At 41.2% G+C, this 103,617-nt stretch overlaps 2 protein-coding genes across 4 annotated transcripts; both read right to left on the bottom strand.

The window, feature by feature from the left end:
* Positions 1–3,507: 3,507 nt before the first annotated feature.
* Positions 3,508–34,720, bottom strand: klkb1 (kallikrein B1). 3 transcript variants are annotated; one of them, XM_062981466.1, is made up of 16 exons: positions 34,633–34,683; positions 30,819–30,937; positions 29,956–30,014; positions 29,367–29,526; positions 28,048–28,151; positions 25,046–25,205; positions 22,445–22,554; positions 21,412–21,571; positions 18,219–18,328; positions 17,928–18,087; positions 17,674–17,789; positions 11,962–12,136; positions 9,409–9,584; positions 8,687–8,779; positions 6,691–6,830; positions 3,508–3,794 (listed from the first exon to the last, which is right to left on the bottom strand). In XM_062981466.1, exons 3-16 carry the CDS (start codon positions 30,011–30,013, stop codon positions 3,639–3,641), a joined length of 1,878 nt encoding a protein of 625 aa, XP_062837536.1. In that variant the 5' UTR covers position 30,014; positions 30,819–30,937; positions 34,633–34,683; the 3' UTR covers positions 3,508–3,638. The 3 variants fall into 3 exon arrangements, with proteins under 3 accessions (XP_062837536.1, XP_003221647.1, XP_062837537.1); XM_003221599.4 differs by lacking the exon at positions 30,819–30,937 and having other exon boundaries at positions 34,633–34,720; XM_062981467.1 differs by lacking the exons at positions 28,048–28,151; positions 29,367–29,526 and having other exon boundaries at positions 34,633–34,682.
* Positions 34,721–45,683: 10,963 nt separating this feature from the next.
* Positions 45,684–80,564, bottom strand: LOC100557625 (cytochrome P450 4V2). The gene is made up of 11 exons (XM_003221600.3): positions 80,171–80,564; positions 72,144–72,256; positions 63,194–63,279; positions 60,991–61,181; positions 58,774–58,843; positions 57,578–57,704; positions 53,256–53,444; positions 49,491–49,593; positions 47,156–47,290; positions 46,857–47,036; positions 45,684–46,527 (listed from the first exon to the last, which is right to left on the bottom strand). Exons 1-11 carry the CDS (start codon positions 80,547–80,549, stop codon positions 46,355–46,357), a joined length of 1,746 nt encoding a protein of 581 aa, XP_003221648.3. The 5' UTR covers positions 80,550–80,564; the 3' UTR covers positions 45,684–46,354.
* Positions 80,565–103,617: the final 23,053 nt, after the last annotated feature.

Raw genomic sequence — 103,617 nt, 5'->3', positions numbered from 1 at the left:
AATAGGTTTGCCATAAGTCAAAATTATTTGAAGGCACATGACAGCAGCAAATTATTGGCCACAGATCTCTCAAAGCATTGCAAAATCTTCACAGTTTACCCAAACAACTGTGTTTGTCAAATTTTGTATGGGTGACAACATAAGCTCACGTAGGAATGTTTCTTTCTACATACAGTTATTTTGCCAAAATGATATTCAGTTTTTTTCGAAAGCATTACTATTTAGAACCAAAGTGCCACCTAGTGACAAATGAATGAAAGACTACTTGGACAGAGAGAAAAAACTCATACCCAATTTTGGAGACATTTTAATATGTGATTTAGATGTACTACTCGCGGATAGTGAACTTTTTATATTCCTCCCCATTTGAAAGTGTCATTCTTGAGCTCATCAAAATAATTTAAATCCACTCTGTACCTGCTGTTAGCTTTAATGGGACATGCCCCAATTAGAGCTTCTCTGCAGGAAGGAAAAGCCTCATGGGCTATGCTATTCCACAGAAAATCATTCTCTGTATTATATTCAGACACATGGGGCATCATTGTGTTACTGCTTAAATGCACGAATGTCCTAGAGAACTAGACAGCTGAGTGGAAATGATTCAATTAGAATGTTAAGACCAGAGAACAAGCATTGCAAAGCTGCATAAATATATTTCATTCCCTCTCCAATCTCTTTCTCACATATACACAATTTCCCATTCTGGTTTCATTATTCATCGTTATTTTTAAAATGTTTACGTTAACTATAGCAGGCAGCAAAACCCATCCCTTATCTGTTGATGGCATTCTAAATTCTTTCTGTGGAAAACAGAAAAGCCGTCAACATAAGCAAGTCTTGGAGCAATGAAAAAGCACGCTTCTGCATAATGCCATGTGTTGTAGGAAATGGAAATAGCAGGAGATGTATTGGGAAGCAAGCATTGCTTAATCAAAGTTCTAGTTATAGTATTACCAGCGGCTAGTGACCTCAGGCCTTGTTCTTATCACAAAATGTTCCACAGAAATCTCAGAAATGGGGAAGGAAGGGCTTTGTTATTTCGAAGCTGCAGTCTTCTACTGGTTGGCTTATTCCTAATGTAGATTTTTAAAAATTCTTATATACTCAACATTGACCCTGAGGCTTTTCTGCCTCATTGTTTGTTTCACATTGATATTTGCTACATGAGATCCGACCTGTTTCTCAAGTCTTTTAATCTCCTGGGCATCAGATTTCTTCACGATCATGATAAGTTGTTAATGGGATAATACATTTCCTCATTCAGGTATTTTGTCCTCTGGGAGTGCTAGAATAACAGCATTCCACTCCCTGACATCTTCCTTTCATCCATGCAGCTGAGGAATCACTAATGCAGAGCAGATTGTTCATGCAGACACAGATATTAGCTATGGAACGTGCTTCAAAAACAAAAACAAAAAAGCAAGACTTACCATATCTGAAACCTGAGAGCCTGGTTTAAGGTTAGGTGGTTATGTTTTGGGTGACACATTGTACTGCCATTATGTTCCTTCCTTCTGAAACTTTCTTCAGTTAGTTAAAGAGAAAACAGTTAAGACAGACCAAGTTTAGGTAAAGGTAAAGATAAAGGTTTTCCTCTGACATTAAGACTAGTAGTATCCGACTCTGGGGGTTGGTGCTCATCTCCATTTCTAAGCCGAAGACCCAACTTTATCTATGGACACCTCCAAGGTCATGTGGCCAGCATGACTGCATAGAGTCCCATTACCAGTACCTATTGATCTACTCACATTGGCATGTTTTTGAACTACTAGATTGGCAAAAGCTGGGGCTAACAGTGGGTATAACGTAAGTTTTGCACTCAGGAATCGGGAATCTAAAATTCAATCTGCATCATCTGCAGTTTTAATAATTACACAAATAAGGCTAAATACCTGAAAAGTATCGAATCCTGTCTGATTTTGGAAGCTAAGCATGGTCAACCCTGATTAGTACTTAAATGGGAACCAATCAATGCTGTTGGCTATATTTCAAAGGAAGGTCTTGGCAAACCACCTCTGAGTATTCATTGCCTAAGAAAACCATATGAAATTGTGGGGTCATATTATGTTAAGAGGTGACCTGAAGTCATGGACACATATCTAACAAACTCATTCCAGGGTTGTTTTCCCAGTACAGCAGAGGGAGAGGCATCCACCCCGAAGAAGTATACATTCACTAATTCACTAAAGCATATTTTAACTCAAGAGTTAATTGAGGAATCTAGCGCGTTGGAAGAAATTACTAGAGAAATGTAGCAAATTAATTATTTAATGAGTTCATTCACAAGTCAATTCCAAATGATTCACAAAACCTTTCAAATGCAATTTAGGATTTGTTTGTCAATTAATCTCTTCCAAACAAGTTTATAGAGACACTTGTGGAGTTCAGCATTTCTAAATTCCAGTGCAAACCGACCTGATCTGCACTTCATACAGTAACATATAAATCAAAATGGCATTATTCTTTGGATTTTGTACATCTATGCATATTGGGAAGCACTTCACAATTTTTTAAAAATGTATCAAAATGTGTTTTTACCATCTTTAAATGAGGATAAAATACACCCTTATGATCTGATTTTCTGCGGAAAAAGCATCCACCTGTTTAAACATCTCTACTGGCTGCCGATAAGTTTCCAGTCCCAATTCAAGGTGCAAATCATCACCTATAAAGCCCTAAACGTTTTGGAACCTGCTTATCTTCATGATCACATGAACCCTATGAACCTATGGAGGCTCTAAAATCTGCTGGGGAGGCCCTGCTCTCACTCCCACCTCTGTCTCAATCGTGGTTGGTGGGTACGAGGAAGAGGGCTTTCTCAGTGGTGGCCCCTCAGCTCTGGAACTCCCTGCCCAGGGAAATTAGACTAGCACCCACCCTGTCCACCTTTCGTAAGGACCTAAAAACATGGATGTTCCGGTGTGCTTACAAGATGCTCAGCCCAAAAATACCTAACCTCAGCTACTGCACTTTATCACAGTCCCTGTCCTATAGGTTTTAGTACTACTACTGATACGGTTCTCCACCATATTTATAACTGGTTGGTACCATCAATTAAACCCTACCCAGAGTTCCTTGCACAAATCCAGACCCTCTGAATTCCCAGTAACTATTATTACTCATTCTTAAACTGTTGCTGGTGTGTTTTATGTTGTTTTATGTGATATGATGTTTTAATTTTTAACTATGTTTTTAACCCATGTTTGATCGGGCTTGTCCCCATGTGAGCCACCCCAGCTCTCTTCGGGGAGATAGAGGCGGGATAAAAAAAAATAAAGCTATTATTATTACTATTATTATTATTATTATTATTTATTTATTTATTTATTTATTTTATTATGACACAGCAAACAAGCTAGACATGCTGGATTTCGTATCACAAAATCACAAGTCGAACACTTCCCAAGTGTCTAGGACTGTGTGATGTATATTATTATTATTATTATTATTATTATTATTATTATTATTATTATTATTTGAATACGCAGAGAGAGAGAAAAATTCAAGCAATTTTAAAATGGCAGGTTTAATGTAGAAAATGAGACAGAGTGGGTTGAGGAATGAACAAGTTTGAAACTGACATTGAACTAAAATTTACAATGGTCAGTCTATTCCTTGTCACAGAACATCTCTAAGAACTATGAGGTTTTTTCTAGAATCCAGTCCTTAAACTCTGCCACGTTTGTGTAAACACCTGGTTGTTCTGGGCGAGCACACCCTTCACCCCAGCTTGTAATGCCAGCCAAATACCACTTGTTCTGGTATTTACACGACAGAGGACCACCCGAGTCTCCCTAGAATGAAGGAAGAAAAAGTACACAGATTCTTAGTTTACAGAGAGAAGAACAAGATAGATAAATCTGAATGTGAAAAAGATAACCGAAAGAGAAATCATCTTTCTGAGTACACAAAGTTATCACCGAAGAGGAAGAACCATGTTGTTTATATGAAAACTCACATATGCAACAGAAAATCAAGGAGTTCATTGCATCTTATTTATGCAGTCTCTCCTATTGCCCCACTCTCCAGGATGCTATGCCTTGAAGGATCAGAATCTAGGAGCTAAGTCCTGGTTCTGTAAACAAAACCTGAATCCACCAACTGTATATAAGCACCCTTGAGTTTTAGCTGCCAAAGCATAGTTCTACTGTAAAAGATTAGTCAGAAAAACTTAGATACAATAAAGCTGTCTTCAAGGAGACACTAGATTCTTTAGTTTTTCACTCTGACAAACTGGTATGGCTACTACTATCACCAGACATTGATAGTAGATTGAGGTCCACATGGCGGGTGATAGCAGGGGGGGTTCGCCATGCAGTGTGATGAATCCAGCCGGCAGCGTGGGGGGGGGAATGTTTCCCTACACCCCTCATCATCCACATCATCCCTTAACCATCCCATGGGTGGAACTGTCGCCACCTGACTTCCCCCTATGGCCTTCCTGCTCTTCTCAATGAGGCTTCCTGTGTTCTCTTTTCGGCTTCCTAGGATACCTGCAGAACACTGGAAGCATGGAACCCTACATCGTCCGATGAGTTCTGGCAGACTCCATAGTTCCAATGTCCTAGGATGCTTAAAATTGTTAGTGCAATTAGGTCCTTAGTCATTAACATTTTTACTACTAACATTCATCTTGTTAGAATCAGCAACCTTGACATAACTTTACTCAGTATTGTTAGTTTGTTAGTTTGCATGTTATACTATAGGAGCATAGGCATAGCATTTATTAATGGTGACTTCCTATCAATTAGGGGTTGTTTTTTTTTACATTCTCTCTCTTCCTATCTCACTCTAACCCAGTGTTTCTCAACCTGGGGTTCGGGAACCCTGGGGGGGGGGGGTCACAAGGGGGTGTGAGAGGAGTCTCCAAAGACTATAAGAAAACATTTGTGCCAAGTTTGGTCCAGATCCATCATTGTTTGAGTCCACAGTGCTCTCTGGATGTAGGTGAATTACAACTCCAAAACTCAAAGTCAATGCCCACCAAGCCTTTCCAGTATTTTCTGTTGGTCATGGGAGTTCTGTGTGCCAAGTTTGGTTCAATTCCATCACTTGTGAAATTCAGAATGTTCTTTGATTGTAAGTTAACTATAAATCCCAGCAACTACAACTCCCAAATGACAAAATCAACCCCCCCCCCCCAACACCACTAGTATTGGGCATATCAGGTATTTGTGCCAAATTTGGTCCCGTGAATGAAAATACATCTTGCATATCAAATATTTACATTACGATTCATAACAGTAGCAAAATTACAGTTATGAAGTAGCAATTAAAATAATTTTATGGTTGAGGGTAACCACAACATGAGGAACTGTATTAAGGGGTCGTGGCATTAGGAAGATTGAGAACCACTGCTCTAACCTAAAGTCATTTTTCTTTTTTCCTATCTCTCTCTGTCTCTATCATTAATCTATGTGTTTGATTACGCATAAATAATTTTAAAGTGAAGTATAAATGTTCTAATAAGAAGACAATGCTTATCATATTCTCTACTATATCCTTTTGGTGGGACTGGTTATTGTTCTGTGTCTGCTGTTCCAATTGATTGCTCTGCTTAAGAGATTCACTATTTGTTATATTTTCCAATACATCTTTCTACCATTTGTTCAAATTGTTCAGCAAAGTGTTCCACAGAGGCAGTTCAAAAGTGATTAGACCATTATCAGTTCAGAAATTTTATGCCAGGGATGAGTTTGAGTTTCAGGGTGCTCAAAAGATGATATCACATTAGCATTTTAAAGCGGGGGCTCCTGTTTTCCTATAGTGTGACTGCCTCTTGCAGATTCCTGGGAAATATAGGTTAGGGTGGGCCTTTGGGATTCTCAGCCAGAGAGGTCCTCAGCTTCCCCAAACTACATTTCCCAGAGTTTTGCAGGAGGCAATCACACAATAGGAAAATGGGAGCCCCTGTTTTAGAACGCTAATATGATAAGGTCCTCAGTCTAATGCCCTATCTACCACAGCACAAATATTTAGGGACTTTTTGTCTTGTCTACAGAACTTAATGCAAATCCCCATCTGCCATATTTAATAGCAGTGCTGAATTCCCAAAGCATCAGCACAATCACTTCATATGTCCAAAACAGAGTTTGGAGAAGTTAGAGCCAGAATTCTGGGAATTGTAATCCAAAAAATTAAACTTTCTAAGCAATAAACCAAAGACGGCCAAGATGGCCCATGTTGCAAATTCACTTGAAAACACAAAATAGAAAGACCTTATGACAATGGCATGCCAGCATTTTTCCGAAATCAAAGTAACTGCCATTTTGGGTTTCCATTTTTCACTGTTTGGGTTTTTTGAGTACAGGAAGCACTGAATATTGATTAAAGTCATGGAAACCTTGGAGAAACACCATTCTCCATTTTCACACCTCCCCCAATTTTTACATGGGGAGGTATTAAAGAAATATGAGCGACCTGTGGACCAAAATAGAAGTTTTTCTAGCGTACATATGGTTACATTTGCATTATCCCCACCCCAATGCAGATTTTCTTAAAATCACTATTTAAAGGAAAGCCATGGGAATGGCAGAAGTGTGTGTGTGTGTGCGCGCGCGCGCAAGGAAACGATATCTGACAAAAATCCTCATCAAACTACAATGTTCAGGATATTTTGGCAGCTAAACTATTTTTAGATAAATGTTTGTAGGATACATAGGCACCGAGTCACACATAAGGCATCATTACCTTACAAGCATCCTTTCCACCTTCTGTGTAACCAGCACACAGCATCTTGTCAGTTATCCTGTGATTTTGATATCGAGTCTGACATTCTTGATTTGATATTAGGGGGATCTTGAGTTTTTGTAGCGTGTCATGTACTTGACCTAATATGAAACAGAACAGCTATGAAATATGATGACATAGGAGGACATAATGCAAGGATGTGGAAGTCAAAATAATATGCTAGCTCAGTAATTCTGAAACTCCCTGCTAGGACAAACAACAAGATTATTTTGAATTCCAACCCCATGCACCCCCTGCTTTAGCTTTGCATGGTTCACCTGATGAAACCTATAAGGATCTCATCAGAAACTGTATTCCCTCAATTTCTATACACTTAAAAAACAGAATCCCATGGGGACCATCAGACAACACAAGAGCATTCTGTGAGTTGCACCTGTGACTCCGTTTTTGAAATGTATAGAAACAGGAGGTTTTAAAGACAGGCAGGAATCGACTTCAACGGTCTCCATACACACAGAAATGCTAAATGCAGATGGGATGTGAAGGGCTGTATTTCTCCATCATCAATCCGTTAAGGTGATGGTTCAATTAGAAATAGGAACCAGTTATCCCATGTGATAGGGGTGAGTAAACTCTTGAGTTCCTTTAAGATGGAACACCATGGAACAATACCCAAAGAAAATAATTCCAAATCCCCCTCCCCCAAAATTGTGGGACGAGGTCCTTAATCTATATATATTAGAATGAGATACAATCCATGAAAATATATTAAAACCATTTAAATCAATGCAGTTTAAACGTGCTTACTCACATTGGCTGCCAATCTGTGGTATGTTTCCAGGAAACTAAGCTAATACAATTATAAAATGGCACATATCTGGTACTGGTATCTGACACTTTGGTGAGAAAAATTATTCATAGCTTGCACAGCATTGGTTTAAGCAATTTGATTATTTCAACTCAAACAGAATCAAGTCCAGTGTCTAACAAATAAAAACCAAGGCATGATGACATTGGGCCTCGGGTGCTTGGGTGAGCAGTAAGGATGGAAAGAATATTTTTAAAATATTCAAAACATGATTGGAAAACATCTTTCTTGGATGTTGAGAAATCCCAAGGAGAAGAACCCTGGAATGACAAAAATCTTTGCAGTTCAGGTTTTGTTTGCGAACTATCACATTCTTTGCAGAAAACAATTATTTTCTGTGCAAATACCTATTTTGTCTGAATGTTATGCAAAATAAATCCTAAATGACATTTTCTGCATACTAATTTTTGTTACTGAAATATTATTCATACATGTGAATTTTGTGCAGAAGAAGTCCAAACTGCAGATATTCACAAAATTAGCTTTGTTTTCAAACTCCTGTTCACAGCAATAAGAATATTGCTAAAATGAAAAAGTCTTCCTTCAATGCCTACATTGAGAGAAAGGTGAGTTAAAAATGAAGTGATGAAAACCATATCCCTGGAGCCAAATGATGTCCCAGACAGGTATCATTTAGCTTGGATGGAGTTCGAATAAGGTCATCTAGATGCACTCCAAATACCTTTCCCCATCCTCCATTTAAAAGCAAATTGATGTTTCCAGATTTCCTCTTTGAGCTATAACAGAGGAAGAAAGGAGAAGGAAATGTTGATGAGGTTCAAGGCTCATGCTAAGCCATCACTTGGCTTCTGATTCATTGGAGCTGGAATCTTTGGAGCTATAGTCGCAAAGGATATCTTTTCCAATCTCTGAGCACAACACCATAGGTGGGAAACCCAATTATTGAGAGGATAACAATGGTATCTATAGATAATGCATATTTATCTTTCAACCAACACTACCTGTGGATGAATAGATGAGTAATGTGGCAAATAACACATTTCCTAGTATAAGATCTACTCATGGATTTAAGACTTTCTTATTCTCCAGATATAAAAGCTTTGATCTAACATTGCTCTATTATTTGCAAAGACAAGTATGTTGGTTACTAAGTATAATTTTCCAAACCTCTCTCTTTTGTGTAACCCCATCCAGTTACCCAGCACTCCGTGTACTTTGTGTTCATTCCTTCAGTCGGCAAGCACAGAGGTTGCTGTAAGTCTAAAAGAAATAGATAGCAGTGGGAAGGTTTTTATTCTTAAAATACATCATATACTTATTGGAACACCAATCCTTTCTTTTTTCTTTTCTTGGTATGAAATACAAGCAGTCCCCAGATTATGAACAAGATAGGTTTGTTCTTGAGATGAGTTTGTATGTTAGTTGAAACAGGTACATTTTTCAAGTATAACTCTAATCAAAAACAATATTTTTGCTTTCAATATCATAGGGAAGTGTTAACACTCCTGCAATGTTTGTTTGCTGTCTATGCCTCTGTTCAGAAAATTTCACCTTATTTTCTGTCCCTGTGACAATTGGATTTTGAAATTTTTGGGTTGTTGTCGAAACAAGGATTGGTGATAAAACTTCAGTGGAGATACCTTTCCTATAGTAACTCTTATAGGAGTGAATTTTTCCTTCCTAGGGGTAAATTTTCCGTCTCTTCCTGTTGTCTCGCCCCTGTTTGTAACTAGGAATCCTGTGTAACTTGAATGTTTGTGACTCGGGGACTGCCTGTAATAGATAGCTAAAGCTTATACCATCAACCAATATTACTTTCAGAGGTAGTAATATTGAATTCCTTAAGACAACATTAAGGATTTTGTAATAAGTGTAAAAGTTTCACCTACCACTGAAGTTCATAGGTCGGTCAAGTCTCAGTAATGCAATGTCATATCCCGTTTCTGAAATCCTATACTTAGAATGAACTATAATCTCTTTGACTTTGAAAACAGAGGTATCTTGTTTTATTTCTGATTGTCTCAAAATGCCGGTATAAATACGCCAAATTTCAGGAAAGACAAGGCTAAGGAGAGGAACAAAGAAGATTTAGATGAAACACAAAGTGTAAGGCTGTTTTGCATTACCTGGATAAAATATCAAAATAGGCAAACCAAACATAAGTACCACTATTTGCTTTCTCTTGTGTTTTACCTTTGTTATTTACTCTTTTCATTTATAGTCTTGTGGGATCTAGTTCATCAATGTTATGCACCCAATATCTCAGGACCTAAACTAATCCTCAGGATAAAAGGGGAGTCTCAGGACAAGAGCACTTACTTGAAAAGTTATTTTCCTCACTAAATAGATCTTGTGCTTTCATCTGATTGGCCTACACTATATGGCGTAACCCTAGTGCAAAGTATGTTCCTTTGAAATATGGAAAGATTACTTTAATAATATTCAAACACATGTTGAAAACATGTTTTAAGTGTTGAGGAGCTTAGGTGAGAATTTTCAGATTTTGGTATTAATTCTGTGCAAAATTTAAATGCAGCGGTTTCGCACAAAAATCATATTTTCCTGTGCAGGAAATGATACTTCTACATAGAAATAATATTTCCTGCACAGAAAATACTGCAATTGGGCACTTATTATGTTCAAAATTCACACATTGATAATTTCCCCTAGTCCAAGGCATAACTCCAATTAGTGCCAACTATCATGTGTCTTCAAGTTGACTACAGCTTGGGATGAATACATTTTGGCACTTTTTAGAAAAGTCTGGGCATTGAGACATCAGCAAGCTGGTTTTTATGGCTGAATGGCTATTTGAAGAGTAGTTCCATAATGCAAAATAATTTAGAAATCAGGCTCCATTGATAAACTTCAGTGGACACTCATGGGGATTTGGTTAATCTGTTAACATTCATGAGTAAACCAATTTTTTATTTTAAAAAACTGAAAATTTTCAGGCGGGTTGAACCTCTAACCCACCCCCCCCCCACCCCGGCCCTGCTTAATGCAACCATATTGTGTAGCCCTAGAACAGTGGTTCTCAATCTGTGGGTCCCCAGACGTTTTGGCCTTCAACTCCCAGAAATCCTAACAGCTGGTAAACTGACTGGGATTTCTGGGAGGTGTAGGCCAAAACACCTAGGGACCCACAGATTAAGAGCCACTAGAATGTAATGCATGGACCACATTATTTAGGGAAAACACACAAGCTAGGAAAGGCTGCAGCAGTTAAGCCTTCTGAGAAGAGTGATATTCTTCTCCCTTGCCTCCCTCTTGCTGAGTTCACTGAGTGCAAGCAATGTTTGCACTTTGAACCCAGTTTATGCTGGGATCAAAGGGGGCAAGTAGGAGGAGGTGAAAGAAATGGACACACTTTCAAAACAGCTGAAAAAATTAGAAAAGCAGAAAAGTTACAGGGACTATTCCAGTCAAATCAGAACAGTTGGAGTATATAATGGTCAAAAAGGGGGGGAAATGACACGATAAAATTGTAGTGCAATGGGAGTGACTCTGCAACTCCTCAAGCCCTGACAATTGTCCACTTCTGTTCTAGAGCAGTGGTTCTCAAACTGTGGGTTGCCAGGTGTTTTGACCTACAACTCCCAGAAATCCCAGCCACTCTACCAGCTGTTAAGATTTCTGAGAGTTGAAGGCCAAAACATCTAGGGACCCACAGATTGAGAACCACTGTTCTAGAGGGTGCATAGATTGACCCACAGATTGAGAACCACTGTTCTAGAGGGTGCATAGAGGCAGTCTCAGTGACTAAAGCCCCTTACACACAGCTGAATAAAATCCCACATTATTTGCTTTGAACAAGGATATATGGCAGTGGGGACTCAGATAGCCCAGATCAAAGCAGATATTGTGGGATTTTATGCCTTGATATTCTGGGTTATATGACTGTGTGGAAGGGCCCTAAGTAAATCAATGGAAGGGGATTAAAAGTTTGCACTGAAGGCATGGTGGGATCCTCTGAAGTCCATTAAAGGATATGTGCAGGCCCAGAATTTAGACAATTTCCACTCCTCCCCTAAACTATTCTCCATTTCATGGTCAATTTGCAGAAGGATATACTAAACATCATATAATACATCTCTTTTTTTTCAGATAACTGTTTATTACACTTGAGAAGCACTATAGTTCAGTGCTAAAAGACAAATTTGTCATGCAAACGATCCTAGAGACAACCAAAGGCATTTCCAAACCAGACTGGGAAAAACTCCAGTCTCAACACTTAAGCATCAGTGAGCTAGATGGTTTCTCTCTCTAAGGCAACTTCCCATGTGCCACTAGCCTTCAAAGGTTCAATCAACAATTCTAGAAAATCCTTACAAGTTATGCCTCTTTAAGAAATGAACAGAATCTTTTTTAATAATACTGTTTCCAAAGCTCATATCTTTCTAATCAAAAATATTTCAACAAATGTTGAGGCTTTTACTCACTCATCTGTGCAATGGGCAGCTGTCAATATCCATTGGTTACTGATAATGGAACCACCACATAGATGACTCTGCGTAGATAGCTTCACGTGTAAACTGACTTGCCAAGGCCACTCAGCTACGGAAGCATTTACTCCTCCAACAATTCTTCCAATCCGACCAGATTCCTGTACACATACTAGAGAATGAATAAAGGTATCAATCCAATTTTGATTCAGACTTTTTAACATTACCCCACAGTTTAGTTAATTTGAACATATTGTACAGATTACTTAAGTGAATATAAGTTTGCATTTTATTCAGTGAGATTTTAATATGCTTCTTGTGATTTTTGCCAGACTTCCTTGCAATTATCATAACAATTAAAATAAACTGAGACAAAATACATTGCCACAAGCTATTCATTTGTGTGTTTTCTCACCAATGTGTGGATACTAGATGAATACTGGCAATAATCTAAATCAGGATTTAACCAAACTCCTAAATATACAAATTTACTTTATGTCTATCTAATGATATACATATAAGGAGCCCCGGTGGCGAAGTGCGTTAAAGCGCTGAGCTGCTGAACTTGCAGACCGAAAGGTTCCAGGTTCAAACCCCGGGAGCGGCATGAGTGGCCGCTGTTAGCTCCAGCTCCTGCCAACCTAGCAGTTCGAAAACATGCCAATGTGAGTAGATCAATAGGTACCGCTCCGGCGGGAAGGTAACGGCACTCCATGCAGTCATGCCAGCCACATGACCTTGGAGGTGTCTACGGACAACGCCGGCTCTTCGGCTTAGAAATGGAGATGAGCACCAACCCCCAGAGTCAGACATGACTGGACTTAACGTCAGGGGAAACCTTTACCTTTTTAATGATATACATAACTGGTAATTTTGGCTATAAGAAGTTAGAGGCATTGAAATAATTTTTTCTACTGACATTTTTTCAAAAACCAAAGATAGAATGGCATGGGAAATCCAGTCATTGCCTTCTTTTAACCCTATTCTCAGAAATAAAAATTGAAAGATGAAAATACATATCAGAGACACATCTCTAACTGCAGAAGTCCCTTTCTCCTTTCTCATATCCATTAGAGAAGCATTGAAGTTACTGTTCCAAAAAGTGGAAAGCTTGCAAAGGCATATGTGGCAGGAGAGATGCACATCTTCATGGAATCCACAGTCTGCCAAACAGCCCAAAGCAAGAAAGGCAGAGAATACATAGTCAGTGGATCCATCAGTCATGTGAAGTGGGACAACTGCAGTAAAGGTGTAGGGGGAAAGGGTCAATCCAAGTCACCCCTGACCATCTGAACATTTGCAGGAGACTTTGGCAAAGATGTGCATGCTACACTTATATTATTCATCAGGTAACCACTTATGGCGGCATAATAAGCATAGCCTGGGGACATCAATTTTTTAGGCTACAACTCTTCAACCCTGAACATAAGCAAGGTTCAGGTTTAATGAGAGAATAACATTTCTTTTCATCAGAACCATCAGGTAGAACTAAACACAGGAAAAAGAAGCTTTGGTACTTCATTTCTTTTTAAAGGAGAAACGGGTTCCCATATTGAAATTTAGATAGGTGGTGAAATTTACATGTTAAAAGGCTAAAGGTGAAAGTAAAGGTTTCCCCTGATATTAAGTCTAGTCAGTCCGACTCTGGGGGCTGGTGCTCATCATTTCTAATCTGAAAAGCCCGCATTGTCCATAGATACCTTCAAGGTCATGTGGCCAGCTAGCATGACTACATGGAGCGCTGTTACTTTCCTGCCAGAGCGGTACCTATTGATACTCACATTTGCATGTTTTCGAATTGCTAGGTTGGCAGAAGCTGGGGCTAACAGCGGAAGCTCACCCCACTCCCCGAATTCTAGCCACTGACTTTTCGGTCAGCAAGTTCAGCAGCTCAGTAGTTTAACCCACTGCACCACCAGAGGCTCCGTTAAAAGGCTACTTTCCATCAAAACAAATATGTATCAAATCCAATTATAACTTTGCAGTTGTGTTGAGAACGTACACTGAACAGATTCCAAGGCATTTCCTCCCTTATAATCAAGTTGATGATCAGAAATGATTTGAGATCCAAGTCTAGGTCTCAAATCTGACAAAAGTTAAGCCTTAAGAGCTTCCTCTAGTAACCCTGCTTAAGAAGAAGAGTAAACACACACTAGCAAACAGAAGCTGATGGTCACTTGATAGCAAGAAAGAACTGTCATGGGAATGTTTGTACAGAACTGTTTGTGTAGAGCTGCCTCAGAAAGTTCAGGGACATGAGCAAAATTTTGAACAGTTAAATTCTGATTTATAGAACGCATTTAGCAGTGCTTTTACCAAAGAGGAAGAGGTATCAAAATGTCTAAATTGGGGAGTATATGGATTTTCTTCCCTTAAACAATATAAACAATGTGTATATATGTTGACCTATATATGATGGCCTTATCAAATTTCCATATTAGCTACTAATTGAAAAGAATTGTTCATGTTTCTTTTTGACCAGCTTTTTATTCACTACAGTAGAGTCTCACTTATCCAAGCTAAACGGGCTGGCAGAAGCTTGGATAAGCGAATATCTTAGATAATAAGGAGGGATTAAGGAAAAGCCTATTAAACATCAAATTAGGTTATGATTTTACAAATTAAGCACCAAAACTTCATGATATACAACAAATTTGACAGAAAAAGTAGTTCAATACGCAGTAATGTTATGTTGTAATTACTGTATTTACAAAGTTAGCACCAAAATATCATGATATATTGAAAACATTGACTACAAAAATGGCTTGGATTATCCAGAGGCTTCGATAAGCGAGGCTTGGATCAGTGAGACTCTACTGTACTACTATTCACAGATGCTACAGTCCTCCTTCTGGCACTCAACAACTTCTGAATATTTTACTCAAATGGATAATTGTGTGGCAATTATAGGGTAGAAATTGTGGTTTTCTAACTCCTCTCCTTCGTGCCATCCAAATAGGGGTAGATTTAGTTAAAGTTCTTAAAATCTAATTAGAAATTTCTAATTTAAATTCATTTCAGATAAGACAAAGCTGTTTCTAATCAGTCAAAGTGCATAGCAGGAAGTTTCCCCCTTTACTGGATGGGACTACTTTCATCCCAAAAACTCAGACTTGGGCTTGGGCAATTCAACCCAAAATCTGCAAACCCAGGTTTCAGCAGAAGCCAGGACAACATTCACAATAAAAGCACCAGTGTCAACAATTCATTGTCTACACTAGTTTTAAAATGTCTCCAGCTCTGGCAATCTAAATTATGAATTGGGGACTACCATTACATATTCTCAGGGTTTTGGTTTTTTTACTGTACCGCAACCTTGCTTTACAATAAACTCTAGAGTATCCTGGGGCTTTGTGGTCATCTAGACAGTTGGACCAAGTCTATTTCAGCCTGATCTGCTGTCCAGATGTACCTAACTACTATCATCCTTTCCCTCAGTTCAGGAAAGGGGATGGATCGTATTCGTGTCACTGTCACTACTCCTTGCTAGGCACAGAGCTGTTTACATGTGCCTGGCTGTGACTTGTTACATCTGGTGAAATCAGAATGAGATGCCTGTGTGAGCAGTAGGTAGTAGACTTGTGCATTTGAAACAAAAATATCATGATTTTATTTGGAAGTTTAGCACATCCAAATGGGTTTCCGATGCGCATTCATGCATCCACTGCAACATTGAGATTTTGAAGCTTATTAATCCATTGCTCAGATGTCTTCATGTGTCTTCGGATGTATGACTCAGCTATAACTGTGCAAGTCAATCAAGCCTGGTGGCTGGGATGCAAAGCCTAACAGTAGGCATGCCTCTCAGCCAATGAGGGCTTACAGTTGAGGGAGGGGGCGGGGTTATCAGCGCATCTGATCACCATTAGCCTTTAAAAACTTAATCTCATGGCAAGCAAGCCTCATTGCTCTGGGGAAAGGGACGGTGGAGGATGACTGGCAGGCTGCAGCTGGGTGCTTGCTGTGCTTGGTGGGAGAAGAAGGGAGAAAGGAGCAGGAAGAGCAGTAGATATTGTGAGAGAGCGATTTTGGGAGAGATATTGGAAGAAAGGGAGAGAGAGAGAAGAAATTAAAAAGGGAGAAAGTGTTTGGAAAAAGGGAGAAAAAGTTGCAGAAGAAGAATGAAAAGCAATAGTGGGGTTCGTTTGACACAAGTTTGCTACTGGGTTTAAAAGGCTGGCCGTTTGTCTTTTTAATTTGAAATACAAATTAAGTTAGGGGAGGGGGATTTGTAGTTTGAGGAAATCAATATATCAGCTTCTAAAATCTGTGTTTGTATAAATTAAAACGTTTGTGGTTTGTTTGCCTTCTCCATATTATTATTACCTTTTCATGTTGTTTTAAAACATTCAAAACCTGCAGCCCCATGCAGTAAGGGCCCTATTGTTTCCCTTCTATATATCCTACAGGTATATTGCAGGCAAAGCATTCCTTTTTCTCAAAATTCCACAACTTTGCCCATTAGCAGTTGCTTAAGATCAATATATCAGCTTCTAAGAACAGTGTTTGGGTAAATTCAAAGTCCAAACACTAGCTTGCAAGTCTATTCCTGGGGGGAATGATCCTCTATTACCGTGTGTCATTCTCTAGAAAATTTAAGGAGGTAGCTCTTTTATTTTATTTTTTAAAAAATGTATTTCATAAAAAATTAAAACTTCCCTAAAGATCAATGGATCACCTAAACGTTCTGAAATTTGGTGAGCTAACCGTAGAGGATGTGTCCTTCCACTTTAGCAAATTTGGTCAGGATAACTTAAAAATGAGGGTGAGAGAATCCCCTGAAGTTTCCCCACTGCCAGTGATGTTTCCCTATTGCGCAATCGTGTCCACCATTAACGAAGTACAGTGTTCCCTCACTACTTTGCGGTTCACTTTTCGCGGATTCTCTGTTTCGCGGTTTTTCAATAAACTCTAAAAGACTATTATAAATCTTTAAAATTTATAATTTACAGTCTAAGGAAGGGAGGAAGGAGAAGCCAAAGGAAGAGCCCAAGTGGCAACAGGAGGAGAAGGAGGTGATTTATCAACACACGATTGGTTAATAAAGACTTAAAATAGTGTATAACTACTAAAATGATGTATAAATATTAAAATAAATATAGTGTCCCTACATCGCGAATTTTCACTTATTGTGGGTGGTCCTGGAACCTAACCCCAGCGATAAGTGAGGGAATACTGTACTTACAAAGTTTTGGAAGTTTTGTAAAGTTTTGAAATTTTTAGCCCCAAAATTCCGAAGGGACTTTTGAACACATTGTAGAACCATTTTTTTTTTATTGCTCATGCCTAGTAGGAATGTGGGGGTAATTCTGCCTTCTTGTTGGTTGTTCGGGCACCACAATTTGATCTCAGCAAATGCAATGGGCAATAGCCAAGGGCTCACAGGGGGCTCAATGGCCGGTAAGGGTGACATGAGGACAAGGGGATGGGCTAGCAAGATAACGGGCTGGATCCTCTGGACACATGGCCCCAGATTCAGAAGGTATATGCTGGATCTAGGGCAACTCCAGGGCACAAATATACATATTAACCTGCCCCATGTACATACAGCTCCAGAGATATTGAATCTGGACATGAAATGCATGCATTTTACCTTTTGAACTTTCTAATGCATGTGTGCTCTGGTCAGAACTGTCTTTATTACCCAATTACAATAACGTAATTCTAATAAAGGCCAACTCATAACTACATACTCTCAACTTTACTCACCTGGGCTGATTTTAGTTTGACACAGTCTTAAAGTATAACCAGAAACCTTTCCATTTGCAGGCATAATACTGTAAGGAGACCCATTAGTGGACATTCTTAAATGGCATTTACATTTCCTAAAAAGTAAACAAATCAAGTTTGTATCATTCTAAACAGTATCTATCATTACCTCACACAACAATTTTAATTCCACCTTTTTATACTATGGACTTTTTTAATTGAGCCAATCTAGACAGACTCTACTAAAAACTCACCCTTCTTGGTTGCACAGAGTTTTGTCGGAATTGTAAGTGAAAAACTGGCAGCGGATGGTGTCTGTACAAAGCTGTTGACATGCCTTATGCCCACTGACATATTCCTCACTCAGTTCAGTCCCCAGAAAGTTTAAATCAGAAAAAGTAGGAGAATGACAAGCTGTAATTTTTGAGAAACATTGTTTTTAAAAATTCCCAGCAATTTAGCATGACATGGAAAGAAATTGGTTGAATATGAATGGATGAATTAAGAGTGTTTTTGTGTTCTGCTAAGTACAGCATATACATTACCTGGTGTAGCAATTCGACAGTTTTGAAGACTGTAACCTGTCAGAGTATTTTCCATTTCTTCAAATCCATCTGGTGTTCCACTTTTTGATGTCATCATTACACAAGTATACCTGAAACAAACACACTGAATAATCAAAACTAATGTTGACACACAGTGTTTCTGACTTTCTGGGACTGAATAAGATATTACATTCTGAAAACCTACAATTCCTGGTTTTGCCAGAACTGAAAACAAGTCTAATTTCCTGCCCATTAAAAACAGCAATCCTGTATAGTTCTGTGTATAGTTCACATTAGGCTAAGCTATATACCACCACCCCCTACTTACTGAACAACATCTGAAGCCCCCTCCCACTTGCATTTCCTGCTTTCTGTGTAGTAGAGATGGACAAAATACTCAAAAATATTGTGGGAAATGGTCAAAAACATGTCTTCAAAATGTTAGAAAACTCTGATATGAAGAATCTTGAACTGATTACAAAATTCACAGTTTTTTTTAAATTTCTGGCCAAAATTCATACATTACTGTTTTGTTTGTAAAACCACATTTTGTGCAGAAATAGTGTCTCCTGCAAAGAAAAATATGCATTTGAGAATTTAGTCTGCATGAAGTTTACATGTGGCTGATTTGCATATACAATAAAATTTTCTGTACAGAAAACAGCTTGTTTGTGGAGAAAAAAGTAATGCCACATTAAAATATTATTTTCTGTGTAGATGTGTTGTCAAAGGCTTTCACAGTTAAAATCACAGGGTTGTTGTGTGTTTTCCGGGCTGTATAGCCATGTTCCAGTAGTATTCTCTCCTGACATTTCACCCACATCTATAGCAGGCATCCTCACAACCTCTGAGGATGCTTGCCATAAATGTGGGTGAAATGTCAGGAGAGAATACTTCTGGAACTTGGCCATACAGCCCAGAAAACACACAACACTGTGTAAAGGAACATAAAAATTTTGTGCAGAATATGTTCCAAATCTCAAATAGCCTTAGAAAACTAACTAGTTTTTGTTGCTGTGGAAAGAAAAAAAACATACTATTTGTTTTAAGATGCTCTTTAACAGAGATGTTATTCACTAGTAATTTTAGCAATCACACAACTGCATCATGAAGACCAAGGAGCTATGAAAATGAGTCTGGGAACATGGTCATACTTCTGGAACATGGTCATACAGCCCGGAAATTATGCAGAAGTACTAATCAATCAGAAAAGGTGTGTGTGTGTGGGGGGGGGGGGGTAAAATCCCAATTTCTAGACCTTGCAGCAGAATGAAAATTTCAAAAAATTTCTTGTTGCTTCTTTTAAGAAGAAACACTGAAGGGTTCCATTCCTGGTGGGGAGCAGGCAGGATCACAGAAGTGTCTGGCTGTGTTCCCATTACCAACCACAAAATGATTACAACAGTGTTCAGACCACCAAAAAAAAAAAACAGTGTTTCTCAGTACTGATGTCATCCTTTTATATCTAGCTATGAGAGATTGCTTCTGTAAACTTGTCCATTCCCCATGAAGCAGGGAATTGTAGTGTGAGGAACAGGACTTCAGTGGCTGTTCAAGGGGGAGGGGGAAGATATGGCTGTTGTGAAGGAAGGAAGAGAAGACCAATCCCCATAGCACCTAAAGAAAAGCACATACACATGCATAAGGGAAGGTTACGCTAGAAGGAGGATGAATTAATACTTCTATAACAAAGTGTATTGCGGGGCTACTGAATCCATACTGGATTTTACCATTATCCCTTCCACAACTGCTCTAAATTGCATAAGAGATCTAGATTCCAGAATTGACGATGCTCTTGGCCAACCCAGAAGGCTTCAGGAGGAACAACAATCAAATTCACCATGGATTTAGTGCTCCTAAATGAGTAGATCCATGGGCTACGCTTTCCAAATGGATTTAACACTGGTTTGTATTAAATATGATGTTGCTTGTGTAAATAAAATAAAATGAAAGCAATTAGATGTGCTTGGTATCATACTGAAACTGAGCTTTGGCTCATGCAATTGCATGACAAACCTAGTGACTGTGAGTTCCCCTAAAATATGAAACACTAGAACACATTAGCAAGCAGTTTTGGTCTAAAGCTTTATATTTAATGTTATGTTTTCATTCTGCAAATTGTACTTTTAATTATCATCAGTCTTTGAAAATTACTCAAGAGAACATACTGTACAGAGGCTGCCATGATTAGGTATATACTGTTAGTTGTGGTACTCCAGATATTGTTGGACTGTAACTATACTGGCTACGACTGATGAGAGTTGAACCTCAGATCAGTTCCCCAAGAATGAAAGAGCCAAGGGGATTGGGAGTAACAACTGGAGGGAGAGTGCCATCACTGCTGTTCTCCAGCATCTGCCACCTGAACCAGTTGCTTCATTTTGCCCAATAGTAGAGCCAAACTTCTTCACACAGACTTAATTTTGGTGGCATCAAGTTTTTTCCACTTTTTCCATGGATCCCACCAGCTTCTATCACACACATTAAAAAGTACTTTCAGGGTGGCTCCATGGTAAAAGTGGAGGAGGAAAACCTTGCCACTGCCGAAAAATTGTTGCCAGTTGACAACTGGAGGCTCCCTGGCTTTCCATAAGGAAAGATGGGTTGAGCCGGCTTAAAGAGGCTTCTCCCATGTTATGAGTTAGGAGGAAGCCGGGATGGTGCAGAGTGTGGGGCAATAGGTCCCCACACTCCCTGGGCGGGCACAGCCAACATCACCACAGTGTATTGCAATACTGGGTGATTTGAGCTGTGCATGTGAAGAGGTCCTAAGAGAAGTCGATATCGATAGAATATTTAGGTTAATTGTCTCTCCATCAATACTACTCTGAGAGCACAGCACTATTGTTCTGGAAATGAAGAAACGAGAAGCTGGTTGTTCTGGTATGTTCATCTGGGAATACTGGAATATCACAAGATCATACAATGGGGTTAAATATGCAGTCACCAGATCTTATTTGAGCTCAGAAATTAAATAGGAACACTGCTATAGAATAGACTATATTTCAGAAAAATCCTATGGCAAATCACCTTTTCCTCTTCCCTGGGAAAGTCTTGTAAAATTCATAGAGTTGCCATAGATCACTGAAGACTCGAAAGCGCATACATTATGAAAGACCAACATTTATCAACCCACCTTGTAAACATGTTATTAGAAAGCATGCTATTTTGTATGTACAAGAGCTAGACTAACCTTTCACTGCTTACATTCCATTCATGGTTGTGGAATGTAAAAAACAAACAGTTTGGTTGGTAAGTACAAATCATTCTACATACAAAGACATCCGGTGTCAAAACCTTTGCCAAGATAACTCCAGAAAATGCTTGATGTTGAAAAATGTTCCTCTGACAATCTGTAGAGAAAATGAATTGGTGAAGTCGAGATATGTCAGGCCCCCTCCACACAGCTTTATAAAATCCACATTGAGCTGGATTATATGGCAGGGTGGACTCAGATAACCCAGTTCAAAGCCTTGATATTATGGGTTATATGGCTGTTTGGAAGGTCCCTCGGTCATTCAACTGTTAAGAAGTTTATTTATTGCCACTTTTGTCTGAGGAGCTGTAGTTTCTCCCTGAATTCCATCAGTAATTCTTGGATCATTGTAAAACATTATGCAGTAAGACCAAGAGAACTTCAAATCCTCTTCTCATCTCAGTGATCAAACTCATTACGTAGCTGACGCAAGTGACTATCTCTCATCAAAACTTACAGTGCATGTCTGTTATGAGTTAAGACATAAGGCAGCATGATTTATAAAGTAATGCATATTCTCAAATAAGACTTACAAATGGTTCTTCATATCAAACTTGGATTATATGAAATTATATCACTTGCCATGATATCTGATGGTTCTGAGACTTGTAGACTAAAAATAATGTTACCAGATTTTTTTTTCTTTTATTGCATTTTATATTATTTCTATCTTGCTTGAAACTCAAGAAGTTTGAGAGCAAGGTTAAAACAAGATGGGGATAAAACAACAATTAAACAAGCTATATATTAGAATACACTCATTTAAAATGTATGTCTGTTTGTATGTGGATAAGATTAGACAGATGGTAGATGATGACAAATAGATAGATTATTCTGTCCACACTAATAACCATATTATCTTCCTGAACTATCAGAAACTTGTTGTTTTTGAGATATATGTGGCACACATTGCATTGTACTGAAATACAGTAATCTTCACCTTATTTTCTTTCAGAATATAAATATTTACCTTGATCAGATTGTTGGCAGGTTTTTAATGAGAATCCAGATATAACACCTCCAAGCTGCTTTATCTGGGTTGGTGTTCCTGTGACGCTATATTTCAAGTAGCATTGCTGACTGAGTGAAAAAGAGATGCACATGTTAGTACAAATCCTGACTCAACCTACAGATTCCCTGAGTTTGTAAAATATGATTCCTTCATCCCTTCCTCTCTCACAATAGCACTTTCTAGCCCTTATTAGAATATATAATACGACGACAATGACAACAACAACAACAACAACAACAACAACAACACATTTTATTTGTTACCCACCTTTCCTAATGGTTCAAGGTGAGGTACAACAAAGTCAAAACATATGAATATGGAATACATACAATAAAATACATAGATCAAAACACACCATTTTAAAAAACATACACCAAACACAGGGTACAAAAATCAACATATAGTAGCAATAGAATCCAAATTCAAAACTCATGATTCAAAGTTGACTGGGTAGGCCTGCTGGAAGAGATAGTTCTTCATTTGAGTCTTTAATTTCAGCAGCTCATTTAGCTGTCAGAGCTCTTCCAGCAGGTCATTCCAGAGCCTTGGGATGGCTATTGAAAAGGTATTCTGAGTGACGCTTGCCAGTTGGACTCTGCCTGGTTGGAGAAAGCCCTACTAGAAGTAGCCCTGCATCATGTGATGGGCTCCAGCGGGCTCCGTTCTGGCTGCATTGTGTCAGTGTCCTAGGACAGGGAAAAAGCCCTGTGTGATGAAGTCTTTAGTCTCAGACCTTCTTGGAACAAGTTAGCTTTCCTAAGTCCTGCCTTATTAATCTGAGCTCCATAATAAACATGTAATAGGCAGATGATGATGATGATGATGATGATAGATAGATAGATAGATAGATAGATAGATAGATAGATAGATTTGGGACAGTATAGGCATATAAAACAACAACTAAAACTCAATTAAAACAGCGCTCATCAATCAATGGCGGTAAGCTACTATAAACATGGCCAGGCTGTAAACAATCAAAATGGGAATGGGATACGTTCAAAGCCATAACCAAAGTGTAAGGATGCATAACAATTGTGTAGATCCACTAGGGACTAGGTGTTCTCAAAAACTTGTTTGAGCAGCCAGGTCTTCAGGTACCTATAGAAAGAGGATAGTGTGAGGGCTTGCCTAATCTCCCGGGGGGGGGGGCATTCCAGAGCCGAGGGGCTACCACCGAGAAGGCCCTCTCCCTCATCCCCACAAACTGCTTTTGTGACGGTGGCGGGACCTAGAGGAGGACCTTCCTGGAAGATCTTAGAGCACTGGTTCATAAGGGAGGATGTGGTCATGAAGATAGGTAGGACCCTAACCTTTTAGGGCTCTGTAGGTAATAACCTGCACTTTGATTTGGGACCAGAAACTTATCGGCAGCCAATGGAGCTGCTTTATTAGGGGCGTAGCAACTTCCCAAGGCTGCTAAAATTTTCCCCAAAGAAAATCAGCCAGACATTGGGCTTTTTTCACAGTTTAAAAAGAAGAGATAAGGAGAAAAATACTTATTTTGAGAGAGGAAGTCCAAATATCGCTCTGGAATAAAACAGGGAAATAGTTAAAAATGTATAAACCCAACCAGGCATAAAGTTTGACTGGGTTTTTGCAGATCTTAACTCTTCAGAATAGCGATGCACTAGTTGTAGTCATGACTCACAGTGACAGTCCTGTAAAGTAGACTAATATTATTGCCTCTGTGGACCTAATTGGAATAATGTTTCTATAAAATATTTTGGCATGTGAGGTTACTGATGATGTCAAATTCACATGCATTCTGCTTAAAAAATGAACACATTCAAAGGCCAGGTAGTGTGTGGGAGAATGAATTTCCTTTTTTCCAACTAGGTTTGCCAGGTATTGCACAATGGAGATTAAGTATAGCATATAAAGAACTGTTGGAGCATTCCAGCATGCCCCTGCTGATCAAACATTGCAAATCTCATCCCTGTTCTAGCTATAAATAATAATAAAGATAATTAGAGATCAATCATTCCAAAATGAATAGAGAGACCTTTTCTAGGAGGGGGCAGCACCCAGTAGCTCATGAGTAAATTGTGCTAGTTCTCTTTCCCCAAAGCATTGCAGACCTTTGCAGGCTGTAACAATCTGTAATCCGAGGCCCTATATCATAGGATTTTCTGTTTATCCCAAATTATCTAGCAGTGGAGACACTTATAATCCAGTTCATAGCAAATAACCTGGGATAACCTGGGATCAGATCCTGGGATATAAGGACAATGTAGAAGGGGTCCAGCAATCTGTTTATTGATTCCACTTTTACCCTGTATTGGGACAATTGCTAGACTTTAATGCCTAACCTCCTCGACTGGCTGGGGCTGATTTGACAAAATCAAAACGTTCACAGGCTAAGCTTGAAAAGATTCCTTTTTTGGACAGTAGACATATTGTGTTGGAGAGTCCAACAAAGTTATTTTTCCAGGCTCTTGGACATGTGCACCATTCTAATACACTTGTCACTGACAAACTGTGATTTACTAAAGCTGAACCTTTGTTTTGCCCACTGTCCATGGCAGTCTCTCTGGTTCAAAATATCTGAATGCTGCTTACCGTAGGTCTGCTTGATGAAATAATGCTGTGACATATGTGAAAAAGTAACAGTGGTCCTCATTAGTGCATCGTTTTTGGCACTGTTCAAAACTATCAGCAGTTGTTGCATTGTAACTGTCTCCCACCATGTTCAGTCCTTCATAAACCTCTTTATTGCAAGCTGGAAGAATTGGAGGAAAAGGAGACAGTCATCTAAAGTAGAAGAAAACTTCAAGGCAGGTTTTCTGCAGTTATGCTTAGGAATCTAATGTCCTGTATTATTTACACTCTGTTCCAGACTATAAGACATGCATATAGATGTCAAGTCTGTAAAGGCACTAAAAGTATCAATCAGCTGACAACCTGACCATCAAATCCTATAAACAACTTCTAGACATACAGAAAATAGCCATACCTTAAGGACTGGCCAACTCCTGGTCTGCAAAGAAGAAAATCAGGACCGGTTCCAGACAGGACTTTAATGTGTACCCAATTGGGTTTTAAAAACCCGATTGGACCCACATTACAGTCCACTCACCAGCCCAATATCCACACTTTTGTGGGGGTGTCCAGATGCCATGCCGGATCTTCTGGGAGGGCACCCGGACACAAAAGATATCCCCCAGAAAAGCCTTTAAAAGAAAAAAATAACTTACCTGGCCAGCATTTCCCTGTTGTTGGCTCTCTCCTGGCATGTCATTTCTACACGCCAGGAGAAGGGGGGAGGGGCAAGAGCAATTTTCCTTCTCTCCCCCCTTCTCCTGGCAGGTCATACCTGCCAGGAGAGGTCCAGCAGCAGGGAAATGCCAGCCGGGAAGTTATTTTTTCTTTTAACCCAGTGGTTCCCAACCTGTGGGTCCCCAGGTGTTTTGGTCTACAACTCCCAGAAATCCCAGCCAGGTTACCAGCTGTTAGGAGTTCTGGGAGTTGAAGGCCAAAACATCTGAGGACCCACAGGTTGAGAACCACTGTTTTAATGGTTTTTAAAAGGGGGTTGGAGGGGGTGAGGGCTGTCTTGGTTTTTTCTAGTTCCAGGAAGCTAAAAATCCCAAGACAACTGTGTGGATTGGGACCAGAAGTTGCACAATGCGATCCCCACACCCAATCCACACTGAGCCCACACCTCAAAAGACACAGGTTTTCTGAAAGACCCAGGTCTTTCCAGATGTCAAATTAATTTGTTTTCCTGCTTTGTCCCAAATTAATTCGCTTTTACCTGAGGCATCGCTTGGACATCTCAGGTAAAAGTGTGGTCACTCACTTGTTTAAGAATGTGTGAATGCGCCCCAAGACAAATGTAACATCAGAATGTGGCCAATTGGCAGTTGTTATTAACAATAGTTATGCACACACAAGCTAAGAGAGGCTACAATATTTTGCTTTTGCCTGAACCTGGTGGGAAGATTCCTACTGTCTTCTCCTCTCCCCACTATTGATTTAACTAAGAGCAAACTATGTTTCCACTTTGAACTCAGCATGTGCCCATAGAAATATGCAAAGGAGAATAGGAGAAATAGAAGGAGAAGACACACTTACAGAAGTATCTCTCCTGTATTTCAAGAAGTATCTCTCCTACATAGAAGGGCACCAATTTGTTCAAGTAGCCCTTATCTGTGCATTAAGGTACGAAGCAAGATCTGTTCATTCTATTACAAAGCTTCTAAGCAACATCTGAACAGGGGTATAGTTTCAAATTACATTTTGGATTACATTTGACATTCTGCCACTTGCTCTCTCCAATTTTGAAATATTTTATACTATCTCTCTTTCACTTACTTCCTATAATTCTCTTTTTCTTCATTTGCCTTCTCACTCCCATTCAATTTCATGTTGAATGGCTGTGTCTCAAGCTCATGTTGTCTATGTCTAAATCTTGCCCATAACCATTTTTCTTATCTACTGCTCAGCAATAACACTCTATCTCAAAAATTAAGCAGAGTCAAATAAGAGACCACAAAGGAATATCAGATGTTCTAAAGATTGTAGTTCAGTGATAAAGCATAAAAAGGTCCATAGTATGGTAGCCAGTTCAGAAACATCCAAACCCCTGAGTGGTCCAGGCCAACTCTTGTCATTCAAATACAGAGACGTACATGCAGATTGAACACATTTTTCTTTTTTGACATTGGGATAGAATTCTTAGTTAAAAGAGCTGTTTTGATGTTTAGACTGGTCCCATTTCCAAGATATTTCATTATATACATACAAATATGCAAATATAAATATTCCAAAATCCCCCCCCCCCCAAAAAAAAAAACCCACAATCCAAAACAGTTCTGGTCCCAGGCATTTCAGATAAGGCAGCCCTGCACAACTTGGTTGGCCCTTGTTATGGGCAAAGATTTCCACCCCAACCCTTCTGCAGGCCACACCTCCTCCCCCTCCCTGCTAAAGAGATACTCCACCCCTTCCCAGTGGGGGAATCCTAGGCCTCACCTCAGCTGTGCGGCATTCCCATGAGTTTTGCTTATCCAACCTTTGCTCATCCAACATTCTGTATTATCCAGCACACTTTGTCTCCCACCCAGATCCATAACTGTTTCTCTAGGCAGCAAAATGCAGCAGGCCAACATGCCCAACAACAACACAAGTGCAGCAACGCTCCCAAAAAAGTGGCAGACTTGTTGTAAAACATGATGTTTTGGTGTTTAATTTGTAAAATCATAACATAATTTGACGTTGAATAGGCTTTTCCTTAATCCCATCTTATTATCCAACATTTTCGCTTATTCAACATTCTGCCGGCCCATTTATGTTGGATAAGTGAGACTCTACTGTAGCTGAAAAGGCATCTGAGCACTTAGCGAGACCTGAGCAAATGGCATGAGGTTATGGGGAGCTGTGGGCTTGCCTGTGCCTGCAGGGACGGCCTTCATGGGCCACATCTTGCTCATGGGCCGCATGTTGTGCAGGCCTGAAATAAGAGATAATCAATCTGTACTGATCTATATGGACCAATGGATTGCCTTAGCACATGACAAGACCATCCTTAGATTTTTGGAATTTGAATAACCTGACATTACCGGTGACTCGAGGGCACTGTTTCCGGGAATGTCCAGAGATTGCACCTTCCATAGTTTCCTTTGGCAAGGTAAGAGTGTCACTATCTTTCAAGAAGCAGGCAAATCTGATTTTAAAGAAGCAGGAAAATAAATCAGTTCAAAAGCAAATTTTTCCTTTTCTTTGTCTCTCCACTGCTGAAGTTTCATCCAAGTGACTTGGAACTGAAACCCATCTTGTTGTTTTTTAATAGTCATATTAGTATTTGTGTCACCTTAATTTGTAACCCATCTTGTCTCCCACGCAATACAGCTAAACGCATATAAAATATTAACATTAAAATGTATAAGTAGCCCTCCAATATCCATGGATTCTGTACCCATGGATTCAACCATCCATGGCTTAAACATATATATATTTTTTAAGAAGTCCTAAAAGCTAATCTTGATTTTGCTATTTTAAATAAGGGACATCATTTTACTACACCGCTGATTCAAGATCCAACTGTTTATTTACAGTCAGCAACCAGTATATAATCCCACTTTATAATCACCCAGCCACAACAGTACAGTGTTTAGGTTAGGACAGTTTGGTCCAACCCGTGGCCCAAGGGCTGCATGCAGCCCACCAATTCATTTTTGTTGGCCTTTGGCCTTCTTCCTGGAAAAATATTTTAATTTAACATTTGGAAAAAAAATCATTTACCCTTCTTACTGCTTTAAGTTTTTGAATACAATATGTAATTTGTTTTCTTTCTGGAATGGCTTTCTTTCTGGCCCTCACATTCCTATACTAAAGTTTCATTGGCCCTTGGGAAACTAAAGGTTGGACCACACACTGGGTTAGGATATAAATTAAAATTTAACACCATTACTTATAAGAGCCTACTCTGCCTATAGGTTCCAAAAAGATAACCTAGACCTTAAAACTATATCATGTTAAAAACATCTTGTCCAATAGTATTAGACTGCTGTATGTCACTTTTTATTTTTACAAATAGATGCAGAGAAACAGGCCAATAATTTTGTAATTTTGAGGTCACTGTCAGTTAACATATAGTTACTACACCATTGTATATAATGATACTTGAGCATCCATAGATTTTGGTATCTGCAAGGGGTTCTGAAATCAAAACTCAGCAGAAACCAGATACCCACTGAAGTTAACCTAAAGTGTAATGATCATGTAATCAATGAATAACTAACATATAATTGAAATTATTTGGAAAAAATAGCATTGAATTAATGGTATGTTTCATGCTGGAACTTATGAAATCAGCTATATACTAATGACACTTTGTGCCTGCATATGAGCACCAGTTATATAGTGATTTCAGCTTTACCTTACAGAAGGTTCTACCCAGCTGCCTGGAAGATAGGTGAAAAAAAGACATCGTGGGTGATATGTGCACACAATTTGGCAGTGCTCGACATCTGGTGTATAAACCTTAGAAATAGCTCCTCCACTGAAAATTGTATTTTCGTAGATCCGAGAAACACATTCTGCAATCAAAGAAGAGTACAAAAAGTCTACAGATCTTTGTTTTAACAAGAAAGGAGCAGATAAACATTCCTTTTATCAACTAAAATCCCTGGAATCCCCACCCCTCCCGAAATTTTTTTCTGGCTACGGCCCTGTTTGGCACTATATTAAATTGTAAATGTAGATATGCCCTATGATACTCCCCTGCAATAATATGTAAAGGGTTACAAGTTCTCCACCCTCAACCCTAAGATATTTTGCAAAATACATGGCATTGATGAGAAGGTTGTTCAGTCTCCCCCCAAAATATCTAAATGACACTTCAGCTACAGCCTCTCCAATATTATTTGTTGGACAAACTATTCATACCCCAACTTTTATCTCCTAAATATTGCTGGAGGAAAATTGATCATATATAAGAAGCAAATGTTTGTGTATATAATACTCACCACTATGTACTGAGGCAAACAATGCAATGTAATAAAAAGCTTGAGAAATCCAAGGCATCCTAAAACAAATGCAATAAAATATTTTAGTGTCTCTTTCAAAACTCTACTACAATTGATCCGTATTTCAGAAGAAATTCTCTATAGCTTGATGTTGCAAGATCACAGGGCATATTTTACAAAATGAACCTCATAGCGATGAGTACTATTGCTTAGTAATGTCAAGAATTATGTTGTTTTATGTAAATATGAAAACTTTACAGCAGATACCTTTTCATTTCAGCATGTCACTTTGTCCTTTATAACAATTCTTATCATGCTTACCCAAAATTAAATCCCTCTATATTCAGTGAGGTTTATTCACTTGAAAATGTATTTCACAACACTGCAATCTGATACATACTTAAAAGGATTTACTTCTGAGAAAGAATGAGCAATTCTAAGGATATTTGCTCAGAAGTAAATTCTGCAATATTTAATGGGACTTCATTTCCTAGCATACAATGCCTTGTAGAAGTATATCTTTGTTCTGGTGCCACCAAAATTGAAGTTTTGACTTTGTTGCAAAGTGTTCTGTACTTCAGGCTCATTGCACTGAAAACACCATCCTTGTAGCAAAGCATAGTACGGTAGTGGCAGCATCAGATTGTGAATATGCTTTTCCTTAGCAGGAACTGAGGGATGGTCAGGGTTGAGAGCTAGACTCAAGGAGAAAAAAAAAACATGCTTCAGCCTGCAAAGGATCTCTGACTGGAGGGTTCACTTTCTAGTAGGACAAAGATCATAAACACACAGCTGAAGCAACACTGTAGTGTTCTAAAAACAAGAATCTAGTTGTGTTAAAATGGACAAGTCAAAGCACCGACCTCAGTTTGATTGAGTGTCTGTGGTAAGACTTGAAAGTTGCTATTCATCTGAGACTTCATCCCGCCGAGCATGTCAAGTGTTTGGAAGAGTGGGTTTACCATACAGCTCAGACATACTCCTATTTGAAATTGAAATTTGAAATTGAATGGATACCTTTCCTACATCCATCACACACTACATCCATCTCACACACACTATTGTAAGGTTGCTCTGAGTCCCCTTCAGAATGAGAAGGGTGGGATATAAATACTGTAAATAAATAAATAAATAAATAAATAAATAAATAAATTATCTGTTTTATTCATGAGTTCTCAGTGGCTGTTCCCACCCACTGTCCCTCCCTTGTTTTCTTTGTGAAAAGAAACACCTCATCTCATGGAATATGATTTTTGCTCCTGGGTTATAAATGTAATTTCTTAATTGGATCTATCATAAACACATGGGAAAGGTTTATTAAACTGCAAAAAAAAAACTTTGTCCTTGCAGGAAGGACATCCTGCAATATCACATTTTGCTCTAGTTCCTCGATGACTGAATCTCTTGTAGAGTCTCCATCAATTTAACAACTGGAGTACAATTACTTTTCTGGAGTACAACAACTACCTTCAAAGTAAGGACTACACAATTAAACAGAAAATAACACTTGCAAACTAGAAACATATTTTCATTGTTATTGCTATTATTATTTTATTATGACACAGCAAACAAGACAGACATGCTGGATTTCGTATCACAAAATCACAAGTCGAACACTTCCCAAGTGTCTAGGACTGTGTGATGTATTTTTGGATGATGCATGCAGATCCCAGTAGGGTGGCCTTTTGCAGTTGGCAGATCGTAATTTTGTCAATGTCTATTGTTTCTAAATGCCGGCTGAGATCTTTTGGCACGGCACCCAGTGTGCCGATCACCACCGGGACCACCTGCACTGGTTCCTGCCAGAGTTTTTGAAGTTCAATCTTGAGGTCTTGATAGCGGCTGAGTTTTTCCTGTTGTTTTTCGTCAATGCGACTGTCACCTGGGATGGCAACATCAATGATCCAAACCTTTTTCTTTTCCACAACTGTGATGTCTGGTGTGTTGTGTTCCAGAACTTTGTCAGTCTGGATTCGGAAGTCCCACAGTATCTTTGCGTGCTCATTTTCCAATACTTTTGCAGGTTTGTGATCCCACCAGTTCTTTGCTTCTGGGAGGTAGTACTTGAGGCATAGGTTCCAATGAATCATTTGGACCACATAGTTGTGCCTCTGTTTGTAGTCTGTCTGTGCAATTTTCTTACAGCAGCTGAGGATATGATCCATGGTTTCGTCGGTTTCCTTGCAGAGTCTGCATTTTGGGTCATCAGCTGATTTTTCGATCTTGGCCTTAATTGCATTTGTTCTGATGGCTTGCTCCTGGGCTTATTGTTGTTGTTGTTGTTATTGTTATTATTATTATTATTATTATTATTATTATTATTATTATTATTATTCAGAGGCAGGATAGAAATCTGTCAGGGGTGCTGTGATTAAAAGTAATGGTGGACCTTTTTCACCAAGGGGCATCTCGTCTCCTCCCACAAATTGCGCAACCGTATCATTTTAAAGCTGAGGACGACTAAAGCATCACATGACAGAATTGGCCATTTTGCCCATCTCTATCCAGATAATTTGCAAAAAAAAAAAGTCAATTGCCAACCATCTTAGAAAGCGTCTGAAAAGATAACCCTTTGCAACCCTTTTTAAATGTCAAGATATCACTACCCTATACTTGAAGCCTATGTCATGTGATGAACACAGAAGGTTGTCGTTTCTTAAGTGGGTGGCTCAGTAGTATTTAATGAATGTGATGAAGTGGCAAGAGTCCCCAACTCATTGGACAGAGTGGGAGCAATTTGGCCAATAGTGGCAAAAAACTAAGAATTTCTCTAGAGTAGTGGTTCTCAACCCGTGGGTCCCCAGATGTTTTGGCCTTCGACTCCCAGAAATCCTAACAGCTGGCAAACTGGCTGAGATTTCTGGGAGTTGTGGGCCAAAACACTTGGTGACCCACAGGTTAAGAACCACTGCTCTGGAATTAACAAACATGCTTCCACCCGATACAGACTTGGGCACATGAACATTTATGCAACCAGCAATTTCATACACACACACACACACACACACACACACACACACACACACAGAGAGAGAGGTAAAGGTTTCCCCTGATGTTAAGTCTAGTCATGTCTGACTCTGGGGGTTGGTGCTCATCTCCATTTCTAAGCCAAAGAGCCGGCGTTGTCCATAGACACCTCCAAGGTCATGTGGCCAGCATGACTGTATGAAGTGTCATTACCTTCCCGCCGGAGCAGTACCTATTAATCTACTAACATTTGCATGTTTTCAAACTGCTAGGTTGGCAGGAGCTGGAGCTAATAGCCGCCGCTCACACCGCTCCCAGGGTTTGAACCTGGGACCTTTCGGTCTCCAGCTCAGTGCTTTAACTTTTTGTTCCACAATAATAATAAAAAATCTTATTCCTACACCTTTCCTTGGGTACTGTAGAAGTTAGTTATCTCTTCCTTTTTCCTCAGCATTTAAAGCACCTTTCACATTCACTATACATCTGCTGAATCCTCTTCCTGCAAAATGACTGCAGAAGCATAAGACCTTCAGTGGACCCTGGAAGACCTCCACACTGACATAACCATTTTGCTTCTAGCTATGGGGACATAGCCAAATATTTCTTTAATCCTGCTAGCTGCCCATGAGGCATGAAGAGGCCATGGTGGCTGAGACTTCAGAGTCTGAACTTTATGTTCGAGGGATAGCAAATAGTTCAGTTTAGTATAGGTCTACATGCAAGACTACTATTGTTTAGGATTATTTCAGTAAGATATTATAGAATTGCAATCTTAGATCCCGATTTAAAACAAATTTGCTCTAAGGCCCCTTCCATACAGCTGTATAACATCCACATTGAACTGGATTATTTGGCAGTGTGGACTCAGATAATCCAGTTCAAAGCACATATTGTGGATTATCTACCTTGATCTTCAAGCCTATAAGGCAGTGTGGAAGGTCCCTTAGTGAATCATAGGTTGAATTACTATTATATATGACAAATATTTAATAATTTGCTTAATTGTGAACTAATGTGTGAGTGAAGCATAGTCAGAATAGCAATAAAAAAATTCTAATTGAAAAATGATTAATAAACAAAAAAGAGGGAGGGAAGGGGGGTGGAAGAATACATACTATATATTTTCTCTTACAGATAATTTTAAATACATTTTTATTTGGAAATTACAATGTTTGGGCACAAATTAAATGTAAAAATAGAACATATGAAGGTACTGTCCAAACAAATCTTTTCTTATCTACACAGAAGTACATTATTTTGCGTTCAATGGCACCGCTATTCAGGAAAATGCATAGAATTTTTTTGAATAGATATGCAGTGAAGATTTGTACTGTAAGTTCCTAATTGTGGACTTTCATTACATTGTTAAATCTGTGTGGTGTGACAAAAGTTAATTCAAAAGCAAAAGGCATACTTTCCCTTATTTTCATATGACACAATTTTACAAATTCTGTCAGAGAGGAAACCGGGAAAATCCTTCTTCAGCTTTTTTCTTCTTTAAAATCTGCTGTCCAATTTCTTGTGCACAACTCTTTAGTTACTTAAAATATTTTAATTAATATATCTAATTGATTACCTCAGCCCTAGAAATACTGATTCTACAACTAATCAGCTAACCACAACGAAGAAAATCAAGTCAGTCATGCCAAGCATTCAAATTTATAGTTTATTCCAAAGCAATAAATCCACTCAATCGAAGAAGTCCATTACCTGGAGAGAATTGCAGTATCAGTTGTAAGTTTCCTGCCTGAATGGAGGAAATGTGTTTGTGTCAAAAAATGGAAGTAAAGGGTGGGTGTGTATTAAACAGAAACACATGCTCATTCCGTGTTGGCCATTCACGACAATGTTTATCGATCTGTGATATTTACTTTTGATGAAACTTCACACTGTAAACATTGCTTCTGCCTTTGGAAGAACATGTACAATTGGCTGAAAATAACAGAGCTCCACTGACACAGAGATTTTTTTTCTTACATTTTTTTAAAAAAAGAAGTTGATTTTATACTAGATAAGGCCCTCTTGTGTTTATCAAGGGAACTGCATAACACGAAGAAGGGAAATCTCAGCCTGTACAACACTCATGCACAAACAGATGTTAATCAGTGTCAGCCTAAACTAGTATGATTTATGACTCAGAAGAATGGATGTTGTGGTCTACCAATATCTGGAAAGTCTTAGGTCTTGCCTAGTGTATGATAACAAAACATGGTATACTGTATCCCTAACTTTTCTAAGTCCAAACTTAGGGCCCTTAGACAGCCTCATAATGCAGGACAAAGTGGGTTTAAAAATCATGGGATCTTAAGGAGAGTCCAGACATGGAGCTATCAATCCTGGTAAATGGTCCCTTGGCGTCCTGACAGATTCAGTTGTAGCAAATTTTAGAAATCTGCAAGAAGGACACGGGACATCCTCCAAAAGTTTATTTTGTTTTATTGACCCTCTGGGATGCGCTGTACTTCATAAGTGCTGGTGAGGATATACTAAGGTGCACATAAGCCTCCTGCTGCCTTTACGTTCGCCCTCTTGAACCCTACTTCCCTTTGGGGTCACTTACCTGCCATGCTGGTGCCTATTGCGTAAATTCAAACTCTGTTTAATTTCTTAAATATGAGAACAAAGGAATAGTTGCAGAGTTTTCATGGAAATTGCTTTCCATTTGTGCTTTCATTTAGCCACCTGTGTATACATGGCTCTATTTGTTTACAACCCTCATAAGCTGTTTTGGGATTTTAAAATGTGCACATGCACTGGAGTAGTCCACACCCTCATGTAGCGACAAACTCCTTTTTCCTTGAGTGCAGAGATATACAGTGATTTTTCAGCTGAAATTGGATTTTAAGAACACCTTTTTAACACGTGCATTTCAGCCGATGAGATCCTGTGTGCATTTTCAGCAAATGTCATCAAGCCACTCTTCCCCTTCTATCCTGGTTTCTTTCGCATTTTAGGGCCTGTGTAGAAGGACCCTTAGTTCAAGTTTGGCCAATATTTATCTTAACTTCTGTCTAGGTATACTTCAAGCAGTTGTCCTCTGGCATGGTTTTGTATGCTGTCTAAAGAGTGGCATCTGAGAGACTTTAGTACTTACACCATTTTGCATTGAAGACTTGGCTTTCCTTTCATGCCAGGATTGAACATGGTTGCTGCGAAGCATGCAACATACATAGAAGCTGCTCTTAATGGTGTGGCCCAATATGAAATATTTCCAAAGAGCATTGTTTTAAGGTAAAGACTTGTAGAGCAAATTGTTTGACATCCTCAAACTGACTACTGTTTGAATCCCTGAAACTGACACCTGAGTAATATTGTTAACTAAAGTGAGATGGTTTGGACTAAATCAAATGGCAGCTAGACCATAATCTTCAGGAGCAGACACAATCTTTTATGTCAAATTTAGGGATGAGCAATGTGAAATTCCTGGAGTGATGAATGACTCCCTAAGGTTGTGTTTGTGATTTTCAACTCCTCCAGATTCTCCAGACTGCTATATTTTCAACCATCTAAACAAAACTGACCTTTTCTGAAAGCCGTCAAAGCAACAGGGCAGGTGGCTTCCAGAATTGTGTCAAGTTCTTTCAAAAGTAGTTTTAGTTGTATTGTTTTTGTTGTTATTGTCATTTTCAAATTTGCCTTTGCAAATCCCAGTGGATCACAGGTAAAGTTGGCCCCTAAATCATGCTATTGCATACTATAGTGCACAATTATAGTACCACTTTAGTGCCATGGCAACATCCTGTGGAAAACTGGAATTTGCAGTTTTGGAAAGGGTATTTAGAAGGACAGGTTGCTTACCTGTAACCGTGTTTCTTCGAGTGTACTCTGTGAATTCACACTAATGGAGAAGGCTGCGCCTGCGCAGGCTCCAACGGATACTCTTCCAAGCTAAAGTTTGAAATTTGGCGGTAACCCCGCCCCTCTCCCCAGAGGGTATAAAGGTCGCCCTCCGCGCTCGCTCTCCAGTTCCTACGCCGCAAAGGCAGTGAGAAAGGGAGAGGTTTGCATGTGGGGAAGGAAGGGCGGGATTGTGTGAATTCACAGAGTACACTCGAAGAAACACGGTTACAGGTAAGCAACCTGTCCTTTTTCTTCGTGTACTCTGTGAATGCACACTAATGGAGACTAGCAAGCTGAGGTGTAGGTAGGTGGGATAGCAAACCCGATAACAAGTTTAGTGTCCAAACAACACATTTATTGAGCACAAGGTGCAAAAAAAAAAAACAAGTGCAATAGTCAGAGAAAACGATGCAACAGCATATAGTGCAAAAAAAAAAACCGATCCTTGTTATTAGGATCTAGAACACAATCACAACATTGTATGTGAGCGATAGTCTGTAAGAATTACAGAGGTAAGTATAGACCGATTCCTTGAAACAGAGGTAGAGGTATTCATGAAATACATTTCAGTGCAGTGGGTAAGTATAGTACATAAGCACTATGTTAATGAACCCATGAACATATCGTGTAAATAAAGGCTGAATGACAGCGGTCAACTTGTAAGAAAGGACAGCAAAAAAAAAACTGGTTTTGAGTAAGGCAAGTAACGTTAGGCCAGGCAGGAGGAAAGGATAGACCTGGCAAAGGCCGAGTCCTTGAGGTTCTTTGAGTCCATCCTGTAGTGTGAAACAAAGGTGGATGGGGTGGACCAGATAGCCGCTCAACAGATGGAGTCGAGAGGGACGCCCCTCAGGAAGGCAGTAGAGGTGGAAAGGCCCCTCGTTGATCTAGGGCGGATCGAAGAGGGGGGTTGGCGTTTAGCCAGCTGGTAAGCGAGTTCGATAGTCTGAGCAATCCAGTGTGAGAGTCTTTGAGAAGAAAGTGGTTCGCCCAGCTTATGGGTAGCATAAGCCACAAACAGTCTAGGTGACTTACGTATGTCCTTAGTCCTGTCCTTGTAGAAAAGGAGGGCTCTCCTGACATCCAGGAGATGAAGGCTCCGCTCCAAAGAAGAAGAAGGATTAGGAAAGAAAGCAGGGAGTATTATGTCCTGGTTAAGGTGAAAAGCAGAGACCACCTTAGGTAGGAAGGTGATGTCCGGGTGAAGAACAGCCCTGTCGTGGTGGAAACGGAGGTAGGGTTCGTCCACCCGAAGAGCAGCCAGTTCCGAAGGCCTGCGCGCAGAGGTGATAGCGATTAGGAAGGCAGTCTTCCAAGAGAGGAGGTGAAGGTCTGCGGAGGCCATAGGTTCAAAGGGAGCTGAAGCTAGTTGAGAAAGGACAAGTTCGAGGCTCCATCCGGGAGTCGGAGGTTGAACTGGAGGGTGCAGGTTGTTGTAACCTCGAAGAAAGGTCTTAATGAGGTTGTTAGAAAAGAGAGAGGGTTGTCCTTGACGTTGGAAATGCCAGGAGAGAGCAGCGAGATAGGATTTTATCGAGGCCAGAGAGAGTTGACGATCCGCAAGAGAAAGTAGGAAGTCCAGGACCAGCGGGATTGAAGTAGAGGAGGGATCGACGTGTCGGTCTCGAAGGAAAGTTTGGAATTTTGCAAGTTTGTAAGCATAGGCCTTTGACATGGCCAGCTTATGGGCGGCACGAAGGATCGCCTGCAGGTCTGGGTGGAGAGGATTTAAGGAAGTATCCTCCAGGCAGTCGGGTGTAGGGACGGGACGTCGGGGTGGAGGACCTGTCCCCTCTGTGAAGATAGTAGATGAGGGAGAGTTGGGAGAGTGCGGGGAGGATCCGCACACATCCGGAGTAGAGTTGGGTACCACGGCTGGCGTGGCCATGCAGGGGCAATCAGGATGGCCGATGTCGGCGTTAGATAGAGTCTCTCTATTACCCTCGAGATGAGAGGGAAGGGAGGAAAAAGATAGACGGGCTCGAGAGTCCAGTCGAGGAGGAACGCGTCTCCGAGACAGCCCGGAGTCGAGTTCGGAGGTAGTCTCGCTCCGAAGCGAGGAAGTTGAGTGTTCGAGGGGGAGGCAAAAAGGTCCAGAGCTGGCCAGCCCCAATCGTCGAAGACGGATTTCAGGATCTCGGGATCGAGACGCCACTCGTGGGGGGAGGTCGTTATTCTGCTTAGAGAGTCTGCTAGCGTGTTTTGAGCCCCCGGAAGGTGAACCGCCGACAGGGTTATGTGTCTCGCTATGCACCATAGCCAAATGTCCATCGAGAGAGCCATCAGTTTCCTCGAGCCCGTACCCCCTTGTTTGTTGATGTAGTACATAGCTACTACGTTGTCCGTTTGGATCAGAACAGTCTTGTGGGGAAGAAAGCGAGCAAACGCCCGGAGGGCTTTGAAGATTGATAACAGTTCTAGAAAGTTTATGTGGTGAGACTTCTCCTGGATGGACCAAAGGTCCCTGACAGTGAGGTTTGACATGTGGGCTCCCCACGCAAAATTGGAGGCATCGGTCGTGATGGTGACTGACGGAAGGGAGGGATGGAAGGGAAGTCCCACACAAACGTTCGCTGGGTCCTGCCACCAACGAAGGGAGAGGCGAACCTGGTTCGGTACCGTGAGAAACATTGAGCTCGGATGCCGATGGGGTTTGAAAGAGTCTATAAACCATCTTTGGAGAGGTCTGAGACGTAGTCTGGCAAAAGGAGTAACCATGACCGTGGAGGCCATGTGACCCAGAAGGACCTGGACAGAATGGGCTCGGATCCTGCGGTTGCGGAGGAGGAGAGAAAGGTGTTGTTGAAGGGCTAGGAACCTGTCATTCGGTAGGGAGGCGGTTTCCGCGATGGAGTTGAAGAGAGCTCCGATGAAGCGGATTTCTGTGGCCGGGAGGAGTTGGGACTTTGCGACATTCAATTGAAGGCCCAGCCGTTGTAGAAGAGAAAGAGCTTGAGAGACGTGGTTTTGAAGGGATGAGGGGTCGGACGCGACAATCATCCAATCGTCCAAATAAGGAAAGACCATTATGCCCTGTTTTCTTAGGTGCGCTGCCACCACGGCGACCACCTTTGTAAAGACCCTTGGGGCCGTGACGAGGCCGAAAGGGAGAACTGTGAACTGGTAAGACTGTCCCAGGAGCTTGAAGGAAAGGAAACGTCTGTGGGATCGACGCACCGAGACGTGGAAATACGCATCGCGTAAGTCTATAGAGGCAAAGTAATCTCCGTGTCGGACCATCGGGAGAATGGAGGCCACCGAGACCATTCGAAATTTTGAAGGCAGAATGAAAAGGTTTAAGGCTCGCAGGTCGAGGATAGGCTGAAGACCTCCGCCCCTTTTGGGAACCGTAAAGTATCTCGAGAAGAAACCTCGAGTGTCCTGCTCGGAAGGAGAAGGCTGGATTACGCCCTTCGCCAGAAGGGAGTCGACCTCAGAGCATATTTCCGGTGAAGGGTCGGTGTGAAGGATGTGACCCGTGGGGGGCAAAGTTTCGAATTCCAAGGCATAGCCGTCTCTGACAATGCGAAGAACCCAGGCATCTGAGGTTATAGACTCCCATTCACGGTAGAAAGGAGCTAGGCGATCGAGGAAAGAGCAGAGAGGAATGTTCTGGTCAGAGCCTAGGAAAGGCATGGCAGTGGCAGTAGTAGTGAAGGTAGAAAAGTCCCTGAGAGAGTGGGCGTCAGGCCCGTCGTTGGGGTTGTGGCATAGCTGCAGCACCCTTGCCCCAACCTTTCGGGACCTGGTGCTGGCGGCGAGGTTGTTGCTGATGACTGTGGTGACTCGAGCTCGACGAGCGTCAAAACGGCTGGTGATGAAAAGGCTGAGGGTAGCGACGGTACCGTTGCAGGAACCATCGGGTCCGCTGAGCCTGAGGTTGATCGGTCCCGCACTTTGTTGCGAGGATCTTGAAGTCATGATTGGACTTCAGTTTGTCATCAGTACCAGAGTTGAAAAGGCCCTGACTGTCGAAAGGAAGGTCTTCGATCACTTGTCGAGAGGAAGAAGAGAGTCCTGAGGACCGAAGCCATGCATGCCGTCTGATCGCAACTGCGTGGGCAATCATTTTTCCGGCGGTATCGCCAGTATGTTTAGCCATTTGAATTTGGTGGTGTGCGAGGGAGTCCGCCTCCTGTTGGACTGACCGGTCTTCGTCAGAAAGTTTGGTGAAGAAAGGTTGGGCTTTTTCCCAGAGGATCTGTTGATAAGCGCCCATGCAGGCCCCGTAGTTCGCCATGCGGCAAAGGAGGAGAGCGCCGGAGTACAGCTTGCAGCCTACCGCATCGAATCGTTTACCTTCCCTGTCGGCAGGGGAGTTGGACTGTCGACCCGACGACTGGGAGGCCTTTACCACCATGGAGTTTGGGTCAGGGTGATGCTTGAGACATTCCAGGGCTTCATCATCGGTTCGGTACCAGGCCTCTATTTTCTTAGAGGTTGGAGGTATCGAAGATGGAGTCTTCCAAGATGCCTGGATTACGTCCAGGAGGTATGGAAGAAAAGGCAGCAAGGTGGCTGGCGGGGCTTGAGCTTGGACCCTCTTGAAAATGGGGTCGGTAACAGCTTTTGAGGTTTGCTTAATTTCCATCCCTAGAGTGTCTGCCATTCTGACCATCTGGTCGGAGAAAGCCCGGATATTATCCGTCAGGGAAGGTGGGTCGACCTCGTAAGCGTCGTGAGGCGGGGAGAGGTCGAGACCGAGAGAGACAACGGAGGCGAAGAGGATCGACTCAGGGTGTTCGATATCGGGGTCATCCTCCTCGGGCCCTTGAGGGGACCGGGGAGGAGAAACAAGCGCAGAGTCCTGATGAGGTATCACCTCAAGAGCAGCGGGAGCCGGCTGTGGACGAACGCCCTTGGACGCGGAAGCCTGGGTGGCACGGGCTAAGCGCGTCATTTGTCTACCCCTCTCGGGTGTTTGAGCCGGGGGAAAAAGCTCTTGTCGAGCCGGAAGGCGTGATGGCGCTGGCTGGGGAGCCTTAATAACTGTCCTGACCGACCGGTCGGGAGAGGCTTGAGCGTCCGCATCCGAGGACTGACCATGAGGAGAGGAAGAGGAGCGGATGCGTTGTGCTGGTTGGATAGGGGAGGATCTCCTGGAGGAGGCCACAGAGGAGGGGACGTCCTTCTTCGAAGAAGCTGAGGAGGACGACCTCTGGATCATTCGTTTCTTTGCTGGAGGTTGCTTCGACGCGACCCTCAGCGATTTCCCCGGTGTCGGAGGGATCGGGCACACAGCTGCCGAGTCAGACTGGGCCCGTCTGGATTCCTCCTGAGCCCTCTGAAAGGCAATCTTCATGGCGGAAGAAGATGGCGGCGAAGCCAGGCGGCATCGAGTGGAAATGGCCGAAGTCACCGAACTCGAAGTCGATGAAGGGCCTATTTTGCCCGACCGGGTGGAAACCGTGGCGGTGGTCACCGTGCAGGGCGGTTTGGCCGGTTTTGGTCTCGAAGTTTTCGAGGTTTTGGATGATACCGATGGGGCAGGCCTGGATGCCATCGAGGCCGAGGTGGAAGTAGAAGCCTCAGGAGCAAGAGTTTTTTCGTAGAGAGCTGCACGGAGTCTCGCAGCCCTATTTCTTCGGGCCTGAGCTGTAAAGGCCAGGCAAAAACGGCAGGTACCAACGACGTGGCCTTCGCCTAGGCAGAAAAGGCACTTAGCGTGACCGTCGGAATTTGGAATCTTAGCGGCACACTGAGTGCACCGCTTAAAACGCGTGGTCGACATAAGAACGAAGAGTCCGAAGTGAGCTTTGCGGCGGAAAAAAAGGAACTGGAGTGCGAGCGCGGAGGGCGCCCTTTATACCCTCTGGGGAGAGGGGCGGGGTTACCGCCAAATTTCAAACTTTAGCTTGGAAGAGTATCCGTTGGAGCCTGCGCAGGCGCAGCCTTCTCCATTAGTGTGCATTCACAGAGTACACGAAGAAAAATCTTTGCAATCTTTAGCGTCTTGCCAAACTAAAATACACTAGGATTCCATAGAATTATATGATGCAAATGGGTTCACAGATCTATCTCTTGAAACAGCCCATGGGGCAACTTCCCTTTTGACTTTTGCCCTTAGCATATAGGACAGAAGAAAGACCTTAACCAAATGAAAACGTATCTTAGCTGTCTTCCCCTGCTGTTTTCCTACCAAACATAACTTGTCATCATTCATCTTCCTCTTCTCTTGTCCTCAAAAGACAACGTTAGCCAGGAAAATGTCTTTAATCTTATTTAGCTTTAAAGGTCTGTGTTTCCCTAAAGCAGTCCCACACATTTAATTGGCAAAAGATATGTACAAATACAACACATTATTAATGTATCTCTTGGGGAAGGGAACTTTCCAACTTGCTTAAAAGAAGTAGTTAGACCATTGCTGAAAAAACCCTCCCTGGATCCCCTGGACTTTAATAATTATAGACCAGTGACTAAGTTTGCTTTTTTGGGCAAGGTGATTGAGAAGGCAGTTGCCCTCCAACTCCGGGTAGTCTTGGATGACACACACTTCTTTGATCTATTTCAATTTGGCTTCAGAGCAGAAAATGAAATTGAGACGCCTATGGTTGCCTTATTGGATGATCTCCGACTTAACACTGACAGCGGGAGAATGTCTGTGTTGTTTCCAGAAGGATACCATGGTGCTAGATAGACCATGGTATCCTTCTGGAACGCCTTCAGAGGGAGGGGGGAGGTTGGGAATCAGAGGCACTGTGTTGCAGCGATTCTGGTCATAACTTCCATACAGGTTCCAGATGGTGGTACTTGGTTGCTCCTCAAAAAAGGATCTGTTATAGGTATCCCGCAAGGGAACATTTCATCCCTACTGCTTTTTAACATTTACAAGAAACCACTGAGAGAGATCATCCAGAGGCATGAGGCAGGGTGCCATCAGTATATTTCTCCATGCCTTCAAAAACAGTGTGCCCCCTCTAAATGAATGCCTGGAGGAGGTAAGGGGCTGGATGAAGAAAAACAAATTGAAACTGAATCCAGGTAAGTCAGAGGTGTTTGTCATTAAGGGATGGAGGTGTGTCAACCAGTTCTGGATGGTGTTAAACTCCCTCTGAAAGACGGTGTGCTCCACAGATTAGGAGTGCTCCTGGATTTGTCTCTCCAAATGTCAGTCCAGACAGAATCATACCCATAGAGTTGGAAGAGACCATAGGTAGATGCAATGGTCAGGAGTGCTTATTAACAACTTCAGCTGATACACCATCTGTGTCCCTTTCTAGAATTGGACGACCTGAAGATGGTAGTGCACATGCTAGTAACCTCCAAGTTGGACTTCTGCAATGCTCTATACATTAGGCTAGATTTTTATATAGTTCAGAAACATGGCAGCCAAACTGTCTGTAGGAACATCTAGGAGTGAGCATATTACACCCATACTAAAGTCACTCCACTGGCTACCACAATTCCAGGCAATATACAAAGTGTTGGCTTTGACCTTTAAAGCCCTACATGATTTGGGTCCAGATTACCTACATGATCAGCCTATCCCATACAATCTGCCCCATACCCTTAGGTCCCCTGGAAAGTGTCTGCTGTACCAGCTCTACCAGCTTGGATGGAACTGGCAATCATAATCCAAAGTATCTTTTCATCAGCTGCCTCTAGACTGTGTGACCTTCCATAAGATGTCCAACAGCTAAATCAGCCATTAGAATTCAAGACACAACTGAAGGCTTATCTTTCTGGCATGTCTACCCAGTCCCTTTCAAACTGTGAATCTTAAGTCTGCATTTTATCAGTGTTGGTGTCAGTCTTTGTTGTGTGTACTTTGGTATATGTTTTAGCCATGTTCCACCCCATCTCAAGCCATGAGGAGAGGCGGGTTACATTACTACTACTACTACTACTACTGCTGCTGCTATTACATAGGCAGAATTATATTTGCATTTCAGTAAACACTTGAAGAACTGCCTGTTTCAATGTCATCTCTGCAGCACACAAAGGCCATGGTTCTCTATGCATCTCTTGGTAACTGGGCAAAGAGCCCTCTTGGTGGTGACCATGCAAGCTTTGGAACATCTTCCCATGTGGACCTCCCTGACACTACTTTAATTTTAGTTGTTTTACACCTTCAAGTCATTTCTGACCTATGGCTACTTTAATGGCAATTATATCAGAGTCTTTTGGCAAAATTTGTTCAAAGGGGGTTTGCCTTTGCCATCCTTTGGAGATATGAGAGTGTGATTTGCGCATGGTCAATGGTTTTTATAGTTGAGCAGAGATTCAAACCTTGGCCTCCAGATTCATAGTTCAACAATCTAACAACCATATTTGTAAGTTTGATTTTTGCAATTTTAATTATTTGCGGATTTGATTAAAACATCTCTCTAGCAACTCTATGGTAAGCTTCTCCTGGAAGATGACCTAGAATCATGCTGGAGGACCTAGAGATTCCTGCTGAGGGTATCTGTCTATGAAATTCAGCATGGCACCATATCATTTTTTATTTGTGGTTTTTCCACTTTTATGGGAATCTTGCATCTTTAGTGTTGTGGAGGGCAGATTGCATAAATTAGTTATGTAGCAAAGGTGTTAGTGAATTGCAACAACGAATTATGAGACACCAGCAAGAAGATTCCATTGCAAATCAGCACTCCCTGGTCCATGGTTTAACGCACGCTGGGACTGATACACAATGAAACTGTTGTGTGCCAGTCCCATTATGCAACTATCACAACTAATATTGGTCCAAAATTGAAGTGCAGCCCAATTCAAATTTCCACAGATATAAGTCTACTTATACATTCCAAAAATGATTCTGGCCTGTTTTATCTTCATTTTGGCTTTTACAACCCAATCTGACTAGTTTTTGATGGACCAAATGATATAACTCTGAATGAATAAAGTTCCTGTGATAAGATTCAAAAAGTGACTGATAACGGAGGTGCAGCTTCCACAAACACACTTGCCTATCCCCACTATCCAAATCAAATCAAATCTTTATTACCATCATAAACCAGCATGAGTAGGGTACAGTCTCATAAAACTATCCCCACTATCCTTTTTGTTCTCAGATGAATCAGAATACACTCAAAAATGCCTAGTAAGTTAAAATATAAACAAAAGTACTGTATACATTTGGCAATATGCTCTACCTTTCCACTCATCAAATTCATTAGGGATCAGTGAAGATACAGTAAATTTCATCTTTATGTCACTTTCAGTTGCTGGGTCCCTGGTGAAATTGCACCAAGAATTGCGACAATTTGTCTTAGAAAACATAATCTATGGTGTCGACTGTGGAGGATTCTTTATTGAAACTTCAGGGATGAAAGGGGAAATATAAATTGTATACATTGCTTCAAAGCCTGGGGTGGTTATGAATTATTGGATGATTTCACATATACTTTCAAGTGCCTTTAAATAATACTTATGCATAGCTAGTATGTATTTCAAATTATGCTGCTTCAATTCATATATTCATAAAAAAAAAACTGGCTCCTCTCTACCCACATGAAGCCATTTGTTTATTTCTTCCAGAAAACTCAACAAGTTGTTTAGGTTTAAGAGCACAAGGGACTACCCCATGTCCAATGCTGTATGACAATTCAGTTGAAAAGTGCTGTAGTAGAGAATCTTTCCAAGGTGTGTTTCAAAAGTTAGAAGATGATCTTCTTTTCAACTGAATCCAGATGCCCCTATTTGGACGAAGAATCAATTCTCCCACGGGATAGAGTTCATCACGCTTTTGCTTAGTTTCAATCTGAAAGCGCCGCAGGATGGTGGCTAGAATAGTCTTTTCTTCTATCTGTGCAAAGCGCTGACCTGCAAAGGAGATGGAAACCAACAATACTTAAAGGGGACCGTAGCAAAAATTAACAGGTATATCCATACCAACCAGCTTTGGCTAATTCTTTGGCCTTTAACTCCTATGTAATCTCAGGATTTTGTAGTTTGGGAGGTGCTTAGAATTCTCTGCTGAACTCTAGCACTTTTGATAGAGATTGTGGAAAATAACACAATTGATTGTGCCTTGAATTACCAAAAAGATATTGAACTTTCTACTCTTTTATGTGCTGTTAACCGCTTTGGGTCCGGCTGCAGGGAAAGGCGGGGTAGAAATATCTTAAATAAAAAAATAAAAATATACACACCGATACAGTTCCTTGGCCCGGCAGAGAAAGGCACATAGGCATATGGGTTCCTCCCATTTGAATTTTCAGGGAAAAATCTCTCAGGTCTGAACTCCTCTGGCTCTGGAAAGACATCGGGGTCTCTATGCAATGCGTAAGGCACGATTATACAGTCGGTTCCTTGAGGTATCTTAAATCCCTCTGCCAAAAAGGAAGAAATTAAAACAGCTTTTCAATAGCTCCCCAAAACACTAACAGCATTAGCACTAGACTCATATACCTGCAGCATAGTAATGCATCAAAATACTGGGACTACTTACTTATATGGACTTCCTCAGTGAAAGTACGGGCAAATAATGGAACAGAAGGGAAAAGGCGAAGGCTTTCTTTAATAACACTTTCCAGATATCGCAGTTGTTTCAAATCATCCATTGTGATGGGACGGTCAGAATCACCTGAACAGAAAACAGAAATTAGTGAGATAAACATGTACTCTTCAAAAGCATCACACATCTATCCTAAGCTTTGATAGTTGCTGCTTACCTAAAACCTATTCCAACATAGCTAACAGTACTCCTGGAAATCTTAGGAGACATAGAGGCCAAATTCCTATCTTCCTTCCTAGAGGAAAGTTTTTCAGGTCACTTCTGTTTCCACCCAGGTGACAGCCGCATTGACGAAAAACAACAGGAAAAACTCAGCTGCTATCAGGTCCTCAAGATTGAACTTCAAAGACTCTGGCAGAAACCAGTACAGGTGGTGATAATTGGTACATTGGGTGCCATGCCAAAAAATCTCAGCCGGCATTTGGAAACAATAAACATTGACAAAATTACAATCTGTCAACTGGAAAAGGTCGCCCTACTGGGATCTGCATGCATCACACAGTCCTAGACACTTGGGAAGTGTTCGACTTGTGATTTTGTGATATGAAATCCAGCATATCTATTGTGATGTCTCATGGGCCTTGTAGTCCTGTTCCTAGCACTGTTGTGACAGATGAAGAGGAAAACTTAGGTTTCCCACCGTTTCAGCCAGAATTGGAGCTTTTTCAGCCAGAATTGGAGCCCTTGCACCTGCAGGAGATTTGCCTTCCAGAAGTCTGCCAAACAAGCCTTGAGCCGAAATCTCCCCCATTTTCTCGCCGTGATTATTATAAACAACAGAAAAGCGCTCAGGAGGCTTCTCGCAGGAACGCTAGGATCGCTGCCAGGCATTCAGCTGATTAAGCCTGCTTCCCATGGGAAACTTTAGGGAGTCATGCATCTGGACACAGAGAATGGCTTTCGGTTCTGGTTCCCCAGAGAATTGTTCTTTGGCGGGAAAACGAGACCCTATTTAGGTGTTTTGCCCACGTAGGAACCTTGCGGAGTCAATTCGTCAGCTTCGGGAGTAGGTTGTGTGTGGACTACGCTACTCCCGCGTCCTTTGCTCCCGTTTCCAGCCTTGCCTTGATTCCCAGGACCTTGCCTTGCTCCACGGACCTTGCCTTGCCTTCCGGACCTCGCCACGTATTTACCACGGATCCTGTTCTTGCTCCTCGTTTCTTGTTGCCTTGAATTAAGCCTAGTGTTCCAAGAATCAAGTTTACTTCCTAGCCCTGTTCAGGTTTTATGGACTAAAGGACCTTGTCATCTCCCCTCACTTTGCTTGGCAAAGTGAGTGTTTCGGTTACTGGATTACAACTTTGGACCTTAATATTTCATATTGGACATTGTTTCTTTGGACTAATTTTGACCTTTCCTGAAAGGTCTACTTCTGGACTATTTTCTACACTTGTTTTTATTAACTTTATATAATCCTACAATAAAGATATTAGATAGATTCTGGCCTCTGTGTATGGTTATTGGTGCTCTGCAGCCTGGGTCTTGACATCTATCTTGTTTGCTGTGTCATACAATGTTGTTGTGTTAATAATAATAATAACAACAACAACAACAACAGCAACAACAACAATAATAACAACAACTTTATTTTTGTATCCCACCTCTATCTCTCCGAAGGGACTCAGGGCGGCTTACATTGGGACAAGCCCGATCAACATAGATTAAAAACATAAATCAGTAAAATTAACAACATTATAACCACATAAAACAACACAACGAATTGCAGACTATCTGAAGGCTACTACAGACCAGATTTATATTCCTGTGTTCTACTTCTGGGGGGATAAAAGTGATTTTCTGGTTTCTTGTTTGTGTATTTTCAGTAAGTGCAATCTTTTCATTGTTACCTCCATCCTGGAAAAGGAAGAGTGCCACTGGCAAAAAGGATGCAAATGGATAACTATGTTTGTAAGAGATCAAATGTGAGATTTTGATGTGTACACAAAATGAGTGTGGGTCATCCCCAAGTTAAAAATGGGTCTTCTTACAGGACATCCTGCTTTGTTTCTTCCGCTATTAGAGTGCCTGAATAACATTCATGAACACTTAAAGGCAGTAGATGTGTGCAAACCCATATTGTTCCTTTATGCCAGTGGTTCCCAACTTTTGGGCCTCCACGTGTTTTAAATTTCAACTCCTAGAAATCTCAGCCATCTTATCAGCTGTTAGGAATTGTGGGAGCTGAAGTCCAAAACACCTGGAGGTGCAAAGGTTGGGAACCACTGCTTTATGCTATAACACATCCAGAAGGAAATACAGAGAAACCTACCAAAAACTTCATCCAATTCTTTGTGAACGTTTCTTTGGACTTCTGGATAACTTCCAAGCAAGTAAATAACCCAGTTCATGGCAGCAGCTGTAGTATCATGACCCTAGGAGAAGAGATGCAGAAGCCCCACATTTTAATCACGAAAGTAAAAAATCTCAACAATAATAGTGACTGATCATTCCAATGTCGAATTCTTTGGCACCAGCACAATTTTTGTTAGACGTAATACACAACACTCAGAGACCACTCCAATCTTTCCAAATACTAATTAATCAAGTATAAATCTTTTTCTTTGTTAATAAGGAGCAAGAGAACTTAATTTTTATTGACATTTAAATAGAAAAATGAAAAAAGTCTGCTAAGTTCCACTACTTCGTGTTAGGACATGCTGCTCTTAATCATGTGCCCAATCAGAAACTAGCCATTCCTTTTTTGGACTTCTAATCTGTAACTAGATTTCAAGGGCACTTTAGTCTGGATTAGGGTTGTGCAATTGAGGTAAACCTTGACCTGTTTTCTGTCCTAGCTTTTGGTGGGAGCCCCGATCAGTTTTTTGGGAGCCTTCTGAAATCGGAAGGGCAAATATCTGTTTTCGTTCTGGGGTGTTGAAAGATCTGTTTTATATCATCTCATTATTGGGGGAGGGGGATTCCCAGGCTCCTTAGGCTCCTCTTCCTGTCATAGACATTTAAGCTGTTTCTATTCTAGAGGAGAAGCGCTTAGCTGCAGGCAGGCATGAGCTTTAAGGAGGCTTCTTATCTGTTTCTCTACTCTAGAGGAAAGGCACTTGACTGCAGACAAGCGCTCACGCCTTCTGAGCCTGCACGCCACACACACACTCTCCAAGGCAAGGAGGCAACAGGCAAGTTGTTTCTTACTCTAGAGGAGGCACTCAGCTGAAGGCAGGCACCCATGCTTTCTGGGCCTGCACGCCACACACACATTCTCCAAGGCAAGGAGGCAATAATAATAATAATAACAACAACAACAACAACAACAACAACAACTTTATTTTTATACCCCGCCCCATCTCCCCGAAGGGACTCGGGGTGGCTTACATGGGGCCTAGCCCGATAAAACAATCAATATCAGTAACACGACTATAAAACAATTATACCAGTAAAACATCAATAGCAATAAAACAATCGTTAAAATCGGCAAGAAGCATACGAAAAACATACAATATTAAAACAGGAGACTAATTCATAAAATCCAGAACAGAATGTGCCGGTAGAAAGGGCAACAGGCAAATTGCTTCTTACTCTAAAAGAGGCACTCAGCTGAAGGCAGGCACCCATGCTTTCTGGGCCTGCACGCCACACACACACTCTCCAAGACAAGGAGGCAACAGGAAATTGTTTCTTACTCTAGAGGAGGCACTCAACTGAAGGCAGGCACCCATGCTTTCTGGGCCTGCACGCCACGCACACACTCTCCAAGGCAAGGAGGCAACAGGCAATTGTTTCTTACTCTAGAGGAGGCACTCAGCTGAAGGCAGGCATCCATGCTTTCTGGGCCTAAATGCCACGCACACTCTCTCTCTCCAAGGCAAGGAGGCCAGTTCTGTTTCTTACTCTAGAGAAGACACTCAGCTGCAGGCAGGTGCCCGCACTTTCTGGGCCTGCATGCCACACACACACTCTCTTTCCACAGCAAGGATGCTGCTCACGTAAAGCAAGTGAGAAGTCAGTATCGGCTCCTGCTTGCTTTCGTGTCTAGCTGATTTTCGTACAGGAAGGGGACTTCCCGTTCTGTGCTCCCGAAGTACCAAGGGTACTGGAGGAAACAGAGGAAATGGATTCCACACACCATCCTAGTCTGGATCTGATCATTTCACCAACTATGTCAGTAACTCCAATAACCACCAGAGGGCAAAAGAACACACTGTTGCGCATTTACTTTTAAAAATAAGGCTTATGCATGGGAACCACTGAACTGACTGCCATGTATTTTATCTAGCACTACAGCCATTAAATAGCCAAAAGAATTTCCAATTAAAAAAATATAAATATAAAAACATTTTAAAACACATTAAAATAATGTTTAACATTCCCATAAGCAGTGTAAAAACTACCCTAGAGTCCAGTTTTGAAGCAATTAAAACAGCAATTTCAAACGTTCAATGCTATGTCCAAGAGTACTCTTTTGCCTACCCAATGGACATTTAAAAGAGTTGAGAACAACCTAATTTCTTTGGAGAGGGATTTTGGGTTTATAGTATTGTATTTTGTTGATTTTTAAAAAATTTATTTTTCCTTTTTTGATGTTTTTAAATGAACTTTATAATGAAGTTACCAAAACTAATAAATGAAAATCTATTTCTTGTGTTGAAAACTTTCACCAACTAAATGTAATGATCTGTTTTACCAGATTAATATGGCCAAGAGTAACAGAGACAAGAGAAACGGACATGGAGAGTTTTCAAGGAAGTTGAGAAAAAGCAGGAAAGGGGGGTGGCAGGGCGGAGCGAAAAGCTTGCAGAGGAAACCAGAGGAAAAAACAGAGGGGGGGGGGGGGGGAGGGAACAAAAACAATGCAACACTTGCGGAGAACTAAAGAAAGAAGAGAGGCAAATGGAGAGAAGGAAAGACGAAAGTAGAACTACAGCTCTTAGTGGCCATGCTGGCTAGTAGATTCTAGCACAAAAAGTAAACATTCAAAAAGTATATCAATTTGTTATTGTTCTTTAAATAATAGTTTCTAGTCAGCATTATTATTCTGATGCAAGTTGACTATCCCTTATCCAAAATACTTGGGACCAGAACTGTTTTGGATTTTGGAATGCCTGTATTTGCAAATACATACATAATGAGACATCTTAGGGATAGGACTCAAGTGTATGTATGACCTTCATTTATCTTTCATATAAACTATAGATACATACATATATCCTGAATGTAATTTTATATATTTGTAATAATTTTGTGAATGAAACAAAATGTGTGTACCTTTAGCCACCAGGAAACCAAAGGCAGTACTATCTCATGTGGACAATTGCAGATTCTGGAGTATTTCAGATTTCAGAATGCCCCACCTGTGTTGCAAATGATGGGCAAAGGAAAAGCAAATGGCGATCTTGCAGATAGCAGGGATCCCACTGAAAGGTTTTTCCTACTGCGTAGCCAGGTTGTTTCGGCACCTCAATCCAACCAATGGAATCAAGAAATGTAGAGTCAAGAGTGTGGGGGCTTTTTGATTGACAGGTCTGCTGATCCCACTGAGCTTAGATGCAACCCCCACAGCAGCTGGAGGGGTGGATTTTCCAAGAAAAGATATATTATAAAGAGCTATGCCTATTTTCATCCACACTATTTTTGGGTGCCTTGATATAAAAGAAGCAATTGGGACACTTTGACTTGCTGCTTGTGGCTAGAGAAAAACTTCTACAGCTGGTTTACTGATATAGATCAAGACAATGTCTATGTCTCTGGACTCTCTTTGGAGGCATGGCACTGTGGACTCTCATGATCAGCCCAAGCTTCAAAATTTACCATCACACTACAGCGTCCTGCAACGTCCCTAATGCTCCTATATTGCGGTGTCCTTCACCATATCTGAAGATGATACATTATAGCATTCTCTACTGTACCTAAAGACAGTAGTTCATTTTAGGGGACACACTGATGACATTTAATACCTTGTTTTATGTTTTTTCCTTCAAGGCCCAATTCCTATGGTGGTTGCTTCACCCTATCCAAAAGTAGAATCGTTCCAAAAACAGTCTCTCAGAATTTGGCTTAGCTCTGTGTGCTGTATATGCCTTACCTCAAACATGAAGGTATCTACTTCCTCTCGAATGTCCAGGTAACTCATCTTCTTGCCATTTTCATCAGTGGTGCTCAAAAGCATATCAAGGAAAGCTCTCCTCCCTTTGGTCTTGCTTTGCTCACCATTGATTATAACATCACTTTTATGCTCCTGGTTTTTCAGCTGTTGAGCTTTCTCAGCAATAACCTTTGACATTCAAAACAGAGCAAAACAAAACATCAATCATATTTTGATTACATCATCCAATGTTTACCCCATCAAGTGAACCTTGGACTGAGTGTTCTGATAATACATAGAAAAGAGCTAAAGCACCAGCACTATACACTACTACTGAAGTTCTCAAACTTTGTTTTGGAGCTTGACTCCCAGAAATCCCAATGAGCACAACCAATGGTAAGAGATGACGGGGGGAAAAGTCCAAAACATCTGGAGGGCCAAAGGTTTACAACCACTCCACTGCTGAACACACTTTTGAATAACAATCAAAATCATGTCACAAGTAATTTAATTTTTCATTTACAAACAGAATATGAACATACTGGTTGTCATATAGGATAAATATAGCAAGAACTCTTCACAAAAAGAACTGTTCACTGCACCAATGAACTTAAAGTGGTATGTCATCATGGAAGCAGCTACTCTAAGCCAGTGGAGAATTTTATCTTCTGCATGGATTGGCTGAAAATCCATTTTAGGAGGAAAATGGAAAAGTAACAATTAATCTGAAAACCCATGGACCTCCATCTTGCTGGGTTTGCTCGTAAATAAGCCTGCACCACTGGTTAAAAATGGCAACCAGATTGGTTATAATAATAATAATAATAATTTTATTCTTATATCCCGCCCCATCTCCCCGGAGGGACTCGGGGCGGCTTACATGGGGCCATGCCCAGACACGACAGCACAAATCAGATAAAACATTAAACCGAGCAGTAAAACTTCAACATGATTAAAAACAGTCATAAAAGTCAATATACACAATAATATTAAAATCCCGATTTGGGTCAAAAGATCCAGGCCAAGGTGCAAAGCAATATCAAGTTATCAGGGAGGGATAATTATAAAGCAGGTGTAATACTTAAAGTGCTGAATGAATCCTAAAAACAATCCAGAGGGTCTACTGCTTAATAGGTAAATAACATGATCCCACAAGGATCAGTCAACGAAGGCCTTCTGGAATAGCCAAGTTTTCAGGCTCTTCCTGAATGAGAGTAGGGTAGGGGCCTGCCTAATCTCCCTGGGGAGCGAGTTCCACAGCCGGGGGGCCACGGCGGAGAAGGCCCTCTCCCTCGTCCCCACCAACCGCAACTGCGAAGTTGGTGGAAGCGAGAGGAGGGCCTCCCCCGACGAGCGAAGAGGTCGTGCGGGTTCATAGGGGGAAATGCGGTCTCGAAGGTAGGTGGGTCCCAAACCGTTAAGGGCTTTGTAGGTGATAACCTGCACCTTGAATTGGGCTCGGAAAATAAATGGCAGCCAGTGGAGCTCTTTAAACAGCGGCATCGAGCGCGTCCTGTAATCTGCCCCAGTTAGAAACCTGGCTGCCGATCGTTGTACTAGTTGTAGTTTCCGAGCCGTCTTCAAAGGCAGCCCCACGTAGAGCGCATTGCAGTAATCCAGTCTAGAGGTAACTAAGGCATGGACCACCATGGTCAGATCTGACTTCTCGAGGTATGGTCGCAGCTGGCGCACAAGTTTTAGTTGTGCAAAGGCCCTCCCAGCCACGGCCGACACCTGGGCCTCAAGTGTCAGCGCAGAGTCCAGGAGGACCCCCAAGCTGCGGACCTGCGCCTTCAGGGGGAGTGCAACCCCGTCAAGCACAGGTTGCCACCCAATACCCCGATCAGACGTACGACTGACCTGGAGGACCTCTGTCTTGTCAGGATTGAGCTTCAGCTTGTTCGCCCTCATCCAGGCCAATACAGCGGCCAGACACTGGTCCAGTATCCGAGGGGCTTCCTTGGAATTAGGTGGAAAGGAGTAGTAGAGTTGGGTGTCATCCGCGTAGAGATGGCACTGCACTCCAAAACTCCGGATGACCTCACCCAGCGGTTTCATGTAGATATTAAAAAGCATGGGGGACAAAATGGAACCTTGCGGGACCCCACAGGTCAATGGCCAGGGGTCCGAGCAGGTGTCCCCCAGCTTCACCAACTGGGAACGGCCCTCTAGGAAGGACTGGAGCCACTGCAGAACAGTACCCCCAAGGCCCATCCCGGAGAGACGTCCCAGAAGGATACCATGGTCGATGGTATCGAAAGCCGCTGAGATGTCCAAGAGAACCAGCAGGGTCACACTCCCCCTGTCCAGCTCTCTGCGGAGGTCATCCACCAAGGTGACCAAAGCCGTCTCGGTACTGTAGCCAGGTCTGAAACCAGACTGCGATTGGTCCAGAAAATCCGTATCTTCCAAGAATCCCTGGAGCTGGGAAGCAACCACCCGCTCTAAGACCTTGCCCAAGAATGGAAGGTTAGAGATTGGTCTGTAGTTACTGAGGTTAGCCGGATCCAAGGAGGCTTTCTTCAAAGCAGGCCTCACCACAGCTTGTTTTAGGCCAGATGGAAATATGCCCTGCTCCAAAGAGGCATTGATTATTCTCACAAACCAATCAACTAGCCCTCCACTGGCTTGTTTTAAGAGCCAAGATGGGCAAGGGTCAAGGGCACAGGTGGTCGCCCTCACCGCTCCAAGAATCTTGTCCACATCATCAGGCTGCACAAGCCGAAACGAATCCCACAAGATCGAACAGACAGATGCCTCGGTTACCTCACCTGGCAATGCATCAAGGCCGGCGTCTAAGTCGGAACGAATCTGAGCGACTTTGTCTGCAAAATGGTGAGCGAACTCGCTACACCGAGTTGATGAGATGTCGGGTGCTCCCCCAACCTGAGGAGGATGGAGGAGCTCCCCAACAACTCGAAACAACTCTGAAGATCTATTTGTTGCAGACGCGATGCGGGCAGTCGAGAAAACTTTCCTGGCTGCCCGCAATGCCGCGGAATAGGCCCTAATAGCGGCTCTAGACCGTGCTCGGTCAGATACGTCACGAGTTGTCCGCCAGCGGCACTCTAGTCCCCTTCTTGCACGTTTCATCTCCGCCAGCTCCCCAGTAAACCAGGGAGCTGGGGCAACTCCACGCAGCGAGAGGGGACGCTCAGGAGCAATCGTGTCTATTGCCCTGGACAACTCGCCATTATAACGAGTGACCAGGGCATCGACAGGATCGTCAGCTTCCATGGTAGACAGATCCCCAAGAGACCTCAGGAATCTCTCAGGATCCATAAGTTATGGGTTATGGGTGCATCCTGGAGTGAACATATCAAACCTTGCACTAAAATCACTCCACAATTCATTTCTGGCCAAAGTATCTCACACTTGAAAGGGACTCAGAGCGGCGTACATAATGGCAATATTCAATGCCGCATATTCAATAACATAAAATAGAATACATCAGTACAATAAACAATTAAAACATAAATATCATAAAACTATTAAAACACAATACCCAGTCCTAAGAACGTCATTTGTGTGTTACATTGTGCTGATTCTATATTTCACTGCCCATATGCCTGATTGCAAAGCCATGTCTTCACTTTTCTCCTGATAGAGGTGGGATCAAGAGAAGGATCTCCTCTGCAGATCTGAACTCTCTAACAGGTTCATAGGGAAATATATGTTTGGAAAGGTAAGTTGGACTGTAGCTGTTTAGAGGTTTATAGGCTAAAGTTAGCATTTTGAATTGTGCTCAGTAGCAGACTGGCAACCAATGGTGCGGATGTAATGGGGGGGGGGGGGGTATGCTCCCTGTGTGTCACTCTGGTGAGCAACCTTGCTGCCGCCCGCTGGACAACTTGGAACTTCCAAACAGTCTACAAAGGCAGCCCCACATAGTGTGCATTGCAGTAGTCTATTTGAGATGTAACAAGAGCATGGTGTACCATGGCCAAGTCCGACTTCCCAAGGTACGGGTGCAGCTGGTGATCAAGTTTTAATTGTGCAAAAGCTCCCCCGGCTACACTTAAATTAGATTTACTAAGTCTGAATGAAGGATCAAACAAGTCTTTACCAGTAGAACATATCCTGCAGACATATTTGTCAGTATAAAATGGGAAAGCATATATAGACCACTATGTGTGACGAAAGGGTAAACAGAAGATTCAAGACTGAGTTTCAGTGCACTCATTTTAAATTGACAAAATATATTTTATTGATTTTATGCCATGCTGCTCTAGATCTCCAAATGCAGAGTAGGATGTACGTATATTAATAAATAAATATGTGTTCATACCAATGTTATGGAAACGGAAAATGCTACAGCTTACACTATCAGTAAAGGTGTGCAGTATCTTCAGGTTCTTGGAATGGTCTCTCCCTTCTTGGCATATAGAATAGATAAAATCAGACCAAAGCCATGGTGATTTCTGTCTGTGGTGAATGAGATCAGACATCCTAGGACAACAAGCAATAAGGCTTATAATCTTTCAATAGACATCATACAAAGAAGACTAGATATCTTAAAAGATATTCCCATCCCAAACAGCCTGAAAGGTGACCAAAAATGCAGAAAATGAGATGGTCACCTGAAACTTGAACATACTCACTCCAGCTTTAGAGAAGAATTACTCCTCCTGGATGTTGTAGTGGTGGTTAATTAGACTTTTTTATCCACCCTATCTTAAGTATGCAGAAAGTGAGAGGTCCAATTGGGTTCAGGATAGAGCTTGTACGCAGCTTGAAGAAATGGCTAATGACTGTATGCAGGTTACAAATTCCACAAGCTAAGGTCCAATAGAATTGTCCTATGAAACTGCTTCTATCAGCAGAACTACAAGAAAGATAATTCCCTCTTCCTCCCACATAGACACCCATGTATCCTGGAAACCTGCTCCGGAGAGGGCAAACCTCTGAAACTGGTTTTACAGACATATAAAGGGCAACAGAATGAAATACTTCTGCAGCAATTGCCTGCCAATGCAAAACTTAATGTGGACCATAGTCCACAGGTTTAGCTGGAACAATACTGAAATAACATGCTGGAAGAACGTAAAGCCCCTTCCCTGCACTCTGGAGATAGCACCCAATATCAACTAGATTCTGGAAAACACATACGGTTTACACAATCTGCCAAGGACATCCTTTGGAAGACTGTGTTGTCGAGGGCTTTCATGGCCAGGATCACAGGGTTGTTGTATGTTTTCCGGGCTGTATGGCCATGTTCCAGAAGTATTCTCCCCTGATGTTTTGCCCACATCTATAGCAGGCATCCTCTCCACACCTCAAAACCTCTGAGGATGCCTGCCATAGATGTGGGCGAAACGTCAGGGGAGAATACTTCTGGAACATGGCCATACAGCCCGGAAAACATACAACAACCCTTTGGAAGACGTCATGCAGGCTTACAAAACAGGTACCAAGTTCATTCTGAAGGCTGGGACCATCAAATTTCCCAAATTACCCTTTAGCCAAACTAAGTACTGAGCAAGGCTTTCCTGTGGCACAGGATCACCTTTCAGCTTACCTATATACAGCCCGGACATACTCTGAATCCTTATTGTTTTGTGCACCAATATTCTTGCCCATGGCTGTTTCTGGGAATAGAAAAGAGTGAGCATTTGTTGAAAGAAGTGCTACAAATGGATAATGGCTATACCAGGTATATGCTGAGCTGCATTAGATGGTGTCAAAGAAATAAATCAGGGGTTCTCAAAAATATTTTTCAGCTGCAGAGCACTTTTTGAAGCGAAAGTTTCTTGTGGAGCCCCAAGAAATATTTATATATTATGCTATATTTTATACTAGATTGCATACCCGGCAATGCCCGGGTTATTTGCAAAGGGCCTTGTTTGTTTTTGGATGTTAGGTAATATCAGTTTAGTCACATGTAACAATATGTCTTAGAAAAGAACTCAGTCCTTACTTTTATTTTTTTATGAATGCTCCCATTAGAAAATGCATAAGGATGGAGATGAACTACAATTCCCAAAAATCACCCCAAAGCTGTGCCAGTATTCACAGTTGGCCATGTTGGATCTGTGTGCCAAATGTGGTCCAGATCTGACATCGGCTGGGTTTGGTGTTCTCTGAATATGGGTGAACTTCAACTCCAAGATTCCTAGGGCAATCACCCCGAAACCATGCCATTATTCACAGTTGGCCATGTTGGGCCTGTGTGCCAAGTTTGGTAGAGATACTGTTGGATTCAGTATTCTCTGAATATGAGTGAATTATAACTCTCTGATGACAAGGTCAATCATCACCAAACCCCACCAGTATGTACATTTGGCCATGTTGGGTCTGAGTGCCACGTTAGTCCCAGATTCATTATCGGTGCTGTTCAGAGTGCTCTTAGACTGCAGGTGAACTATACATCCCAGTCCCTACAACTCCTAGAAATCATGGTGAATTCTCCCCAAAGTTCTCTCTCCAGTATGTTCAGTTGCTGATCAATTCCTCTGCTTGCTGTGTGCCATAGGAAATAGTAGGAAAGGGTTAAGGGAGAGGCAGTAGGAGAGTAATGTAAATGGAGAGAGAAAGGAACACTGGGATGTAACCTGCAATGTCCTGGGAGGGAGAGACTTGGTGGCTCCTCAGCACTGGGAACTATAGCCTGCTTGTGAAGGCCGGAGGCTGTCTGTGTGAACAGACACCTGTGCTACATACACACATACACGTTTTCATTTTTATTATGTGTATAGATTATACATAATGTATATATATCAGACATGGGAAAACTTGTTGACTCATTCATTGTGTTTTAAAATTTGCCAGAGGGGCTGGGCCAGTGGCAGGTGGATGGAGAGTGTTTGTGTCAACTAACTATAAAAAAAACCATAAACATGTCAACTTATACTAGCTGCCAGTGGTTCTCTAGATTTTCAGAAATAGCCTTTTTTCAGTCTTACTCCTGCTAAGAATTGAAGTTGGGACTTTCTACATTTGTGAACTATGTTATTAATCTGTTGTTTTGGGGCAGTGTTTCCCAACTTTTTTTTGACCAGGGACCACTTGACCAGAGACCACTCTCCAACATTAGTACCAAAAGGATAATGAATCAGTTTTTGATCAACTTTAGATTTGGTTTGGTTATATGGGGTGCTGATTCAGAAAATTGCGTTGGATAGATCACATCAGCTCTAGTTTTTGGTACAGAACATATGCCATCCATTAGTCATCATCTGCTCACCCACAGAAAACCATATTTAATAACAAGAGCTGATGTGATCTATCCAATGCAATTCTCTGAATCAGCACCTCAAATGACGCCAGGAAAGGCCTAGTAACAAATATATCAAGAAAAAAATGTTTTGATTGGGCTGTGTTATTATCCGTAGTAGTAACGATGAGGCCGCAGACCATATTTTAGTTCTTGTGGACCACTTGTGATCCACAGACCACAGGTTGGGAACCACTGTATGGGGTTTTGTGACTAATACTGCAAATTGCTGAAACTATTAACCCTATAGAGGCTTTTTGACTATGCAGGACAAAAACAATTGCATACTGCCAATTCAAAATGCTAACTATCCCAGGTTAATACAAGAAATTTGGAAGTGAAAGGGGAGTCATGCGAATTTGCTATATTTATCTGTATAGGGCTATCTTCCTCTGGTCTTCCATCTCTGTCTCTACCACACTTCCCCCAAACATATTCCTTTTTTTTTTTCAAACGTTAGCAGTGTAATGTGTAGGCTTAGATAAAAGCAACAATTTTAGAACAGCCAACGTAGAGACTTACCACAGATTATATCAAGGGCACACAGTGTAATGTATAAAAAGCAATCAAATGGCTCTTTGTCCACATGTTTTTCAAGTTTCTGAACAAGGATACTAGCTTGTTCATTCATCACATCAAGGAAATCTAATAAGATGGCGAAGTGGAAGGTTGGAGTCAACATTTTCCTCCTTGATCGCCATTTGTCTCCGGTGCTGTAAAAGCCAAATGTCAAACAAAATGTTTTAAACACAGTAAATGATGACATTTAATGACAGTGTCCATTTAAAATGTTAACCATACTTTCAGAACCAAACTAAAACATCTTATTTCCTTCTTGTGGCTTTGCCTACAAAAGGAAACAGACAAACCTGAGGCCTGCAGTAGTTCATTTTATTCCCTTTGTAACTATTAATTGATGTGGTATCGAAATATAGCCTCTATGTCATGGAACCCAACACAAGTCCTGAGATAGCAGGCAATGAGGTATTCCATTCATTCCTAAGTCCTCCATCTAGTGAGACCTCTTTCTTGTTTCCTGCATCCACTACCAGACTAGGAAGCCATTTCAGAGTCCTAGGGTCTATTTGTGTTTCCAAATTGGGATACATAGAAGACACATTTTTAGAAGATCTAATATTTTAAGAACAGGAGTAAACAAGTTCTCCCAAACTTGGAAAAAAATAAATTCAAATATTTAGAAGGAGTAGAATAGAAAATCAGGGCGGGGTTTTCATGTCAGGAACGACTTGAGAAACTGCAAGTCACTTCTGGTGTGAGAGAATTGGCTGTCTGCAAGGATGTTGCCCACAGGACGCTTGGATGTTTGATGATTTACCATCCTTGTGGGAGGCTTCTCTCATGTCCCCGCATGGAGATGACAGAGGAAGCTCATCTGCGCTCTCCCTGGATTTGAACTGGCAATCTTCAGGTCAGCAACCCAAACTTCAAGTCAGCAGTCCTGCCTGAACAAAGCCTTAACCCATTGTGCCACCAGGGGCTCAGGGTTTAATTGATATAATTTTCAAAAATGAGCTGGGAGGGATGAAATATTATTGTGGAGCATATTTACAAAAAAAATTTTATTAGTTACATTAAATTTTTTAACTGAGGGCTCGTTTTTGGTCCTCAGACTATTGGGGGGGGGGGGCTGGATTAGGGTTTTTAAAAATAAACAAATACCTATGCACAATGCAAACATCTTATTTATAGTGCAAAATAACATGATTCTCCTTTGGGAGAAATAAAGTGGTGTATATAATAATAATAATAATAATAATAATAATAATAATAATAATAATAATAATGAAAAAGCTATACAATATTTAAACTGAAGAACATTTTTAGCCAACATAAACTTAGCAGTATTTCAACAAAAAGTGTGGGCCTGCTTTTGGCTGATGAGATAGTGAAGTTAATTAGGACTGTTGTTGTTATGTGACTTCAAGTTGTTTCAGACTTAGAGTGACCCTAAGTCTAAATTCTAAGGCAGGGGCTGGATAAATGATCTTGGAGGGCCGCATACGGCCTGTGGGCCTTTGTTTGAGGGCCACTGCTCTAAAGACCTTCAACTTGTCAAGAGAATGCCCAGGTCAAAGTTGCATACATTTTTAAATGAAACCGAGTAATGTATCTTTTTTTTAAGCATTCAGAAGTCTTTCCACTAGTGTTCTCTCCCTTACCACAAAAGGGCAGGTGCTGAGTCAAAACCACAAATTGAACAAAACATCCAAAAGCTTGAAGCCTACAGTAGAACATGCACAAGATATTTTTCCACTAGTGTTGTGTGAAAAGGTAGAAATCTGTTCTGTTTCTGTTTCAAAATTCGGGTATTCCCCCCCATGCCCCCTGGTTCTGTTTTTGAGAAGATTCTACACAAAACCAAAATGGAACTCTGTATCCTGAATTATGAATCCAAATGGCCCCCTCCTAATCTCCTGGAATCTTTCTGAAAACAGAACTGGGGAGCACCAGAAATTCGAAACAAAAACAGAATGGATTTCTGCCAATTTGCACATCCCTACTTTCCACATTTCACTGAATATGTGATGGTTGGTTGTATTCTATGGCCACCACTCCAGTTTCCCCATTTGCTCATTCAACACATATATACAGAGAATGAAGCTAATGGCTCATTTAGCTCTGGAAAGTCCAGTTATAAGAGTCTTCCAATGATCATGGACAAAGTGGATGCTCCCCAAACACATTCAATTATGCTTTGTTTTACCTTGTTAGAAGTCCTGTGCCCAGCCAAGGATGAAGAAACTTGTAGAGATAGGGTTTCTCAATATACTTCGAACTACTCAAAATAACCTGAAAAAGGAAAACAAAGTATTTATTTATTTATTTGTTTATTTATTTACAGCATTTATATTCCGCCTTTCTCACCCCGAAGGGGACTCAGGGCAGATCACATCGCACACATAAAGGCAAACATTCAATGCCATAACACAGAACAGAGACAAGACGCAGGCACAGGCTGGCCTCGAACTCATGACCTCTTGGTCAGAGTGATTTGTTGCAGCTGGCTTGCTTTCCAGCCTGTGTCACAGCCCGGTGCAGAGGAAGAACGAGATACTTCTGTTCAACTCAGTCTCAAAAGTCTTATCTACATAAACGGACCTTTCGCTTTAAATGTCCCTAAAGGCTAGCTTTTTTTAAAAAATCAGCCACTTTAGATAACATCAGTTGAAATGTGCAATTATGAAAATTAGATTGTGGTTAATGATGAATTATTCTCCTGTTTCTACTCATGGGGATCAGTCAAGATCTGAAACAGAGCTTCTTAAACTTTTTCCACTCGTTACCCATTTCCACCTGATCCCAGGTATATAGGTATATGAAATAGGTATAAAAATCAAACATTTCCAAGGTTTGCTAAACAGGCTGATTTTCCTTTTTGTGGAATACAGCTTAAGCATTTTCTGCAGAGTCCATTGTAAATACTGCAGGTTATTTCTGTAAATGGGTGGTATTTAAAAACCTTTTACTGTGTCTAATTTTTTGTGACCCCCAACATTGAGCTAAGGCAGTGATTCCCAACCTTTCTTTGATCAGGGTCCATTTGACCAGGGAACACTTTGACCAGGGAACACTCTCCAACATTAGTACCAAAAGGGTTATGAATCAGTTTTTGGTCAACTTTAGATTCGGTTTGGTTATTTGGGGTGCTGATTCAGAAAATTGCATTGGATAGACCACATCAGCTCTAGTTTCTGATACAGAACATATGTAATCCAGTAGTCGTCATGTGCTTGCCCACAGAAAACCATATTTACTAATCTAGGACTGATTTTCCCTGCATGTCTCGGGTTGGGAACCACTGAGCTAAGGGAACCCCATTTGAAGTTGGGACCCATAGTTTTGGAATCAGAGATCTAGAGAAATTATGTGGTCCCCCAGAGGTTTTGGGGCTGTAATTAATCACATTTTCATCATTTACTATGTTGCTGAGCCTGCAGAGGGTTGCAGTCAAAGAACACATGGAATATCACATGATCCCCAACCTAGCCCTGCTTATTAATATGAGGATACTTACTCATCAACACTTTAGTCTTACAAAACCAGCACATAAACTCTGAGCAAGATGATACTCTCTGATTCTTATCTCCATTAACTGATATCAAATTTTGATACAAGACTTTACAGGTGTAATCTCTTGGTACAATCTGAAACTTGCTTTCTTTCCCCCAAGATACAAATATATCATATAGAATAGAGTCTCAAGGTGAGTATTCATACACAGAAAGCTCAATCATATACAGGCTCTGTACTTTAGACAGTACAAAAACATTTGCTAATTTAAAACTTTAAAAAAGATTTTGCACGTATGCCAAATAGATCTTAGATAAAGATTTAAATATAGGCAATCATTAACATAAAATCTACCTTAAACACGGACCTTGTACCAATCACAACTAAGTTCAAGGTTTTCTATGGTCCTAAAACAGGACAATTTTTTTCTTTTCTAATTCTTGCAAAATAAAAATATTTTTATATTTTAAAAACTTATCCAGAAACATTATTTATGTTTACTAAGTTCCAACTGCTCACATAAGATTTCCTTCAAATAAACAAAACCAGCCACTTTGAGTCTCCTTGAGAGAAAAAGTGGGGTATAAATAAACATTATAATAATCCCCTCTCCCAAAAAGGGATTGAGTCTTATAATGATACGCTTGTAGCAACAGATTATCCTAAACCAGAGAGTATACTCCATTAGGCACAACTGAATTTATTGTTTCCCATTACTCAGAATATTTCAGATAACTTTCCTTATCGCACAATCTGTGCCTGATCTTAGTTCAGTAAAAAATCTTTGAACATTTTATTAATGGTATAATAACTTTCATATAACAGTCACCTATGTATCCACTGCCAAGACACTACACTTGGAAGGCCATCATACTCGGAAAACAAGGGATTGCCTAAAGTATAATAGCCCTACAGAAGTGATGACTTGGAAAAGCAAATGCAATCAATTAGTCCCTTACATTGGCAATCCAGTAGTTTAATAAACTTGGTTGCTTGTCCAAAGCTACCAAAAAGCAGTAAGATGCACCTGATGGACCACCAGACATGTATGCTGGGTTATACTATGGTTCACATCTTGTGACTTAGAAGAATATTGTATAGCTATTAAGTGGTCTCTTAGTTGAAATGGCAGCTAACTAAAAACTCATTCAGATTGCTTCCTAAAATGTAATGTGATCTTCATCCATGTACTGTGGGACACACTGTGTTGATCAAAATGGGATAGATTGATGTTGTGTTTACAGTAAGATTATGGTGACACTGGACTATAGTGACTTTGTTGATTGTGACCCTGCTCTTCAGCTAAACTGCTCTCAGAACATCTAATTCCAGGATTTCCAGAAAAACATCTGAGGCAGGGCTTTTTAAAACGTACTTGTGCAATTTATTGGTCTCCAACCAAAGTTCTCAAAACTGTTTTTGAAGATCTAGTTGTAAACGCAATTGCAACAGAACAATAAAATGTAGATTTCAGCAACAGGCAAATATCCTTTAAATGCACCAGGCTTTTAAATTTATTTTGTGGGTCAATAGTATTTTGCGTGTGGATTTTGTTCCTCTGGCCCTTGGTTTCAAATTAATTTGTTGCTACAAAGTTTATTTTAAAGAGAGTACTGTATTCAAGAGAGCACTGATTATATAATGCTGGCTAACTTTTTTTCCAATCAAACTATTTATGGACCCTATGAATTAGTCCACCTCTTTCCTTCAGTAATACTGATGTGCCTTCAAATCAGCTATCCTCAGCCTAGTGACCTTCATGCAAAGGTATCTTGAAGAACTTTGTACCAAATAGAGAAAGAAGCATATGGCTTCATAGACTTTAGTACCCTTTGTCTGATGAATCATGGAATTACAGAGTTAGAAGACCCCACAGGCACCGTTCAATTCAAGCCCTGGCCATGCAGGAAGACACACTCAAAGCACTCCCAACAGATGGACATCCAGACTCTGTTAAAAACATCCAAAACAGATTCCACCACACTCTAAGGACCTCATCAAGAAGGTCCAAGGATTCACTATACATGGTAACAAATCCAAGGGCTCACAGCGGGGGGCGTGGAGAACCCGTTGCCCCACAGCACCCACCTTACTGTTACCCCATCTCATGGGGATAAGCATTGCTGCCTGGCTTCTCCCCATTGCTCTCCTCTTTTCAGCAAGGAGCCTGGCAGAGTCCCTGTGCGTTGTCTAATGGACTCCATGCTGAAAGTGAAGAGAGAGCGGCATACAATGGGCAAATTGACCCATCTGATGAGGTAGTAAATCCACTGTGACCTTCCAGACTTTCTACTATGTTGGCTGCTCTTGTCGGGACATGTTCCAACTTGTCAATATCCTTCTTGAATTGTGGTGCCTAGAACTGGGTGCAGTCTTCCAGCTGAACAAAGCAAAACAGTGCGGTACTCTGATTTTCCTTGATCTAGGTACTATAGGTGGAGCTTTTTCCAGCTGCCGCTTCACATGTTGACTCCTGTTCAGCTTCTGATGTACTAAGATTCCTAAATATCTTTCACATTTTGTTTATAAGACAGCTGTCATCCATCTTATATCTGTGCATTTCATGTTTTTCTGCCTAAGTGTAGTGCCTTGCATTTTTGCCTGTTGAAATTCATTTTGTTAGTTTTGGCCCAGCTCTGCAATCTGTTAAGGTCATTTTGAGTTTTGATGCTGTCCTCTGAGATATTAGCTACCTCTCCTTATTTGATGCTATCTACAAATCTGATAAACATGCATTCTATTTAAATTATATGGCACACCATCCGTCCTCAGGATGAAGAGGAACCATTGGGCAAAACCTTTTGGGTTCAGTTAGTCAACCAATGACAAATCCATCTATTAGTAACATTGTCTACTCCTTATTTTGCTAGCATATTTGCAAGAATATCATGGGGAGCCTTGTCAAAGGCCTTCTGAAATCAATATATGCCTCATCCAAAACATTCCCTTTATCTAGCAAGTTTGTAAACCTATATAAGAAGTCTGTGTCTGCAGTAATCTTCATGCCTAGAGATACAGTCTGTCTCCATGTTTTCTCCCTCTATTTGCCAGTTATCATTCAGTCTGGTTGTCATAATCTTGGGAGTTTTTTTATGTTTAACTTTTTTTTTTGTGTGTCAGGAGCAACCGGAGTTGCTTCTGGAGTGAGAGAATTGGCCGTCTGCAAGGACGTTGTCCAGGGGACGCCCGGATGTTTTGATGTTTTACCACCCTTGTGGGAGGCTTCTCTCATGTCCCCGCATGGAGCTGGAGCTGATAGAGGGAGCTCATCCACACTCTCCCCAGGTGGGATTCGAACCTGGCAGCTTTCAGGTCAGCAACCCAACCTTCAAGTCACTTAGTCCACTACGCCATCTGGGGGCTCTATGTTTAACTGCAACCCAGCTTTTGCACTTCTTTCTTTCACCTTGGTTATAAGGCTCCTCAGCTCCTTGCTTTCAGCCATCAAAGTGGTATCATCTGCATATCTGAGGTTGCTACCGCTGATCAAAGAGTTTGGACATCACTCTTGACAATTTATTTAGCCTAGATGACATCCCTGACCCTTAAAGTGTGCCTGAATGACACTTTTAATCATTGCTGTCTGAAGCAGATAAATCTCTCCAACTGGTCTTGCTGTCTTCCTCATACATTATTTAAATGCATCAGAAAATTTCATCCGAATTCATCCACCTTCTATAAACACACATATAAAGCCGATATAATTGGCTCTTGCAAACCTATTGACAAAGCCACCTTGTCCCCGTTGGGGAGATGGTGGCGGGGTATAAATAAAGTTTTATTATTATTATTATTATTATTATTATTATTATTATTATTATTATTATTATTATTCTCTGTAGCCTCTTTCGAACATTGCTTTGCCAACTTGACTCAACACATGAGATCAATATGTAGAGAACCCCAAATCTCTTAATCCTTGCTTTGCACATATAGAGTCTCTATGCAAACCACTGGAAAATTAGATTCTCCACATGAAGAAAGAAATCCTATGGACACAGTCAGAGGCAATTTGACATTGCCTTTAACATGAGGAGAGCAATAACAGAGGGGCAAGATAAAGCCCCCCCCCTTTTCCTGTATTAATTCAAGTCAAGTATGTAGCCCCCTGCTTAACCTTACAAAATAGTATTTTTCTTGAAAACTCAACATTTAGAATTTGCAATTACAGCAAAATGGAAGTATTCCTGCATTTATATAATTCTGTATTCTTTACACAAACAGTACACTTATTTAGAGGTAATCCTCATTAAGCACAATGGCCTGTAAGCAGCCATATGACTGTGCTTGTTTTGTTCTGAGTGAGTGACTAAGAATCATGCTGCACGTTGGGGGGTGGATTAGGCAAATATGGCGATCTGAAAACAGCTCCTAGGATAAGTTCCTGGGGAGAAGTCACCACCTGTGGATACTCACAACTTTGAGATATCTTGGACTGGTGGTGGCATTTTTCCAGGCAAGGAAAAAGTGGAAGTTTTCACAACAACCCCATTTCTGCTTCTGATGTCCTACCAAGACACTGTTTTTGTCTTGGCAAACACAGAGGAATTAGGGATCAGGAAAAACACCTGTGCCAGCCGTAATTCACAGGAAAAAAAGGAACATCCAATTGCCTTTTAAAACAATATTTTAAAGAAGATTATACCTTTGAGATTCACCTCTGAATGCTGGATAATTAACTTCCCAACTGCATTCAGCTTCTGCTCTCAAGAACATAATTTTTCTTAATCTCTTATCTGCAACTACATGAATACAACTAGAAATAGCTGCTGTCAACTCTCCCAGATAAGTAATGGACTTTTTAATTAAAAGTATTTTAAGAAATAGCAAAGTTAATAAAATTTTTGTGGTTGGTTGATCGAACACCTAAAAAGTATTCACACCCAAAAAGTTAATGTTCTGCTTTTCAGTGAAGCCATAACAAAGGTATTTTCCCAGGACAAAGAAACAGAAAGTAGATATCTGAACTATAATGCTTCCCCTTTTGCCCATCAGCAACAGCAGCAGCAACAACAACAAAGTTGAAGAAAGTGCATTTCACTGCCAGCTATATCAATAACTATAAAGCATAATGGCTATGGAAGACACATAGGTGAATCCAATTGGATTTAACCAAATTTTGATGGAACTGGGAATTTTAAGGCAAGAAGTAACAGCAGAATTGAAAGAAAACATAATTCTCTGGCAAAGCTGGCTGGGGAAACAATCCAAACAAGCCAGAATCTGGTAACATTGGAACCCAAAACCCAGCAGCAGAAAGGAAGATTCAACAAACTTCCCCAGAAAGCGATACATAAAGACTTTAGCTAAAAGATGAATAAGGATCATTGTCAAGGGAACATCTATATGCGACGAAAAAGAAGCAGAGAGACTTCTGTTTCTGAATATACAACAGAATGGACAAGAAATCTCTAGACTATATGACAATGGCTAATGAAGATTGACCTATTGATTAGGCTGGTGGAGGAGAAGTACCGTATTTTTCGCTTTGTAAGACACACTTTTTTCCCCCCCAAAATAGAGGGGAAAAGTCAGTGTGTCTTATAAACGCAATATGACCTCACGTGGGCGGAGCTAGAGGGGTTGTGTGGTTACCTGGGTGACCTGGGGAGCGCGATCTCGCTGCTGCCAATGACAGTGTTGAAGAGCAGCAGCAGTAGCAGCAGCGTGATCCTGCTCCCCGGCCACCACTGTCACCACACGCCAACCTATCCCCGCAGAACAGAACAGCAGGTCCGCAATGCCGCCGCGCCTCACGAACACTACAGGAGCCCGGCTGTCATACACGGCCAGGCCCCTGTAGTAGCTGCCGGCAGTGATAACCCTTTAGACGCCGCTGTCTGTACGTCCCTTTCAGAGGCCCCTACGTCACGGCCCTCTGAAAGCAGGCTGCGCGAATGAGTCGGAGCCGCCCGTGACACAAAAGCTGGGGCGATGGGTCCAGCATGAAAGGCATGCCGAGCGGCCCGAAACAGCGGCCCGGAGGAGGAGAAGGACGAGGCAGGAGGGCCAGAGGAGCCCGAGGAGGAGGAGGAGGAGGAGGCGCCGGCGCCGTGCCCGCCGTCGGGCCCGCCCGGAGCCTGCTCTCCCAGGCGGCGGCGGCGGCAAGGAGGAGGAGGAGGAGGAGGAGGAGGAGGAGGAAGAGGCGGGCGCCCTCCGCGCGGCCAAGATGATGGTGCACTGCGCCGGCTGCGAGCGGCCCATCCTCGACCGCTTCCTCCTCAACGTCCTCGACCGGCCCTGGCACATCAAGTGCGTCCAGTGCTGCGAGTGCAAGTGCAACCTCACCGAGAAGTGCTTCTCCCGCGAAGGGAAGCTCTACTGCAAGAATGACTTTCCTCCTCTGAAAACTAGGTGCGTCTTATCATCAGGTGCGTCTTATAAAGCGAAAAATACGGTATATGTCTAATTTCAAGAGAAAATAGGGATTTACTGATTAATAAAAGATTGCGGGATTGACTAATTTTGGGATGTATAAGCCAGCAATATGTCATTAAAGCTAGAAGTATGATTATGGAACATTTCTAAAAGGGAGTAGACTAGTCAGAATTAAAAAAATATCTGAAAGGGAGAGGTCTGTAGTTTGGTTAAATTAGTAGATATATTTTTACATTTGTTCCTTAGCTTTTGTACATTTTGTATATAGGTGTTGCACCTCAGCAGGGGTTAACCTTGCTCACAGCACCCACCAAGAAACCAAACATGATAGTCAAAACAGTTTATTAAGAAAACACACATAAAAAAGAAAAAACACAATGAAGGAAATAAAGGGTACAATCCAAAAGTTAATATAGAAGGCAAGTCTCACAGGCAATAAGCTAGGTCAAACTGTACATAGGAAAACAATTCAAAGGCAGGATAAATCCAAGAAACAAGGCTTAAAACATGAACATGAATCCCAAGGTAAATCCAGAAAACAAGGAGGAAAAACATGAACATGAATCCAAAAATATTCCATGAAACAAGAAGCCAAAACATGAGCATGAATCCAAAGGTATATTCATAAAACCATCATCAAAACATGCCATGAATCTTGGTTATTGAGCTAAAGCCTGAACTGGGAACAGGACAGGAGGACTTCACATGGATAGTGACATTGCTTGATCTAAAATCCCAACAGAGCTCTCTCTGATTTAAGGATTGCAAAACATGAATGCATTCCTTTGACCTTGAGGGGCCTGTTTCTGCCTCTCTTTCTCACTGATTCATTTTGATTTACAGCACCTGAATCTTTCCCCCCTCAGAAGCAGTCTCATATCTGTATCTAAGCCAACTGCTCCCTTGGATGAGGTAATGTTATCAGGACTGCTTGTAGGTGAAAGATCACCTCCCAGACTCTTGGATTCCAAAACAGCTCTACTTTCACACAGAATCTCAGAGACAGGATCTTGCTCTAAAACCTCCTCCTTTTCCCCCTCCTTGGCTACATCTGGTTCCAGCACTCTCTTAAGCCCTGATACCGCAAGCCCTTCATCTTCATCAGGCTGAACCACAACAATAGGTTTGACGTAGTCATTTTGTTAGCTATTGTGAGTGTTTTATACTTGTTTTGTACATTTGATATAATTTGTTTCATTGCATATATCTTTCTTTGTATGATATTTGTTTGCCTCATTTAAAAAATACCCCCCAGATAGACTTACCTCTACAGTATCTGCATGATAAAGTATCAGGAAAGGAATTGGTCCTACCCAAAGCTTGTACAGTGGGATGTTTCGAAACTGTTCACTGTATTTCATCAACTGTTGGAAGAAAGCTAGAAAACAGGTATCAAATGTATTTAACAGTTTTCTAATGAGAACATCTTACTCTCTAGGCCAGTGGTTCTCAACATGTGGATTCCCAGGTATTTTGGCCTACAACTCCCAGAAATCCCAGCCAGTTTACCAGCTGTTAGGATTTCTGGGAGTTGAAGGCCAAAACCTCTGGGAACCCATAGTTGGAGAATCACTGCTCTAGGCAAAATTCTCCTATAAATTCAACAGTGACAATAATAAGATAATAATAATAAAAGTTTATTTCTAGACTGCCCTCTATCCCCAAAGGGACTGAGGGCGGTTTATACACAAAAAGAAAAACCATTCAATGAGTACTAACACATCAAAAAAAAAATAATAAAGCATAGCAATAACAATACCTTTCATCACTCCATTCAGAATAGGGGATGGTTCCTTTTAAAATTACCTACAGATCAGTTGATAAGCCGACTCAAGTTTTTGGGGTTGATTTTTCTTTGCCTAAAGTTTATACATGTGTATACAGTACAGGGTAGTTTCAGATATGAGATTTCCTCATTCCTTGCTAGCATTGGAAAGTACAGCAGCATATACATAAGCTCATAAACCATTTACTGCCTTTGTGCACTATTTCATATGAAGGGATTCAATCAAATCATTGAACAGCAAGACAGTGCTATTGGCCCTGGCCCTGTTCATGTGGTTTTGCTGCCTGCCCCATAACTGAAATGATTGAGATGTATGGGGGTAAAGAAACTTTTGCAAGCCTACTAAATGTGCTCCCACAAGTTCAGTTATCATTTCCCTTCAATCTTTTCCTCTAACTTATATATATGCTGTTATGCTCAATACCTGTGAAGGTTGGAGATTATGGTAGAGTCACATGAGTGGACATAACATCATGCAGGAAGAGGGACACATAACAATAGCATACTGTGCCAGAAATGCATGCCTCACTCTGCTCAATATTTAATTATGAAGGAAAAAATCTGCTTACAAAGTCAGAAATTGTTATAGAAAAATAAACTGCTCTAACTCCTTTCTACAACTGTTTTGTGTTTTTCCAGTACTCTGAACTGTATTTTATTGTGTAAAGTAAAGATAAAGGTAAAGGTTTCCCCCCGAAATTAAGTCTAGTCATGTCCGACTCTGGGGGTTGGTACCCATCTCCATTTCTAAGCCAAAGAGCCAGCATTGTCCCTAGACGCCTCCATGGTTATGTGGCCAGCATGGCTGCATGGAGCGCTGTTACCTTCCCGCCGGAGTGGTACCTATTGATCTACTCATATTTGCAGGTTTTCAAACTGCTAGGTTGGCAGAAGCTGGGGCTAACAGTGAGCGCTCACTCTGCTCCCTGGATCCGAAGCTGCAACCTTTTGGTCTGAAAGTTCAGCTGCTCAGCACTTTAACACGCTGCACCACCGGGGGGCCCTAATATACATGTGTATCAAGGTTTAAATAGGCTCATAAATAAAACATTTCTTCCCAAAGCAATGTCAAGTTTGTGACTCAATTCCCAGGGGTCATGTTTTTCAAATTAATACTTGTTTACAGATCTGTAAATGTTAACAGTCTCAGGTGTTTGTACAAAATTGCATTTGCAAGTGAATGTGATAAGGAAAGGACAATCCTTTGAAATAATCTTAATAATTCATCACATACTTACAATAGATTTCTAACACAGAAAATATAGCTAACACAATAACAGGACAAGCTGCGACACATTCTGGACAACAAATCCCTTGAGTCTTTGCCAGCATCACCAACGCAGAGAGATTATTACAGCTGCGGTTCAAAGATCTAAGAGGCACCAGACTACTTTGTCATACTCCATCACCTTTAGAAAACTAAGCATAATTGCCTCTGGTATCATTACAGTTGATTAATAGTGCTGTAAAACAGTCTACTCAACAGACTCTTGTTCACTGGATAAATTATGACCAAAACCCTTTCTAGCCCCAACAGCCAAACTGGTTCAAGGAGAGCATTTTGGGAGAGAGCCACATATGGCATTGGAGCATCACTACTAGAATGATTACCTTTGTCCATTCATACATACACAAGCAAAATACACATGTTTCTCTCTGGAAAATATTCACTGTGCTGCACTGAGGTTTTATAAAAGCTTCCTTTGCCACCAAATAGCACCATAATAATAATAACAACTTAATAACTTTATTTTTCTATCCCACCTCCATCTTCCCGCAGGAACTCCGGGCAGCTAACACAGAGCCGAGCCCAAAAAACAAGTAATGAACAAGGTAAAATACATGTAAAAACAGGATGTTCAAACAGATAAAAACATATTAAAACCAAGATAATACAATATAATAGTAAAAACAGTAAGATAAAATGATAACATAAAAGAACCACCATTTAGTAACAAAGGGAATAAAATGGGAGGGCAGCCTAGGCAAAAGTGCAAAGGTATGTATTGTAATACCGTTTGGGCATTTTTTTTCAAGGGCACAAAAGGGCATTTCTTTCAAGAGGGTTGGTGAACATGGAATGCATTGCCTAGCCCTTTCCGCTTCTCTGCAAAATGCTCCCTGCAAGACACACAAAGTTTTTAAATGCCCGCGTATGTGAAACATACTCCGCCCAGTGGCTGACCAAAAGGTCGGTGGTTTGAATCCGGGGAGCGGGACGAGCCCCCACTGTCAGCCCCAGTTTCTGCCAACCTAGCAGTTCGAAAATATGCAAATGTTGAGTAGATCAATAGGTACCGCTCCGGCAGGAAGGTTACAACGCTCTATGTAGTTATGCTGGCCACATGACCTTGGAGGTGTCTACGGATAATGACGGCTCTTTGGCTTAGAAATGGAGATGAGCACCAACCCCCAGAGTCGGACACGACTAGACTTAATGTCAGGGGGAAACTTTTACCTTTACCTATGTGAAACAAAAAGATTCAATATGAGAGTGGGCAGTCCCATCAGTGCAATGCAACAGCAGTGGTGGGGCTTTTGCCATTTGGAACTGATCTAACCACAGAACTAAAAAAAAAAAACCCTCAATCTCTTTGCTTCATTTCTTTCATCCAGTCTTCACATACAGTTCAAATTGCCATGTCTCTCCCAGTTCACAATTTCCAATGGGATGAGGCAGCTGTTTTAAAAAAAAAAACCCTAGGAAGCCACAAGATTGTTATCTACAGTCTGGAGCAGGTTGCATTTGCATGTTAGTTTTAAGTCTTTAAGAACAGGCAATAGATATGTCTTGTCATATAGAATTATTAGGTCTCACATCTTTTTAAAGAAACAAACAATTGTCTCAGGTTTCTAAAAGTTACAATTTGCCTAGAAGTACAGGACTGTATGGTACATGTTTTTTAGCCAGTCAGAGGAGCATACTCAGAAACAAGGAAACTGTTTTTAATAGTTGGATATGCCAATTTTATAAGCTCCTATCCTACTAGTGTACTTATCTCACAGATAAGGTATCTGAAGTATTTGCTATTCTCTCTTGCTGATCTCAACAGATTGCCACACGGTTTGTTCTTATGTAAACTGTAATCCAAAATACAGTGAGGGCCAAAACATACATTTGAAATAGAGCTGATAACATCTTTTTGTTCACTATAAACAAGAACCACAGCATGGGGAGTAAAGGGATTTCTTTTGTTACTCTGTGCTTTACTCCAACACCTGCTGCAACCTGTATTCCAATGGGAATCTGATAAGATCAAATAACGATCAATTCAAGCTAACATCATTATCTAGTAATATAAAATTTTAGTGGCAGATGTACCAATCTGAATGGGAAACAGAGAAGGAAATAATTTCAGCTATCTATGTTCCCTCACTATGGATTTGTGTGTGGACTAGGAACCATATTCTAACTCCAGAATAAAAATTGTGTTTTTTGTTGCTTCTTGTGATTGCTGTGAACGTTATATGTACTTTACATTAGTTAAATAGAAATTGCATTGGAATCAGTGAGTGGCCATGTGCAGTATGATCCATACAATATAGCTGGGTGATTCCCGGTGCTATAGTCCAAAGGAGTCACTTTCTCAGGCTCTGACCTGAAGAGGATTGGGAATCACGTAATTGTTGTGGTTCAGCCAGAGGCTGTGGGGAATAAGGGGATCATGATTCTGTATGGGAGAATGAAAATGAATCTGTGTCTGGTTAGACAGAAACAGCTTCCGAGCAGATTGGAGATGGAGATGCTTTGGCATTGAGAGATATGGAGGACCTTTTCCCTGGTCGTTCCTTGGCAACGGAAGATAAGGAGCTAGAGGAGAAAAATCTTTCCCCTGAGAAAACACCTGTGGTCAGTAGGAGCATGAGACTGGATCTACAAGAGGAGGGAGTCAGATGAAGAAGATCACAGAGATTGCATGAGAAATCTGTGAGACAGAACTAACGCCAAAGGTATGACTTCATGGCTTGTGGACCTTAAATTACCATGTTGTGTAGTGAAAGCGTTAGAGAAGACAACCCTGCGTTACCATGTCTCATTCCACATTCAAGTTCTTGGCTAAGATCTTTGGGGAAAGTCTTGTGCTTACGTTCATGGATTCATGCTTTGGAAGAAGTTTCTGTATTCCTGTTTTTGGATTTATGCCTATGTTTTGATTCCTGGTTTCTTTATGTAGTTTGTCACGTGTAAACAGAACTTTATTGTTTGGACTATTGCCTTTTGAAAGCTTTTTCCCTACTGTTTTTTTAACATTGCTTTTTATATTACCTTTTGCCTTTTCAAATTTGCTTTTTTCAATAAACTATTTAGTTAGTACTACTAGACTCTTGTGTGGTGTTGGATACAAAGGTGATTCCAGGCCAGAGTGCAACAAAATCTATTTCACTATGTAACAAAATTTGAAAAAAAATTCTGATACTGGTTTGAAAGTGTTATTCCTGTTTAATTGCATGGTACTTGTTTTGAAAGTAGTTGTTGCACTCCAGAAACCACAATCTATGTTGAAGTGGTTGAGACTCAATGAGATATTCATTGAAAAACAATATCAAATGTACCAAAGAATGTCCCGCAAAAACAAAGTTTTTGCAATTTAATAAACTTTTCCCATGTTTTAATGATAGAACCAATTAGGAAATGACATTTGCAACTCAGTAACAAAAAACGTGTTGCTTAGTGTTTCCAGCCTGAGAAAAAAGTGAAGTAACTGACCAGTTCTTCTGAAGTTCAGATTCCTTCCACCAGGATGCATTAGAAAGTCACAAGTGCACTGAGCAAACAACAAAGTAGCGAAAACATTAAAGAAAATATTCATTTTGTTTCTTTACTATTCAAGTTGAACATCCCTTTTCCAAAATTTCAGAATTAAAATACTCCAAAACTATCCACATGGGTGCAGAGATAACAACACCTTTGGTATTAAGGGTTAAATGTATGCAAACTTTGCTTCACGCACATTTTTAAAAAAATATGGTATGAAATAACTTTCAGAATATGTGTTCAATGTGTATGAAGCATCCATTACTTTTTTGTCTCATTATGCAGAGATCTAAAACACTTCTAGTCCTATGCATTTCAGATAAGAGATGTTCAACCTGCAATAACCTCTATGTTTACATGAAAAATGTGGGCTTCTAAATGAGCCAATTTGAAATATATAAACAGTGGAAATGTGATGTGGACAGTTCCCCGCCCAGAAATGAAATGTGAGAAGAATATATGGCATTTCAGATACCATTAGAAAAGAAGTTCTCAAGTTGATACAGGTTGAGTATCTCTTTAATTCCAAAATCATCCTCATGGATAGCTAAGTGGCACCTTTGCTTTTGACGGTTTGATGTAAGCGAACTTTGTTTCCTGCACAAAATTATTTTAAAGTATGTTGTATAGGGAAGGGCTTCTTTCCAGACCTGGGGTGCATTTACACAGTAAAATGAATGCAGTTTGACACCACTTTAATTGCTAGAGTGAAAGTGATGTCAAGCTGCATTAATTGTGCAATGTAGATGAAAGTTTGGGGAAATAAAAATCTGTCAAGAGGTGTGCCTACACTATAGAATGAATGCAGTTCAACATCACTTTAACTCTGGCAGTGAGGGCTAAAGACCATGGAAAACGGCAACTTCCAGGATCTCCGATAACTGAGCCATAGCAGTGAAAGTGGTGTCAAACTGCACCCATATATTTGTGTGTGTATACATACATATACATATAGTAAAGGTAAAGTTTTCCCCTAACATCGTCTAGTTGTGTCTGACTGTGGTGTCTGATTGTGGTGCTCATTTCCATTTCTAGGCTGAAGAGCCGGCATTGTCTGTAGACACCTCCAAGGTCATGTGGCCAGCATGACTGCATGCAGTGCCGTTACCTTCCCGCCGGAGCGATATCTATTGATCTACTCACATTTGCATGTTTCCGAACTGCTAGGTTAGGAGAAGCTGGGGCTAATAGCAAGAGCTCACCCCATTCCCTGGATTCGAACCACCGACCTTTAGGTCAGCAATTCAAAGCAGGATTTTGTGGGATTTTCTGCCTTGATATTTTGGGTTATATGGCTGTGTGAAAGGGCCCTCAGTTTTCATCTGCAATCCAGGTCAAATTCCACCCCAAACCTACACACACACACACACAAACATACACACACACGCGTGCGCTTTAGGCTTTCCCTGCTGGCTGCTGGTAGATCAACACTTGCTTTCACTATGTCAGCTATTGCTGCTATTGTAATGTAAACTGGGAGAAAGGTAGGTAATGATAGTGTGAGCAATCAAAATTTGGTTGAGATAGTGCTTGCTGTTCTGGAGGGACTCTAATGACTCTAATTTTTGCTTCTCACAGACTTGCATGGGGATTTGGTTAACCAGGTAACATTCATGTCTAAATCGGGATTTTTTTTGACCTGAAACATTTTGGGGGTGGCTTGAACCCCTAAACTGCCCCCTTGGCTATAAGCTTGCCTGCATGAACAAAGTTTTTGGAGTTAAATAAACTATTTTTCCATGTTTTTACAATAGAGGGGGGATCTCCCTTAATAAAAGCAAAGATAAAGGTGTTCCCCTGATATTAAGTCTTGTTATGTCCGATTCTGGGGGTTGGTGCCCATCTCCATTTCTAAGCTGAAGAGCCGGCGTTGTCCATAGACACCTCCAAGGTCATGTGGTCAGCATGACCTCATGGAGTGCCGTTACCTTCCCACCAGAGCAGTCAGGGCCGTAGCCAGAAAAAAATTTCGGGAGGGGTTTTGAAAATTTTGGAGGGGGGGTTGAACCCCTGACCCACTGGCCCCCCGGGTTCAGGCCTGTCAATACCTGCTTGAGATAGTGCCTGGAGGAACTCTTAATGTTTTACGTCTCATAGACTTAGCATGGGGATTTGGTTAACCAGTTAAAATTCATGAGTAAACCAGGTTTTTTTTTCACCTGAAAAATTTCCCCTAAACCCCCCCCCCTCGCTACAGGCCTAAGAGCAGTACATATTGATCTACTCACATTTGCATGTTTTCGAACTGCTAGGTTGGCAGAAGCTGGGGCTAACAGCGGGGATTTGGTGCTCATCCCCATTCCTAAGCCGAAGAGCTGGTGTTGTTCGTATACACCTCCAAGGTTATGTGGCCGGCATGACTGCATAGAGCATCGTTACCTTCCCGCCAGAGTGGTACCTATTGATCTACTCACATTTGCATGTTGTTGAACTGCTAGGTTGGCAGGAGCTGGGGCTAACAGCGAGAGCTCACCCTGCTCCCCGGTCAGCAAGTTCAGCATCTCTGCGGTTTAACACTCGTATGATAGAACCCATTAGGAAGTGATGAGTCTACACTGCCATACAGTCCAGTTCAAAGCAGATCATTATCAAAGTACTGTAGATGGGGCCTTAGTATTACTCCCCGCTTGGGTCAACTCTTGGCCAACTTGGGCCAACTCATCTCGCTACCAATCCTGCTGCTGCCTGAAGCCCAGAGGACTGTGATTAAGAGAGAGCGAGAATGAACTCGGGGTGGCGCTTGCCTTTACCTTCGCCTTGCTTCTCAAAGAGCAGCGCGTTGCCCAGCAGCGGGTAGCAAGGGTTGATGCCAGGGACGGGCTTCAAGACTTTCCATCGGCGGAAGGCGTCCAGGAGGAAGCGGGAGAAGGCGAGGGCGAGCAGGCCGGCCAGGAGGGCACCCGCCCCGGCCCCCCAGGCTAGGATCCGCCCGCCCTCCGGCCACGAAGGAGAAGACGACATGCCTCCTCCGCTGGAAAGGCCGAAGCCACGACTGCGCTCTGGCCGGACTCGCCTTTGCAGAAAGTGAAAGCCCTGGGGCGGAGGGGGCGGGGCCTCCCGAGATGGGGCGGGGCCAAGGGGCTGAAGGGGGCCAATGGACGCAGGCTCTATGGGGGGCGGGGATAGCATGGCGTAGCCCCTTCTGGGATGTTGTGAAGTTTCCGGGCTGTTCTGTCCCTTCTGTTTCTTGACTCTGAGTGGCCTGAGTTGTCGAAGGCTTTCATGTCCGGAATTGCTGAGTTACTGTGAGTTTTCCGGGCTGTATGGCTATGTTCCAGAAGCATTCGCCCCTGACGTTTTGCCCGCATCTATGGCAGGCATCCTCAGAGGTTGTGAGGTCTGTTGGAAACTACGCAAGTGGAGTTTATATACAGTAGAGTCTCACTTATCCAACATTCGCTTATCCAACGTTCTGGATTATCCAACGTCTTTTTGTAGTCAATGTTTTCAATATATCGTGATATTTTGGTGCTAAATTCGTAAATACAGTAATTACTATGTAGCATTACTGAGTATTGAACTACTTTTTCTGTCAAATTTGTTGTATAACATGATGTTTTGGTGCTTAATTTGTAAAACCATAACCTATTTTGATGTTTAATGGGCTTTTTCTTAATTTCTCCTTATTATCCAACATATTTGCTTATCCAACGTTCTGCCGGCCCATTTATGTTGGATAAGTGAGACTCTACTGTGTATGTGGAAGGTCCAGGGTGGAAGAAAGACCTCTCGTTTGCCTGAGGCAAGTGTCTGCCTGTCTGCTTCCTGCCTGGGGGCGGGAGGGGGGGGGAATCCTTTGTTGGAAGGCCCTTCTGTTTCACAAATCTGAATGGCTTCTTTGTATTTCACAGCATCTGACAACAAAGGCTTCCCCATGTTGCCTGTTTTATATGTAACTCGCTTAGGCACCCGGCAATGCACAGCTTAGGGTTTTGTAAGGATACTAGGACAGCATTAAAAATATTATTTGTTTCCCTTTGAGAATCCAATGTATGGTCCCATTAGACAACGCATAAGGATGTAAGTAAGCTACAACTCCCAACTTGTTTTCATTGCAAATTCCACCAGTAATTAAAGTTGGTCATAATGGGTAGCTGGGCCACGTTTGGTCCAGATCAATTGCCAATAAGGTTTATATAGTGCTCTTTGGCCCCATCTAAACCCAGTTTAAAGCAGATGACCAGTGGCACAGTGGATTAATCCCTTGGGCGGCAGGACTGATGATGTGAAGTTTGGGTTGCTGTCCTGAAGGTTGTCGGTTCGAATCTAACCCGGGGAGAGAGCGGATGAGCTCCCTCTATCAGCTCCAGCTCTATGTGGTGACATGAGAACTGCCTCCCACAAGGATGGTAAAAACATCAAAACATCCGGGCGTCCCCTGGGCAACATCCTCGCAGATGGCCAATTCTCTCACACCAGAATTGACTTGAAATTTCTCAAGTTGCTCCTGACATGAAAAAAAGCAGATAATGTGGATCATCTGCTTTGATGGATTATATAGCACTGTAGAAGGGGCCATAGGTGGCTTACAAGCAGGACCAAGCCCAGGACATACAACAGAATTCATCAACTAAAAACATAGTTAAAAACAAAACAAAAAAATAACCATCCATTTAAAATGACAAAATATACAAGCAGTGTTAAATTATATCAAATTAGACTCAGCAACCAACAACCAGGAATATGAATATGGACATGATCAAACTAGAGAGGGCTGGGCATGGACTTGTGCAAAAAGCAGACTTTATGGTAAAGTGCTGAGTACAAACCTTATCGGTAAACTAGGGCTGGGCATTTATGAGCAGAGACTAACCATCATCAAATGCAGACTGGAAACCATGATTGCCATATGCCTTAAGGAAATTCATTTCAATTTATTCGTGCAGTTTATGTAGTTAACGTAACAAATAGGTCTGGTTTCCCTCTGAATCCATATGTGTCTTACTGTATGATAATATGCATCTTATTGTGGTGTATATAGCTGCTTGATACATTAGCCATCTGCATTATCCCATCAAATAGTGAGGATGAGATCACCTGGGATAATACAGACAATCCGTTTACCAAGTAATTGCTGTAGAAAGTAGCTTTTAATCTGTATTCACACTTAAAGCCCTTTACACTTTGAAGTTGTCTGCCAATGTATATTGTAGAGGTCTCACCCATTTTTTAAGCCCTTGAAGTGTTTTATGATATTCTTCCTTGCGTAAAGACAGTTGAGAGATCGTTAAGGTGCATATTTGGATACTGCTCGCGCTTAATTCCTATGTTGTTCCCCGTTTGCCTGTACTGTAACTTTGCTGTTCCTACTTGGAGTATGATATGGCTTGGAGGGAGGGAGAGGAGAGAACAAGTAGGAGGTTGTTTTTATCACATCATTATCTTGTTTTATCATGTCATTATCTCATAATGTTGGGAGAGTGGTAGGAAGTGGCTATGCCTTGGAGGTGCAGCAAGCCTTTCCAGGTGCCTTTCAGCTACCTGTTTGTGGTATAAACTAACATTTAAGCATTCAGTTAGCACCCAGCCCTTGTACCGAGAGTCAATGTGGCAGAGTAGTTTGAACATTGAACTAGGGTCGCTTCCACACAGCTGAATAAAATCCCACAATATCTGCTCTGGGATATATGGCACTGTGAACTTGGGGCCCTTCCACACAGCGCTAGATAAAGGTAAAGTCCAGTTGTGTCTGACTCTTGGGGGATGATGCTCATCCCCGTTTCTAAGCCAAAGAGCCGGTGTTGTCCGTAGTCTCCTAAGTCATGACTGCATGGAACACTGTTACCTTCCCGCCAGAGCAATACCTATTGATCTACTCACATTTGCATGTTTTGAACTGCTAGGTTGGCTGAAGCTGGGACTAACAGCAGGACCTCACCCTGCTACCTGGATTCGAACTGCTGACTTTTCGGTCAGCAAGTTCAGTAGCTCAGCAGTTTAACCCACTGCACCACCAGGGGCTCCTCCACACAGCCCTATATCCCAGAATATCAAGGCAGAAAATCCCACAGTGTCTGCTTTGAACTGGGTTATCTGAGTCCACACTGGCATATAACTCAGTTCAAAGCACACAATGTGGGACTTTATTCAGCTTTGTGGAAGGGGCCTCAGATAACCCAGTTCAGATATTGTGGGTTATTCTGCCTTGATATTCTGGGTTATATGGTTGTGTGGAAGGGCCCTGGGGCTCTGGAGAAAAGGGTTTGAATCCCTCCCTGTTGTTCAGGCAGGAAAACCCACTTGTTCACCTTAGGTGGGTCAAACTCTCTCAGCCTCAAAAAAAGTTAAAGGCAAGCCCCCTCTGGACAATTAATTACATGCTAGGGTTGCCATGTCAGAAACAACCTGAAGGCATGCAAAAACATGTACTTCCAGCTCATATGAGAGCAGGAATTCCATACCAAATGATTGATCAGGTCAGTTCCTGGAAGCAAGACAAATTAGGTTAATACTTTTGCCCTAACAGGTATATTTGTACATCTCTGGCTAAGGTGTGTAGGGCATTGTGCTTTCTTCCTGAACACTTGTTTAGCATGCAGTTTCTGTGCCCTGCCAGGCATGTCAAAGTACTTTTGCTATACCATGACACATATAAGTTCTTTAAATAAGTCATGCACATCTGAATCATAATGGTTATACAAATAAGTAGAACAAGTGGTTTACATGGGGGGTGCACTAGCCTTTACTAGAATCATTCCTGAAAAGTCATATATATATATTCAATCATCATGCTGTGTGTGTGTGTGTGTGTGTGTGTGTGTGTATACACATACATATGCATATATATGTATATGTATGTAAGTGTGTGTGTGTGTGTATGTATGTATGTATATGTATATGTATATATATATATATATATATATATATATATATATATATATATATATGGGGCACATTTTCAATTTGGGGGAAAAATCTTGCTTTCCCAAGGATATAAGGAATATGTAGCAATGCTGCTCAGCAACTAGGAAGAGTGACACTGCATTGAGAAAATTTAAACTGCTGTAGTGTTGTTGTTGAACAAGAACACAAATATCAATGCCTTTTCCCATTCTCTGTGCATTTTGCAACCCTCCCCCATATTTGCATAAAATGTGATTTTATCCGAGATGCAATGTTTGTTATCCAAATGTCTATTGTATAGTAAAGGTTTCCCCGATATTAGGTCTAGTGGTGTCCGATTCTGGGTGTTGTTGCTCATCTCCATTTCTAAGCTGAAAAGCCGCGTTGTCCATAGACACCTCTAAGATCATGTGGCTGACATGACTACAAGGAGCGCTGTTACCTTCCCACCAGAGTGTTACCTATTGATCTACTCGCATTTGCATGTTTTCAAACTGCTAGGTTGGCAGAAGCTGGGGCTAACAGCAGGAGCTCACCCCGCTCCCCAGAATCAACCCGCAGACCTTTCAATTAGCAAATTCAGCAGCTCAGCAGTTTAATCTGCTGCACCACTGGGAACTCTGTTGAGTATACATGGTTAAAAGGGGGGGTTGCATAAAAAATGAGAAATATGAAAAATCATGAAAAAATAGACAAAACTTTTTATTGGCCTGCTTCTCCTGACTGCCATCACTCTCATTTCCCTACCCAAGTATTCAAAAAGACCAGAGGTAGTGCCACAACTGAATGAATAGAGGTCCTCCTGGGATGGACTCAGTGCTTGCCTTTTCCCAATGTACTTGGAGAGGGATTGGTTGCTTAACTGTAACTTTAAGTAATGGGCGGTTCCTTTTTGGAGTTAAAGGACAGTATTGATACTGACTTATGGATAAATTGGCCCAGATTTCGTGGGTTGATTTTTATTACAATTTATAGACTTATACATGAGTATATAGGGTGCTTCCTTGCAGACGCAGACCATATTAGCTGACATAATCTCTCTCAGCTTTGTTCTCTGAGCAGATCTGGAAATGAAGGGGCGGGGAGAGGGTTGCAGAGGTCTAGAGCAGTGGTTCTCAACCTGTGCCTCCCCAGATGTTTTGGCCTTCAACTCCCAGAAATCCTAACAGCTGGTAAACTGGCTGGGATTTCCAGGAATTGTAGGCCAAAACACCTGGGGACCAACAGGTAGAGAATTCAATCTTCCCCAGTTTTCTGAATTTGAATATGTGTACCTGAGAAGAGGGGTTGGGGTGGACTAGGAATGCTGTTGGTGTACCACCAAAATCACTGCTCAACAGTTTCCCTTCTTAACCTAGCCAGGGTAGTATCAGGTCTAATGTTGGAGTCCCCTTGGCTTGTAGTGCTGGGAGACTTCAACGTCCACACTGAGACTACTCTGTTGAGATTGGCTCAAGACTTCATATATGCCATGACAACCATTATTCGGTCCCAAGGGGTATCCGACCTTACTCATACTGCTGGGCACACTCTGGATGGCATTTTCTTCACTGTGAGCTAAACATGGAGGAACTGTCTAGGTCAGTGATTCTCAACCTGTGGGTCCCCACATAATATTTTGGCCTTCAACACCCAGAAATTCTAACAGCTGGTAAACTGGCTGGGATTTCTGGGAATTGTAGGCCAAAACACCTGGGGACCCACAGGTTGAGAACCACTGGTCTAGGTTCTGCTGTCATGGAAAACTGGGGGGGAGGGGGGAGTTAGTTAGACTTGCTGGAACTCAGAACGTATGTGTGGGGTCAAGGACTCATTAAGTTGATCTGATACAGGAAATGGATCTGGATGGATTTCTGGTAACTCTTAAGGAGTTTCCTTCTGAGAACTCATTAGGAATTATGTGAAAGTCTTGGTCAACCCCAGGGATGTTGACATGATCCCTCCATAGTATTCTATCTCATGGAGTCAAGCCAAAGCACTCCCCTGGTTTTCCAGGGAGCTGTTAGCAATGAAACAACTGAGGTGGCAATTAACAAGATGCTGGCAGAAAATTCAGAGTAGGGCCGGTTGAACACAGGCTAAAGCCTGCCTTAGAACCTGCTGTGCGGCATTTCAGGAAACAAAAACAAATTTCTTTTCTGCTTCTTTTGAAAATGTAGGGAGCCAACTATAGGATCTGTATTATGGTCAAATTTCTTTTACATGTGTGTCCACATGAATAGAAGCCAGACCACTCAACAGCCCACTGTTAACAACTTACCTGGCAATTTGTGGATAAAATTGCTTGGATCCACTCAGGCATAATGCCCTGATATAGATCCAGGGACTTAACTTTGGCTCCTTCCTGTTCAGTGACAATGGATACATTTCAATTTGTGCCATCTGAGGACATGGCCAAGATTCTGAAAGTGGTGAGACCCACCATATGTTAGATCTTTACTTTTTATGGCTTTAAAAAAAAAAAGGCAGTGGGGAACGGCTAAGTGGGTAGAGGGAATGGTTAATGCATTGCTAAATCAAGGTAGAGTCCCAAATGAGGAAGTTATAAAACCATTACTGAAAATGCCTTCCCATATTGTATAATTATTGGCTAAAGTCTACAGCATTCCATTTCTGGGCTAGGTACTGGATTGTGCGCTGAGTTTTCTGGATGAGACCAATTATCTAGATCCATTTCGATCTGGTCTCAGGGATACAGACGACTTTTGCTGCATTGGTTGATGACCTACGCTGGAAACAGGTCACAGAAGTCTGTCCCTTTTGTTTCTGCTAGACCTCTTGGCCGCTTTTGATACCATCAAACATTGTGTCTTTCTCGACTTTGTTCCTTCTTGGAGGGATGAACCCGAAAAGTGGTACTTGAGGGACTTTTCATTCTCCCCCCCCCCCATTGCTATGCCACAAATTGATATAATTATGTGTGAGAGATAAGGGGAACAGAGGTTTTTTGTCTTCCTTGTAATATTAGAAATCAGAGTCATCTAATGAACAGTAAAGAAAGCATTGGCTCACAGAGAACATAATTAAAATGTAAGTCATAGCTATTAGATTGGTGTTTGGTATTACCGTATATACTTGAAGATAAGCCGAGTTTTTCAGCCCTTATTTATGACCTGAAAAAGCCTCCCCCGCTTATATTTGGGTCAAAGTCAAGCCAGCAGCGGAGCCTGGAGGCCACAGTATGTTTTATTTTCCAAAACCTCCCTCCTCTGCTTCTCATCCCAGGCTGGTTATCTTATATTTTTGAGAGAGAGAGACAGAGACAAGAAGCAAATGTTTTCAAAAGCGAAAGGAGAATGTGAGACTTGTGGACTTGTCAATGTGGACTTGTGTGGAGAGTGGCTGCCAAGACAGCAGAAATGGTCAACATTTTCTAATGTTACACCATTAAACTGTATTTATGGCATTGCAGAGGTATTATCTTACAAATCTTTTAAAAAAGGAATAGGGAAATTAGCAGAGGTTATAAAGATCCGTAGCTGATAAGCTATCTGCTGCTAGCATGATGAGATGACGTATGATTACCGGATGCTAGGAAAGAACAGCATCAACGTGCTATTGCTCCCATATTTTGCTTGTAAATTCATATTTATTTTATTTATTTATTTACAGTATTTATATTCAGTATTTAAATTCATATAGAGTTGTCTTGGCAAACCTGCACTTTAGGAGGTTTAGTAAGAAGGACCTTGTAGGGAGATTATTTAGAAATTCAGTTAGGTTCAAATACTTCAGAGATAACTCAGGTCCTTTCTACACTGCCATATAAAATCCAGATTATCTGTTTTGAACTGGATTATATGACAGTGTAGACTCATATAATCAATTTAAATCAGATAATGTGGATTATCTACTTTGATAATCTGGATTATATGGCAGTGTAGAAGGGTCCTTGGGATCAGGGCAATGGAAGAAGTTTTTCCTGGTCCCAGGCACACCATCCTCCCTGAAAGAGGTATGAAATGTGTAGATATGTGGAAAATAAGTAGTAAGCAAGTTTAATTTGTGACATAACACAACACCGTTACTGATCATAGAGCACGTCCCTTAAGATATCCCTAACTTCTTGTAAGTGTTACCTATAGCTATATTGCTGCTGGTGAGCACGCTTGCAAGAGTACACACTAATCTGAAGCCTACTGTTTAGAAGATTCACTACTAGGAGTTCAACATAGAAAGTGAAGCTGCTGTTAGACTGATTTAAGGCCAACATGTTGTGCTGCCTATTGTTGAAGCCCTAGTAGCAAAATTTAACAACTTGTCTCATGCCACAAGATGCACAATAAGAAAAAGAGGTGAGAATACCAAATCTAAAAATTCAACTAAGTTAGCACCTAACTAATAATCATATAATGTAGTAGATCAAAAAAAGTAATTTTGTTTTTCAAATAGGTAAGGTGTTATCAGATTACATCATCTGAGGATTTGCTATTTAATGTTCTGGCCTATATAGATAGCATAAAATCCCTATGTGTCTTTCACATAATTCTGATGGACTTTTATTTTGTCAAAAGTATTAATGACCTAGTTTCTTTCATGGGTGTTTCCAGATGTGTTGTTTGAAGACTAGTGTTGTAAGAGCATCGATTTTCCTGTGACTCTTATAGCAACATGAGAGAATGAAGGGAAGGTTAACCTTATCTTTAATCTGTGCCACCCCCACATTTGACATCATCATATTGCTTTTGGAGGAGCAACTGCTACTAGTTTTCTTTCCCAAAACCAGTTGCACTAAGTATCTCTCTGTGAAAGTGAATTGGTAGAGACATGAACATATTTGCTTTAATATTATTATATTTTGTCAGATGTACTACAAATTTGTGAACAATTTTTAAAGACTACTTCTGGAGCCATTTCTCATCTAAAACATTAGTTTTCTTATTTGTTGTCTGTTTATTAACTTAGTGTATTGAAATATTTACATCCAAACCTCTATTCTGAGATGTCTGAGCAACCTATAAAATAATTTTGAGCACTTTCTGTAATTTTTTAAACTTAAAACAATAAAAATAAAAATTGGATCCATGAATTCTGCATCCACCAGTTGCAAATATTTCCAGTCTATCAATAAATAAATCAATCCAAAAAACTAGCCACTTTATATAAGGGACACCATTTTACTATGGCAATGTATATAATAGAGGACTTCAACGTCCATGGATTTTGATATCCACATGGGTTTCTGGAACCAAACCCCAGCAGGTAACAAGAGCCCACTATACCCTTTCCTTAACTACAAACACCAGGATTCCATAGTACACCCTTGTGGCAGTTTGAGTAGAATCGAGTATTTAAATTGAGTATTTAAATGGGTTATTTAACATGGAACTGGATTTCATCTGTCATGGGAAGACATCAAAGGATGGATTTGGAAATGGATTATCAAAGCTGAAGGAAAGAGGCAGTAGGTAGGTTAGAGTTCAGGAAGAATGAAAGTAAATATTTATCATAACTTAAGGAGCCAGCATGCATCCTTGATGTTTTGAAACAGTCCATTGTTCAAAGAACTAGTAGCGGTTGTTCTAATCTAAGGTTGATATCCCTGAGAAATGGACCAAGATGAAATTAGTCAGGCACACACACACCAACCTGCACCTACAAAGAACACACATACTATGTTCAGAGAGCCTACCTGTCTGAACATATCTCCCTCTATGAACCACCTCAGAGATTAAGATCATATGGGGAGGCCCTCCCCCAGTCCCAGCTCTTTTGCAGGCACGATTGGTGGGGACGAGAGACAGGGCCTTCTCAGTGGTGGCCTCTTGACTATGGAACTCCCTCTGCAGTGAGATCAGATCAGCCTCCTCTCTCCTGACCTTCAGGAAAAAAACTCAAGACATGGTTTTGGGACCAAACTTTTGACAAATAATCAGAACAGTGCAATCTATGACTATGAAACAATGTGATTGACAAATGGAATGGCCCTGGATTATGTTTTGGATGGTGTGTTTTTAACTGATGTTTTAAAAATTCATGTTTTAATTAATGGTTTTAATTCTAATTGCATCCTTGATATATGTGTGTATGGCATCAAATTGTAAGGACACCTTGAGTCCCCTCTGGGGTTGGGAAATGCAGGATATAAATATGGTAAATAAAAATAATAAATAAAATAATACTGTCCCATTAATAGCAGTCACTATAGAGACCTATATAGTAAATGCAAGATGTAGTTTAAAATAAGCGATGGAGGTGGATGATAGGTGCTCAGGGTTAGATTTTCTAGGAGTAACATGCTTGGGGTGGATTCATCACAGCTTTTCTGCTTCCCTTTCACAGAACTGGACCAGTAGAAATAATGATCAATGGAAACCAAGGCAGCTGAAACAGCCACGATCAAGATGGTAATATTCCCCTATTGTGCTTCCCAGTGTAGGTTGGGAAAGTCACACCCTGTCGAATGTATATGTTTAATATTTCCATATAAAAATAATTAACACTCCTCCCATACAAAAAACTGATTTGGGGTAGGTAGGCATTTTTAATTATATTTGGGTGTTGTTTATATTTTTTACCTACAAGCGAGTGAAACATTCCAACAGAAAAAAGTTAGAGCAATATACATCCTCTAGTTTTAATTTACCAATATGTGGAATTCTCATTTGATCCTTTTTAAAGCTTACAATGGGGATTTTCATTCTACATGCATGCAAAATGAACAATTTTTTTGTATTCAAGTGAGTGCTGGATTTGACACGGGGAGTTAATTCTTGATGGAGGTGGCAATTTGATGCAATCTGAGATGTGGTTTGGTGAAGCATCTTGTATTTACATTTTAATCATAATTATGAGATGACTTCAGGACATTGAGACAAATTAAGCTATTAATAACTACAGACTTGACTTCCACAAGTATTCATTCCCTTAGACATTTTCACAATGTATTATGTTACAACTTAGATTTAAATGGCATCATTATACCTGATGTGCACAAGACACCCAATATTGTGAAAGTGCAAAATAATTATCATTGTGGCATAAAGGTGAAATACAGAAAAACAAGCTACCACTGGTTGCATGTGTATTCACCCATACTTTTCTCTAGACAGCCTTATATTAGATATATTCTTTTCATTATGCAATAGTTGATTTAATAGTGTTCCACAGGTTGAGGTTACATTGTTTTTTGTTTTTAGTAATCTAATCCTGGTTGCTTTTTGTGCACAACTTTATTCAAGGGCTTATGTGACTTCTAGAGGGTTGCAGAGCAAAGAACAGTTATGCAACTAGCAAGAACCCATTTACAGGCAGTCCCCAAGTTACAAACATCCGATTTACAAATGACTCATAGTTAAGAATGGGGGTGAGACAACAGGAAATGAGAGAAATCTGCCCCTCAGAAGGAAAATTCACTCCTGGAAAAGTTATCATGTGGAAAAGATGTCTCCACTGAAGCTTTATCACCAATCCTTGTTTCCCCAATAATTTTTTTTTTCAAAATCCAGGTCTCAAAAGAACAGAAAGTGGGGAGAAATCCTCTGAATAGGGACACAGAAAGCAAAACAAGCACCACAGGAGTGTTAACTGTTCCCTATGTTATACAAAGATAATTCCACAAACCTGGGAACTGCCTATACTTCACTTTTGTGTTGAAATACGAATATTTTGCAGCATCATATTGTTTACATCGAGTGATAATCAACCATACCAATTAAATCCATCTCAGTTCTGCATTGTAACATAACAAAGTATTGCCAAGTCAAAGGAAGATTTTAATACCTCTGGAAGGCAATGCATGTTTCATATAAGCATCTTAGAGTCTGTCTCGATTACACTATCCAAGGAGGTATAATTGGGACTGCTACTGGTTATTATAACAAATTGGATGCAGGCTTTAATTTTAGCCATGACAGAATTACTTGCTTCTGAAGTTCAAGTACTAAAGATTCCTTCTCCAGAGTTGTTTTGCACATTCTTTGCATAAGGCTGCATGAAACCCACTCTATGTGGGCTATGAACTGAAGAGAATCTCCCCGTTTCCCCCATAGTCTTCTCCCCATTTTCCCCTATGGATAGAGAAACTGCAGTATTGGCAACAACTTCTGGGAGATTGAACAGCCTTCACTTAACACATACGCCTCTGATCCTTAGAACTCCAGAAGCATTTCAAGCTTGCTATCTAGCACAGAGTAGTGCTTTGAGCACTGGACTATAACTCTGAAGATGTGGGCTTAGATCCCCACTCAGCTATGAAATCCACTGAGTGGCTTTGGGTCAGTCACACTCTCTCAGATGAAGGAAGTGGCTAACCTCTTCTGAACAAATCCAGTGAAGGGTTCATCTTAGGTCACCATAAGTCAAAAATTACAAGGCACACAACAATATCTGTGTATTGAGGAATGTGTGTCCACCCACGTGGCTCTCTGCTGCCCAAGTAGTCCCAGATGTGGCCTCAAAGAAGTCCAAATTCTTGTATGCCTTAGCTTTGAATAGTCACAGTCCTCACATTTTTCTTGCCCGAGTTTAATTATCACTTTACTCACAGTGCATATGGAACTATTCGCTTAGCTCTTGCCCTGCAGCTGCATTCAGCCCTTCAGTCTACTGAATACAGAGTAAGAACACAGTGGGCCTTTGTATGATGAAAACCCTTGACGATCATCATCAGCACTTTGCTTCTGAGGATAAAGTTCAGCCATATTTTCCCCATCCTCCCCCTGTTGCCAGTCTCATTATTCAGCTACTACAAAGATAACCACCTGAAGCCTAACCCTGCCAAGACATAATTGTGTGCTTTCCATCTACACATTCGTGAAGCCAACAGGAAACTCAAGCTTACCTGGGAAGGCCAAGAGCTCGAACACTGTTTCCATCCTAAATATCTCGGTGTCACCTTAGATCGAACACTAACATTTAGGAAACACTGTGTGAACACCAAGCACAAAGTAGCTGGACGCAATAACATCCTGCGGAAACTTACTAATAGCGCATGGGGTGCAGACCCAAAATTAATAAGAACATCAGCCCTGGCCTTGTCTTACTCAATGGCTGAGTATGCCTATACCATCTGGTCTAAATCTGCCCACATAAAACAAGTGAATATAGCACTGAATGAGACATGTAGAATAATCACAGGATGTCTGAAACCAACACCTGTTTATAGACTCTATAAGCTAGCTGGCTCCCCCCCCCCCCCCATGTGCGATGGGATGTTGCTGCCAATTGAGAGAAAAATAAGTTTGAACACTGTGAAAGCCACTAACTGTATGGCTATCAGCCTCCTCCCAGTAGACTTAAATCAAGGAAAAGTTTTATGAGAATCACCACTCCTCTAAATGTTCCTCCAGCAACAGCAAGAAAATCCCTGTAGGCAGCAAAATCAGGTAATTCCGACTAGATGGCCCCTCATGAAGGTCTCCCTCTAGGAGCAAACCAAGAATGGGCAACTTGGAAGTTCCTGAACAGACTCAGAAGTGGAGGTGGCAGATCAAATGACAACCTGGCTAATTGGCACTATCTAGAATAATTCTCCGTGTTGTGTGACTGTGGAGCAGAACAAACAACTCAGCATCTGTATGCTTGTCCACAATGTCCTGCCTCATGCACAGAGGAAGAACTGTTTAAAGTTACAGACAATGCAGTCACTGTTGCCCGTTTTTGGTCTAAGACTATTTAGCTGCTTGTGATCCCTTTATTTTATCAGTTTTAAACTTATTTATTTATGCAAATGCTTTAGACACAAAATAAATAAATTCTGATGTCTCCCTAGAAAGCAGACTAGATAATTTTGGGCTTTTAACAAGAATTTCCCATAAAAAGAAAAGTTATCTATGTACACATTTGTCCTGTGTATAAGCAGTGTCCAAATACAGAGCTAAGCTCATGTGTCTGAATTAACCCCATAAAAATAGATTATATTGTTTATATGAGCACAGGTTCAGTCACTTCTAAAGTTTTAATGCAAACTCACAAAAGGAATATCAATCAGTATGTATGAGTAATTTTATTAGCTATGTTCTCGTAATAGTAACAGAAAGCAACAAATCCAGTTTTTCAAATAAAGTTTCACTCTCAATTCAGGTGCACAAGTTTATATGGAATGCGGGGTGTAGATGAGAGACACTATGGAGGAGCTTAGTCAACATTTTTTGCAATGTGTCCCAGTTCATACTGTTTGTGACGTAGAACACAAGAAGGATTTTAAGGACATTGGCCTTGATAATTGTTTAGAAATCCTTCCAATTAGGCAATTAATAATCAAACAGAAGGCCTAATTAATTCAAGAGACACGCTTAGTGTAATAAGACATGACTATCATTCTTGATTTAACTTTCATTTGCCACTCATAATCCAAAACATTCTCAATATTTCCTCAGCTAAGTAGCTGCATAGATTTTTAATTAAAAAGTTAATCATTGCTCCTGTGATCTAGTTTTCAAAAAAGCACTGTAAACACAACTCTGACCATCTCATACTGCACATTGAGCTCTAATTTCAGCAAAGTGCAAATATTTAAATGTTATATTTTTTAGAAGTATGCAATAGTATTTTAGCAACAGAATTGCTCTTATACCATACCCTGTTTCCTCAAAAATAAGACATCCCCTGAAAATAAGACCTAGTAGAGGTTTTGCTGAATTGCTAAATATAAGGCCTTCCCCGAAAGTAAGACCTAGCAAAGTTCTTGTTTGAAATCATGCCCGCTGAACACAACACCAAAGCATGCAGGATCTGTAAATGTACGTACATGGAAATAATGCTAGTAACAAGACATTCTTGATAGGATTCACAGTTTGTCTGGCTATGCTAGTTTGTGATGACAGCTACTGTACAATATATGATAAATGGGGCTTTTTTGTTCAACAATAAATGTGAATTCTTCTTCATGGAAAAATAAGACATCTCCTGAAAATAAGACCTAGCGCACCTTTGGGAGCAAAAATTAATATAAGACACTGTCTTATTTTCGGGGAAACACGTTATGTAATTTATACCTTCGTTTGTGCACAAGGATAGTCATATTCTGCATTATAAATTTAATTTGTTGTTAAATAATGCACTAATAACACAACCCAAGACACAGGAAAAAATCTTGAATTATAGGGTACTTCATATTACAAATTTCCTTCACAGAAAATACTTTAATGTAGGAAAAATGCATAGGAATTATAATACGTGAGATGATTACATGGGATAAAATGGAGAGTTTCCTGGAAAATTTTGCCATATGCTAAGGCTAATGCTTACAGCAGGTTTGGTCCTCCAGATATTTTGGCCTACAATATGAATAGTCTTGTACCATCATTGGTCATTCCAGGTAGATCTGAAAGGGTTCATAATCGAAAATATCTGGAGGAGGCACAGGAAAGAAGCTGTAAACCAAAACATCACCACCCTGGATTATAGGCTTCTGTTGAGTATGTTAGTTAATTTCATCTCTGTGAGTCACACAATACACTTGCACAAGATTCATATACATTCTGCAGTTTACACTTGTCCACATTTCATTATTACTCAGGAGCTCACATTGAGAGATAACAGAGACATTAATTTATTTTTCCACTACAGATTGCATCTTTCACAACTGAATCTGAAATTAGAGATCCTTATGGTTACAGACCTGCTCTCCAATGCATGTATTTGCTGAAGGTAAAAAATATGCATGGAAAAACAAATGTCAAAGTTTCATAAATGGGAAACATATACACTGCCATCTCTATATCAACAGGGGAAAGTTCGGAACTTCATGTGAATACACAAAATTTCAGATATCAACCCTATTGAAATGAAGGTTTTGTGGCTCAAGAATACAAGTCATGCCAGAGGACCTAGCGAATGGCGAGAGAAGTCATATGTCAACCATGGATAAATGAAACTGCATGTACAGACACAGCGGTCATACTGTATATGTATATATATTGTCAATATAAGCCTGTCTGGACCTTGAGATCTTCAAGAAAGGATTTTGTTTAGTCTCATCTCTTTGAATTCTGTGGTTGCCCACAGGCTCTAGAACTTCACCTATATTAGGGATGGATCTTTTTTCATTGCAGTCTTTCCATCAGCAGATATAGGTGTGTGTTTTAATTATTCTGAAAGTCTTTTAGACCTGAAGATTTTTAAGGAAATAACTGTATGAAGATATTGAATTGTCTGAAATTATTTTACTGTTTTTATTTTTTTATCAATTTAAGTGTCTCTTTCAAATTATTTTTGTACAGTTAAGAATTCTACTTTAATGTTGATGTTTAGTATGATTTTGATCTGTATTCTTACTGTTTTAATTTCCAAGCTGATTTGAATCCCTATCTTGGGGGGAAGGGAAGAGGATAAAGTTGTTCTTATTATTTAAATTAAATTTGTGTGTGTGTGTAGAATTAAAGGTGACACAAAAATGCAGCAATTTCCATTTAAGGTAAGAGAGAAATCCACAATTTGATACACATCTGAGTCAGAACATGGGATTTCAACAAGCTTGTTTTGACCTTTCACACATCCCTACTCTCAGTGAGGATAACATTTCCAAATGCATTTTAGTTGCATTGACCTGACACCTTGCCCTAAAGCTGACCTGCCATATCCATGGATTCTCCACCCACAAATCCGACCATTCATGAGTTGATTTCTTCTAATCCAAAAAGCACACCTTGTATTTGCTATTTTATATAAGGCACATCATTTTACTATGCCCTTGTATATTATGGGACTTGAGGCTAAAACCTTTTTATTCAGAAAGGCTTTTAAAGATTAAGGTGTTTAGAATCTAGTCAGGGGTGCTATGGTTTTTAATTCTGAATATGTTTTGATGAATTTGAACCATGAATTTTTAGTGCTGTTTGTGTTTAATCTGCTTTAATGTTTGCATATTTGTATATTTTAAATTGCATACTAATGCTTTTATGTCAAGCCACTTTGAGTCCCCTTTGGGAAGATAAAGCAGGGTATTATTATTATTATTATTATTATTATTATTATTATTATTATTATTATTTATGCAGTTTTCTGACATTGTATATTTCTGCCACTTCTTTGAATGTTCATTTGTATTTTGATTCTGTAGTCCACTTGTCGATGCATGTCCAGAATCAGCAGCATCCACCGCGGTACTTTTTATCTTGGGCGATAACTGAGCCAGTACAGACTTCGTTTTGGTTTGTTTCTCCATAGTGCTAATGGGTTAGGTGCTCTTAGTTCCACTCCTCAACTGAGACTTCTCAGGCTTGGTTGGACCTGCCAGTAGTTACACAACTGTCAGCAGAGCTCTCAGTGTCCTTGGAGCAGTTATCAAAAAATCAGCTAATGACCCAAAATGCAGACTGTGCAAAAGTATTCGAAAATGAGCAAGCAAAGATAGCGTGGGACTTCCGAATCCAGACTGACAAAGTTCTGGAACACAACACACCAGACATCACAGTTGTGGAAAAGAAAAAGGTTTGGATCATTGATGTTGCCATCCCAGGTGACAGTCGCATTGACGAAAAACAACAGGAAAAACTCAGCTGCTATCAGGACCTCAAGATTGAACTTCAAAGACTCTGGCAGAAAACAGTGCAGGTGGTCCCGGTGGTGATGGGCACACTGGGTGCTGTGCCAAAAGATCTCAGCCGGCATTTGGAAACAATAGACAAAATTACGATCTGTCAACTGCAAAAGGCCACCCTACAGGGATCTGCACACATCATCTGAAAATACATCACACAGTCCTAAACGCTTGGGAAGTGTTCGACTTGTGATTTTGTGATATGAAATCCAGCATGTCTATCTTGTTTGCTGTGTCATACAATAAAATAATAGAAGACCTGGCTATGGCTCATGAGTGGGACCCTGAAGAAAGAGACAGAAGGCCTGATCCTTGCAGCCCAGGAGCAAGCCATCAGAACAAATGCAATTAAGGCCAAGATCGAAAAATCAGCTGATGACCCAAAATGCAGACTGTGCAAGGAAACCGACGAAACCATTGATCATATCCTCAGCTGCTGTAAGAAAATTGCACAGACAGACTACAAACAGAGGCACAACTATGTGGCCCTAATGATTCATTGGAACTTATGCCTCAAGTACCACTTCCCCGCAGCAAAGAACTGGTGGGATCACAAATCTGCAAAAGTATTCGAAAATGAGCATGCAAAGATACTGTGGGACTTCCGAATCCAGACTGACAAAGTTCTGGAACACAACACACCAGACATCACAGTTGTGGAAAAGAAAAAGGTTTGGATCATTGATGTTGCCATCCCAGGTGACAGTCGCATTGACGAAAAACAACAGGAAAAACTCAGCCGCTATCAGGACCTCAAGATTGAACTTCAAAGACTCTGGCAGAAAGCAGTGCAGATGGTCCCGGTGGTGATGGGCACACTGGGTGCCGTGCCAAAAGATCTCAACCGGCATTTGGAAACAATAGACATTGACAAAATTACGATCTGCCAACGGCAAAAGGCCACCCTGCTGGGATCTGCACGCATCATCCGAAAATACATCATACAGTCCTAGACACTTGGGAAGTGTTTGACTTATGATTTTGTAATACGAAATCCAGCATATCTATCTTGTTTCCTGTGTCATAATAAAATAATAATGATAATAATAATTTTAATAATTGAACTTTCATTAAAATCTTTGAAGAATTTTTTTAAAAATGATATTTACCGTTTTTTTCTTGAAATAAGACACATAGCATCCATACACACACAGAGCAAGCCTGTATTTTTCTAAAGTTTTGTTATTATAAACCACCAGTGAAGTTCTTGTGGCTACAACCTTCCTTTACCTTCTGAAAAAGGAGCAAGCTAATTGTTGCTTTCCCATAATATCCATGGAGGCTGGTATCTTCCTCACGAGGGGGTCCAGATTTTAGTTCAAACTTCAGTGGTGTTAGCTGAAGGATAATGTTGATCATGTTAAATAACTCTTGAAGTTTAGATAAAATCCAGCGAGCAAATTCAACACCTCCCTGACTTGGAAGTCACCAGGTGCCAATGAATGAAAGCTAGTAGAAGGCTCAAAGACTTGTGTTTCTGAACTAAGATTCGAATTTGGACCCAAGTCAACTCATATAACCTCTGAATTGTTAGGGCAAATTGGATAGGTTTCTGAATCAGGAGCCAAACCAAGCCTTGCGGTTGGCGCACTCTCTTTGTGTATACACGTGTGAACATAAGAGTGCACTTCATGAGAAATATTGTACTGAGGAGTCATAAGAAAATTGAGCACTGAATTACAGACGCTTCAGAGCTAATGAATAGTTGTCAAATGTAGCCCTCCCAGACCACATGAAAAAGGAAACATTCACGGAGCTCCTCCATGTCTTTTACAAGTCTAATTAAATCTTATTTGAAGAGGAAGGTGAAAATATCTCAACAGACCTGGTCTTTGTTTAGAAACGAAACTTTATCACAAGCAAGAATGTTATTGAAGTTCTTACTAATATTTTTATTTACATGTTGAATAATTTATAAAAACAAATACCAACTATTACAAGCTTTATGTCATTCAATAGATTTTAGTGAAACACCCAGCTCTTTGAAATAAGAGCTGAAGAAAGAGAAACCAAAAGGAACTACACCACTTGTTAAGTGTCCTTGCTTGAATCTACGTAAACATGAAGATTTAGAAAACTGTTTTCTAAACCATGAAGAAAACTGTTTTTTAAATCATGAAGATTTAACAACCCAAGATCTCTTGAAGTTTAGATAAAATCCGAAGAGCAAATTCAACACCTCTCTGACTTGAAAGTCACCAGGTGGCATTGAAGGAAAGCTAGTAGGAAGCACAAAGCCTTGTGTTTCTGAACTGAGATTCCAATTTGGACCCAAGTCAACTCATATAACCTCTGAATTATTAGGGCAAATTGGAAAGGTTTCTGAATCGGGGGCCAAACCAAGCCTTGCGGTTGGCACACTCTCTTTGTGTATACTACTACTACGACTACGACTACGACTACTACTAATAGTAATAATATAGCAACTTTTGTACCCCGCTTCCATTTCCCTGAAGGAACTTGGGGCGGCTAACATGGGGCCAAGCCCAGGCAATTAGAATAAAACAATATATATATACATGACATATGTGAACGTAAGAGTGCACTTCATGAGGAGTCATAAAAAATGGAGCACTGAATTACATACGCTTTAGATTTTATCTAAACTTTAAATAGTTCTCAGCGGGTTAATCCCGCTGGACTCAGAGGCTGTCGATAGGCTCATAGCTGCAGCTACACCAACCACTTGCTCCCTCAATCCGCGTCCCTCTTGGTTGGTGAAATGCTTGGAGGGATTATGTGACCCTGTTGAAGATAATAAACAGTTCCCTTGAGCACGTTTTTCCAGAGAGTTTAAAAGAGGTGGTGGTCTCTCCCCTGCTGAAGAAAACCAGATCTAGATCGCTCGATTCCCTCCAGTTACCGCCCAGTTTCGAATCTCTTGTTTCTGGGCAAGGTGATTGAGAGGGCAGTAGTGGAGCAGTTGCAGCAGTTCCTAGACGACACAGCTGGACGAGATCCCTTCCAGTCCGGCTTCCGTGTGGGGCATGGGACTGAGACTGTGTTGGTCTCCATCACAGATCATCTTCGATGCCAGCTTGACCGGGGCGGGTCGGTGCTGCTCGTGTTATTGGATCTCACAGCAGCATTTGACACAGTCGATTACAATCTTTTGACCCACCGCCTTGCCGTTGTTGGAGTCAGGGGGACAGCTTTAAATTGGCTGACCTCCTTCCTTCACAACCGTGGACAGCGAGTGGAGAGGGGAGGCCTGGTCTCTGAGAGGTCCCCACTACTTTGTGGGGTTTCTCAGGGGGCCATTCTCTCCCCTCTGTTGTTTAATATCTATATGTGACCACTTGCTCAGCTGGTCCGAGATTTCGGGCTTGAGTGCTACCAGTATGCTGATGAAACTCAGCTTGTGCTGAAGATGGAAGGCTGACCGGACTCTGTACCCGATAACTTTTATCAATGCCTCGAGGCCGTTACTGGATGGCTACATGCCAGCAGGTTGAGGATGAATCCAGTAAAGACGGAGATCCTATGGCTGGGTCGACCGGGCAGTGGGGATATCCAGTTGCCTACCCTGGATGGCGAGGCACTATGCCCGTCATCACTGGTAAAGAGTCTGGGAGTCCTTTTGGACCCTCTGTTGACGATGGAGGCCCAGGTCTCCTCCATTAGCAGAACCGCCTTTTTCTATCTGCGGCAGGCTAGACGGCTGGCCCCCATCTGTCTAGAGACAACCTAGCCACAGTGATCCAGGCTATGGTCATCTCAAGGCTGGACTAATGTAACGCCCTCTACATTGGCCTTCTTCTGTCGGTGATCCAGAAGCTCAAGTTGATACAAAATGCAGCAGCTCGGCTTCTTGCGGGCGTCCCGTTGAGATGCCACATAACACCAATCTTATTACAGCTGCACTGGTTACCAACTGAGCACTGGATCGCCTTCAAAGTGATGGTACTTACCTTTAAGGCCTTACATGGTCTGGGGCCGATGTACCTGAGGGACCGCCTCACCCCCTACTAACCCCAGAGATCCCTCCGTTCTGAGGACCAAGATCTATTGGAAGTTCCTAGTTTTAAGTTCTTGCGCCTAACAGCAACTAGACGCAGAGCCTTTACAGCAGTGGCGCCATCACTCTGGAACACCCTGCCACCTGAAGTTCGTGCTTTGCGGGACTTATCAGCCTTCAGCCTGGATTCAGCATTGACGCTTGAAGCACAGGTGTCGGCGGTGGCCGGGAGGGCCTTCGCACAACTCAAGCTTGTGCGCCAACTGCGACCATACCTCGTGAAGTCTGACTTGACCACGGTGGTGCATGCCTTAGTTACCTCTAGACTGGACTACTGTAATGCGCTCTACGTGGGGCTTCCCTTGAAGACTGCCCGGAAACTACAATTGGTCCAGCGCTCGGCTGCCAGGTTAATTACGGGGGCGAGTTACAGGGAGAGATCTACTCCCCTGTTCAAGGAGCTCCACTGGCTGCCTTTTATTTTCCGGTCCCAATTCAAGGTGTATACCATCACATATAAAGCCCTAAACGGTTTGGGACCCACCTACCTTCGTGACCGTATCTCCTATCATAAACCTGCCCGATCCCTTCGATCGTCAGGGGAAGCTCTCCTGTCCCCACTCCCGATATCCCAGACCCGCCTTGTGGGAACAAGGGAGAGGGCCTTTTCTGCTGTGGCCCCCCGATTGTGGAATTCTCTGCCCGCGGAGATTAGGCAAGCCCCCACACTAGCAGCCTTCAAGAAAGACTTGAAAACATGGCTCTTTCGCTGCGCTTTTGGAGAGTAACCATTTTATATTTCTTTTCCGTTGCTCCCCCTAATATCTATCCTCCAGAATACCCCACTCCCTTATGACCCTGTTTGCTGTGGTTTTTATTTTTATGTCTTTCTCACCCCGAGTTTTTAACTTAATGTTCATGTGGTCTGCCCTTGTTTTTATTGTCTCCTTGTTTTATTTTGTAATGGATATTATTTACTGTATTGTTTATTGTATTGTGTTCTGCTGTTCTTTTATATGCTGTTTACATTGTATTGTTTTGGGCGTGGCCCCATGTAAGCCGCCCCGAGTCCCCGTTGGGGAGATGGTGGCGGGGTATAAATAAAGTTTTATTATTATTATTATTATTATTCCGCAGGGCATGTAAGACACACCTGTTTTGGCAGACTTTTGATTCTGTTATTGCTGTTTTTAAATTGTTTTAGATTTTAGTCTGTTTTTGGAAGCTGCTCAGAGCCCTAGGGGAGTGGCAGCATATAAGTTTGAATAATAAATAAATAAATAAATAAGAATATTTTTTTGCAAATTCGTTTGGTGATCTTGAGCTAGCCAGTCTTGCTGGGCCCTGCCTGGGCCCTGCTTTTCTCACAAGACTGTTTTGAGAACTGAAGAGGATGCCTTTACCATTTCACCATTAGCAAATCCTTGGAAAAATGAGTGGGATACAGCCAGAAATTTTGTTGCTGCTCTTGATTCACATTTCTCTAACTTCTCACTAACATTTTTCAAACTGTTACATACCTGCCACACGGAGGAAATAAATGGAGCACACGCAGATGCATTGATTTCAGTTCTTGAAGAAAAAGATCAGCTTTCCACATTTGTAAAAAATACAAGAACATTCATGGCTCTTATTTTGGCTGAGAGCCAACTGAAATGACTACTCCAATAAATACAGTCAGAGTTTTAAATGATTCTTTACACTTTTTATGTCTTTCATTGGCTTATGAAACAATTTAGAATTAGTAGGTAAAATAATTAGTTTATATAAGCATGTGATGTTTAAAAAAATCAGCACGGAAAACCCTAATAAAGAGATTACTATTCACAACTCAACAAGCAGGTTAGGTTCAGGACGGCCTGCTTCTGGAATAATTCTGCTGGATGGAGTAATTATCTCTACGTGGCTGTTAG

This window comes from Anolis carolinensis, chromosome 5 (assembly GCF_035594765.1).
Source record: "Anolis carolinensis isolate JA03-04 chromosome 5, rAnoCar3.1.pri, whole genome shotgun sequence".
In the NCBI taxonomy this organism is placed as follows: Eukaryota; Metazoa; Chordata; class Lepidosauria; order Squamata; family Dactyloidae; genus Anolis; species Anolis carolinensis.
This window is presented reverse-complemented; position numbering and strand designations above follow the sequence as displayed.

Bases quoted from the DNA above. Each gene is read 5' to 3' on its own strand.
- klkb1 (XM_003221599.4), bottom strand. From the start codon at position 30,013: ATGCCTTGGATTTCTCAAGCTTTTTATTACATTGCATTGTTTGCCTCA. The intron at 12,137-17,673 runs GTGAGTAAAGTT...TTCATTCTCTAG, and splicing joins TCAAACTAAAATCAGCCCAG to TATGTGTACAGGAATCTGGT. The intron at 6,831-8,686 runs GTTTGGAAAATT...GTTTCATATTAG, and splicing joins GGGTTACACAAAAGAGAGAG to GTCAAGTACATGACACGCTA.
- LOC100557625 (XM_003221600.3), bottom strand. From the start codon at position 80,549: ATGCTATCCCCGCCCCCCATAGAGCCTGCGTCCATTGGCCCCCTTCAG. The intron at 72,257-80,170 runs GTAAAGGCAAGC...CCTGTTTTCTAG, and splicing joins CTTTGAGAAGCAAGGCGAAG to CTTTCTTCCAACAGTTGATG. The intron at 47,291-49,490 runs GTAGGTTTCTCT...TTTTCTGTTCAG, and splicing joins AGAATTGGATGAAGTTTTTG to GTGATTCTGACCGTCCCATC.